We start from the raw sequence: 142,528 nt of genomic DNA on the forward strand, positions 1-142,528 counted from the left end.
AAGAAATGTCCTGAGCACCTAGTTTGTGCCAGGAGCTTTACAAACACCACCTCATTTAAATCCCATAATGACTCTGTAAGACAGAGAGTGTGTCCTTTTTAAAGATAAGGCAGCTGAGTCTTTGAGCAGCTAACTGAATTTCTGGAGATGTTCTCTAAAGGAAGTAAGGGAGGGATACCAGTTGGCTATTGCTGCATAACAAACCAGTCCACAGTTTAGTGGATTAACAGAATGATTATTATTTAGTTCATGATTCTGTAAGTTGCAGTCTTTTTAAAGACACCGCAGCCCTGCAGCGGGTACCAGCCAGGACTTCAGCCTCCCCTGCCTCTAGAACAGCCGTGGGCAAACTACGGCCCGCGGGCCGGATCGGGCCCGTTTGAAATGAATAAAACTAAAAAAAAAAAAAGACCATACCCTTTTATGTAATGATGTTTACTTTGAATTTATATTAGTTCACACAAACACTCCATCCATGCTTTTGTTCCGGCCCTCCGGTCCAGTTTAAGAACCCATTGTGGCCCTCGAGTCAAAAAGTTTGCCCACCCCTGCTCTAGAAGCTCCTTGGGCAGACGGGCAGACGGGACCCCTCATCTGCCACCTCACATCCCCTGGGAGCTTGTAAAAACTGAAGAGTCAGGCCCTGCCCCAGACTCACTGAGTCAAATCTGCATTTTTCAAGATCCAGGGGATTTGGGTACTCAGTATAGTTTGAGAAGTTGGTTTTGGGAATAGGACTGGGACTGGGGGGGGGGGGGGGATAGCAATGATAAGGAGGGTTTTGTCTTCATCCTTCAGAGAATTATTTGACCTTGATTTAGCCAAGTGCATGTTATTTATTACTTCAATTTTACCAGTTTTCAATGGTTAAAAAAATAAATACCTGGGGAGGATGTGGTTTCTTTCTAATATGTATTCTTCGTCAGTTGAAGCTCATCCTGGCCCTGGCCCTGGCTTTGACCAGGGAGATCTTTCTAAAGACACCGCAGCCCCGTAGCGGGTGCCAGCCGGGACTTCAGCCTCCCCTGCCTCTAGAAGCTCCTCGGGCAGACGTGACCCCTCCTCTGCCACCTGCAGACTTTGCCATGAGGGCATGTCTGAGTTTTTTCCACCTCCTCCCCAGCAGCTGAGAGGAGACCACAGCTACAAACCGTCTACACAACCTCCCAGCATCTGTTTCTCCCCGGGCCCAGGTTTTACTGGGACTTATCTGAGCCCAGAGGTTCTAAGTGTGTTTCCTGGGCCACCAGCAGCCCTGCGTGCTTGTTAGAGTGTGGGTGCTGCAGGGCCACAGAATCAGAACCGGGCTGCCCAGCAGTCTGCACTTGAACAAGCCCACAGGTCCTGCTGCTGCCACACCAGCCGTTCCCTCCTGGGTCTGTTTGTCACAGACCTCCCCTGGGCTCCCAGTAGCACCTCCTCCATGATAACTCCAGCTTCCTAGCCACCTTATCTTTTTAATTTATTTTTTATTGTTGCCTAGCTGCTTTTCACAAAGGATCAAACCACAGCCTCCCTGAGCCTGTTCTCAAAAAAATGGCTGGAGCCTCTCTTTATAGAATCTTTTCATTTAATTTGATTTAATTTTTATGAGTCTGTTTCTACTTTCTTTGTTAGTTTATTTTGTTCACATATGAGTGAAATCATATGGTGTGTGTCTTTCTCTGACTGGCTTATTTCAATTAGCGTAATACTCTTCGGGTCTATCCATGCTGTCTCAAAAGGTAAGATCTCCTTTTTAATGGCTGAGTAGTATTCCATTTTGTAAATGTACCACAGCTTTTAAGAATATATTTGTATTGATTTCAGAGATGAAGGGAGAGAGAGAGAGAAACATTAATGATGAGAGAATCATTGATTGGCTGCCTCCTGCACGCCCTACACTGGAGATGGAGCCCACAACCGGGAATTGAACTGTGACTTCCTGGTTCATAGGCTGACACTCAACCACTGACACACACTGCCTGGGCCACCACAGCTTCTTTTAACCACTCATCTACCAATGGGCACTTGGGCTGCTTCCAGATCTTGGCTATTATAAATAATGTTTCAATGAACATAGGGGTACATATATACTTTCTGATTGATGTTTGGGGTTTCTTCTTACACATTCCCTGAAGTGGAGTCATTAGGTCATGAGGCAGTTTCATGTTTAATTTTTGGAGGAAACTCCACAGTTTCCCACAGCGGCTGCACCAGTCTGCATTCCCACCAGCAGTGCACGAGGGTTCCTTTTTCTCCACATCCTCACCAGCACTTGTTGTTTATTGTTTTATTGATAGCCATCTGGCAAGTGTGAGATGATATCTCATTGTGGTTTTAATTTCCACTTCTCTGACGATTAGTGATGTTGAGTCTATGGAATCTTTTTTAATGAGACATTAAAACAGGGTGAAAAGGATCATGTCACAGCTCCTTACTCCGTGCCGTACCCCACCTTTGGAGTCTATGCTTGTATCTGCTCCCTGGCCTCATCCGCATACCTGAGAACGAACTGCAGAGAGCTTGGGTCTCCTGCCCCTGCCCCTGTAGCCCCGCTGCACCCGCTTCGTGCCCGTTCCCTCGAGCCCCCAGACTTCAGCTGTCAGCCAGGAAGATGCCCGTGCAGATAAGCTCCCCTGCGGTTGAGGGTGAGTCGGTGAGCCTGGGCCTGCCACTCCTTGCTGCCACCTGCTTGCTCCTCTGTCTGTCACTGCGATGAGCCCCTCAGATAACCCCAGACGAGGGCCACAGACTTACATCACTTCCTTAGATGAGCAACTGACAAGCCAGGGCCCAAATCCTAAGCTCCCGCTGCAGAGAAGATTCCCACCAGGAAGAGCTGGCCCTGGGTGGCTCACGCAGCCTTCCGTGGGCCAGGAAGCCGCGATTCCGAGCTTGGCTGGAATGGGCCTCTCTTGTTACTAGCCTGTTCTTGGTCTTTCTTCTTTGCTGTTGCAATCTTAGGGGCTTCACTCCGTTTTCTAAGGGTGTGTGGGTGTTAAAGTCACGCTATGGAAAAAAGATGCACACACATATACCGCAGGCTTTTTTTTGTCTCTATGCAAGCAGATGTTTTCGTGACTTTCTGAAATAAAGAAAGCTGTTACTTTTTTGCAATTTCTCTTAGAAAACAAATTCTGTTCCTACAAACTCAAAAGAAAAAGACAAATAACCCCGACTTTAAAATATATGAAAAGGTGAAGAGGCAGTCATTCCCAGAAGAGGTGAGAGAAACCACTGGCATGGCTCAGTGGTTGAGCGTTGACCTATGAACCAAGGGGTCACAGTTCAAGTCCCGGTCAGGGCATATGCCTGGGTTGCAGGCTCGATCCTCAGTGGGGGTGGGGATGCAGGAGGCAGCTGATCAATAATTCTCTCATCATTGATGTTTCTCTCTCTCTCTCCCTCTCCCTTCCTCTCCGAAATCAATGGAATGTGTTTTAAAAAATATTTGCACCTGGCAAATAGGCAAATCTTTGTGAGCTGACTACTGAGCACTGGGGTGGGAACGAGGTGCTCCTCCAGTCCTGAGTGTGTGCACGTTGGTTCAGCCACATTGGGGGGGGGGGATGATGGCAGGATTGTGTCCCTGTGTCTCAGCAATCCCACAATGGTGTCCCCTTTGGAGAAAATTCATGCAAGCTCACAAGATGGTTGTGGTGAAAATGGAAAACAACCCACGTGCCCATCCATAAGACAGTGACTTCATAAAGGATGGTACATCCATTCTAGGGGATACTGTGCAGCAGCTAAAAAGAGCGAGGTGGGCCTATATGGACTAACATTGAAAGATCTGCTGGGTATGTTTCTGAATGAACAAAGCACATTGTAGATATGTTCAATAGAGTGGTATTTCTGGTGGAAACAAAACGAATCACCAAGATGACATTCTCTATATGTCTAGGAAACTATTCACATTTATAATTGCAGAGAAAAGACTTCGGAAGGAGTCATACCCAGGTGGTCACCTCCAAGAAGAATTTGGGGGTGGGTGGGAGGTGGACAAGGGGGAGTTTAACTTGGTCTGTAATCACTGACTATTCTACCATGAGAGTGTATTCAGGAGTAAATTGCATAATTGTGTAACCTTAAACATTTTAGGATTCTAAGTGTTTTTCTATCTGTTGAAAAGTACAAAAATACTGTAACTTGTCTTCAGTGTTAAGTAGACTTTGTGCTTGGGCAAATATTTGATTATTTCTCATTAGAAAGTTATTATAAAATCATCCCATTTGTCAAAATCGCTCATTGTTCATCTGATAGTTAAGAGCAAAGATAGGTTCTCTGTTCAACCACACACACACACACACACACACACACACACACACACACGCACACGCGCGCGCACACACACACACCATCACTCATCCCGGGCATAGCATTTCCAGCCTGTGCCACAGTGTGCTCACTTTCAGGATGTCTAAACCACATCCAAGCGGGCCATCTGATTGACTGATAACTTTGTTTCCAGGCTTCCGTGCCACCTGATTGTCAACTCATAATTTCAGAGCTGCCAAAAACCAAGAGACACCTGGCTTAGTGGTGGTGCCTGGGTCTGTGGGTGTAGCCCGGCAGCCAGGCGCCAGGCTTCCTGACCCCAAACCACACGGCTCCCCATGTGGCCTTGCAACATGCTGCCCTGTCCCTCCCACCAGCCTGAGCTTCAGAGCAGGCACCGGGGAGATGGTGACAGGCCTAGAAGCCATCTCAGGAACGTCTTTATTACAACTTTCAAATCCATACCCCCACTTACTGAGGCGGTGCTGTATAATGGAAAGACATGGAGATCTGAAGGAAAATGTAAGAGCAGATGTCATGGGGACTCGAGGACTTTTGTTGGCACAACCACTCTCTCCATGGGCAGACTCACTGAAGAAGCCAAGTACAGGCCTAGAGCAGCGGTTCTCAACCTGTGGGTCGCGATCCCTTTGGGGATCGAACGACCCTTTCACAGGGGTCACCTAAGACCATCGGAAAACACATATATAATTACATATTGTTTTTGTGATTAATCACTATGCTTTAATTATGTTCAATTTGTAACAATGAAAATACATCCTGCATATCAGATATTTACATTACGATTCATAACAGTAGCAAAATTACAGTTATGAAGTAGCAACGAAAATATTTTTATGGTTGGGGGTCACCACAACATGAGGAACTGTATTAAAGGGTCGTGGCATTAGGAAGGTTGAGAACCACTGGCCTAGAGTAAATGGTTTTAGACAAGAGGTCAGAAGATGATGTAAATGTCATTTGGATTCTCCCAGATTCCGGGGTGACCTCCCCTTCCTGGATCAGATATATTTAATTATTTTTATTTCAATGAGACGGGGGTGGTAGGACACAAAAATCAGAGCTTCCTTTGGATTTTCATTCCTTGCCAACGCCATGCCAAGCCACCTGCAGACATTATCCACACTGCTTCCAGCACCTTCCACAGACAAGGGTTCCTCAGTGATACAAGCAATTATGGGCTCAGAGTTGGCTGTATTGCCTTCAAAATTAGGAACATATGCTCCGTCTTTGTCCTGTCCTCTAGGAATAAAAACGGGTTACGGTCTGCCTCCTAAGGGTCTCCTGGGACAAACGTGCAGGGTCAGCAGGCTTGGGTGACTGATGCATCCCTCACACAGCAGGACTGACCTTGCCAATGGCCTTGAGCCAGAGCCCTCCGTCCATGAGCAATGCTGGGATTGCCTGTCAGTGGAGGCCTCCATGACGCTCCTTTGTCTGTTCCTCCCTGTCTGAGCCTGTTCAGTGCAGACCTGCCGGCCTGGGGACGACTCTTTCTGTTTCTTCCTAATGACTCTGTGTATCTCTGCTCTGGCCATGATGTGTACATTTGATGGCTGACAGAATCCTTTCAAACTTTAATCAGACAACAAATCCCCTGGGAATTGTGTTGAAATACAGATTCTGGCAGGTCTGGATGGAGCCCGAGAGTCTGCATTTCTAACAAGCTTCTGGGCGACGCCCATGCAGCTGGGCCAGAATCGCCCCTCAGGTAGCAGAGTTGGGAGATGTGGGGAGAAGCCCTGCCTTGCAGTAGCCACCTGAACAGAGAAGGATTGTCAGGGCCTGAAGGACCTTGTAAACGCTCATTCGTGCGCAGGGAAAATGCTGGCTGATATGATTACTTTATAGTATATAAATCACATGCTTGCTTTGGATTTAGAGGGAGCTGGATTTGTCCCTCTAACCACCTACTAAGTGGAGGGTTGAGCAAGTGACCAATCTCGGTTTCCTTAGGTATAGAAGGGGGTGGTTATTATTTAAATAAAGATATAGTGGCAGACACTGAATATATTCATATATATATATTCTATTCATATATATGTTCATCTTCTCTTTGTTAAGCTGAATGAACAAAAGTTGTGTGTGTGTGTGTGTGTGTGTGTGTGTGTGTGTAACTCACTGAATGTTTCTGCCAAATGCTGAGACTTGAGAACCAGGACTTGGCTAGAAATCTCCTCCAAAACAGTTCAATCAAGCAGTTCTGTTGAGAGTCATCTGGCTTCCTATGGTTTACAGAGCTTCTTCGGGGACCTAGAATGATTTATGGTTTGCTACCGCAACTCTACGAAGCTAGTTGTTTCAACCAAGTTACTTAACCCTGAAATTCAGCAGAGAGCTGGGGCAAGTCCACTCAAAAGAAAATTTATCCCCTGAATTCTTCAGATCCCTGGAGCTATCCAGGGCCAGAACTTGGAATCTGTTCCATTGGGGCCAATATTTATCTCTGGCTGAGATGAGTTTTCTAAAGAGGTGCTAAACAGTGATGAGGAAACTTGCAGATCTTATTATTTCATTCCAACCCATTCCAAAGATTCTTTAAGCCAGGCTGAGAGGTGTGTTCAGACTGACAGATCCCAAGAACAACTTTTTGAGTTGAGGGAATTTACCTGGAAACATGGATATTTCTGGCATAAATATGGCCCCCAACGTGCCCATCATCACAATGTTCTTTCTGCCCAGCCTTGTCATAAGCGCTGCATGTGCACCATCTCCTTTTATCCTCACACCCTCCTTGAGAGGTGGACACTATCATTTCATTTTACAAGAGAGGAAACTCAGGGGGAGAGAAGTTAATTAACAAATGACTTTTATATATGGAAAATTTAACTATGTTATTCTTATCTGCACAATGTAAAATTAAATTATTAACCTGCTTAATTGGATCTTTGGAACTGCCCATGATATAATCAAGGATGTATCCACAAAGCTGAATATCACAGCACTATTGATTATATTGAAAAACTGTTAACCCAAGTCTAAAATCAGATACTGTATATCCACACAGTGAAAAGGTGTATAGACATATATATATTTTCGAAGAATTTTGAATGACATGAAAAAGTTCTGACATAATAGGACGTGAAGAAATTAGGGTATTTCCACATTCATTTATTTATTCTCAATGGTTATCGAACACTTGCTTTTCCATCAGTGCTAGGACTACACTGATGCATCAGGTCGACTTGCCCTTGTAGGACTTACAGCCTGATGGGTGTGAAAATTTCACAGAAGAAAAAGGTCTCAAAATGCTAACAGTTGTCTTCTCAAGGGAGTGAAGATGCTATTTATTTTTCGTCTTCATACTTATGCAATTTCCAAATGGTCTATATTAAGCATGTATTTTAAAAGATTCATTGAGATATGATTGTCACACAATAAACTGAAGCTGTTGACAGTGTACAGTTGGAGAAATGTTGATATAGTATCCGCCCCTGAGAACACCACCACAATGAAGCAGTGAGCACATCCATCTCCCCCAAAGGCTTCCTGTGCCCTTCGGCCATCCCTTCCTCTCTCCCCATCCCTACTCCCCATTCAACCACCCATCTGTTTCTGGTCACTGTAGTTTGGTTTGCATTTCTAGAATTTTATCCAAATGGAAATGTATAGTATGTGCTCTTTTTTGTCTGGCTTCTTTCACTTAGCATCATTATTTTGAGATTTACCCACGCTAATGTGTGTATCAATAATTGTTCCTTATTGTTGTGGGAGGAAATGGGTTCTTGCGGTGTCAAGAGAAAAGAATGTCAGGGGCACACGCATGGGAGAAGTGTAGGTGCGAGATTTGTTGGGGTGAAAAGAAATAATATGCCCTCGGGGATGTAGAGAGCGGGAAGGCTCTCATAGCGGCTGCCCCCAGGTCCTTGCCAATCCTCCATATATTTCCTTGGTTTCAGGAACAAGCAGACTGTCTTTTAAACTAGTCAACTTCCTTCCTGATTTTTCCCAGCCTGTGCTGGGCCCTCCCCCTAACCCATCCGTTTCCTGGGTCTTCCGGGGTTCTGTGCCCTTTTCCTAGCTGATCCACTTCCCAGGTTTTCCCAGGCTGTATACACGCCTCCCTTTCTGGGCACTATTTTGGCTTCTACTGCGCATGCCTCAAAGTTCTGGCATCTACGGGCACGTGCTTAGCACAAGGACCTCCCTCTGCACCGTCTCGGCTTCTACTGCACATGGGCCCTGCAGAGGATTTTCCCCCTCGTTGTTTATCCCTCTCCCCCCCACCCCCCACTCCCACCCCCATCCCTGCCAATCTGTTTTCTGGGGGGATTGGAAAGCCGGTCTTTCCTGCCTGCTCTGGGATTAATGTCCCTTGGCCCAGGATGTGGATGTCCCCTGTAGCTTCTAGTTAATTAGGCTTAATTAGATGTCTGGCTCTCTTCTCTTTCATTATGACCTAACTAGAGTCCCGATACACGAAATTCATGCAAGAGTTTGGCCCTCACAGCCCCGGCTTCGTCCGGAAGGTCGTCTATGCGTCTGGTCTAATTAGCATATTACACTTTTATTATTAAAGACTAACTGCCTATGCTAACAGTACTGTTGACTAGTGTTCAGTTGTGCAGCTATATCACACAGTCCGTTGTTGATTCACTGGGAAGGGATATTGTGACTGCTTCCAGTTTCTGACTGTGACAAATGCTGCTGCCATAAACATTCATGCCTTCATGCATACATGCATGAAGAAACGTGCATGTATGCATGAAGGCATGAATGTTTATGGCAGCAGCATTTGTCACAGCCAGAAACTGGAAGTTTCTTTTCCACCTTGGAGTGAAATGGCTGGGTCACCTGGGAACTCTATGTTTAATTTTTGAGGAACTGCCAAACTGTTTTCAAGTGACTGTACCATTTTTATATTTCTACCAAGAGTGGATGAGTTCACCTTTCCTTCTTTTTAAAAATTATGTAAGAATTAAGTAACTACCTGCTACTGTAAAAAGAAAATTTCAGAAATATATAGAGTATGAGAAGTTTAAGTTCCCTTTTATTCTGTTTCTTTTCTAGTTCATGTTATTATTATTATTGTTGTTGTTGTTGTTGTTATTAAAAGTTTGGTGCATGTTTATCCAGAGCTTTTTCTTTGCATGTGCATGGCTGTGTGTGTATATGTGTGTGCGCGTTTGCATGTGCGCACATGCATGTACATATTTGCACGTGCATACATGTTTTCATGTGCATGTCTTGTGTGTTTGCATGTGTTTTGCTTGTGTGTGTGTGTGTGTTCATGTGCGTACATGTACATGGATATAAGTGTGGTTCTAGGATACCCATTGCTCTGGCTTCACTCTCTGCACAGTGAGGCCTGGGGGTCTTTCCTTGCCAATGCTCCAGGCTCTACCGCAGTCTTGTGAACTGTTGCTGAGTACCTACTCCAGTCATGGGGAAATGTGTTTTTCACCGTGGTTAGAATTTACTTGCCCATCCCATGAAAGAGGCAGGTCTCTTCAAAATTTTAAATCAATGTGACACTTGGTGAAGTTCCTTTTCCTTCTCATGACTGAGGACAGGCTGCCGGGGAGGAAGGACTGCGTTTCTCAGATTGATCCTGGCCTCCTGGTTGCACACAGGTGGGCCACCCTTCCTGAGAGTGAGAGAATGTTCCATGAAAATGCTGGAGGACCAAAGGTTTAGGCTCGGACCCTTGGCGTGGGCTCCTCTGTGTGTGTCCCAGCAGAATCGCCCGGTCCTGTCCTTGGTGGTGAGGAGGCTCACTTGAGGTGAGTCATCCTGAGAAGGGCAAAAGGGCTTCACCTCTTCAACTCTCAGTTTTGCAGATGAGTAAAATTAGGTTTTTCTTTATCGTGTCAGAAATTTACCACATCTGCCCAATGTGGTGAGAACCTACTCTCCTCTTTAACATAGACGGCATCAAATGGTCCCTCAGCAAGTACCTGGAGCTCAATCATTTTCACTTACATAAAATTAGGACTATATGGTGATATAGTTGTATGCTCTGTCATAAACCAGTTTTCATGTTATTAAATATTTAATCCAAAAGTTAAATCCAAATCTTAATGGCGAATGATTTCACAATATTTCAGATATGGACATACCATAATTTAACCATTTCCCATGGCTGATTGATTTTTACTAGTAGATGAAGAGTTTGAGTAGCACTGAGGGAAGAAAAGTTATCAAAATCATTAATTGTGATTAGGAGTAATACAAAAAATATTGTTATTTTTGGTGAAGAAGGTCAATTTTGTATAGTTTATTTCAACATAAATAAAATGTGAATGTGTTGAAAAAAATCTTTAATTGTGAACATGCTGAAATTAAGTCAATTCCCAGGTTTTCATAATTTTTTTTACTTATCTTCTTAGGATAATGCCTTCCTCATTATTTTGAACCGAACATTTAATGCTATCCTTTTTCATTTTACTCACCAGCAAGACATCAATCTTTAGATGATGTTGTACAAAATTTGTACTCATTATGTGATAGCAACTTACAATTACACAATACTTGCTGGTGTGGTTGTCTCTGATACGTGTGGCTGCTAAAAAGTCTGTGTGCGCTCATCCATTCCATAGGGGAACCTGAACTTCAGTCTATTTCATACGCACTGTCCCACTGTGTGTCATCCGTGAAGAGTAAACTAGAGATCATGACATAACCCCCTACATACCTCAAAATGTATTTCTAAAAGTAAGAATACTTTCCTACATAGCAAGCAATAATGCTACCACAGCAAAAATTAATAACCTAATACCTGCATCTATTCAAATTCCCTCAAAATGTTTTGTAGCTGGTTTGTCCAAACCAGGAACCACACCCAGACCATGCATTGCGACCGGTTGTTAACGTCCCATGGGTGTCTTAGTGTAGCCTCTAGTCTTTTCTTCGTGAAATCTCCTTATTTCAGCCACTGGGCATCACAGGGCCCCCTTGCTTACCTGTGGTGTCATTTAACTTGTTGCTCTCTCCCCTGTATTTTTTTTATTGATTGCAGAGAGGAAGGGAAAGGGAGGGAGAGAGAGAAACATCAACGATGAGAGAGAATCATTGATTGGCCGCCTCCTGCATACCTCCTATTGGGGATCGAGCCCACAACCTGGGCATGTGCCCTTGACCAGAATCAAACTCAGGACCCTTCAGTCCATAGGCCGACACTCTATCCACTGAGCCAAACTGGCTAGGGCTCCCCTGTATTTCTTTGAAGTTACATCTATGGGACTTGCTTCCAGGCTGCTCCACACATCCCTACTGGTTCCCAGTGGAGGATGCAGAGGCTACAATTAATCTGCAAGTTTCTCCCAAGTAAGAGAGACGTTCACAACCAATCGCTCAGCTTTACGACTCACTTGACCTCACAAGGGCAGTGACCCCAGAGCCTCGGCTGGTGTCCGACAGACCTATCAGACCCAAAATACATTTCATGAACAAGGAAATGAACTTGATTTGCAAAAGTCCACAGCTGGCCATATACAGGGTGGGGCAAAAGTAGTTTCACAGTTGTTCGTATGGAAAATAATATAATAACTAATTAATAACAATACAAGGATTAACCTGTGCTTCTCATACTCACAACTGTACATCTCCTTTTGCCCCCTCCTGTGTAATTTTTATTTGCTCAGGAAAAATGACCTCCACGTCGATAATAATGATAATAACCACCAGGCAGGGAATAAACGCTTTGACAGTGACTTAGGCAAGCCACGTGGCTGCTTGGGACCTCGGTTATCTCCAAGTCAAGTTTGTAATAAATGATATGAATGCCCCTCGTGGCTTTGAGCTTCAAGAAATAGATTTCCCTTTCAGGGAAGTCTTCCCGTTAGTTACCTGGAGAGATGTAACTGGTGAAACCTCCTAAGACAGTGATGGCGAACCTATGACACGCGTGTCAGAGGTGACACGCGAACTCATTTTTTTGGTTGATTTTTCTTTGTTAAATGGCATTTAAATATATAAAATAAATATCAAAAATATAAGTCTTTGTTTTACTGTGGTTGCAAATATCAAAAAATTTCTGTATGTGACACGGCACCAGAGTTAAGTTAGGGTATTTCAAAATGCTGACACACCGAGCTCAAAAGGTTTGCCATCACTGCCCTAAGAGAAGGGTTAGACCTCAAATCAATTGTGCCTGAGCTTGTAATAACATGCCCATAGGGCCAGGCTATGGTCTCACCTAGGGTCTCATCTATAATTTTGCCCCTTGTATCTGCAAATAAGCAGCATGACAACACACCATACACCATACCACACACACACACACACACACACACACACACACACACACACACACACACACACCTTTGCAGATATCATTCATTCATCAGCAGGGACAACCTACTCATGAGACCTTTTTTAAACACCCCTCCCTTCTCTCCCCCCCTCCCCCCTGCACACATTGAAGTTGTATGTAGTAAATGGTTCTCATCTAAGATGAGCAGCCAGTTAGAAAAACCTTTTAGGAACAAGGCAGATGTGTTTGATAGCTTCTGGCTCGGAAAAAACACACATGCAGCCAATCAAACAGCACTTCTGGGCGTTCTAAGCTTTTGAGTTTTAATCAGCGTTCTCGATTTGACTCATCATCCATCTTTCCTTTTACCATTAAAAATAAACCCTCCCTTGAACTTTTGCCCTCGGAGGGGTGTTTTTCGTTGTTGTTGTTTTGCTTCTTTGCATTCTTTCAACAGAACTAGGATGCCCACAGGGGGTGACTGAGATTTGGATAAGAGCCACTCCCGGTGTCTCTGGTTTCCCAGAAATGATGCCTCTCGGGCCTAAACTCCTTCCTACAAGGCCGGTGTGCTTGGACCTTGTGCGTGTTTTCTTATCTTTTCTCTAAAAATAATCCCAAAGAAATATGCCCAAATGAGAGTCAAGCAGGAAAATGTGGGCCATGAGCTGGACCAGAATCAGCTGGGAAACCGAAGCTGAGCATCTCTCGTCCTCACAGAAAAAAAGAGCGACTTTTAATTAAGGGGCGAGGGCTACGTAACTGGCTCACAGACCTTAACGGGCTCCACTACTCCGTGTTTATTACGGAAACCCCGTGAGCCCCGTTTCCTGGTTGGGCCGGGGCTATGAGACCAGGAGAGGACACAGCCTGCACCTCCACTCCCAAGCCCCCGGGAGCTCCCTCCGGCCCCTTGTGATCCAATTTCTAAATGACTTGTCTGTTCCACCTGCTCTGAAAGTCCCGTGGTGGCCTCTTGCTGAAACATTTGCATCCGGCTTAAGCATTGGAACAAAATCTAAAATAAGGAAAAATTCATTTCAGGCAAAGAAAATCTCCCACAATTCTAGTGTTAGAGAATTCGGTTATTCCCTTTTGCTCCTTTTCATCACCTATAGAAAGCATTTATTAAGATAAGCTCATGATAAATGCCCATCCAGCATTTGAATTAGCTTAGGATTCCCAAGCCCTTTCTTGTTCATTTCTGTTCTTCCCCACTAACACACACATATACACACACACACACACACACACACACACATACATACATACACTCCTGCACTATGCATATATACACGCACACATGTGCACCCTATATGCATCCCCATACGTTTATACACACGTTGACACAGCCATACACAACACACACATGTATATGCACACACACGCACATACACTCATGGACACACACTCTTCTTACATTCTCTTGGCATAATTTCTTTTTTGTTTAAATATATATTTGATTGATTTCAGAAAGGAAGAGAGATGGAGAGAGAGAGAGAAATCAGTGATGATAGAGAATCATTGATTGGCTGCCTCCTGCACACCCCTTACTGGGGATTGAGCCCACAACCCCAGTCATGTGCCCCGACTGGGAACTGAACCCTGACCTTCTGGTTCATAGGTCAACACTCAACAACTGAGCCACACTGGACGGGCTCAGCATAGCAAATTTTTTTTAAAATACAGGTTAATTTTATTAACCAATGTCACCCCAATAAATTTAAATAAAGTAAAAATCCAGGAAGAAATCAGTTCCCATGTCTGCCCCATGAGCTGTATTACCCACTCACACACCCACTCACACTCCAGGAAAGCGACTTCCTGCACTTTGTTTTAAAATTCAACTGTTAGAGCCATTTTCTTTCAGCTGTAGATAACTTTTTCAAGGAGCAATACCCGCAAATGCCTCTTTCTCAGAGAGCATCTTAGAGCAAGCATGTCAAACTCAAAGGCCAACACGGGCCAAATAAACAAGGCATGTGGCCCACGGGCCATGAGTTTGACATGCTTGTTCTGAGTTCAGTCAGTGGATTCCTCGCAAGGATGAGAAAGTAAACAAACCTCCCCCAACAACCACAGCCTACAACTTTGAGTGAACAAACACCAATTTCTATAGTAAACATCCCATCACAAATTTTGCGGCCTCAAGGGTTAGATCAACAATTCGTAGAATTATTGTTTTAATGATGACATTACAGGAAAACTATTCGCTCTTTGGGGAAAGACAATGAGATAAAATAGTAGTCCAGACTTAGCCAAGTTCACTACCCTTTTTATTTGGATCAAACAAAGGCACTTTCACAGCAGTCCTGTCTGCAGCTTCTCATTCTCTCAAGATCTCTCTCTTTTTTTAAATTAAGGTTGTCTTTTTATTCTACTTTTTGTTTTTATAGGATATGTAGCATATAAGTATAGTTTGCAAAATACTGCTTGTGGTTTTTAAGTTCAACAAAGAATAGAAAAGATTTTAGGGACGTTAATAGCTCATCTCCATGGCACTAGGTGAAAATGTAGGCGAGTGTGTTAGTTCACCCGTCACTTTGAATGCTTCTCTGTCACCATGTTTACCAGAGGTGCTGTGCTCGGCGTCTCCCTTGCCCTTGGAGGAAATGTCAAAGGGGTCCTCATATTTGGGCTAAAGTCCTTGTACTTCTAAGTACGCACGGAATCTTTCCGAGTAAAGAAGATCAGCACAAGATGATTTTGTTGTGAGTCGGTTGGTGTTTCTTTCTTGACACCATATTCTGACAGTTGTTAAAAGAGAAAAATACAGTAGCATTGATTTTTCATCTACTATTCACGTCTTTATTCAGTGTTCTTGGGAATAGATGTAAATTAGCCAGTTTTTTCCTCCTAAAAATCAAGTGTGTGAAAGGCTTTAAAATATATATATATATATATATATATATATATATATATATATCCCATTGATTTAATCCATTTCACAAGAAAAAAAAAAGCAAAATTAAAAGGCATTAAAACCAGCACTTCTTTGATAAAATGATCATTATGGTTAACTGATTTGCAAAATTACAAAACACTGTTTTTTATACATTAGAAATAAAAACCAAACACAGCGGTCTTTATTTGCCCAATAAAATTTCTAGGGGGTTTAAAATTATTTTTTAATTTAAATATTTAAGTATGATTCTTAGCCCATTGGGCAATTTTGTTGAAGTGATTAACTTCTAGGTTGGTGTAACTAATATACTCCTCAGTCCATGTGAGGCATACGAGAACCATCACTTTGATGAGTGCTGTAGACCTATCAGAATTATGTTTGGTTATTGTATTGCTTTTTTGTTAGTATTCCAGTTAAGAGGAATGGGACCAGGGGAGTAGCTATCAGAATGAAGAAGAGGGGATTGGCGATTTGGAAAATCATTTCAGGAGATACTATCGCGGATACGCTGGGAGCAGCAGGAAGGAAAGGAAAACTCATAGATGCCCCTGAATCGTCTCATGGGTGAATGGTGAGAAAATGATTGGTGATGCAATGGGACCAAGACAGACTGGGGGGATCTCCGGGTGCACTGAATTCCGGTAACCTTTGGGACACCCCATTGGAGAAAACCCGTAAGCTACATAGGAGTTGGGTGTGCAAGTGAGAAGCATGGCTTGAAGGTGCAGATTTGATGGTCATCCTCAGACATGACAGATGCAACCCTGGGAATGAATGGAGTCGCACAGACAAGGAGGGGACAGTGCCAAGACAGAGCAGCTGAGCAGGGACTTTCAAGGGACACCAACTTTCAGAGGTGAGCAGAAGCAGAGCCAGCCCTGGAGAGTGAGGAGCAGAAAGGACAGGGCAGAGCAGCAAGCACCAAGGGAAGGAGGAAAGAGGAGGTCCTTGCTGCGGAATGCTGCAACGCTGACTGGGATGAGGCACTGGATTTGGCACCCATCAGGCCGTCTGGTGGCTTTCGAGTCTGTTTCCGTAGAGAGGAGAAGAAAACAGCCAGACTTCAGGGTGACTGACAGGTGACGTGTGAACTGTCAAGAGAGAGTATTCTCTCAAGGAGTTTAGCAAAAAGAGAGAAGGGAAAAGTTTGGGCAAAGGACATGTCAGTTTGGGGTTAATGTTTGTCATTGTTTTGTTACATTTTAAATCTGGGGAGACTTGAACATGATTTTAACCCGAGGAGGGATCAAAGAAAGAGGAAGAGCATGAAGATATAGGAGCTAAAACAAAGAAACAAGAGCCCTGGCTAGTGGCTCAGTGGGTTGGAGTATTATCCTCTTACACACACAGAAAAAGGTTGCAGGTTCTATTCCCGGTCAGGGCATATACCTACATTGCTAGTTCAATCCCCTGTAGGCTTGTGCATGGGAGGCAACCAGTCAATGTTTCTCACATCAATGTCTCTCTCTCTCTTCCTCCCTCCCTCCTTTCCTCTCTCAAATAAATGAAAACATATCCTTGGTGAGGATTTTAAAAAGAAAGAAAAACAAAGACAGGGCATCCAGCTTTCTTGGTGACCTGCAGTTTCTGCCTCATTTCTTCTTTAAAGAAAACAGAAATGAGGCCTGACCATTACGAGGAAGGTGCCCTCATTGTGGTGAGCACATCAAACAATGGCAAATGAAACCAAAGGTGCTTTTGTATCGGCCTTTATTTTCTCTTTACATCATTAAATAAAAGTAAATTCCCTTCAATAATGAAATTCAAATTACAAGCATGTATAAAGTAGAGATCAACCACCACCACCCGCCCCATCCCCCCCCCTCCCCCCCGCCCCGACATCTATCACCTTCTCGTATCCCAGCCCAGATTTGGGGCTAAGGAGTTTATTGCTCTGCCTTCCCCAATTTATCGTATGTGCATTTGTAACTAACTAGCTGGGATCTTACTACGACTCCTATTCTCCAACTTGACTTTTCATTGTATTACACATCTTTCCATGTCCGTGCACATGAATTCTTCCTTGTTCTGATAGCTGCTGAAAATTCCACTTCCTTGCAGCATAATTTAGTTAACATTCCCCCAAAACAGGAACATTTAACCGATCTCAAGATTTTTACCATATCAAAACCTCAGTAAACATCTCTGTACACATCTCGGTGCTCTTGTTTTTTCTTAAATAAATTCTTAGAAGTGAAGGCAAATCACTGGGTCAAAGGGTGTGTGCATTTTCAGTTTTGATACTAATTTTTAGTTTGCTCTCAAAAAAAAAAAAAAGCCATACTGCTCTGTCCTTCTACCAAAGTTTTGAAGAATGTCTTTTTGCTCATGCCCAAGGCAATATGGAATGGAAATCATCTTCAAGTATTTCTTGGCCTGTTGGTGGCTCACGTTGAGCAGAAATGCAGGGCTATCGGGGAGCTTACTTTTCTAGAAAAGCAGAAGAGGGGTCATCTGTTGGATTTGAAGAGGAGGAAGGGGATGGGTGTGTGAGGACTAGGACCACTTTAGGAGACAGCCACTTAGGGGAGGTGGAGCAGCAACTGACCCAGAAGGTCTAAGCAGCTGGAAAGCCCAGAGGAAGTTGGGGCGGGGGGGGGGCAGTCCCAACATTTTTATAAAGCCAATACAGTCAGTTATGTGACTTTTCTGGTTTGGCAGCAAGACCCGAAAAGTGGGCAGCTGGATGGATTTATGGCTGGAATGGATCGAGTTGTTGGTGTAACAGAGTCACCTGGTGAGAACAGACACTGCTCATGGTTGAGTGATGATGTGGAGGTCTGCACTGGGGAGCATGAGAGGTGAGCCAAGGAGAAGGGCTGATCGAGCAGAAGGACACAGAAGGTCCAAAAGACCACAGTTCGGTGACAGTCAGGTCAGGGGCAAGGCTGAAGGAGAGTGAAGGAGTTGGTGGGGTGCGCAGGTAGCTGGTGATGACCAGAGAGATCTTTCCTGAGTTCCAGATGTCGGCGCTGCCATGGCCACTGCGGACTATGGTGAGGTGTGGGGAGCAGAGCAGGTGCTACAGGGAAACAGAGCTAAAGGTGGCTAGACAGCCGCAGGCAGAGCCAGGACAGAGTGGGGCCGGGTGGGTCCTCACGGGGATGGCAAGACGGGGTGGAATCCGATGCCGCAAACCTCGGGTGTGCCTGAACGAGTGAAGAGTCAGAGGTTTTTCTACTCATGACTTTTTCACCGATATTTTTAGCAAAGCAGTGATATGTTGGCGCAACATTAACTCCTAAAACTAGATGCTACCCTAATATTTAAACTCTTGGGGTTTGTTAGGGAACTCACAAGTCAGGCCGTTTCAGGTTTATGCTCTCTCTGCCCTTTCTACCTTGCTTCCCCAAGCTCACTCTCTCCAGCCCCAAAAGATTCCACTCAGGGATCTTCCTCAATGCTTGCCTTGGAGCCCTAGATTGAGCTGAGTGCCCCTTACCTGGTTTCCCAAAAGATGACCACATAATGCGGGCATGACCTTCTAATGGGTCTGTCTCTCCTATCACACAGGAGCCTGGAGCAGGGACCTTGTTCCTATCATCTTTGAGCTTATTATCTTCCTCAGTGCTTGCCTGGGAGCCCTCCTTGCAGGAGGCTTCGGGTTGATCATATAATAAAGATTCCTTCCTTCAAGGAGCTTGAAATGCAGTCGTGGGAAGGACAACCATGCATAAACCAAGAATGGCATGTCCTTCATTGCATTTACCCATCTCATTGAGAAAACCTCCATTCTTGAACACGGCTTGCACAGGGCCATTCAGACCTTCCAAAGCATCCAACCTTTGTAGGCAACACTTCCTGAGCAAACTGAAGTGTTTTTCACCTTCTATGATGAATGCGATTGATGAGCACCCGTACACTGACAGTGGTCCCGTAAACATTTAGCGAAGGTCACATCTGGGAGTGCCGACCTCCCTAAGTAAGACCTAGTACAGGCTCTCCAATATGATGTATCTCTTTCTGCAATTTGAAATGTGACAAATAGAAATCTACATCTCTGGATGCTTCTGCTGCCTCACCCGATGCAAAGTCTGGCTCCTTGCTCGAGACAACCTTCTCTCCCTCACAATCCTCACGCCCACCTACAACTATGCCACACCCCCTCTTAAAGCCGAGCCCAAATTCCACTGCCTTCTGAACCTCCCTTCACTTTCAACAGAGGTGACCATGCCCTTCTCTGATGCATGCCACTTATTGTCTGCTTTGAGATGGTTTTGCAAGCCTGCTTTCCCCCTTGACTTGTTTATAAGGCCATGGGTGAAGGGGACAAATTCCACCTTGCTCACTGTCCCCTTCCCTATAATGTCTTTCATATGTCCAGTGTTCCATGAGCAAATCGCTGAACACAAGACCTGAGCGTGTTGGTCTAACTCAAACATATCTGTGTACAATAGGGTGATGGATGAGGATTTGGCGCACGTCGCCATATTCACAGTAAATTTTTCTTGTACTTCACACGAAGGTATTCCTCACAACCAATGCCTGACTTGTTTTTAGGTAGGCTTACCTTTTTTGATGATTTTGTTGTTTGTTTCCTCTGGGGTTTTTTAATGTGTGGAGAGTTATCAGTGAAACTAATCTATCATTATGGCTAAGACATTAGCTTCATCCACACACTCTTAAAGGGAGTTGGAGTGTTTTATGGTGAACCACTTCCTTGCCTGACCTTCTTTAATGCCTGTAATAGTGATTTTACTAATCTAATTTGTCAGCACCCTCCAATACTCTGCCGGCCACTAGAGCATTTCGAAACCAACTACTGAAGGAGCAAACGGCGGAAGAACTGAAAATAACCTCTTACACTAAAGACCCACTCAAATGCCCTAGCTCCTGTACAGGCTGTTTCGATCCTGGGCTCTTCCCTTCTTGAAAGTCTTGGATACGTTCTCAGATGTAGCTGGGCAGGGTCGGAGAAGATGGCCAGGATCCATGACATGCAGGATGCCATATTCCAAAAGCTCTGCCTTCTTCAAGATAATCCCCCAAACGATTTTCCTCTAAACATTTCCCACCTACTACCAATTTAGTGTTTCTCAAACCTTCCTCTTTCCCATATGACCTTCAAGATTTTTGCCTTTTCTGCATACCACCTCTATTACTTGTTTAGGAAATGATTTTCTGGCCCGGCCAGCATGGCTCAGTGGTTGAGTGTCGACCTATGAACCAGGAGGCCATGGTTCGATTCCCAGTCAGGACACATACCCAGGTTGCAGGCTTGATCCTCGGTGTAGAGCATACAGAAGGCAGCCGATCAGTGATTCTTTCTCTCATTGTTAATGTTTCTACCTCTCTCCCTCTCCCTTCCTCTCTGAAATCAATAAAAATATTTTTAAATGATTTCCTCTTTTTTACTAAGGTAAAGCATCACCTTAGTCCCCCCAATCTCAACCAAAGATCTATAGAGTAGGGGGACCTACAGCTTCGTGAATCCCTCCACTGCTCCCCTTAGATTCCCACTACCATGGCCACAGAACCTTGCACACAAAGGGGGCTCTATAAATAGTGGCTGAATGGGTGATTGTCAACCCAGCCTAGAAGACCATGGTCACCTTCCCACTCCTCCTTTGCCTAGTCTAGCTTGTAAGCACCTTGAAATTGGTGGTCCCAATGGTGCCACAAGTTTCTGGCCATTTATAAACTCCCAAGAGCCTCATTTAGTAAGAATCTAAAAAGAGTTGATCTTCATTTTATTTATGTTGTACTATACTAAGAGGTATTTATGGTCTGGTTTGTATGCCTCCCATCCAATCCTTCAGAACTCTCTTTCTCACACACACTTTTAAAAATTGTCACAACAACTTAAAAAAAAAAACAGAATGAGACTAAGAAGCTCACTCTTAAAGTAGGGTGGGAATGTTCTGCCTCACAGCTCGAAGTGTTTGCTTTAGTGATCAACCCAAGCTAGTAAACAACCCAAAGCACAAGTTCAGCCTTTTCATGAGCCAAATTCATCAACTGAAGACCAAAATACGTGTTCATATTTGCTGACACTATTTAGACAGCTTATGTAACAACCCTCCACTCAGCTGGATAGATTGGCTAAAAGTGATATGACATCCTTGGTACAGAAGATTTTAGGTTAAAATCGGATTTTAAATAAAAACAATGAGCTGCTTTGTAGAACAACTTACAAAATTCCCAAGCCATGAATATACTCACAAATAAAATATGTGGCCACTGCTTTAGTCCCCCTACATTAATAACACTTAGCAAGCACAGGAGTTTGCATGTTAAGAAAATACACTTGTTTCCTTTGAATACAAACTACTCTTTTTTTGACAAACAACTCTATTTTCTTAAATGTCATAAAAGTGTTTATGAAATTCTTTCTTTGCCTTGGATCCACACCTGGGACCTTCTATTCAAGTCACCTTCTATGTGAATTCAATGAATATCTATTGTAGTTAGAAAGAACAGAAGACAGTGAGGATCAACTATTGGAATGGACTATCTCTAGCCCATAATAGGCACTAAATAATGGCAACTATTATTACCAAATTCAGCACTCACTCACTGAACAGAAATGTGAGAAGAGAAGTGCATAGTAGAGCAGACATTTCTCTGAGCTGGGAGGGGTGCTGATGGAGTGGGGGATTCAGAACCTACCCTTTCGGACCTTGCAGGGAGCCAGAGATTCTGCCCAGAAGCCACTGGGAGGCCAAAGTGAAGTCGGGCAGGAAATGAAAAGAAAAATGAAATTCTTGATACCAGAATATAATTAACACCCACCGTCCCAGAATAGTTCACATCTGCTTTCTGGTTTTGCTCTTGAAAACATATTTATATTAGTTTCATCCCAAACTCAAACCTCAGATGTCCCCACCCAACCCTCTGAGGTCTTGGACATGTGACTTTGGCTCTGGGTCCCTTCTTCCATGAGGTAAACAGGGGGAACCAGATCTCTAAAATCCTTTCTAGACTTTTAGGTCCCCGTTGTGATCCATTTTAAGCCACACTGTGGAGTGGCCAACATCAACATAAACCGGAAAGGCATTACCTACGTTACTGTATCTATTCACGAGTCAGGGCTAATGCCAAACACCTCTCCTCCAGTTTCAGGCCCCCGGATCTCAGAAAGCTCCCCTCTCTGTGCTCCTGATTCTGTCCGTGTGTTGAGCTCACTTCCCAGCTTACTCACTGCCTCCCCCGTGACTGCATCTGGCTCACAATTCTGCCTTCAGAGCCCACAGAAATGCCCACTCAATGGCCTTCACCCGCCCAGCCCCAGCCTCGTGGTATCTGCAGTACGTTTGCTCTCCGAGGACCGCGTTAGTTGAAGAGGGGGCCGGGCCGCTCCTGGGGAGTCGGAAAGGACCCCGGCCACACGATGCCTTAGACTGGCTGGGGGTGAGGCCGCGGAAGCCTTCTTTCAACAAGCTTGCCGGGTGATTTTAGGCATAATCGTCTGAAATTCGCTGCTCTTTCAACAACTTCGTTAGCGTTGTGTGTGTTTTTATTTAAGGAAAAAGCGTGTTTTATTCGAGATATTTTTTAAAACCGGGAATATAAAAGAAAAAGTGGGCGGGGTGGAGAGGGTCGTTCACAGCTCTAAGGTGCAGGAGCCTGGCACCCGCTGGTGCTGTCGGCCCATCTCAGCCAAGTAGGAACTCCTGGAGAGAAGAGAAAGTCTGGGGGGGGGGGGGCGCCCGACGACGCCCTGGGAAACCGTAGAAAGGTCGAGAGTCCGTCGGGTGGCCACGGCCCTCGGGGTCGCCAGGCTGAGAGCCGTAAGGGGCCAGCCCTGCGCAGCATCAGATTCCAGGCTCGAGCTTGGAGGCCCCAAGCAGCCCCGCCCCTCCTGTTACCTTGGTAACAGCGGCCGGCCCGCAAACAGCGTGGTACGAAAAGGTGGGACTTCCGTCTCTGGGAACCAATGCGCATGCGGAGGTCGGCCAGTCACAGGGAACTTCCTGTCACGTGATCTTAAAAACCACTAAAAGTTTCTAACTCCGGGATCACGTGCCTCCGTTGCCATTAGCAACCAGAGGCTTCTAAACAGCCCGCCCGCCCTCCGCGGCCGCTGCGGTCCAACCTCCTTGGTGGTCCCGGGTTTGGCGGGGCTGCGGCTGGCCTCTCCCGCTCCTCCAGGCCGCTCACTCCGGCCGCCGCCATGGTGAGTAGCGGCCCGCCGGCACCGCGCCGGGAGTGGGCAGTGGCCGGGGCCGGAGACGCGGAGCGGGGCCTCGCAGTGTTGGCGTGGCCTGCGGCGGGTTTGAGCCCGCTTCTGGGCCTCCTTGAGGAGGGGAGGCCGCGCCGGGTGCGGGGCGCAGGTGCCTCGGCCGTAGCCCGTCCGGGCTGGTCCTGGCTGAAGGAGCCCTGCCAGGCGGCCTCGCTCTGCCGCGTGGCGTGCGTTGCTCCTCGCCAGGTCCCACCGCGCAGGCGGACGGCGAGGAGAGCTGGCGGGGCTCGCTGCCGGCAGGATTCTCACCCGCTTCCAGAAACTCCCCAAGTTTTTACGCGCACACACACCCTTTGACAGCATAAACAATTATGTGTCGAGGAGCCGAGGAGGGAGAACGTGGTTGAATCCAGCTTTCTGATGTGAGAATGACTTTAAGAGTCCAAGCCTCCCATTTTACAGCCGAGGGAACTTGGGTGACATTTCTTTTCGTTTTGACCTGTTGAAAAGAGGCCCCGTTTTCCTGTATGCGAAAACAGTGTAGCTGTAAAATGAAAAAGCATTTCAGTAATCTTAAGCTCATAGTTGTCAAGCTGTCATCTGGTTTAAAATCAAGACCAGCTAATGGCTATGTCAAAACCAAATCTAAGGCATAAAGCTGTAGTAGAGGAAGTAAAGTTGAGTTGCTGTAATAGAGATCTAGAAAACAATGGCTTAAAGAATACAGAGGTTAGTTCCGTCTCTCGCTTAACAGCCATCTCTGCTCATCTCAGGTGAGTGGGTCAGTGCTGCTCCATGAAGTCATTTAAAGGTACAGGTTCCTTCCATCTTGCTGCTCCCCCAGCCCCTAGGGCGGTGATGGCGAACCTTTTGAGCTCGGCGTGTCAGCATTTTGAAAAACCCTAACTTAACTCTGGTGCCGTGTCACATATAGAAATTTTTTTATATTTGTAACCAGAGTAAAACAAAGATTTATATTTTTGATATTTATTGTATATATTTAAATGCCATTTAACAAAGAAAAATCAACCAAAAAAATGAGTTTGCGTGTCACCTCTGACATGCGTGTCATAGGTTCGCCATCACTGCCCCAGGACATGGTTGCTGTCTGCAGGTTCAGGCTAATCACCGCCTCCTCCAAGGGTCAGAGAAATGGGGTGTGGCAAAGCCCTTCCCCCCACACCCCCATCTTCAGGCCCAGGCTTTGGAAGTAGCCCTCTTCTCTTCTGACATCCATTACTGAGAAGTAGGCTGTGGTCACCCCTGACTGCAAGGAGGGCTGGGAAGTGTCCCCTGGTTGGACAGCCATGCACCTGGGAAGAAGGGAACAGGATTTAATGGCCATCTGGCGTCTCCACCACAAGATGGCCTGTGTTTTCATTGTTGGTTCCTTTGTTACAGTTTCAAGACTAACAAATTACTTCTCTCTCTTTCAGGCAGAGTTGGGCCTAAATGAGCACCATCAAAACGAAGTTATTAATTATATGCGTTTTGCTCGTTCAAAAAGAGGCTTGAGACTCAAAACTGTAGATTCCTGCTTCCAAGACCTCAAGGAGAGCAGGTATCCCAGTGGGAACACGGGTCCTTCTGGGAGCCAATGTGGGGGAGGCTGTGGCGGAGGCCATGCAAGCCACTGCCAGGATTATCGTGGTCCGTTACCACTGAGAGCAGCTACATAGCCACATGGGTGTGTGAGACTCAAATTAAATCGTGGTGGGAGCAGTCTGTTCTCAAACCTGCACGAATAAGGGGTTGCAATGGGACCATGGGCATGTCACCTCTGCCTCCTGTGTCTGTGTTTCCATCTGCAGAGTGAGGGGATTGAAGAAGTTGGCCCCAAAATTCCCTCCTATCTCAAACACTGTCTATGGGAGATGAATTTTTTTTAATGTGTTTTATTGAATTTTTACAGAGAGGAAGGAAGAGGGATAGAGAGTTAGAAACATCGATGAGAGAGAAACATCGATCAGCTGCCTCCTGCACACCCCCTACTGGGGATGTGCCCGCAACCAAGGTACATGCCCTGGACTGGAATCGAACCTGGGACCCTTCAGTCCACAGGCCGATACGCTATCCACTGAGCCAGATGGGTTAGGGCGGATTTTTAATGCTATTGTTGATGAAGATGATGATGTTCACTTTTATGGAGTAGTCAGTGGTCCATGGAGTTTTAACTGAGAGAAGTTAGATTTTTTTTGTTTTATTTTCAAGTCTCAAGAATGGTAGGAGAAGCAACATATAATTATCATTGATTTTCTCATAGGCATTTACTACCATGTGAATAGTTCCTACAATTATTGAAATGCTAGGTAAATAATAGAAAGAAAAGAGAAATTGTAGAGAGCACCTGGGAAGGCACATGAGCTGGTTGTCGACTGAGTCCAGTCACGTTGGCAGAACCACGTCCTGGAAACACACTGTGCCAGATGCAGGTGTGTTGTCAGCCTGACCCTTAACTCAAGCACCAGGAGGTGGGTTTCATTATTTAAGTTCAGCCAGGCGCAAGGAACGAACGCAATTATCCGGGCTCAGCCAGGAGTGACAATTACAAAGAAGCCACAAGAATGAAGAATTGCCGCTTGATCCTTAACCATGATTTCACATAATTCCCTTTGCTTTAAACTCTAGTAAAACTTCCTAGAATCATGCTGTATAATAAACAGTGTATATAATAAACGCGCTGCACCAGTTCTGGGTCACTGTCTCTCCATCAGAGGGCAGCTGTCCCACCCAGTCCCAGCTTTCCCTACTGTCTCTGTGTCTGTCTCTTTCTCTCAATCCCCTGTCGGCCCTACTCAGGACTCGTCATCCGCTCTGTAGCTGTGCTGGTTGTGGTAGAGAGAGAATACTTATAAGAAATTACTTCTTCCAGGTGACTTTTGAAATTACTAACTGTGACAAGATGAATTTCAGTGAAGAATAAAAAGATTTTTAAACTGAAAAATTAAAGAAAAAAGTAAATAATTTGGGGGAATGTCTCCGAGCATGTACTTGTATTAAAGGATGGCCACATTTGAAGAATGAGCCACAATTTAATCGCTTAAATAGACATCAAAATTTAATGCAGCTTAAGTTATTTTTAATCTGCTTTATTAATAAAGGGGAAGGCTCCCAGAGAGATTGTCACAATAACCTGTCATCCCCTCCATGTCACAGTGCAGGTTTTTTTTATTGTGTAAATGGTTTTTGTTGTTCATGCGGAAGTTTGGGTTGTCGCATTGCAGGCTGGTGGACGAGACCTTCACCATAGATGAAGTCTCCGAGGTTCTGAGCGGCTTGCAGGCTGTGGTTCACAGCGAGGTGGAGTCGGAGCTCATCAACACGGCTTACACCAATGTGTTACTCCTGCGGCAGCTTTTCTCGCAAGCTGAGAAGTGGTACCTCAAGCTGCAAACAGATATCTCTGAGCTTGAAAACAGGTAATAAAATTTATACCTGCAATTATGACAATAGCAGCCCAAGCATGTTCTTAAAAGTTAGTGAATGTCTTCTTGGGGCAGGTGCGCAAGAAAATTCAGGCTGGGCAGTGGCAAATCATGGGTCTTGGGTGTCACTTGACGTCCTCTTCAAAATTCTCTGCTGCTGCTGTTCCTGGGCTTTAGAAACGGGTGAAATTGCCTTTTAGGCTGTTGCTAACTATGCCTTACAGTGTATTTGGCAGCCTGATCAGCATTACAATAAACCTTTAGAGGTAGGTCAACTAGACCTATCTTTTAAATAAGAAATGTAAAAAAATGTTTATAATCCAAACATCATCAAAGAGCTCATTAATTTTTTAAAAATCAGCAAGCTTGAAACATCCTAAGAAGTCATGCAGAAATCAGGAAAGACTGACCTCTGACCCTGGGGCTGTGACCTAAGCGCAGCTGCAGCTGGTGGGCCACGTGGAGAGTGTGGACCACACGGTGGGGCCTGCGGTAGGGGAGGAAACCATGAGTAGGCTACTGGCGAGTAAACGAGAAGCTGGCTGGGAAGGGGCTTGGACGGGCAGTGACTGCTTCCCGCCGAGGCGCTCGCAGCGTCGGCGCTCACTCTCTTTACGAAGGAGAGGAAGCAGGCAGGCGGCTCCCGAACCACTGTCTCTCTGGGACTGTATCGACTTTCCCAGGTGGCTCGCGCTACTGTAACCCCATCTTTGTGAGGTTCCTCTATGAAAATCAGTTTGTCTTTCTTGAGCATCTACGAGCTAATGATGCATATTATAGGATAAGCTCCCGATAGCACCGCAGAAATAGAGTTGCCTACAAATTTCAGACATATTTGTCTAACGTTGTAGTTCTAGCGGTTAACAGGGCACACTCAGTGGGTGGCAAGTCCTAGGTGCTGTGGCTGACTCAGGGCCGAGGCCTTGTGCTCGGACGGTGACCGTTGGTAACTAGAGATTACCCTGACGTGGGGAGGTGTGCTTCTGGCTCTCTTCCCAGCACGTGGGAGGTTGGTTCCGGCGATTGTATTATGTGTGTGATTTTATTATAAATTCACTGTAAATAAATGTTTTTCATATTTTCTTTTTTATCATCTAGGGAATTACTAGAACAAGTTGCAGAATTTGAAAAGGCAGAATTTACATCTTCCACTAAAAAGGTAATTTTTGGTCATTTTAAGTCTGTGCCTTAATAGCCAGTATTTAAAGTCCCCAAGTTACTCCGGGCACTCAGAGGTGAAAGTGAGAGCCCTCAAGGTAAAACTTTCGATTTAAGAGCAGGATTGAAAAACTGTCTCAGACTTTCAGGCAAAAGAAGAAAAGTTTTATAAATAACTGTGAAAGCCTGTTTGTGTCCACTATTTCTCACACAACACACACACTCCCTGCCGTCCACCTGACTCCTGCCATATAAACTCTCCGCTCCCATGATGCAGAGCACAGGCATGTCCGCCCACCTGTGCGCACATCCTGGCTCTGTCACGCTAGAGCTGCGTGACCTTGAGCAATTTACCAGAAATGGCTGAGCCTCGTTTTCCTCGTCTGTCATGTGGAGATCATACTAACAGGAGCTACTTCTCTCTTAAGAAAAAAATAAATAAATAAATAAATAAATAAATAAATAAATAAATAAAAAAAAAAAAATATATATATATATATATTATTGGTTTTTTTACAGAGAGGACGGGAGAGAGAGAGAGAGAGAATTAGAAACGTCAATGAGAGAGAACATCGATCAGCTGCCTCCTGCACCCTCCCTACTGGGGATGTGCCCGCAGCCAAAGTACATGCCCTTGACCGGAATCGAACCTGGGACCCTTGAGTCCGCAGGCTGACACTCTATCCACTGAGCCAAACCGGTTATGGCATACTTCTCTTTTTAATCCTCGTCATTTGCAATGACTACTTGTTGCCCCATAAAAACCCCCAAAATGCTGCTGAGAGGAACCCGTGAATATACACATACAAACAGTTTCCCAGGTATTCCTGTGGAACACATTTCTGCCTAAGACATTTCTGGGTCAGAGGGAATGGATTCTTTTGTTTTTTGTACACATTGCTACAGTGCCAAGTAATTCTTCATCTGCAGTGTAGTTGCCTAAGTCCTCATCAGTATTACAGTTTTTCCCAGCATCTGGGTTCATGCCGAAATCTGTTTCCGCTACCACAGGTTAAATGAAAGGGTCATTTTGGGTCATTTTCAATCCCAGTCGTGAGATGCCAGGGTTTGTACCTGCTGTGGCTTTAAGCACCTTCCCTCCTTTCCTTCCATCTGTATTTTTTACAAAAGATATGGGAGGATGGGTTTCATGTTTGTCTCCCATTTGTATGGGGCCCTGGGAACCAAACCCACGCGATTCCCCTCGCCCAAGGAGCTGACTTCCCCGTGGATGTGCCTACACAGCATCTCCATTTAGAAAGTGCAAGCGCTCCATGATCACGCGATACATTCCGTGCTGGTTTCAGTTCGGTTCCTGTATTTCATTTCAGCCCATCATAGACATCATAAAGCCAAAACTTGCTCCACTTAACGAGGGAGGAACAGCAGAGCTCCTGAACAAGGTAATGTTGCCATCATTGTGGGGGGCGCAGATCCTCCATTCCATCCTCTCCTTGCCTGCACAGCTCTAGAGTGGAGACCCTGAGGAGGAGGAGGCTGGGTCAGGGTTTGGTCCACAGAGAGAATTAGTCTGTTGTTGTTTTACTTAATGGTACCAGTGGGCCGGAAGAGGGCATACTTACTTTCTCTAGCAAGTCTGAAGCAGCTCTTTAAAAAAAAAAAGTTTTTCAATTACAGTTGACATTCAATATAATTTTATATTAGTTTCAGGGGTACAGCATAGTGGTTAGGCATTTATGTACTATACAGAGTGATTCCCCCGACAATTCTAGTGCTCGCCTGGCCTCACGGTTATTCCAGTACCAGTGAACGTGTTCCTGCGCTGTGCTGTACGTCCCCACTGAGCCGCGCTCGTTGCACTTGCTCATGGGGGAGTGAAGAGCATGGCATTTTGGACATCATTTATTGATGGGCATTTGAAATTTATAATCTGTGCTAACAATAAAGGGAATTTTACTAGTACTGAGAGGTTTATAAAAATTAATTACCAATATACAAATAAATATTTTTCATGATTCCTGTATTGTCAACATTATGCTAGATCTTGTTCGACAAAAGGCAGTCCAATACCTGGCCTTTTACCCTCAAACACCTCCCAGTCTCGTGGGAAGGGGTAACGGGGATTCTGGAAGCAGAGAGGGAAATGCTAGTTGTTGCCACAGGTGCCACCGGGCGGCAGCAAAGACGCAGGGGTGAGTGTCAGAGGAGGACAGACTTGGGGCAGGCAGGCTGAAGAGGAAAGACAGGCTAGGTGGTCAGCAGAATGGGGCCGGCCGCACTCTGGTGCAGCGGTGCAGGGTAGGCCGAGGATAGACGGGAGTCGCAGGATCAGGCGGGTGACAGATGGCAGGGAGGGGCTAGGCAAAGGCCGAGGGGGAGGCTGAGAGAGTCTGAGACGTGAGAGAAGCAGCTAGGAGTCTCAGAGTCAACGGAGACTCCAGGTGCCGCGGCCAATGCGCTGGGGAAAATGGGATGTTACTCATAACCAGGGCCTGCAGGTTTCTATTATCTATTTTAAAATGAAACAAGTAATGTCAACTATTAAAAATTCTTTGGCTGAAATAACACAACTTTAATTTACTCACAAAGGAAATTTTAAGGCTTCAAGAAGAGAATGAGAAACTGAAGTCCAGGCTGAAGACCATCGAAATGCAGGTACCTGAGAATCACGCTAACGAACCCTGGGAGTTACTTACAGGCTCATCCTGACCGTGTTGTGTTCAAACTTGACTGCAGGCTATGAACGCGCTGGACGAGAAGTCAGAGCTGGAGAGGGCGCTGCGTGACTTACGGCTGGACCAAGGCAACCAGAAGGTGAACTAAGGCAGCTCTCACGATGGCTAAACAGAGTGATGAACTGAACATTAAGTCCTCATTACTGTTCCTCCCCACCATCACCCTCCCTCCCCCACTGCTGTTGTGCTGCACGGGGACCTCCTGGTCCAGGAAAAGCCAGTGAGAATGGCACCCATCACTCTGCCCTCCAGGGCCAAAGACACATACACAGCTCACCTGTCCCGAGAGCTCGTTAGCATACAAGATATATATATATATATGTGTGTGTGTGTGTGTGTGTGTATATATATATATATATACATATATATATATATATATATACATATATATATATATAGCTTTAAATATATATTTTTGTTGATTTCAGAGAGGAAGGGAGAGGGAGAGAGAGATAGAAACATCAATGAATCATTGACTGGCTACCTCCTGCATGCCCCACACTGTGGATTGAGCCCGCAACCCAGGCATATGCCCTGACTGGGAATCGAACTAGTGACCTCTTGATTCATGGGTTGATGCTCAATCCACTGAGCCACACAGGCGGGTCATAAATAATTTTATTATTTTTCCATGTGTATCATTTAAACTTCTTCACCAGGATTTTTTAAACTTCAAAATAAAACCTGTTTGCCATCCCAGCACTGAGGCGCACAACCCTGTCACATGTAGAATCTCACCTCTGTCCTGCTCCTCTTCGGAATCCCCGCAGTTCGTAGGTCATGTTTTACGTGTTTGGAAGTCAGCGAGCCTGCTCTCTGCCATGTGCAGGACACCGTGCACTGAGGGCTGAGGGTGAACGAGGGAGCGGGGGCTGGCAGCGCTGGGAGCCAGGGTACCGGCTGGGGAGGGAGACTGGCTTGCACCCGCACACCACCTGCCTTCACCTCCTGTGAAGGTGAATCACTGTTTAGGGCGTCAGCATGACTTACGCTCACATGTGTATTTTCATAGGATTTTATAAAGGCCCAAGACCTGAGTGACCTGGAAGACACAGTTGCCGCTTTAAAGAGTGAGTTTCAGAAGACACTCAGCGACAAGACAGAAAACCAGAAGTGTCTGGAGGAGAGTCTAGCGACGGCCAAGCACGACCTGCTCAGGGTTCAGGAGCAGCTGAGCATGGCTGAAAAGGTCCGGTTTGTCTGTGAATGTCCATGGGGGGTGGGTGCCCCAGAGGGAAAGTACTGGGCGAGCGCTGGACAGCTGCACATTCACATTTTCCTCCAGGTGCTGACCAGTATGTGTTCTAAAGATTGTCATTTCTGGGCACTGAAATTCTTCCATCTTTGGCCCTAAAATATCTGTGATAATAAAAATCTCCACTTCTTCTGTCATGTGGTCGAATATTCCACTTGCCCTTCCTGCCAGTCACTCCTACAGCCTGTCAGAGGGATGGGTGACTTTTTTTTAAGGATTCTATACCTTTAATTTGTAAGAATTTGGGAGCAAAAGTTTAAGTAATTTAAAAATCCTGAAATATGACTCTACTTTGGGATTTGGAAAAAGATCGTGCTTGTTTCGTCTGAAATTACTGTTTCAAATACCTTTCCCATGTCTAGGGCAGGGGTCCTCAAACTTTTTAAACAGGGGGCCAGTTCACTGTCCCGCAGACCGTTGGAGGGCCAGACTATAGTTTAAAAAAAAAACTATGAACAAATTCCTATACACACTGCACATATCTTATTTTGAAGTAAAAAAACAAAATGGGAACAAATACAATATTTGTATTTGCATGTGGCCCGCGGGCCGTAGTTTGAGGACCCCTGGTCTAGGGCATAGCATGCTTGAGTGATTTGCTAACATTATGTTTGGAGAGACATTACTGTTTTGTTGGCTTGTCATTTGAAAGAATATTTTTAAAGTTTGGATATTCTTAATTTTATATGAGTATGTTTTTTAAAGAAATCCGAAAATAATATAAGCAGAATATTGGTAAAATTAGAGCAAAAAATATACACTTTCATCAGATTTGTTCATTCCTTCCTTAACTACTTCTTAATAGTGAGCTGGCATTTTTCACTGTGCAGGAATTAGAGAAGAAATTCCAGCAAACAGCAGCCTACCGGAACATGAAAGAGATTCTAACCAAGAAGAATGACCAGATCAAAGACCTGAGGAAAAGACTGGCAAAGTAAGTCGTGCCCGTCTGCCTTGGGTTTTTCTCTCTGCTGGGTCGATGTCTTTTCTTCATTAAACCTAAGCTTGTGTCCAGAGAGGTCAAGCCGGTGGGCACTGCTCTACCATTTAGTCCGAAGCCTGCATCTGAGACAGCAGAGGAGCTTTGGCCTGGCCTTGTCTGTAATGCCCACCGGGCTTTTAGGTCCAGCCCACGACTGCTCTAGGCTACTCTTGGCAGTGGATTCAGGTAGCAGGATCTCGGGTGGGAAACAGCCAGCTGGCAGGGCAACATTGGGCATTTCTCCTTCACGGTGTCCTTGCAGCATCCAAGACCTGGTCGTACTGTGCCCTCAGGTGACAATTTAGGTGCAGAGAATGAGATTCACGCAGATGGATGCCATGGCCAGCATGGCTGAGAAGTCCATGCTCACAGAGACCCCAGTAGGGACAGTGCAGTTACAGGAACTCGCCGTGCAGAGGGAGGTCTCAAGTCGTGGCCGCGCCCACCACGTACTTGGAGTTTGCTCACAGTCCTGGTCCAGATGGAGTCTACTAATCAGGGCCACTTTTGTCATCAGCAGTTTTGTCTGCAAACTCAGCTGACATTATCTTTATCAGGGTTCCAGGGGAACAGCTAGGATGTGAATCTGGGCTCATTAACCCTTTACTCGCTTAGCCATACCAGCTAGTGGTGTGGATCTGAATGTAGATAATGACTGAATTTCTACTCTGCCATCACGGATCTAACTGTCAGATACAGAGGCTTGAGTCTGAAGGCATCTTAGCAGTTAGCCGGTCCGTTCTGCCTGCTGCAGGAAGCCCCTCCCAGTCCCCGCATGCCTGACTCTGCCTCAGCCGTACCGATTTTTAGGTAATTTCCACACAAAGGTGGAATATTGGCGCTAGATGAAAGGTAGATGAAAGGTAGATCTATTTTCTACAATGTCTGCAAGTTCCATCTTATTCTAACCACTTGTTTGCATGTAGCTAACATTTTTCTATATCATGTTGGTGTTTTCTCTTTAATGCTCAGGAGCCCAGGTATAGGGGACAGTGAGGCTCAGGGCCTCAGGGCTGGTAGACTTAAAGTGAGAAATGCGGTGTCACTGCTGTAGTCACTGGAGATGTTTCACGTCAGCTCATCTGGTAACAGTGACAACAAGAGGGCATCATGATGTTATGCTCTTAAGTTAATAGGTATCTCTTTCCAGATATGAACCCGAAGATTAAAAGCTGAAGGTCTCATCCGGAAGCTGCCGGAGCGTGAACACCAGCTGTTCTCACCTCAGGCATGTATTTTGGAGAAGTTTGTTGTATTCCCTCTTTACGTTTCTAGTGTTTAAACTTTGCTCCGGCTGTTTAAACTGGAGTTCCTGTTTTCAGTTGCCTAAGGACAGCCTGGCTCTGGCCGTTGTCCCAAACCCCTCTCTGCGGAGTGCTCCCGGGCCTTGGCTCACGTGCACTGAGTCCCTCGCCGTAAAGAGATGTTTAGCGGGAAGAAGGGTCTCAACCTTTGCAATCCTCTGAGGAGAACCCCCTTTTAGCAAATGTTAAAAGCGAGCAATCTCCCTACCTGTGCATTCCCAGGGTAAATACAGATACAGTTATTGAAGACATTACAAATAAACCTTATTTTTTAAAATGAAACCTAATTCATTTTCTCTATTTGATCATCAAGAAATACATGAATTAATTGGAAATGTAAATACCACGTATTATAGGCAACATTTTCACCGATTATAAGGAAAATTAACAGTGAACGAGAGAATTTACTAGTAACTTCTGCGGTCACCTCCATGCTGTGTTTATCGACGGAGGTTCGGACTTTTTTGCAGCCCAGCTTACCAAGAAAACTGATGGAGAGGCCAGGTGCACCCTGTCCTTCCACAGCTGAGAAAGTGTCTGGGCTCCACATAAAGGGACAATAGTCCCCCCTTATCCACGGTTTCACTTTCCATGGTTTCCGTTACCGGCAGTCAACCTCAGTCAGAAAATATTAAATGGAAAATTCCAGAAATAAACAATTCATAAGTTTCAAATTACACACACAGTTATGTCCCAGCATCTCCTATTGTCTGCTCTGAACAACGGGATGGCCACCACTGAGCTCCGCAAAGCTCATGTGACCTCCCTTAGTGTTTCAGTGAAGGGAGTATCCCCTGCCCGTGCTGGGTCCTCCTGTCCTAGCCGTTCTCGCACACCACCCCTCGGGCCTTCTGACCCTCTGCAAGGCGGTTGTGGAACCCGCCTCATTTGGGGGATGCCATCATTGAGCAGTGTCTTGGAACTGGCCTCGTGTGCCCTTGCCACGTGCCAAATCCTAAAGCAGAAGAGAACCCCCACATCAGTGAACCCAGCCACCTTCTGTTCTCGCTCCCACTGGGCCGACATCCTCACGATCCACGCCCACACGTGCTTGCCCGTTCCCGCCAGCCCGTATGAGCTAGCCAGGGTCTGCAGCTCTCCTGGGAGTGACTCATGGCCGCCCCAGCAGGGCACCGCTCCTCCACACCGGCCGTGCTGCTGCTCACCCATGTCATGGTTTAGGAGGAACAAGTGGAAGTGGGCAGATCTTGGGGAAGACAAAGGTTATCCTTTCAGTCTTTTCTCCCAAGAGAGGCTTTTGAATGATTGCCAGGTGGGGGAGACTGCCCTTCTCTAGCACAGGGTCAGAGCCACCTGCTAGACCCAAGGGTTCAGGGGAACTTGGGGTGTCAAGGTTCTTGAGGGCATCTGCCCAAATGGGCTCACTCATGTCTGAGTCTCGTTCCTTCCCAGAGCCCTCGCTTAAAGGAGACTTTCTAGGGGTGTGAATTTTGTCCCCTTTGGAATGATCCCTAATGATCCCATCTGGGCCTGATTCTCAGCAGGTTCTATTCTCTGCAGTTAGGTGGTAGGGGTCTCTTTAAATGTCGCCATGTGGCATTCGAGTTGTCACAGCATCTCCTGAGGGGACAGTTGGCTAGTCAGAACCTGCCCCTCTCTTCCTTCATCCCAGTCCATCCCAGGTGAGAGTTCTCACCATCGGGCTTACCACCAGCAGCGAGGTCCTGCTGTCATCTGGCTGCATCCCGCGTCTCGTTCTGAGGGCCTGCTTTCTTGGGCCACTTCTGGCATCACCTCTTAACTGGGCTCCTCTAAAAGCAGGCTCTGAGACAAGGATTTTGGTTCAAGTAGTTTATTATTTGGGGTGTTCCAGGAGGCACTATGATTGTATGGGGGCAGGAGACAGGCAGGGAAGGAAGTCAGCACAGTAGGTGACACTGTGGACCGCCACCCTTAGTCCCTCTCCGGAGTGAGGAGGCGAGAGCATGGTCCAACTCCTCATTTATCAGGGTGATGTTACCTCCGGCACTTCCTGTGCCTGGCTGCGCAAGTGCAAGCTCTGGCCAAGAGAGGCCCCCAGGGGCAGAGACACCAAGAGCCTCCTACTGGCCACCTGCAGGCTAGGGTGAGCATGTGGTTCCACGGTGAACTGGGAAGACAGGAGAGTAAATGCAGTGGACATTCTGACATGCTGCCCATACTAACCAAAGGATGAACTCACGCTCAAAGAAATCACAAACCCTGTTGAGCCTTTTCAGCCCCCTGTGCTCAGATGGCCAGGCCGCAGCTGCCTTTACGTAGTTACAGCCCTGAAAACGAGTATCCCTGGACTGAGAACCCAGACCAGACCCCGTCTTAGTGACTCAGGCCTGTCGTGGGTGCTCAATCCAAATGTGTGTGAAACTGAACGTCTGCTCCCTGCGCAAGCACAGGTTAAGCCATGGAAAACCTTGATAGGTTGACCAAAATTAGATATTACCTGTGAGTTGATTTTCTAGTATGAAGGTCTCTCCATATAAATGATCAAAACTTTAAAATCAGCCATTAGAAAAATCTTTACTATGGGACATAATTTCCTGTCTTAAGTGGTGAGTCATAAGCATGATTTTATCTTTTCCTGATGACTCCAAGTTGCTCCTACACTATTACAAGTGACACCTGTAACAGTGACCTGTATTGTAGTGGCCCCAGAGCTACTGAGGTGTGGAGAGATCTTTGCCCCTATAATACGTGGTTTGCAAGCACTGTGTTTTTTGAGCTGTTGCATCTGATTTTTATGGTTTGCACACATCCACCCGTGTCCTTTCCTATCGGACTGGCAGCTAACCCTCTGGTTTTGATCAATGTGCCAATCTCTGTTGCCATTTCTAATGGGCTTGGGAAAGAGTAGCTTATTAGAATTCTGTGCATCCTCAGTGAAGGCTTAGAAACTCCTCCTGTGTGAGTGAAGTGCAGAGACTTTGTGGCATCTTGGCAGCTCTATTTTAGATTGATTTGTAAGAGAATGTTAGGTTGATTTCAGATAATTGCAGTTTCCGGGAAAATGATTTATTTCTCTTGCCTTATTACACTGGCTATGACCTCCAGTGCAGTCTTAAACAGAAGTGGTAAGAGAAGGCATCCTTGCCTCACTATTATCCAATAAAGGATAATGTTTGCAACCTTCTGTATTAGATTAAGGAGGTGCTTTTCCATTCCCAGTTTGCTGTGAGCATTTATAAAAATTGCGAATGGGTGTTGAATTTTGCTAAATGCCTTCTCTGTATCTATGGAGATAATGATATCATTTTTTCTTTTTTTCTGTTAATGTTGTGAGTCACAACACTTAATTTTCTAATGTTAAACTGTCCTTAGGGTGCTGAAACGTACTCCACTGGGTCATTGTTGGTGGGTGCTGTAGTTGGTGGGTGGCACGTGCAGGCAAGAGCGGACCCACAGCTCCTCTGTCTTGGCAGAATGCCTTGTGATTTTGAGGCAGGGAGGCCCGGGGGACCTGCTCCGAGGCCATCTCCCACCCGCCTGCTTGTCTTCCCGGGAGGCTTCTGGTGAAGTCCGGTGAGCTCAGAAAGACCTGCGGGATGTAAAGCTGCGGGGTGCAGTCTAGACGCGGCCCCTCGGCAGCGTGGCCTCCCACGCTCATGCTGCCGTCACCCGCCCCTGGTGTTTCTGTGCTGTCCTTTCTGGTGTGTGAGGGGAGGACCAGGGAGCTGGCACCGGTGGCTTACTCTCGGCCTTTGATTGTCTGCCTCAGTAATCAACTGCCTGAATTTAGAAGTAGCCCCTTGTCTCCTTACCATTGGACCCAGCAGCCTTGGCTGCTGCTGTGTGCTTGGTCATCCCCTTCAGGAATAAAGGACTGTGGCCCCAGCTACTGAAGGGTCCCCTTCAGAGTGACTGCCTCCAACAGCAGTCCGTGGGGGAGTAGAAAGCCCGGCCCTTCCCCCAGTGGGGGGCTGTCCTGAAGGGTGTCTTACCTTCCTAACTGCCCACGGGGTCGAGAGCCATTCGTTGGATCTGCCCAGTCCTGCCCCCTTCCCTCCCCATGACCTACTGTCCTTTTATATCCTGCTGGGTTCTATTAGCTGTTACATTATTTACGATTTTCGCCTCAATATTCCTGTGAGTGATTGGTCTGGAATTTTCCTTCCTTGTAAAGCCGCTGAACGCCACCAATAGTGTTTCTGAATCAATAACTGATTAATATTCAATGCAACCTTCGCATTCTTTAACCAGCGTTGACTTGGCTTCGTAAGTGAAAACAATGCGTTATCAGAGTCAAGCCCTCTTCAAGTCTTCAAGGAAAGACTGCGGGAGGGTGAGTGGTGAGGATAATGAGCAACTACCTGCATCCCCAGCACAGCGGCCGTTAACCCAGACAGGTTTCCTTGCATGACCGAGGCCGCCCATTGGTGCCCGGGACTGGCTGTGGCAGGGAGACGCTGGGCCGCTGTCTACACTGGGCTGTACACGGTGCTGTGTGGTGCGCATCCTCAGTCAGGCTCTCAGGACTCTGCTGTCTGTCGCCTTGATTTTATGTTTTCTGCTTCCTTAGACTGTACATTTTTGCCATATATTTTTGGACTCAAAAATATGTCTTTAGACCTGCTCCGGGGTCTAAATTGACTGCCAATCAAATTGGCTGTCCACAGCAGCCAAAATGCATTACATTTTTACAGCTACACACACTGTGGACCTGTCCCACAAGTTGGACATTAAAAGTAAAATGCAAAAAAGACAGACATTATGATTCTGCCTGTAGAAGGTGCAAAAGCAAGCTATGTTTTTCAGGGTGTGGACAGAGTAAAGCCATAAACAAAGGGGTGGCCGTGGGGTCAGGGAGGGAGGGAGCTGGCTGTGGCTGTGACAGCAGCAGGGACCCTGGGTGCCACAGAGAAGGTTTGAAAACAGACTTCCTTTTTCCGGGGAGGGGGGAGGGCACAACTCTGGACTCTCGGAGGGAAAAGTGGGGCTACGAAGAGGGATGTAGAAGCTAAACTGAAACATAAAGAAAAGGGGAGAACTATGCACCCACAAAAACAACAACAACATTTGAACTTTAAAAAAAATACCATAAAGAAAGGAACAGCCAGCATAAAAGTTAGGGGCACGGTGAGCTCTGGGTTGGGGCAGTGTGAAGACACGGGAAGGACAGGGTGAAGATACTTGGCGTCTTCACTTGGGTGGTGGCTGCGTGGGCACCAACATTGTAACCGTTTGTCACGCTGCACACACGTGTATTTGCTGTATGCCGTGCCCTAGAAGGTACTGACACATGCATGGCAGATCATGACACTGTAGCTCGAGGTGGCTGCGGGTTTAGAAATGGGCCCCGCGAAGTCGGAAGCACCCTTTCAGCAGCATGAGGTGACCCGGCGGGCATCAGCCTGGCAGAGCCGCTCTGAGCTCTCGAGCTCTTCCCGGGCAGCGTGGCACCTGGGCAAGCAGGGGACAGGCTCTGGGCTCCTCAAGGTCATGGGAAGCAGTTTGTGTTGCATATACAACAAAACGACCTTGAAGATTCTTTTCTGTGGGCTCAATGTATTTTTAGAGAAGAAATTGAAAAGGTGGCAAAGCAGAAGTGGACCGTTCACTGGGGCTTTGGGGACAATGGGACGGCGGGCGGGGGGCGGGGGGGGGGCACTCTGTGGACGTTAATAAAACACATGCAGAGCGCTGGTGGCAGGGTCCTTCCTCTCCTGGGAAAAGGTGGCCTCGCCAGCCGCCATGCAACGTCTCAAACTTTCAAGAGACTGGCAGACACGTGGTTCTCCAGGCCCCCGCATCCGTGTTTTAACAGCTGGGTTGACCCTGACGTGCAGCCAGGATGGAGAGCCCAGCGAGCCCGACACTTCAGCGTGTCCGCAGACCCCTGGGGGTCTTGTTAAAACCAGGTTCTGACTCTAGGGGCCTGGGAGGGCCTGGGAATCCGCATCCTCGCCAGCTCCCTAGTGGGTCCCTGCTCGTTCATGGACCTCATGTTCAGCACCGAGAGATGGAAGAAGTCCAATCTAATTTGAAGTGTCGAGCTTGTGCAGTGAAGCCGTGTGTTTCCTGGCAGAGTGGGATTCCTAGGGCTCCTCTCCCATTGTGAAAGGAAAGAACAGCTCAGAACAGCACAGCCGGACACGGGGAGCGTCCTGGGGGGTCGCTGATTGAGACCACGCGGCCCCAGGGACACGCTGACCCTGGAAAATATTTTCAAAGTGCTCCGTCTGTTCTCCACCAGGTTTTACCTTCTAGTTGATCTCAATTGCTTGTTCCCAGCAAAAACATGTGAGGGGAAGAAATAAATTCAGCCAACACCAACAAGAAGTGCGGAAGGGTTCGTGGCTGCTCTCGGCCCAGGGTTTTCAAGCACGCGGCTGCGGCTGCCTAAGGCGGGGGATCAGCTGAGTGGTCGTGGGGAGAGGCCACAGTGTTTTCCAGGTCAGCTCATTTCTGCATCTGTTCTCTCTGACCTGGAAAAAAAAATGCCTGTGTGTTCCATTCGGGCCCTTCTGAGCGATGCCCTCCTGGTGGTGTTTACCCAAGTTAGTGCCTTTGGACAACACAAGTGTCAGTTTCCAGAAAATCCTTTCACTTTGCTCTGTGGAAACAGTTGTCCTTCGGAAGCGGGCGTATGAACAAAAGAACACAGTCTGTTTTCTTTTCTTAAATGCCACTCCAAGTCTCAGGGAGACCTGAGTCGTTACGCATATGTACTGGTGAATACATCAATGCAAACGTATTTAAGCATTTGCCTGCGTTATCTTAGGTTAAATCATCTTGCTTTCAAGCCTTAGACTTCTCATTTTCTTTTCTCTCACTTTTACAGCTGCCATTAAAGTCATCTGTGTCCCATCTGTTTTCTAATAATCTCACAGCAGAGCCAGAAACAGTCCGAGCCAGCAGGGCACCAGCCCCCATTCTGTGCAGCCACCTTGCCTGTGGGCCTGGCCAGTAGTTCCATGCCATCCTGGGGGCCTCTCTGCCTCCTGTTAGATTTGCCACATAGTCTGAATCGCTTGGGATACTGTCTCCATTTTGCAAATGTAAGATGTAAATTCTGAAAGGTTATACACTCATTTTCCCCCAAGTCCATCAGCAACACTGTTCATTGCCTAAGTGAATGTGCAATGTTACAATGTTATACGTATATACTCCATATAAAAACTAAATTGAGTACATTCTCTGCAAGTTAGAGGAGGAAAGACAGTGTTAAATGACCCCTTATGAAATAATCAGATTCTAAATGTTAGACATTCTGCGATTTAAACAATTAGCCTAATCTCTTCAGCAATAAGGTGGAAAAGTGAAAAAGTGGGGAAACTATCCTAAAAACACCTCTCTTCATAACCAAATGCAATGTAGGAACCCTGATTGGACCCTGGAGAGCTATCAAAAGCATTGGGAGCCCTGGCCAAGTGAGTCAGATGGTTGGCGCATCGACACATGCACCAAAAGGTTCAATCTCCCATTGGGGCAAGTATGGAAGGCAACTGGTCAGTGTTTCTCTCTCTCTCGTCCTTACCCTCTCTCTAAAATAAAAGCATATCCTCAGTGAGGATTTAAAAAAAAAAAAAAAAAAAAAAACATCAGGGGAACAGCTCCTGGACATTTTTACTTGGCATACTTTCACAAAGTCTGCAGTTACTCACCAACTTAGAACATTTCAACTCATATTGCTCTTAGAATGGAAAAGAGAGGGAAAGACAATGTGAGAGAAATATCGATGTGAGAGAAATCCATCGATGGGTTGCCTCCTGCACGCACCTCGACCAGGGCCCAGGCTGGGGAAGAGCCTGCAACCGAGGTACGTGCCCTTGACCAGAATCGAACTCAGGACCCTTTGGGCTGCAGGCCAGCGCTCTATCCACTGAGCCGCACCAGCCTGGGTGGGACGTGTTTCTTAAGATGCCTCTGCCCAACATGGTTCTGCCCCTCTTGTCCCCAGGACCCTGCAGAGCCGGGCACTCGCCCTCGGCTGGCCTTCCTCCCCCGTTCTGGGCACCCTCTGCTAGGTGGCAGCACCCTTACTCCCATCTGTCCCCCGCTCAGGAGCCTCTGCAGGCTCCCAACCACTCGCACCCGGAGCCGGCTCCTCTCCCCTGGCGGCCTCTCCCTGGGTGTGGCTGGGCTGTTTCTGTCCTGCCTGGAGCAGCTGGTCAGCTCTTATCTGCTCTTGTGAGATCTGGTGCTGCCGGGCAGGTCACAGGGAGGTCACCCCTCCCACCGTTGGGTGTGCCTGCCCTGGGGCCTTGGGGAATATTCCCAGATTCCCCCCCAGCCCTCCACCCAATTCAGGGGAAACTGGCCTTACCTGCTCTCCTGGGCCAGGTGGGTCAGTGGTTGTGTTTTGAGAGTTTATTTCAATCTGCCGTCCATCCCAGTTGCGTGTGTACACGCTTCTCCCTAAGTTACCTGCTGTTCTACCTGTCCAAGATTCGAGTTCTACCTTATTGTCTCAAAATCCCACAAATTAAACTCTCCTCTGCAGTGAGAACTTGGACGTGGATTGAGGGCTCACCATGATGTTCTGGAGCGTCGCGATGATGATGATGACGTATCTCGAGGTATATTTCTTTCCTCTCTTTAAATCCTACTTAGGATTCATTGGGCTGCATGAATCTGTGGTGGGAAATGCTGAGCTCTTAGTACTTGAAATATCGCTCTGTCCCACTTCCTCTCTTCTAGAATTCTAGGTAAGCATATAGGAGACCTTATTGCCCTACGTATCTTATGTATATACCTTTGCGTGTTCATATTTTTGTCTCTTTATTGCTCTCTGCGATGTTCCAGAAACATTTCTTCTGGCATATCTTTGAGTTCATTGAATCTCTCCTCAGTTGTGTCTAATCCAGCTTTAAACCCATCCACTGAACTTTTAATTTCAGTTATTGAATTTTTCATTTCTAGAAGTTCCATTTGGTTCTTATTGTAACAATCTATATTATTTTTATTTCTTGTTCTGTTATTCTCTGCTTTTGTCTATCAATAATGGATATAGGAGTACAGAGATCATCATGATGGCAAATGTGTCCATTTCTTCGTCTAGTCCTATCAGTATTTGCTCCTTGTCTTTTGAAGCTATTTTATTAGTTGTATTCAACTTTGAGAATATTCTTTCTACTGATAGATAATATTCATTTTCATCACTAATAACACTTTTAGTTTAAAGTCTATTTTGTCTGGTATTATACAGCTCCTTTTGGCTTTCTTTTAGATAACGTTTTCCTGGTACATCCTTCTCATCATTTTACTATAAGTTTTTCTGTGATCTTATGTTTGATATGTCTCTAATAAATGACATGTAACTGGATGAATTTTTTTATTCCAGTCTTATAGTCTCTGCCTTTCACCTGGTCTATTTAATCCATTTATATTTGCTGTAATTACTGATATATTGAACTTATTTTCCCTATCTTACTATTTGCTTTTTGTTTTGAATTTTTAACAGCTTTTTTTTTTTTTTTTTTTTTTGCTTTCATCAGGCTATGCAATATTAAGTAATTAGAACTCTCAGGCTGGTGTGGGAATATTAATACATATACATGCATTGTTATAACCACTTTAGGGATCCTCTAGCAAAGTTGAAAATACACACACACTATGTTCCAGCAATTCTAACCATAGAAATGATTGCATATGTGCACCAGGACACATGTACCAGAATGTCCCTAGCAGCATTCTTCATAATCGCCTGAACTCATAAATAATCACAGTGTCCATCATTAGAAAAACTGATAAATGATCTGTGGTTGTACCCTTATAGGAGATACAATAGAAGAAAAAAAATCAACTATAGGTACATAAACCAACTTGAATGAAACTTAAAAAAAAAAACAAAAAAAAAAAACAACACATGATGTGAGGCAAGAAATGTTAGACACCAAAGAATAACCACTACATTGTTCCACAATATAAAGATCAAACACAGATAAAACTAAAGGGTAGTGTTCAGGGACTCATGCTTAGGTGGTAAAACCTCACTGGACAGCAAGGATGGACTGTCAGTATGGCAGTTACTGGACAGATTGCATTCGTCCTCCCTGAGGTCTAGAGACCACATGACTCCCTTAGAAGAGATGAAGGAGCGAACAGAGTGATGAGGGATGGAGGCAGGGATGTGGACCACACACATGCAGGAAGAGTGGGGATGAGGTGGGAGAGACGCCAGGGCCCCAGGAGGGAGCAGGCCCTCGCCCAGGTAAGGCTGGCAGGGGCGCCTCAGGATCTTTGTTAAGTCATCAGTGGGATGAGGGGATGGAAAGAGGTTTGAGGCACACGGAGCAGCGCTAGAAACCTGGGCCAGGGCCACGGGGCCCCAACCAGGCACGGTCTCGAAGGACGAGCAGTACCGGGGCCCTGCTCAGGCCTCATGACCCGCGTTTGCAGCAGACCCACCCACAGCTCTGGGAGGCTCTTCAGAAGCCGTACCCGCAGTGTGGGAGCCTGGTGATCCTCAAGTTTGGGTGGTGCAGGCTGAGAAACAGTGAAAGGATTGGGGACAGAGGTGGGGTAGGAGGGAAATATGTGGAAACGACCAACCCTGAGGTCCAGGCCAGAGGGAGGCACTGAGGACACAGGAGGGCCAGACACAGGTCCCAGGAGAAGAGAAAGGCTGCAGGAGGGTGGGGACTGGGGTGCAGAAGAGGGTGTTGGGGTTTCCCGTGGTGCAGCTGGAGTGGCTTCAAGGAGTGGCTATGGGCAGCGAAGAGCAGAGAGAAGGAAGCTCCCATCTTTCCTCTTCCTGGGACCTGGGACAGGGAGGATGGGCAGCATTCACTGCCTCGTCCAAGCAGCCACCCACAGTCCAGGCTCAGAGAGGTGAAGCCCGTGCAGGAATTCCCACTGAGTCGGATTGTCCTGCGTGACGGAATGTTCTAGGTCCGCGCCGTCTAGCTCCGCAGCCATGCACACATGGGCCACCGAGCTGGTGAAATGTGGCAGGTGTGACTGAGGTCCTGGAGTTTTCATTTTATTTCATTTTAACTGAGGCAGAGCAGTCCCATGTGGCCAGCGGCGACCACGTGGGCCAGCACGAGCCCAGGCCTCCTCCAGAACAACGGTGTTCGCTCAGCTGGGGGTTCTGGTTCTGTTTGTTAAGGTCCTGGGCTGGGCCAGTCCTCCCAGCAGCCCCAGCGTTTCCCCCGCGGATCCTCCTCCCGGAGATCTGCACGTTGCCCTTTGCTGAGCGGGTCTCCGCAACAGGCTCTTCACTCATCAACTACCTTCTATTGAGACTCCACCACGAGCCCGCACAAGGGGGGAGGATGCAGAAGGCTCGCTGCCAGCACAACCCAGGGGGGACACGCCGTGCACCGGCACCGTGGGTGACAGGGCAGCACCGACATAGAAACACGTGCGCCTGGGCTTGGGGGCATCGGCTGCCAGGAGGGTGATGGGCTCCTTAAAAAGGGTGCATTTCACCGGGGGCAGGAAGAACAGGCGTTTCTGGCTGAGGGAACGACCCACACGTATTGAAATGCACGTTTTCCCGAAGATGAAAAGTCTAGCTACTCCTAGAAGGTAGGTGAGCAAGGGTCAAATTCCTCACGGCTTTACAGACCTGGCTGAGGACTTTGGACTTGATCTCGCTGGGAACTGGGAGCCCCTGGGGGGGGGGGGGGGTAAGCCGCAGCGCTCACCAGGGCTGCTACTGAAAGCTTCATGGCCGTGATTAGTCAGGTAAAAACTTGGCATCCTGGCATCAGGCCATGACCACACCTGGGCAGCTGAGCCACACGGACTGAGTCATGGCCGTCCCCTCTTTCTCCACCCTTATCTGAAAATCAGATAACTCTTGGCATCCTTCCGGGAACTGTGTCCTGAGTGATGGCTCTGCCACTCCCCCGGCTTCCCAGCTATACCCAACAGGGACTCGTGAGCTGGTTGTTAAACATGACCATTATGAAAAAAAAACAAAACAGGTTATAAATGCTCCATACCCACCACTTCCTAATTACAACACTATCATGTATGCGCTTGAGGTGATGGATGGCCACTGCATATGTGTCGTGGGAATTGAATATAGTGGTGTGCCCCTGCCTGCCTCTCCCCAACTCCACATTCAGGGGAACCACGTTGGTAGCTTGGAGCTGGCCACCAGGGGAGTATTTACACCACAGAAATTGGCAGATGCTGCACATCAGAGCTGCGGCTACAGAGAGCTGGTCCTTAAACACTTTACAGCCACCACCACTAATCTCCACGCCCTGCTCTGCCGGCTCCTGGTGAAAGTGCACTCACCCTTCCCAGGCCTGTTCTTTGCACTTCTAGCAGCCGCAGCAGCACAGCTGGTCTGGTCAGATTAGAGCTATCGGGTGGGTTTCAGGAAGGTGTGGGGAGCCTCTGAGGACTTAGCCCTGTTTATGGGGCTATCTGGGGACGTCTCTCTGTGCTGCCTCTGCCCCCACTGAGGGCTGCATACCCTGGACAGGCTCCAGAGAGTCTGGCCATATGGATGGAGGGAGGGGCTGGCCTCATCCTGACTGGGGTAGGGAATTGAAGAGGGGCCTTGCCTATGTCAAACCAACATAGTCCTAGCAGCCTCCTGTTCCAGGTGACAGACAGCTGTGGGTGGCATCTCTCCAAGATGCCCTGTTCCACAAAGGCACCTTGTAGCCAGGTACTCTCAAGGGAAAACTCATTTGTGAGAATAAGAACACCAAGCAGATAGCTGGAGGCAGCAACATGCCTTGTCTAGTGCCTTTGTGCCTTTGTAATGTAAAGGCAACAACATTACAAAGGCGGCAACACTGCAAAGGCAGCCTATCACCCTAGCTGGTTTGGCTCAGTGGATAGAGCGTCAGCCTGCAGACTGAAGGGTCCTGGGTGCAATTCCAGTCAAGGACACATTCCTGGGTTGCAGGCTCGATCCCCAGTAGGGGGGCATGCAGGAGGCAGCCGATCAATGATTCTCTTTCATCATTGATGTTTCTCTCTCTCTCTCTCTCTCTCTCTCTCTCTCTCTCTCTCTCTCTCTCTCTCAAATCAATAAAATACACACACACACACACACACACACAGGTAGTCCTATCTACAGACTGCTGAGGCAGACTGCCACAAATTTAAACTCTCAGGACTATCTTCATGATCTTGGAGAAATTTCTTCACCAGGACTTTTCTATTTTTTAACTAACGGAGAACACTAGAGGAAATGATTGGTAAATTGGACTTTGTTCAAATTAAGAACATCTGTTTATCAGAAGACACCACTGACAATAAAAACGCAACTCACAGGCTGAGAGAAGTGTGCCATTCATGAAACTGACAAAGAGCTCGTGTTTCCAGAATACGGAAAGAGCTGTCGGTAGAAAAAGACAGACAAGCCCTAGCAGGTTTGGCTCAGTGGATAGAGCATCGGTCTGCAGACTGAAGGGTCCCAGGTTCAATTCCGGTCAAGGGCATGTACCTTGGTTGCGGGCACATCCCCAGTAGGGAGTGTGCAGAAGGCAGCTGATCGATGTTTCTCTCTCATCAATGTTTCTGACTCTCTGTCCCTCTCCCTTCCGCTCTGTAAAAAATCAATAAAATATATTAAAAAAGAAAAAGACAGACAAGCCCATTAAAAACGGGCAAGAGGCTTGAACAGACACTTCCTGAAAGACGACATCCAAATGACCCAGTTAGCCTGCGGAGAGGTGTGCAGCCTTGTTAGCATCAGGGAAGTTCACATTCAGAGCCACAGGGTGTGATCGTGACACACCCATGAGCCTGTGTAGAGCTTTAGACACAATGACAAACTTCAGTGAGGATGCAAAGCAACCGAAACTCGGGGGAGTGCGAACTGGTGCAACCTCTCTAGAAACGGTTGGGCCATATCCACTCCAGCTGACACCCACCCACCCTGTGGCCCAGAAGTGCCCAGCCGCAAGCGCCTGCGTGGACCCGACGACACGTACTAGAATGTCATTACCGCTTCATTCAGGACAGCCCCAGCCTGGAGACCACACACAGGCCCAGGAGTCCTCGACCAGTGCAGCCGTGAGGAGGAACAACCTACAACTCACCCCCGGGCATGAATGGGCCCCCCCACAGGAAGCCAGGCACGGAAAAGCACGTATCTGAGTCCAAGTATGTACAACTCAGAGCAGCAGCAAAAGCCAGGATGGCGGGCTCCTTCGGGAAGGGAACCGGCGATAGGAAAAACTGCCTAGATTTCAAATTTTAAAGTAAAAAATAATTTCTCCTGCTGGATTGCCGGATTTTTTGCTTTGCTGGATTATCCAGCTGGATTGCTGGTTTTTCCGCTTTGCTGGATTTTCCTAATTGCATTTTGGAGGTAGAAAGTTCGAGAACAGGTAATGTGCCAAGGAGCCTCTACCTCCCTCACCACACCCTCCTTTCTCCTCTGCCACCAGCCAAGCAGGAACTCCAGGGGAAGTCCAACTGGGGACTGTCCCAAAGTGGTGATATCATTTTGGCTTCAAGTAAGAGTTCCACTAGCAACTTGGCTTTTCACTTCTTTTTCACTGTGCCCACGTATGTATTTGCTCATCAAGCATATTCTTCGCTCTTGCTGTGTACCAGGCACTGTTCAACATGTGTCGTCAATATTAGCTTATTTCGTGTGTTACACATGCGTTCCTTCAGCCCGCTGGGGATGCATCATGTGGCCTCTTTACCGGGCACTTACTATGGACCAGGTAGTCAGCTAAGTTATCAATTCATTCTCACACGAGCCCTTGGGAGGTGGGGGAAATGTCTGTTCCCATCGCAGATGAGGAAACAGAACGCAGTGAAGTCAGTGGCACAGCTGGGACTGGAAGCCAGAGAGACGCTGCATTTCTACAAGCTACCGGGCTCAGCCAGTCTGGTGACCACCTTGCACACAGTCACCTAGCAAGACCGGTGGAAATGGGAGGTTTCTGCGGCCCCACCCCGAGCCTAGTGATCAGAATCTCTGGCCCTTAGCCTGTCGGAGAAGCAGCGTCCCCCATGGCAGTCATTCAAAACCCGGTTTGGGGCTGCACAGGACACTGCAGAGCCACACCCCAGGCCCTGCACACAGTAGGTACATAGGGCTGGTCTGTTGAGTGGATAGACAGAAATGGGGCTGCCTGTACGGCTCTTCCTCTGGAAGGGGGAGGAGGTCCCTCAATTCCTTCATGTCTCCTCTGGGAAGCCCTCCCTGACCATACCAGCCCAGCGTGGTAACAGCTAACATAACCCTTGCTTTGCCTCAATTGTCTTCCTTGCATCTCACCATGTTATATGTGGACTATGATGAAATTGTCCGTTCTGTGTGTCAAAAATGAGGAATGGGACATTTTATTCAGTTCAGTTCTTAAGTGTGCCCCTCTACCACAGCGGTTCTCAACCTGTGGGTCGCGACCCCCAACGACCCTTTCACAGGGGTCGCCTAAGACCATCGGAAAACACATATATAATTACATATTGTTTTGTGATTAATCACTATACTTTAATTATGTTCAATTTGTAACAATGAAAATACATCCTGCATATCAGATATTTACATTATGATTCATAACAGTAGCAAAATTACAGTTATGAAGTAGCAACGAAAATAATTTTATGGTTGGGGGTCACCACAACATGAGGAACTGTATTAAAGGGTCGCGGCGTTAGGAAGGTTGAGAACCACTGCTCTACCAGAATGTCAGCTGCAGGAAGGTTGACAGCCCTGTGCCCAGACAAAGCACACAGTAGGCACTCAGTAAGTGCCAGGGAGGTGTTGACCACTCTAAGGAGCTCCACGGCTCCCCGCCCGCCCCACGTCCAGCCCCAGTGACGGGGCGGCGCAATCTCCGGCGCCTTCCCGGCCGCGGCGGCCAGGCGGGGTGGGGCCGGCCGTCATCCATTTACCAGCCTCGCCCCTCCGACGGGCGCGCCGTTAATGAGATTAGCAATTAAAAGGCGGGCGGGCGTGCGACGGGGCCGCGGGGCCACCCCCAGGCCGGGGCGGGACGCGCGCCTGGCGGCCGGACACCTAAACAGCCGAGCAGGCGCCGGAGCGGGAGGCCAGCGCGCAGACCCGCGACCATGGAGAAAGCGCGGCCGCTGTGGGCCAACCCGCTGCAGTTCGTGTTCGCCTGCATCTCGTACGCCGTGGGCCTGGGCAACGTGTGGCGCTTCCCCTACCTGTGCCAGATGTACGGCGGAGGTGAGTGCGCCTCCGGGCGCCCGGCCCCCGCGGGACGGTCGCCGGCGCTCCCGGCGCAGAGCGGCACCGAGTCCCCACACCTGGAGGTGCGCGCTGGGACTGGCCCCCTGTTCCATCCGAGGCTCGGAGAGTGTTGGTGTGATTGCCCCGATTTGCAGAGCTGGCAAGGGGACCCAGGGGCAGCCAAGGCGCCCCGGGCCCACGCCCTCTGCAACCCCAGCCCCATTCCAGGGGCAGCCAAGGCGCCCCCCACGCCCTCTGCAACCCCAGCCCCATTCCAGGGGCGGCCAAGCCCCCTACCGTACCCTTGCTGGCCAGGCTAGGAGAATGAGGGACACTATTTTGAGAGGTGGCAATGGTCTGAATTCTGAGTGTCAAAAGGGAGCAGGAAATTGCCTTGTTCAACAGAAACTCTTACACTCCAGCTCCGAAACTTATGTTCCCGCAGCGTGATTAGAAATGCAGGATAGAGGATCTTGAGCTATTTCTTCAGATTTTTTATAAAAGGATTGGTTTGGTTTGGAATCACAGAGGCCAGGAAGGCAAATCATTCCCTCCCTCCCTCCCTCCCTCCCTTCCTTCCTTCCTTCCTTCCTTCCTTCCTTCCTTCCTTCCTTCCTTCCTTCCTTCCTACAATTTTTTCTCTGAAGCATCACAGCATACTCACTAGGTAGACAGCGCCATACACCGCATGCTCTTAACGTCCAGAGAGCCAGGACACCTGTGCCATGGTCCGGAACCTCGCGAAGGCCAAGGGCCTTTTGGAAGGCAACGTTGGCGGTAGGGATTGAAGTTAAGCGTTTTTAAAAATGTTTCTCTTAGTTGTTCCATTTCTAAAATTCTACCTAAAGGAAATATGAGAGTTCTGCCAGAAGGTGGATGATACAGGAGCGTCTCCATCTCTCAATAAAAGCAAAACACTGGACACTCCCGAGCCCTGCACTGAACGGTCCCTGGCTCGGGAAACGTGGACCATCCATGCAGGGTGCTGCTCACAGCCATTAAGCCGGCGTTCCAGAAACTGTTATGCATCTTCTCATTTCATGCATTAGACGGAGGGAGGGAAGTCAGAGGCAAGGCTGAATAAAATGAATGATCTCAACTTAAAATATGCAGAGAAAAGAGAATGAAAAAATATACCGGCATGTTCACAGTAGTTAGTTATCTGTGGGTGGTGTTGGCTTACCTTATAGGGTGTGTGTGTGTGTGTGTGTGTGTGTATAATGTCTTCTATAATCTGCATGGATTTTTTTTTTTCACCGTAAAGGACAATGAAAGATGTCAGGCCAAAGTATTTACAAAATTTAACCCACTTAAGAAGACCTAAAACAGTGCTCCCCCTCTCTTGCCCCCACCACTCACAAAAACAAAACCTCAACAAAAAGGTTAATCCACAGAAGGTTCTTTTTTTTAAATATATATTTTATTGATTTTTTACAGAGAGGAAGAGAGAGGGATAGAGAGTTAGAAACATCGATGAGAGAGAAACATTGATCAGCTGCCTCCTGCACACCTCCTACAACATGTGCCCGCAACCAAGGTACGTGCCCTTGACCGGAATCGAACCTGGGACCTTTCAGTCCGCAGGCCAACGCTCTATCCACTGAGCCAAACCGGTTACGGCAAGGGTTTTTTTTTTTAATAGTGCATTCTTAATTCTGACTCTTTTTTTTTTTTTAATGTTAAGGGCATAAATACATCCTAATTATGTGAAGGGCGTGTGTGGCCATATGCCGTAATAGTGCCATAACTGCCTTTTGAAATAATTATTTGTCAGGATGCGATTTCCCCGTCATTCTGTGTCAGCACACCTACCCCCGCTACCTTTATCCTTTCCCAAACTTCGGCCAGGTGAGCCTTGCTGTCACATGACTATTCCTTGTCTCTAACAACACCATCACCTGGGTAGTCTACAGGTGGACACAATAACGCTGAAGTAGAATAGATCTAAGGTGCTGCTGGGAAAACCGCAAGAGCTTGAGGACTCGGGAAAAGGAAAGAAACTTGTGGCTGGGACAGAGTATATTACGTTGGTAGGTAGCTAGAAAGATGGATGGATGATGGTTGACGAAGGGATGGACCCTGGAGAAAGGATGGAAGGATGGAAGGATGGCCGGGTTGGTGGATGGACGGATGTTGGTTGGGTGAATGGCACCCTCTCAGGCTTAAGTGTCTTTAGCAGTGGTTCTCAACCTTCGCTGCACGTTAGAATCACCTGGGAATCTTTTTAAAATACTGATTTCTGGGCCTCATCCTCCAGAAATTCTGTTTCTCTGTTACTAATGTTGTGGCCCCACCCCATAACAAAGAAACAGAATTTCCGGAGGATGGGGCCCAGAAATCAGGATTTTAAAAAGATTCCCAGGTGATTCTAATGTGCAGCCAAGGTTGAGAACCACTGTTCTAGAGTTTCTCTGTCTCCTACTGGCCCGTCTCTGTGAGGTGGAGGGCAGGGGGGGGTCAGGGGGGGGGGTCGGGGGCGGTGTCTGAGGAGGCGCCAATAAATATTTGTTGGGTGAATGAGCCAGGTTCATTATGAAAAGCGCAGGGTCTGAGGCTGGTGGTTTTCTGAGCCTTTTGCTGACAATCGTGTCGCCTATTAATTAATAAGTGATTTATGTCCCCCCAAACCCAGGCCGCTTACAGATCCATCCTTTACCTAAAGCTAAAGGGTAAACCAATCACCCAAATCACCCATAAAAGGCTCCGAGTGTAACTTCCTTCCAAACAGAGCTGTGACCTCCCACCCCCAGTCAACAAAGAGCTTGTTGATCAGCCGCAGGGCCGCGCTGTGCCACATACTTCCCAGAATAAAACCGATTAGGGGTTTGTGCCCCTTCCACGGGGCTCTGTCCGCGACCAGGGCGGCTCGTTTCCTCCCCACTCTGCTGGCCGGACCCAGCCAGAGGAATGTTAATTCCGCAGATTGCATGCCAGGTACCAACCACCTCGGTACAGCAGGCTGGCCCTGGGCGGCGGGGGAGGGCGTGCAGCTGTAGGAACCACACACAATCTCTTTTGGAAAAAGCTGGCAGGTCTGGGCGACCATGTCAAAGTCTAAGTTGTTCAGGAAGCAATCGAGATGCAAATGGGCTGCACACCAAGGTGCAGGGAAAGGTGCGCCGGTGGCTGGTGGTTCTAGAAGCACGCGCTCCAGCCGCGGAGAAACTTGGGGCAATGAGAATGGTTGTGCGGCTGGTGGAAATCGGATTTTTTTTTCTCCTGAATTTTCTCTGTGGGCTATTTGAACCATAAAGAGAGGGAATCAGAGGTTTCCTGACCATGCAGTAGGACACTCTAAGCCTGGATGTCCCCTCCCCGCAAAGCCCCTGCTGCTCTCTCCAGTGTGTAGGATCTTGGTAAACTGCTGGACCCCACGCCCAGAGATTCCGTCTCAGGTATCCGCAGGCGGGCAGGATTCTGCATTTCTGACAAGCTCCCAGGCGGTGCCCATCAGAGCTGCCGGTCCACGGACCACACTCCCAGGCACTAGCTGCTGGGAACCAGGCAGTGGGCGGGGGGGGGGGGGGGGGGGGAGGGCTGGTAGATGTTGGACAACTGGCTTTGGTAGCGTAGGACCTAGTTTGTAGCATTTGCCAATTACCATGGTGTAAATGCTCCCACCATGGCTGGTTTCAGACTAGCAGAGTCACATCTGGGATGTGGGGTTGGGAAGAGATGGGCACGGCCAGCTCTTGTGAGCCAGGGTGAGCCGGCCCCGGCACACCACTGGAGCCACAGCCCTACAAGCCAGCACCAGCCGGAACTGAGCCACACCAGGTAGGCTTTGTAGAGAACAAAGGTGTGCCAGTACAGGTAGAGGAGGAGTTTGGAAGCCTGAGGAAACTTTGCCCTGAGAGTGGTAGACTCCGATTTGTCTCTTCGTGGGTCTCAAAGAGGTAGAGCAAGCTACGAGGGCTTGCGGAGATCAGTTTCATGCAGAAGGAATTTCTCTTCTAGTGAGATTCTTGGGTTTAGGAAACAGATAAGGTACTGTGTGTGACAATTAGGGAAAGAAGTGGCAACATGCTCTAGGATAACAAATTGCTGTGTTTTGGAGTTACAGATGTAATGCATCTCCATGGTATATATAACATTTAGAAAATAGAAAAATACAAATCCATCACCATTTATTAGGCCCCCTTATGTGCAATTTTTACCTCAAAAATGTGTGAACTCTGTGTCTCGGTGTTAAATATGTTTTCATCACTTTACCTGGGACTAGTGAGCCCGCCAGTGACACACACGGGGGGGGTGGGGGGGGAGGGGGAGTCCTGTGGGGCGTGCATGCGTTCCAGCTGCTGCGTAGGCGCTTTCTGTCTCCCCGGCCCTCGTTCCCGATGGAAAATCCTTGGGCTTGCTGTCCGTGCCTCAGCTCTCCTCATTTCCACTTCTCTGCCCTTTTCCTCTGGGCTGCAGGATCATTGCTCAAGGCTGTATTCATATTTTTCATCTTCATGTAATCTTGTTTCTTCTTGAATTGTCCTTTCTTCATCATTGCCTGATGCTGTCCTATAAACAGTGTCCCCTTGGCTCTCAGAGACCACGTTCTAGACATTTTCTACACAGTTCTTCTGTTTCTCCCTTTCTGAGGGTGGGGACACAAAGGAAAGTCAAAGTTCAAAGGTTTGTAGATAAAATAATAGGCCTCTATCAGCATTAACTTTTTTATTGATTTTAGAGGCAGGCAGTTAGAGACATCGATTAGTTATTCCACTTATCTATGCATTTATTGGTTGCTTCTTGTATGTGCCCTGACCGGAGATGGAGCCCGCAACCTTGACATATCAAGACGATGCTCTAACAACTGATCTACCCGGCTAGGGCTCAGTGTTAATTTTTTTATTTTGCAGATTGCACTGGTATTATGTGAGAGAATGTCCTTGTTTGTAGGAAATACACGCTGAAGTAGTAAGAAAAAGGAAAAAAGCCCAGCTTGTGTGGCCCAGTGGTTGAGCGTCGACCTATAAACCAGGAGGTCCACGGTTCGATTCCGGTCAGGGCACATGCCAGGGTTGACAGCTCAATCCCCAGTAGGAGGTGTGCAGGAGACAACCAATCAATGCTTCTCTCTCATCATTGATGTTTCTCCCTCTCTTCCTTCCTCTCTGAAATCAATTTAAAAAAATATTTTTTTTAACACATTAAGCACCCAGCCTGTTTTGTCTTCCGGACGGAAAGTATAGTGTCAGTCACTGCTGACTGACTGGGTGCTCAACGTGTTAAAAAATATAGTGGCTAAAATCACAATTAGTTATTTCTCACGGTTCTTGGGTGGGCTGCATGTTTCTCTGCTGGTCTAGTTGGGCCCCTCACACGTCGGAAGTTGGTGCCAAGTTCGCGGGCCCTCGATCTTCCTTGGGTTGCCTGACAAGGTGGTCTCAGGCCAAGTTCCAAGAGAATGAAGGCTCCTTCTCCCCGCATCCCATTCGACAAAGCAGGTCCAAGGCCAGCCAGATTCACGGGTGGGACGTGGACTCCACTCCTCGCGGGAGCAACTGCACAGAATGTGGCTGCATGGAATCTACCACGACATGTGCCCCCAGGACATGTGGGAGCAAAGGCGCCTTCTCAGGCCTCTGTCCGCCTCTCCCTGACGCCAGAGTCCCCGGGAGCAGAGCCCGTGTCCGGACTTTCACATGCGGGAGCCTGGGGAACAGTCCCATGAGAAAAGGGTGGGTTAATGGATTTGTTTTCAAACAGACTGCAAAACCAATTTCTCTTTTATTGACATATATTTATATGCAGAAAATGTCGGGGTTTTCTGGTGTCCAGCTCTGCGAGTGCTGACAAATGCAGTGGTTGTGTGACCGTCGCCACAGCTGTGACTTTACAGTTAATCCCACCCCACGCCCTGCTCCCTCAAAACCTCAGATCTGTTTTCTGTCCCCACGGGGCTGCTTTCTCCAGCTTGTCATAGACGTGGAATCCCACGGCGCGTAGCCTGGATTCTGGCGGCTGTCACTTAGCACAGCGGTTCTCAACCTTCCTCATGCCGCGGCCCTTTAATACAGTTCCTCATGTTGTGGTGACCCCCAATTTCATGGTTACAAATTGAACAGAATTAAAGCATAGTGATTCATCACAAAAACAATATGTATTTATATATGTGTTTTCCGATGGTCTCAGGCGACCCCTGTGAAAGGGTCGTTCGACTCCCCAAAGGGTCGCGACCCACAGGTTGAGAACCGCCATCTCAGAGAAGCATCATGCTTCTCTGAGATGCTCCCGGGCTGTCGGGAGCGGCAGTGGTGTGTTCCTTTTCGTCGCTGAGGAGTTAAGCCTCCCATGTGTGGGTGTGCGGCCTGTATCACCCGATCACCCATAGGAGGGTAATTAGGTTGTTTCCAGTTCCCACAACTGTGACGAGAGCTGCTGTCAACATCGTGTATAGGGGTTTGTGTGAGTGTGAGTGTTCATTTCTCTAGAGTTAACACCAGGGCTAGCACTGTGGGGTCCTGTAGTAAGTGTATGCTAAGTTACAAGAAACTGCCAACCTGCTTCCCAGAGAGGCTGCAGCTTTTTCCGTTTCCCCGGCAACTATGGGAGTTCTCAAATCCTCCCGGGCACTTGGTATTGGCTTTACTAAGTGGCTCGTGAATCCGACAGCATCCCGTCCAGCACGGGAAGGGGGCCCCCAGCATCTCCGAGTTGAGCCGTTCTAACGCGTGTGCAGTGGCATCTCACTGGGGTTTGAATTTGCATTGTCTTAGTGAACGCTGATGTTGAGCATCTTTTCACGTGCTAATTTGCCATTGATATATTTTCTTTGGTAAAGTGTCTGCTCAATTTTGTTTTGTACAGGGTTCCTTTTTTCTCTCATTATTGAGTTTTGAGAGTCCCTTATATGTTCTAGATACAAAGTCTTTATCAAATAGGTGTTTTGCAAACATTTTCTCCTAGTCTGTGGCTTGTCTTTTTATTCTCCTAACGCTGTCTTTCACGGAGAATTAAGAGGACGTCCCGTTTGTCAATATTTTCTTTCACAGGTAATGCTTTCGGTGTCATCTCTAGATCAGAAAGATTTTCTCGCGTGTTTTCTTCTAGAAATTTTTAAAAGTCTTGAGTAATACATATAGGCCTACTAGAGGCTCTGTGTATGAAATTTGTGCACAGGTAGGGTCCCTAGGGCTGTCCAGCAATCAGGGCTGATCCGGTCCTTCCAGCTGCTGGCCAGGGCCTTCCTTTGTTCCACGCCTCCCCCGGAGGTCAGTGCATGTCATAGTGAGCAATCCAACTTCCGGTCTTCCGGTTGAACTCCCGAGGGGACACTTTGCATATTAGGCTTTTATACAGATAGATGATGCATTTTGAGGGGTGGGTTTGGGGTATACAGTCTGAGATATTGAAGTTCGTTTTCTCTGCATATTGTTCTAGTTGTGTGTTTTGTGGGGCAGGATAATGGAGCCCCATGCTCCTGCCTGGGCACCAGGCCCAAGACTGCCCACCTCCACGGGCAGAGGGCCATGGGACTGGCCCTGTCGCAGGGACAAGCTTTCCTGCACCTTGCTGTGACTGTTTAACACCCTGAGCTTTTCTTGTAACCACGGAGAGTCTGGATATTACTCCAGGCAGGTGTGTCAACACCACCTTGTTGTCGGGATGCCCTGGGTGGGCCCCTGATGGACTCCTTGCTGGCAAGAGAAGCCTGGGACGGTGCTGAGATGCCTTTCTGCAGGGCAGGAGGGGAGCGGTCAAGAAGTGAGAGGGCAGGGTTTGCTCTAGGCCCCAGAGGAACAGGGGAACCCCGAGGCCTCATGGTGCGGGCCCTGCGCTCCTCCTCTCTGCAGTGAGAGAGCCACTGGGCTCTGCCTGGTCGTGTTCACTGCCATCTACTCTGGGATTTATACCCGAGGAAATAACCACACACGTGGGCCAGGCTCTGCGCCACAGCTGGGATTGGGATGGCAGAAACCTGACCACAGGCCAAGTGTCCAAGGGCCGATGGAATGAATTCTGGACCCATTTTCCTAGTGGAATGTTGCAGCTACTAACGGGTGACGCAGAGGTGCATGGTGTGTCGGGAGAGGGCCTGGGAGACCCCGGGGGTTATAGGGCAGCACGCACCCGCAGTGGCGGCGTTTTTGTGTTAGCTGCTTATGTAAGCATGTGTGAAGTTCGTTGTTTACCTTGAACTTTCAGAGCCTGTTCCTCTGTAACCAGACCTTAATCCCTGCACTGTAGCGTCAGGGTTTTTATTATTCAGATCCTGCCCTCTTTCCCACTGGACCTTTTTCTCAGGTTCACAGCCATGGACCTGGGGGAGGAATGGCCATGGCCGAAGGGCTGCGGAGAAGGAGGGGCGGGACTAACAGGAGAAGCAGTGGGTCAGGCATCTGCCTGGAAGGGGGATGGTGTCCGATGTGGTGACCCCCACACACAGGCTGCCTGCCGCTGTCCACATGTGGGGCAGTGGGGGGACATCCGTAGCTCCGTTCGCTGGCTCCCCACTATCACCAAGGGTGCTTGTCTACAGATGGCTCCTTGGGAATCAGTGGGTGTAAAATTTAGTATTAGTCAGTTTCATTAAAATGAAATTTTAGGCCCAGCTGGTATGCCTCAGTGGCTGAGCGTTGACCCGTGAACCAAGAGGTCACCAGTTCGATTCCTGGTCAGGGCACATGCCCAGGTTGCAGGCTCGATCTCCAGTGTGGGGCGTGCAGGAGGCAGCCGATGGATGTTTCTACCTATCCTTCTCCCTTCCTCTCTCTCTAGAATCAATAAAACATTTTTTAAAGATGAAATTTTAGGCTGAAGGCCCCGGTATAAAACACACACATAGAGGTGCTCTCTAAAAGGACGTGGTAGCCTAGGCTCTGTCTATTGGGGACCCTCTGGCCTCCCCACACAGACACCACAAGCCCCTGCCTTATCTCTGAAGATGTGAGGCTGGAGGACTAGCTTGTGAGCTGGACCAAGAAGAGGCAGCTGACCTTCCTCTGTCCAGGTGATCCCTCCAGGGCAGGGAGCAGGGCGGCGGCTCATCTCCTATCCATCCCACACCCAGCTCCAGGTCTGGCCTGGAGAAAGTGAAACAATTGTTCCGCACATCCTTCCTGGCGGGCACATCGGGGCTGCAAAACGCCGAAAGCCATATGTGAAGGTGGGCAGCTGGGTGGGAGGACTCGGGGATGATGTGCAAAATATTTAGCAACTCTGTGTGGCCGGCCCTGACTAACCATTAGTCACCACAGTGGAGGACGGAATAGGGATTTTATTGTTTGTAAGCGACTGTATTTATAGCCACCGTACCATAGATGTGGCAAGTGAGCCAATGGCCATTCCTTAATGCAACACAAGAACGTTCATCATGCGTAGTTTACAGGCCCCTTAAGAGGTATTCTCCTTAAGAGTCTGGATGTTGGAGATTCAGCAGTCAAACAACTCTTGGCAAGTCTCTGTTTACACAAACACGTGATTAGGCGATTTAGCCGCTTGGTGCTACAACGTATTTGTACTCTCACTGGAAGTGGAGCCAGCACTACATGAAAATTGGGAACCTATCAAATTCATGAGTAATACCTATTACACCTCGTAGCAGTAAGAACTACTGTCCCTGAGCTGGTGGCGAGAATGGCACCAGGTGTGAGGCCCTCGGGGTCAGACCGGACCTGGGCTCAGCAACCTCAGTACTTGAGTTCTGGCTAGGAAAGAATTCAGAGGCAAGACTCAAACTCTAAGAGAAAGTTTATGTAGAAGGTCAGGGAGGTAGAAGAAGTGAAAGGTAGAAGACATGGGCTCAGGAAACAAATTACAGAAGCAAAGGGTCCTTGAGCTTAGGAGAGAGGAAGGCAAAGGTGAGGAGGTGGGGAGGCGGGGAGGTGAGGAGTGGGAGGCGCTGGTGTGCGCTGGGGAGGGAGAGCGCTCCGGTCCTCCATCCTAAGCGCCTTTAAGGGTGGAGATTTTAGGGGAGGTCCCAGAGGTGGACCTCAATAGAATACTCATCAGCTTTCCAAGTGCGTCCTTGGGTCACCGGGTCTCCGCTGACTGGTCAGCTCAGGGGGAGGGAGTCCATCATTGCAGCTGGGCCTCCGGGCCTGGAGCTGAAATACAACGGAGGCCTAGATGTTATCTCTGGGGAGGAAAGGTCAGGAGGCCGAAACCGTGCCAGCCAGCGATATGCTAGGGAAGGAGAGTTCACCCTGTGGGCGAGATTCCTGTGGCCCCAGTTTCACCCATTGCTAGGCACCCGGAGCGTCCCACCCGGTGGCCTCTGCACCGGGCCCATCGTCCTTGCTCTGCTCAGGTCTGTTTGACTGCCTCCCACATCATACTTGGATTTCAAACATTTTATCTTCTTTCAGATGAGAACACACACACACACACACAAAACAAACCTAAAAAAAAAACACACAAAATAACCCAACCCCCGTAAAAAACATACACTTTTCTTAAAGACCACTTGCATTCCTCATTTGAAATATAATCAGACTGATGAAAGTACATTTTCACCTTAAAGACGAGTGAGTAAAATAATTCCAATCAGTGTTACTATGAGCTACAACGTCAGCCCAGCTACTTTAATGACGACGATTTCAGATTTCCCGGGGCGCCAGAGCGCTACACTGAGCTCTCACCACCAAGGCGAGAGAAAAACCCACTAGCAAACACATGAGTTGGAGCCTTTGTTGTGATTTTTATAGAATCTTTAGATAAACCATATGGATTAGAGAGGCAGGAAAACCAACGTTTGCGTCGCACCCTCCCTGCTGTGAACTGTCTCACAGACCCAGAGTTCCAACGTTCTCGGTAAAATAACGTGGAAGGATCCGTATATGCCACAAAGATTTTCACGGGCATGGCTGGGTGTCATCATCCAAGGATAGATGGCTGAAGGGAGATGGATGGATGGATGGATGGATGATGGATGATGGATGATGGATAGATGAGAGGAATGACAGGTGGAAGAGTGTGAAGGCAGAAGGTGGAGGATGAGTGGAAAGACAGAAGGATGAATGGGCAAGTGGAGAGATGGGAGGGAGAATGGGAAGGAGGGAGGGAGAGAGGGAGGGAGGGAAGGGGAGAGAGAGGGAGGGAGGGAGGGAGGGAGGGAGGGAGGGAGGTTGGTTGGTTGGTTGTTGGCAGGGAGGTCGGGTGGTTGCGGAGTACAACCCATTGGTGACCTGGCTGTTGGCCCTGGACGCCCACAGGGAGCTTCCTGGTGCCCTACCTCATCATGCTCATCGTGGAGGGGATGCCGCTCCTGTACCTGGAACTGGCGGTTGGACAGCGCATGCGCCAGGGCAGCATCGGCGCCTGGAGGACCATCAGCCCCTACCTGAGCGGTGTTGGTAGGTGATGCTCTCAAGCCCTCCCCCACCGGGAGGCCCCCTCCCTGTGTCCTGGGCAGCCCCGGTGGGTGTGGGAGCAAAGGGTAGGCACAAGGCCCAAGAGAGAGCCCTTGACGGGGGTGGACAGACGGCCCAGGAGGGACTGACTGCCACAGAACATGGCTGAGCAGGGCTGGCTCCCCACCCCCGGGAGGTGGGGACCTGCGACCGCATGCTTCTCTGGGCCGCAGGTTGCTAGTCTGTAAAGAGGAAACAGCCGCGCGCTGGGGCTGTGCCTCAGTGTCCTACTAACAACCACCTGGCACTGCCCCCTGCTGGCCGTGAATGGCCCTCCTCTCAGCGAGCACGGCGTGTGCCAGGTGCTGGCCTGTAGAGCACATGCGCACACATCAGCCCATTGCATCTTCTTCCCACCGAGAGGCTGTAGGGCTGTCATCAGCATCTCGGGTGGACGGAAGCTGGGCGCGCCTGCTGCCCGACTGCCTGTCCGCCCTGAGCCCGGGTCCTGGGCACCCTGGGGAGACGGTTAACCTGCCTTCACACCCTCCCGCTCCTGGGCTGCCTCTGCCAGCAGGAGGAACTTTGACCAGCGATGCCCACGCTCTGTTCTGCCAACGATCCCGCCCCAGACAGGGTGCCAGAGTGACATCCCCGGGGCAAGGAGGGCGTAAACTTGTCCGCGACTCTCTCTGGCGCGGGAGACGTGTGCCCAGTGCCCTCACGAGTCATCCTCAAGCCCGAACTGCCTCCCACCGTGCGTGGCTGTTAATGTTCAGCACGGAGGTGCGTGGTTTGACAGTCCGCCCGGGCGAGCCATCCCAGAGGGCTTCTCCGAGGCGTCATCTGCTGCTTCTAGAAGAGAGGCCAGATGTTTGTGCCCAACGGGGGCTGGTGAATGTTTAACCACCGGCTCTCAGGTGGGGTGCGGGAAGGCTGCTGCGTGTGGTGTGAACACAACACCATGGCCAGTTTCAAACTCCTGAGATGTCCCGGAGCCAGGGGCGGGGCTGGGCAGAGGCGCACACGGGCGGCGCCTGCAGACACCGCTGGTTGTCAGCCATCCCCTGCTCTGCTGTCCTCTCCCACCCCCACCCCGGGACCCCCGCACCCCACACACCGCCTCACACCCCTGCTCCCTGCCACCCCAGAGCGGGGATTGGCCCAGGTGACCTGACTCAGGTGAGCCAGGAGGGGGCAACCACAATGTCTGCCTCTTCCCAGCCCGGGTCTCAGGCGAGCTCTGCGCCCGGTTTTCTCCTCTGTGAGGGGATAATGACGCCCACGGCACATACAGTTCTTAGCACAGCAGCTGGCACTCAGGGCTCCAAGAAATGCCACTCCTCCTGTCCCAGGAGCCGGGAGAGAGAAGCGGGACGAGGCTAACCCTTAGCAGTGCCCGCAGGCCCTGGTCACGGGGAGCCCCACATACCTGCTGCGGACGTTCTGCCAGCCCAGTAACTGCAGGGGTATCCTGGGCACACGGGGGTAGAGGGGGCGTGGAGGGGGGGCCAGGGCGGGCGGGGACGGCCCCTCAGCGCCCTCTGCTTCCCACAGGCGTCGCCAGCGTGGTGGTGTCCTTCTTCCTGTCCATGTACTACAACGTCATCAACGCCTGGGCCTTCTGGTACCTCTTCCACTCCTTCCAGGTGAGAGGGGCCGGGGCGCGGGGCGGGACCAGGGCCCAGGGCAGGTGGCCACCGGGACAGGCCGGAGATTGAGGGTCAGAGTTCTTTTTTTTTCTTTTTAAATATATTTTTATTGATTTCAGAGAGGAGGGGAAAGGGGAGAGGAAGAGATAGAAGCATCAATGATGAGAGAGAATCACCGATCAGCTGCCTCCTGCGCGCCCCCTTCTGGGGATTGAGCTTGAAACCCGGGCATGTGCCCTGACCGGGAATGGAACCATGACCTCCTGGTTCATAGGTTGATGCTCAACCACTGAGCCACACCAGCTGGGCTGCGGGGCAGAGTTCTGTTGTCATAGGGAGTCTGGCCCTTGTCCACTTGTGTATTCAGTCTCTCTGACCCATGGTGGAGTTAGGACTGTAAGGTGTGTGGAGCCCCTTGTGCACCCCCTCCCTGCCTCCCCCTACTCCCTACCTCATCTGTGCCCTTGACAAACCCTCTGACTCCCTGGCTGCCTTCGGGGCTCCCACCACCTGCCCTTGGGGACCAGCTTTCTTCTCCTCCAAAGGCCTGGTGTGAGGGCCACCTCCCCCCCTCCCCCCTGACCTTCGGCCTCAGCCCTCACCTCTCTGTGTGATGCTGTGTTGACCCCAGGACCCCCTGCCGTGGTCCGTCTGCCCACTGAACGCCAACCACACAGGCTACGACGCGGAGTGTGAGCAGGCCTCCTCCACCAAGTACTTCTGGTACCGGAAGACCCTCAACATCTCGCCATCCATCCAGGACAGCGGCAGCCTGCAGTGGGAGCCCGCGCTCTGCCTCCTCCTGGCCTGGCTCGTAGTCTACCTGTGCATCCTGCGGGGCACCGAGTCCACCGGCAAGGTGGGGGCAAGGTGGCGGGGCTGGGGGGTGGGGGGACGGCAGACTGCCTCCTGCCAGAGAGGGGCAGAGCTGGCTGGGGGAGGCGGGCGGGCGGTGCGCTGGCACAAACCACTTGCCAGGTAACTATAAAGGTGGTCAGAGGTGCAGCCCTCAATCTCAAAACCAGGCCTTTCCCGCCCCGAAAAAGACGGGCATTTCTGGGCCAGCCAGCCACACAGCCACACTGCCCAGTAGCACCAAGCAACCAGACAGGGAGTTTTCCCTCCTTTAAAACCTTAGATGGTTGAAGATTTCCCAGAGACACCTGCCCTGCTCTCAGGCCTCCCATGGGCACCGCCTGAGAGCTTTGGCCCCTCTGCCGTCTCAGTCCACCCCCGAAGGTTCTGGTGGTCAGCGAGGGGCAGCCTGAGCGCTGGGGTGTTGAAATGCACACACGTTCCTGTGGTGGATGTGCTTGAGGGCGGCCCCAATCCTTCCCAGAACGAGGCCGGGTTGAAGGGAGGTGGAGGGCCGGCCTCTGCTCTGCGTTCCTCTTCTCTGTGGAACCAGGGATTTCCTGGCACCTACGGGCCTGGCGACCACGCCCCACCACCCGTCTCCCAGCCCAGACGCAGGACCTGACGAGACCCCATGCCTTCCCTGCTGTCCGCAGCCTGAGCCCAGACAGCATGGTGTTTCCCGGGACGGAGGGTCTGCTGTAGGCAAAGGGCCTGCTGAGGGTCTGGCCACATCTCCCGGAGCCTGACTCTGCCCTCTGGTGCCCGCAGGTGGTGTATTTCACCGCGTCAATGCCCTACTGCGTGCTCATCATCTACCTGATCCGGGGCCTCACGCTCCACGGGGCCACCAACGGGCTGCTGTACATGTTCACCCCCAAGGTACGAGCCGGAGGGACAGGGCCTGAGGTGCCCCATCTTCCTGCCCCTTCCAGAGGGCGGAGAGGGCAAGAGGGAGGGTGGAGAAAGCTGTCCTGAACCCAGGAGGCTGGTGGGAGCCCCCAGGCCGTGGGTGGGGATGGATGACCTGCGGGTGCTGAGTCACCCTCAGCCAGGCAGTCCCCAAGCCCTGTGACTTCTGGGCATTGCGTCTTCTGTCCACTCCCATCCTCGTCCTCACTGCCCCCCACCGACGGCTGCCCCATGTCTGGCCTCCTGGCCCCCGTCTCACCCCAGCCCCGCCTTCCAGCCTGTGGACTAAGTTATCTGCCCTGAGCATCATCTCGGTTTCCCTTCGGGGCAAATCCACTCTCGGCAGGGGTTTCGGGGTCCCTCCCCAGGCTCCCCACAGCCAGTCTTCATCACGGTTGCCTTGGGGACAGGACAGGTTCTTCGTTTAGCGAAGCATGGCCCCTGGGAACAAATGGCTGTGGTGGCCGCCCCCCCAAGAGCCCCCCCCCCCCCCGCTGCCACATCACCGGGGTTCAACCCAGACCTCGGCCTCACCACCAGGCCCCGCCACCTCCATCTCGGGAGACCCAGGCCCGTGCAGTGCCCGGCTCAGGCATCGGGGGCCTGGTTCCTTTTGAAGTGATTTCACCCCACACTTCCCACTGCACACCTCCCCCGGGGAAGGAGCTGTGGGGACACGCAGGAGGGATGTTTCATCTGCTAAGGATGTGCCAGGCAGGGTCCTCCAGGGCCGCCCTCCCTCCCCTGCCCGAGAGGTTGGGGTCCCCCCACCCCCCTGGGCTCACAACCCTGTCCCCGCTGGCTTCCAGCTGGAGCAGCTGGCCAACCCCAAGGCCTGGATCAACGCAGCCACCCAGATCTTCTTCTCGCTCGGCCTGGGGTTCGGCAGCCTGATCGCCTTCGCCAGCTACAACGAGCCCTCCAACAACTGCCAGAAGCACGCCATCATCGTGTCCCTCATCAACAGCTCCACCTCCATATTCGCCAGCGTCGTCACCTTCTCCATCTACGGCTTCAAGGCCACCTTCAACTACGAGAGCTGCTTGAACAAGTAAGCCGGGCCGTCCAGGGAGCAGGGCCGCGAGGGGCAGGCGCGTCTCCAAAACTCGAGCGGAAGGGGCACTGGGGAGAGGCGGATGCCAGGCACCCAGGGGTGTGGGGCACAGGGCACCCGCCTTGCAGTCCTCGATCCAGTGTCGAATGCAGGCTCTGCCCACGGGCAGCAGCAGCTGGAGGCCTGTGCCGACTCAGCGTGTGCCCGAAGGGAGGGGCACCATGTACTCAGAGCCCTCAGCACGCAGGGCATCCACAGCCTTCATTTCTTCGGCCCCAGAAGCAGCCGAGAGCTCCCTGGCAGAGCCGTGGAGATTCCAGAAGCTGCTCTCTCTGATCTTTCCCAAATTTGAGAAACACCCGCAGGCACCCTGTCCAACAGCGTGTCACTAGCTGCGAGGGGCTCCTGACAAGGTTAAATGTCAATTTAACGCTTCCTTAAACAGACGTAGATTTTTATTTAAATCAGCGGTTCTCAACCTGTGGGTCGCGACCCCTTTGGCGGTGGAACGACCCTTTCACAGGGGTCACCTGAGACCATCCTGCATATCAGATATTTACATGACGATTCATAACAGTAGCAACATGACAGTTATGAAGTAGCAACGAAAATAATTTTATGGTTGGGTCACAACATGAGGAACTGTATTTAAAGGGCCAGAAGGTTGAGAACCACTGATTTAAATCAATTCCTCGGAGCCGCAGGTGGCTCCTGGGGGTCACAGTGGACGGCACGGACCTGGGACATTTCCCATCGCAGACGTTCGGCCGGACAGAGCCGGACAGCGGTCACAGAGCCCGCTGTGCGGCTGGTCCCTCTTGTCACCACTGTTCCTACTCGAGGCTTCTTCAGAGCCCCTCTAAATACCTTGCCCTTTAAAAGGTCAGCAATTGCCCGGCCGGCGTGGCTTAGTGGTTGAGCGTCCACCTATGAACCAGGAGGTCAGGGTTCGATTCCCGGATTGTGGGCTCGATCCCCAGTGTGGGGCGTGCAGGAGGCAGCCGATCAATTGTTTCTCTCTCTCTCCCTCTCCCTTCCTCTCTGAAATCAATAAAAGTATATTTTTTAAATAAATTAAAGGTTGGCAATCAACAGATTCCTCTGACGAGGACCTTACGTAATGAGAAAAGAGGAGGCGGGGGGGGGGGGGCAGGGACAGCGTGGGCCCGAGCCCCCAGCAGGCTGGCGACAGCGGCCTTTCTGATCGCGGGGGTCATTCTCATGCTCTGCCCGCAGGGTGATTCTGCTGCTGACCAATTCTTTCGACCTGGAAGATGGCTTTTTGACAGCCAGCAACCTGGAGCAGGTGAAGGGCTACCTGGCGTCTACCTACCCCGACCAGTACAGCAAGGTGTTCCCACTGATTAAGAACTGCAGCTTGGAGTCGGAGCTGGACACGGTAACGCGCTGGCAAGGTCTCGGGGACGGAATTCTTCTCCCTCCTCCTCTTCCGGGAGAAGGGAGGACGGGCCACCCTCCCCCGGCTGCTGCCGGGGACACTGGTTCCTTTGGGTGCTCCGTGCCCTTGTTTCCCCTTCCTTTTAAATGTTGAAAAGGCAGAAAGTACGAAGAATCCTATAGCCGGCACCCACGTGTCCACCACCTGAAAGAACCGTTGTAAACACTTGTCATTAGGGGCTCAGACGGGGCGCTGGCCTGCAGGTGGGAGAGCCGGCTCCGAGGTCCCCCACAGCTTAGCGTCGGGGGTGTCCGGGGAGCCATGCGTCCCTCGGTGTGTGACTGGGGTCTTGTCCCCGGGGGCAGGCCGTCCAGGGCACCGGCCTGGCTTTCATCGTCTACACCGAGGCCATAAAGAACATGGAGGTGTCCCAGCTGTGGTCGGTGCTGTACTTCTTCATGCTGCTGATGCTGGGGATCGGGAGCATGCTGGGCAACACGGCCGCCATCCTCACGCCCCTGACCGACAGCAAGGTCATTTCCCGCCGCCTGCCCAAGGAGGCCATCTCCGGTGAGCGGTGGGCGGGGAGGAGGCGGGACTCGGGGAGGGAGGATGGGGGGACCAGCGACCTCACAGGAGTCCTGCCTTCTCCTTCTCCTCCCCCTGGGCAGTCGGGACCTGGCACGTGTCAATCACCCCATGCGTCTGGCTCTCCACCCCAGGGGGACAGGAAGTGGCCACCACGACTTGGGGGAAAAGGCCAAGCTCCCCAACCTGGCACCCAGAGCTCCCAGGCCAGGAGAGCCGCCACTTTTGTCCTTGTTTAATTCAGGCATAACCGCTGCGGCGTGTACATTCCTTAAGCACAAACTCAATGAACTTGGCGTATGTATCCGCCCAAGTAACCACCACCGACCCAGGTCAAGTCCCCTCTGGTCTCACTGCCACCGTTTTATGTTTGTTTCCCCCTTTGTTGGGCTCCGTGTACATGAAATCACACGTATGTGCTCTGTGTGCAGTCTACACCCAAACTCTAGGAGGCCCACCCACACTGTGACAATTAGCGATCGGCTGTCCCTCCCCTGCCCGTGTGATAAGCCATTGTAAGAGCAGACACTCATCTCTCTACCATTCTGCCCTCGGTGGACAGCAGGGTTTTAGGGAAGAACCTGACCTCCCAGTCACTCCGCCTCCCCTCTGCTCCACTCCAGCCCTGTGCACCCACCCCTTCCCTTGGTGACACCATCCACAACTGCTGGGGTCCAACCCCAGCAGGTCCAGGGGATCCCAAAGGTGTGGACGGAGTCAGCAAAGAAGGAATGACACAGAGACAGCATTCAGTTGATCAGCAACCTAGCCAGGATCTCTAGCCGAGTTCTGGTCAGGATCTCCAGCGAAGTTCTGGTTCGGTTCTCCAGCCAGGTTCTGTGTCCATGTTCTCTTGCTAGGTTCTCCAGCCAGGTTCAGTCACCAGGTTCTAGTCAGGTTCTCTTGCCATGTTCTATCCAGGTTCTGTAGCCAGGTTCTGTCTCTAGGTTCTTCAGCCAGGTTCTCTCGCTAGGTTCTGTCTCTAGGTTCTGTGGCCAGTTTCTGCCCAGGATCTTTTGCCATGTTCTCTCCAGCGAAGTTCTTCTGTGTGTAGGTTCTGTGTCTAGGTTCTGTGTCTAGGTTCTGTCTCCAGTTTCTGTTCTCCAGGATCTTTTGCCATGTTCTCTCCAGCGAAGTTCTTCTGTCTCTATGTTCTGTGTAGGTTCTGTGTAGGTTCTGTCTCCTGTTGTCTTGTTACATCTGTATTTATACCAGTTGATTCCAATCCTATCAATCTCTATTCCAAAGGTTAGGGCATTTCTTATCTCCATTCCAGGGAGTAAAGATTATGTAGCTTAAGCATGATTGTTCGTAGTTAAAGTGATTAATTACCCGCCTGGCACTTAGTTAAGGGGTTTTATTCCCTCCCTAACTTCAGGGGAAAATCCCTACCTGGGGAAACAACCTTTCTCAGAGAGGTGACCTTGGTTAAAACACATAGTGCCAAGAAGGTGAGCAAACATATTAAGAACAGTATGCCATATATGCCAGGTCCCTTGAAACAGCAAGCATGGACCGGCTCCTGGCACACAATGTCCCTCCTCCCAGCCCAGGTCTTTGAAGTCCTGCCCACCCTTGGTCAGTGCCCTCCACATTGAGCAGCCGCCTCACACCTGCAGCCGCATCAGCGTGCTGTTAGCTGCTGGCCACACGAACCCCCTCTCCTGCGGGACCCCTCAGGCAGGGCTCGGTGGCTGGTACGATGTCGGGTAGCAGAGGAAGGGCAGGAGGGAGCTTAGGCCAGTACTTGGTGGGGAGCCCAAGAGAGGCAGCCGAAGGAGACCCGGACAAGAACCCAGATTCTGGAGGCAGAGGGGCCTTGGCTTCCCCATCTGTAAAAGGGGCTCCTTGATTCTGTGGAGGCTTAAGTGCTCAATGCGTGGCAAGTGCCTGGGCCGCGGTGGGAGCTGTGTAAACATTCGACTCTTCCCTTCTCCCCGCACTCCTCTGGTCAGACATGACTCCTCCCTAGGAAGTCCCCAGAGGGTCGCCCGCAGCTCACATCTCCAGCCCCAATTCACAGCCTGGGCCAGATCCCCTAGGGATGCTACAACCTTCTCTTTTCCATTGAGCTGGTGCCCCCTGCAGGACAGCTCTGTGAATTACCATTGATGCTGCCCGCTGACACTCCTTGGGACACCTTCCTCCACTCCCAAACACACACACACACACACACACACACACACACACACACATTCAGAGAGACCAACCCACATGGATGAGCCCATCAGCCGAGTCCCCCGGGCGCCACGGCTCTGCTGGGGCAGGTGTGGGTGCAGGCAGGTGAGCCGTGTCTTGGCCCAGGTCTGGTGTGCCTCCTCAACTGCGCTGTGGGCTTGGTGTTCACCTTGGAGGCCGGCAACTACTGGTTCGACATCTTCAACGACTACGCGGCCACCCTGTCCCTGCTGCTCATCGTGCTGGTGGAGACGATCGCCGTGTGCTACGTGTACGGGCTGAGGAGGTGAGACCCGCCCCACCAACTGCTGGGCAAGCTCACCCACGGGAACACCCCTCTCTCGGCGGGCATCGCGCGTTCTCCTTTAAGCTTGGCATCTTTCAGGGCTTTAATCTTCCCCCAGATCTCAGCTCATTCTCTGCCTCACTTCCCCCTCAGCTGGCCTTCAACCTTTATCTTGCCTATTTCCTGTGCTTTTACTTTTTATTAAAGGACTAGAGGCCCGATGCATGAAATTCGTGCAAGAGTAGGCCTTCCTTTCCCCAGCTGCCAGCACCGGCTTCCCTCTGGCACCTGGGACCCGGGCTTCCCTCCCAGCCCCGGCTTTGTCCCGAAGGGCGTCTGGTCTAATTAGCATATTATGCTTTTATTATTATAGATATTGGCCCCATTGACCCTGCTGAACCCCAACGGCTCCAGAGGCAGACAATCCTGCCTCCGGGCACTGGCTGTTCTGACCCTTGGCCGACACCAGCATTTTTTTATACATATATTTTTATAGATTTCAGAGAGGAAGGGAGAGGAAGAGATAGAAGCATCAATGATGAGAGAGAATCATTGATCAGCTGCCTCCTGTATGCCCCCTACTGGGGATTGAGCGTGCAACCCGGGCATGTGCCCTTGACTGGACTCGAACCCGGGACCTTTCAGTCCGCAGGCTGACGCTCTATCCACAGAGCCAAACCAGCTAAGGCCGAAACCAGCATTTTTCAAGCTTGCTGACCAAAGTCCAGTTGATAACCCAGACCTTAAAGTCTGGCAGATTCAGGCTGTATGGTTCTCAACCCTGGCACAGCGCAGCCCTGGTGCTGGGACGTGTGACCGGGCTGAGAACCACGGGTCTAGAGCAGTTTTCAGACCTGGGCGTGCACTGGAGCCCCTGGGGGCTGGTTCTCACATCCTCCCGTCCCCCTTCATCCCCAGGGTGCTGATTAGGTGGGTCCAGGTGGGGCTCCAGCTGCAGGTGAGTCTGGTCCCAGAGCGGCAGCATCAGGGAGCTTGTTAGAATGCAGGATCTCGCCCTAGCTGGTTTGGCTCAGTGGATAGAGCGTCAGCTTGTGGGCTGAAGGGTCCCAGGTTCGATTCTGGTCAAGGGCACATGCCTGGGTTGTGGGCTCAGTTAGGGGCATGCAGGAGGTGCCGATCAGCGACTCTCATCATTAAGGTTTCTCTCTCTCCCTCGCCCTTCCTCTCCGAAAGCAATACAAATATATATTTTTAAAAGAATGCAGGGTCTCAGGCCCCCAAACCCCTGAGTCAAATCCACATTTTGGCACATCCAGGGGGTAGAGGCCCATTATGTTTGGGAACTGCTGCTCGAATGAGAGCCTGCTCAGAAGGGCTGTACCAAGTCTTCCCCACCCCAGTCTTTTATCATCTTCCAAACTGATCTGGAGGTGGGTCAGGGGACCAGCTGGGACCGTCTAGGAGCCAGGCCTCTGGTGCCGTGTCCCCCACTGTGCCCCTTGGAAGCCATTCTGAGGGATTTCCACGATCAAATAACTCCAGGACATAAATTAAAGCCAGATTTCTTTGCTGTAGGATTTCTCAGACCCTTGAAGACAATTGTGAATCTCAAAGAGGGGGTTGTAATTTGCAGTATTTCCAAACTTTTGTGATCAAGGAATGCCTTTTTATTGGCCCATAGTCCTCCCCCAGAGCTAGTAACACTGTGAGGACTTTAGTGTTAGACTCACCCCGTTTTCCCGAGAAAGAAGGGTTTCCTGGGACCTTGGGGCTTTTTCAGTGATAAACCCAGGGAAGTCCTGGGTAAACTGGAACATATTGGTCATCTAGGAAACGCCCAGAGGAACAGAACCTAGAGCCCACTGGAGGCGCTGGAGAGGGGTACAAGTCCATCCAAAGCGGGTGTTGGTAAATGGCCAGTTGGAGGGAGAAACCAAAGGTGCCCTGGGGATTTCCTAAGCAGCCAGATATGAGGATGACCAGCAGAGGGCAGTCTTTCTGCTTGGACGGGGGACGGCGCCATCTAGTGGCCACTTTGCAACAGTGCCATGCGGCCTTTCTGCAGCTCTTCCCACGTTTCTCTATACAGGAAAGTGGAGGGCTGGGGGGTAAGGGAACAAGAGAACCCCACACTTTCTGCCTTGTATGGTCTTGAAAATCCCAGTGTTCACATTATGCACATGAGTCTTCGTGGCCTAGAGCCTAAGGTCTGGCTAGGTCAGCGGCCACACAGGGGCAGCTAGAAGCTCATGGGGGAACGTAAGACAGGCCAGGGGTGGAAGTGAGGCAGTGGCTGTGGTTGCACCTGGTGACAGTTTCACTCCGCCCCAACCCCACCCCTCCTTCAAGGCTGCCTCTCCCGTCGTGCGGAGCGGTTTTAAAGCCCTTGGACTGGGTCAGCATTTCCCAAAGTGCCGAAGATCCTTTTCATACGTATTTGTGTGCACGTTAAAAATATACTATTATCCTATGAAACCCACAAAAGAATGGATGCTGTTATTGCTATTGCTAAACTTAGGCAAAAGAGTCCATTTAAAGGAAAGGAAAGAAAGACAGTCTGCAGACAAGATTGAACACAGTAGTGGTCTTCGGGCAACTACACCTGGGCAGCTCCAACTGACGGGCCATCACCCTTGAGTCCCAAGTCTGGCTCCCCATCCGCCCCAGAAAACCTGCTGTGGTTTCAGGGGACAAAAGAGAGTCCCCTCTGGGGTGTTTGTAATGGGGAGTAGAGTCGCTGGCAGACCCCCAAGCCAGGAGTTGCCCTGGGGGTCCCCTGGCATTGAGGCTGGTTGGACCCCTGTCCCAGGCTCTCTGATCCCACCATTGGTGGGAGCTGCCCTCTGGTCTATGCCAGCAGCCTCCATCTGAAGGTCGGCACCAGAAAGATGTCTCCAGACATCCACTTATCTGGGGGTGATCGTTTTGCACCCCGCTCTGTCAGCCTCAGCCCTTCTCCCCATTCCATCCCCAGAAGGAATCAGGGAGGGAGGCCCCATGTTTGTGTTCATATCTCAGTGGAGCCAGAACAGAATCTCCCTAAGCGAACAGGGATGTGCAAGCTGGGCTCCCCCTCGCTCCAACATCGTGGCTAATCCAGACTTTCCCGTTTTCCAAGCAGATTTGAAAGTGACCTTCAGGCCATGACTGGCCGCACTCTGAGCTGGTACTGGAAGATCATGTGGGCTGGCGTGAGCCCGCTGCTCATCATCAGCCTCCTGCTCTTCTACCTGAGCGACTACATCCTCACGGGGACCCTGCAGTACCAAGCGTGGGACGCCTCCCAGGTACCTGCCCTCCCGGGGCCCCAAGCTGCCTGGAGAGCACAGTCTGAAACCAAGGAGTTCCTGCCATGGCGTGGGCAGGTCGTTGGTCACAACAGGGCAACATCAAAGCTGTGGTTTCAGTGCTAAACGTACCTCAAAGCTCAGCACACAGCCTCACTGGCCCCACTTCAAGTGCTCAGCAACCCCTTGTGTCTGGTGTCGGACATGGCTCATTTCTATCAGCCCAGAAAGTTCTACTGGACTGTGCTGGGCTAAGGGCCAACCCCCACGTCCAGCTGCCCTGCCCGGCATCTCAAACATAATCACGTGCAGTTATTCTTTTTATTTTAAATATATATTTTTATTGATTTCAGAGAGGAAAGAGGGAGAGAGAGATAGAAACATCAATGATGAGAGAGAATCATCGATTGGCTGCCTCCTGCACGCCCCACACCTGAGATCAACCCCGCAACCCACGGATGCTAACACTGAGTCACACCAGCCAATCGGTGATTAGTCTTTAGGCCCTAGAGGGGGGTTACTCCTTAGCGGGAGCCCCAAACAATGGCTATGCAGGCCATGAAGTACAGGGAAGAGAAAGAGGATGAGGCGAGTTAGTCTGCCCAGCACCCTTGCTAGTGAGCCACCGGGGGAGCGGGGGGGCGGGGCGAGCTGGGGGCGGGGCGAGCTGGGGGCGGGGCGAGCTGGGGGCGGGGCGATCTGGGGGCGGGGCGAGCTGGGAGGCGGGGCGAGCGGGAGGCGGGGCGAGCGGGAGGGCGGGGCCCGAGGGCCTCGTGCGTGCTCGGGAAGGGTTCCACGTGGTCGGGTTCCACGTGGGCAGGTGCTCTGGGCTGAGCTCCGCTTCTCCCTTCAGGGCCAGCTGGTGACCAAGGACTACCCCCCGTACGCGCTGGCCGTCATCGGGCTGCTCGTGGCCGCCTCCACCATGTGCATCCCCCTGGTGGCCCTGGGGACTTACGTCTTGCGCCGCCTCCGGCGGGGAGACCCAGCGCCCGTGGCCTGAGGACCGGCTCCCGAGGCCGCCGCCCACTTTCACGCTATTAGTTCCAGGTGGAGCCTCCGCGGCCGCTTTGCAAGTATTGACGCCGGAAGCCCTGAGCGCGTCGTCTTCCGGCGGCGCCTAGAAAGAGCTAGAAGGTGTGGAGGAGGAAGGCCCCTCGGGCACCGAGCGCCCTCTGCCCTCTGCCCCGAGGGAGGCCGCGCTGTCTCCCTGTCGCCACAGGGGCAGGCGTTCAGGGCCCGGCGCGAGGCCAGCGGCCTCCTTGATTCTAGGAAAGGCCTAGAATTAGCGCACACTGTGAGCTGACTTTTGACTACCGTTTTTATGGAATAAAATTTAAGCCATTTTTTTTTCTAACGAGATTCCAAAATATTAGAGGGGCCATCGTTGGAGAGCGGGCTCTTTTAAGTGGCGGCGAGGGCCTGTGCAGCCCGAGTCCTCTCTGCAGAGCGAGGACGCGTCCTGCTCCTCCTTCGCCAGCGGGGTGAGTGGCCGGAGGGAAGGCCTTTGCGGACCGGAGCGGGGGCGGCGGGGGAGGGCGCTGGCCTCTCTGTGGAGTCGCTCACGGTAGGTCCAGCCCTGCCCTCCCCGCAGAAACTGCCCCAGCTGGCCGCCTTCGGGGGGGTTATGTGCGGGGCCCCGGCGAGGGAGGAAGTGCCAGCTTTCCCATCGACTTCCTGCTCCATCGGCCCGGCGGGCGCCTCTTTGTAGGAAAGGCCAGGAGCAGTACTGACGGTCCATTTAAATTATTTATCTGTACATACGTTTCCTGAAGTGTATATACTCCAGCAGAGCGTCCTGTACCCGGAACCACTGTATTTATGATAGAGCTTCTGTCCACCACCGGCCTGGCCTCCTGTCGTGTTTTCACTGCGGGAGGGGGGTCCCTCGGGGAGCGGTCCCTTCCTGCCCCCGGCCTGTGCGTCCCTGGGTCCTGGGGTTCAGGGTGGTCCCCGGTCGGTTTGTGCAGACGCCTTTAAGACACTGAAGCACTCGCTTGGGACCTCAGGTGGAGATGTTTGGTTTTTTAAAATATATTTTACTGATTCTTTACAGAGAGGAAGGGAGAGGGATAGAGAGTTAGAAACATCGATCAGCTGCCTCCTGCGCACCCCCCACTGGGGATGTGCCCGCAACCCAGGCACATGCCCTGGACCAGAATCGAACCTGGGACCCCTCAGTCCGCAGGCCGAGGCTCTATCCACTGAGCCACACCAAACGGGTTAGGGCTGTTTGTTTCTTAATTCGTTTCATGCCACTCGCTCTCCTGGGGCCTTAGGACGGCTTCCTCTGTCTTGAGCTGCCCGCTTATCGGCACTTCCGGCCTCACCCGATGGCCGGTTATAAAAAGACCCCTTGCCTTTAAAATGGAGGAACCAGCGTTTATTTACCCCACGTAGTCAGCCCTCTGATTTCTCCTCAGGGGTTTTTAGTGTCGAGAAACCTCGGATATCAGGTGTGAAGAGTGAGCGCACCCGATGATGGCGAATACACAGCACAGGTCTGTCCTCAGCCCCGCCCGCAGCCCCCAGGCCTGTCTCACAGAGAATACAGGCCGCCCTTCCGGGTCAGGCACCACCAGGGGGTTTCGGCCCCACATCGGCCCCCAGGGGCGGGGAGACCTAGACCATCACTTCATTCACAGGAACTGTATTTCAGTGCCCTCCACCTGGCTGCCTGTCCGAACCACCTGGGAGCATTTAAAACCCCGATGCCCAGGCCACGTCCCGGAACCAGCCAACCCTGAGAACCAGCATTCATTTAAGAAAGGAGGAGCCCTAGCCGGTATGGCTCAGTGGATAGAGCGTCGGCCTGGGACCTGAAAGGTCCCAGGTTCGATTCCGGTCAAGGGCAGGTGGCTGGGTTGTGGGCTCGATCCCCAGTGGGGGACTTGCAGGAGGCAGCCGGTCAATGATTCTCTCTCATCATGGATGTTTCTATCTCGCTCTTCCTTTTTGAAATCAATTAGAAAAATATATTAAAAGAAAGACAGAAAATGGTCCTGGCACCTGCGTAGGTTGTGGTCGGCGCAAAAAAAAAAAAAAGTGTGTGTGTGTGTGTGTGTGTATATATATATACATACACACACACACACACACACACACACACACACACACACCAGGAGGTCGCCAATTTGATTCCCAGTCAGGGTATATTGCCCAGGTTGTGGGCTCTATCACCACGTGCAAGAGATAGCCCCACTGATGTTTCTCTCTCTGAAATCAATTTTTTTAAAAAAAGGAAACTGTATCCTACATTTAGGAATATTTACATCAAAATGACCTTTAAAAGTTTGAAAGTATTTTTGAGCATTTCCAATTGTATGGAAATGTCACTTCCATGGAATAATTTTGCTCAAGGAAGTCAAATCAATGAACTCCCATTGTTTATAGAATAATGGGCTCCCAGCAAAGCTGTCTTGAGTTTCAGTTCACTTTTTTACTTTGGTTTCTGCAAACTTCATGAAGAGCAGACTATCTCTCATTAATTCTCTTGAGCCAATAATAAGATTCTCTCAAAAAGCTCTTTGTTGACTGTTTTCTAGGTACTTTACAAAAGCGGTCATTTTGACAATTGTTCGCCCCCTCTGCAATAAGCTGGAGAGAAAGAGGGACATTCCGTTCCTGTATACTTCATGGTAACCATGGTGATACGGCCAGATCACCAATGCCGCAAAGCTTTCTATTTATACTAGAAACATAAGAACCCTTAGTTCTTAAAACACACACACACACAAAAAAAACTTTATTGTTGAGAGTATCATAGATGTCCCTCTCCCCCCTCCGCCCCTCCATTGCTCCCCTCGCCCAGTTCCCTCCCCACCCCAGGCCTTCACCACCCTATTGTCTGTGTCCATAGGTAATGCATATATGACCTTTGGTTAATCTCTTCCCACCCCCTCACCCCTTCCCTGTGAGATTCGTCAGTCTGTTCCATGTTTCCATGCCTTTGATTTTATTTTATTCATCCGTTTATTGTGTTCATTAGATTTCTTGTTCATTTATTTTTAGATTCAGTTGTTGATAGATATGTATTTATTGCCATTTTACTGTTCTCTTCCTCTTTCTCTTAAAGAATACCCTTCAACATTTCATGTTTTGAACTGCGTATCCAGTAGTTGGCATGCATTTCTTTCGTTTGTGACCTGTTTGTCGCCGCATTTTGGCTGCTTCCCTGTGTGTTTCTGTGTATTAAATAGAGCAGCTACGTCTCCTGGAATTGGTCGAGTGGCCTTGTGTAGCAGGTGTCCTGCAGGGCCCACTGGCTCAGCCTCCCCAGTCGCCTGAGCTGGGCCCTCTAGGTGCGCCCGTGTGGGCTGTGCGCAGTCTTGTAGTTGAGCCTTGATTGCTGCGGGTGTCACTGGGAGGAGTTGACATCCAGTTGGCTGTGAGGACCAGCTGCGACTACAGTGGGAGAGCTGCTGTGCAGGAGACACCCCTATGGAGCAGGACTTGCTTCGGTGGGGCTTTGGTGCTCACCGAGTCTGCCCTTTGAGTGTGTCACTGTGGATGTGTAGAGTTGTAATCTGGTGTGGTCTCAAGCTGTCCACCGGGTGTACTGCCTCTGGGGCCTCACGGGAGGCGCAGTCCGCCACTGCCTGGGTGGCGGCAGGAACCACAGAGAGATTAAACATGCCTCCTACTTGTATTGAGTTTGGAAGTGCCCAGGCGAGGCCCATCTGTGAAGCAAAACAGGCGGTGCTAGTACCAGGTTTTGGGCCGCTTATTGATAGGTTTGAGGCTGCTGCTGCTTATTGAGAGATTTTAGAAAAGTCTGAAGCCTGAGCCAGGACAGGCCGTTCATATGGAAAAGCTGCTGCAAACAGCTTGGGTGGGGCTGCAAATTGGATGGGGCAGAGTGAACAGTGTTGGCTATGCTGATGGAAACAGATATGGCTGCCAGTCAACCCTGTGCCCGAGGAGGTCCCAGCACAGGAAAAATGACCCCTGTGAGCACCCCCATCTGGGAGAAAGCCACCCCCCAAATTCCTGCCCTGATGCCAGACAATCCAGTTCCTCCCTGTATGTCCCTGGGTCCCTGGCGCTGGAGCTCAGAGGAAGCGGCACCATGTAAGTCCATGGCTGGCCCTTTTACAGGAACACCTGGGAACTCCAGCAGCCTGTGTCACTGAGCCACAATCCCTTCTGGAGCTACGGGGACTATTCTCAGCTCTGGAACCCTGTGCTGGGGGCCTGGTGTGGGACTGGGACCCCCTGCTTCTCAGGGAAGGCCTCTGCAGCTGAGATATCCCTCCCGGTTACAAAACACAGCACACGTGGGTTTTGGACCAGCCTGTTTTGTGCCTCCGCCATTCCTGTAAGTCTTGATATACTTTCTTCTCTAGTTGTAGGACTTCCATTCAGCCAGACTTCAGGTGGTTCTGAATGGCAGTTCTGTTTTAGTTGTAATTTTGATGTGGTTGTGGGAGACGGCGAGTACTGGCATTTACCTACGCCATCATCTTGGTTCTCCCAAGGAATCAGGTGGGAAGTATTTGGTTTTTAGCATTTGTCATCATAAAGCCCTAAACAAGTACTGGTATGTCTATAGGTCTTTTTGTCATTTACTGGCTGAGGTTTTAAAGACTCCCCTTACTGGTTGTGGTAGCAGACATCTAAGATGGTGCCCAGAGACCCCCACCTGCTGGCAGTCATGCCCCCTGGACCCCTCCCCCCTTGGGTGAGCTGGATTGAGCACCGTGCAGAGAAGGTGGTGAGAATGATGGACATCTCTGAGATGAGGTTATAAAAGACTGTGACTTCCATCTTGCTGGCTTGGGTGAACCAAGCTGCCACGTTGGAGAGGCCTTCGTGGCAAGAAACCTAGTATTTTAAGTGTTTATCATAATTTATTTGTATTGAGAGAACTCAATTTCTTCTGGCATCAGGGCTGTTAGGCAAGCGGGAAGAAACGCCAAACCCTCACCTGTTTAAGCCACTCCCCCAGCCCCCTCCCTGCCATACACACCCTTCATTTCTCCTTCTCTGACCCCCACACAAAAAGTAAGTCCTGTGCCATCAGGACTGATGAATCTGCATCAAGTGACACTGGGGATTATGCCCCCACGACTCCCACCCTGTCACTAAACCCTGAATGGGACAAAGCTTTCATGTTGGAGCTAGAAGGAAAGAGCACAAATAGAGGACCTAGATAATACACTAAATCTCTCATAAAATGCCCTGGAAAGGCACAGATCACCAGGCAGGGAAGGGAAGGACATGGGAGGGCATGGTGGCAGAGAATTCCTGAAGCCCCTCTGCAGGAAGACAGCAAAGGAAGCAGGGACAGCCACTGCAGAGCCACACAGGGAGGGGCAGGACGCGCCCATGGCAGTTTCACATGGTTCACGGGGGCTGTATATCCCAGAGGCCATTGCCCAGGAACCATCTCACTCCCTTGTGCGTTCGAGGGCCTCCTTGGCACCAAGGTGTTCAGTCAGCATCCCCTGGCTCTCACTGACCCTGTGGCCTGAGAGAACATTTTCTAAAAAGCAATACAGTGGGGCCTTGACTTACGAGTGTCCCGACTAACGAGTTTTTTGAGATACCAGCTGTCTCGGCCGATATTTTGCATTGAGTTGATAGAGTAATTTGAGTTAACGAGCTCAGTCTCGGAACAAATTAAACTCATAAATCAAGGCCCCACTGTATCCCACTTCTCAATTGGGACCTGTATTATTTTTAAAAGTAAATTGCAATCTGGAGTGGGGACAGAGGACTTCTTTGTATGGACATTATACTTCACTAAATATTCCCCTGGTTTTATCTGTAACTAGGAAATAATTAGAAGGATGAACACAGTTTAAGTGATCATAACTAGAAAGTAGGGTTTCTGGTTCCCTTATGTTGTCTAATTTTTATGTAATGACCTGCATTGCTTTGCAAGATTTTAAACATGTAATAAAAAAGAACAATCCTTTCAAGACAAGTGCAGGAACGACACCGACAGTAGTTAGAAAATATGACATTTTATTTTCACTCAGGATGTACAGTACGTGAATTTGGAAGTGAAATCATTGCAGGGTTCTGCAGTGTAGAACCTTACGATCGGCCCACCATTAATTAGTCCATTCATCGCAAAGCAGCCGCACCAGGGTCAGCTCCATTTGTGCTGTAGTTGAAATGAGCTCTCAACGTGAAACACCCAGTAGCGTTTGAGTAATAGGTTACAGCAGACATGAACTAAGTCTCAACATTTCATCTTTGGAACAAATTCTGCTTATTTACATGTTAAGAATAGGTATTCTAATTACTTTCCCTATTGTGAGTTTTAATGACTGATTTTACACTACAGAAGGTTTGCCAGCTGTTACTTTCTAAAAGCAGTAACTTATTGTTTATAAAAGGTGATGTTGAAAAGGCGCTTCTAGAGATATTTGAGGAGAACAAGATTACTGAAAGAACTGCACGTTTTCAGCATAGCACACATGGCTGCGCATTTAACTGAGCTGTTTTAAGACAGTGGCAATTGTACTACCTCACATACTTTCCTACCATTTAAACCTCATAATTACAGTTTGAATATACAGTCTGACTTAGACCTCTGCACAGCCTCTAACGCATGGTTTTCAGGTTGGTTTTTATACATAAATTCAGAGCTGAAGTTGGTCCTTGATTTGAAGAACTGTGCTACCTGGAAGCACTACATCTTACACACACTATTGATGGCTAACAGCAGCTTTACAGGGGGAGCATCCCAGCGGTACCTCCCACACCACCGACCCCGGACAAGAGCCTCTCAGAGGCCCACGCTGCCTTAACGGGTCCGGAGGAAGCAGCTGAGCAGCCAAGGGCAGTCCTAAAGACAGGTGACTTTGGACCATTAGCATAAGAAAGAGACTTTACAATCTTTGATTTCATTTATACCCTTTAAAAAAAGTATAGCATACCTGAACTTTCCATCACACTTGAAGAAGCTGAGCTAAGGCAGCCCCACAGAGACTCCCAGGAGCACGGCCCCTTCTCTTCCCACCGCGAAGTCATGGCTGTGTTGTCAAGCTCCTTGATGAATGGAGAAGACTTACACTTTATAAGCAGAGCAGTTAGCGTCCATTAAACTTTTAAGAAGAGTCCGAAGGTGTGTAGGAAAGTATGCTTGCCAACAGTAATGCTTCCATAGTGACGATAATGAAACTGAGCTAGATGAACAATGGACTGTTTTACACAATGAAAGCAAGATTTTTGATATATATTACTTATTCTCCAATAGTTGATTAAACTGACAATGGACAGATTCCTTCCCTCCGTGAGCTGAATTCAGGTTATGTTTGAATTACAGAACAGCTTCAGATTATAAACACAGCGTCCGACAGTAGAGATCACCAGGCAGATCACCAATGGTCAGTCAGCGCCCCGCACAGACAGATGCGCTCGGGGTAAAGGCTTCCTAAGACCTCGGCTCCTGTGGAAAGCGGGTCAGTAAAGACTCCAGTTCTGCAGGATGGAGTCTTGCAGGCCAAGCCGCTTTCCACAGACACACACTCAGTCTATCTTTTCTTTCTGGACCAATCTGGGAGCATCGACAAAATCTTTGCCGTTGTAAAGGATAATAAAAAATGTTCCAACGCTTGCGACTCCCCAGAAGAGCACATAGGCCAGTGTTTCTGTCCAAGTGTCACCTGTTGATACCAAAAAAAACAGAGTTGATAAGTAAAAGTCATTTACTGAGACCAGAGCCAATATTCAGTCGTTCAGCACATCTTGGACATTAAAAGTTTACAAAATACAGAACCTCTCGCTTGAGCTTTAGGCCAGCAGTTCTCAAGCTCTGGCTGGGCTTGGTAGCCTATTTGAATAACATGTAACCACTGCTGAGGGCACTTCTCAGCTCTGCAGCTCACGAAGGTCAGCAGCAGGCCAGGCGAGCTGGACTTTGCTGCAGTCCCTGAGGAGTGGACCTTGTGTACCCTGTCCGTGTGATCACACTGGCCTCCTTGGTGGAGAGGAAAGCAAGGTGGGGACCCACTCCTGAGGGCTGTGGGAAAGCATGCTGCATGGGGGTCCTGGAAATCAGACACTACTGTATATAAACACCACAAGGCTCATTATTTCATAGCAAGCAACTGACATGAGATGTTACCATCCACAGCATTCAGTCTCTTTCTACTTAAAAACATAACAAAGTCTGTGTGATTGCTCATCTTCCCAGCTCTTGAGTCTCAAAATTCTTCCTGGACAAAGGAGAAAGGCTGCTCCTCACAAGCCCCCTGCCTGCCTGCCCCCACCGTTCCCCAGACAGCTGTCCAGGTACTCAGGCCATGCCCACCCCTGGCTCTCCTGCCTCTCCAGAGGGGGCTCTACAGGGAAATGTAAGTCCACAATAAAAAAAATAAAAATAGCACAACTAACTCAACAGTGGGGGGACTCCCAGGAAATGGCATTGGGCGGTGTTGTGAAGAAAGCAGTCAGAGGATTTGGGAGTAAACAGCCTGCAGGCCTGAGGGACCAGGAAGCACATGCTGGCTGGCTCTGTCCCCTTCCTTCTGCCTACACCTGACATAGGACCATTTGTGCCACACGGCGATCCCTATGCCCTCCAGCCCTGGGCCTGTTATTACACTATGAGCTAAGAAGGCTTTTTACCTTATTAGAGTGGTAAAAACAAACAGTGCACAACAGAGATCACAGGTAGTTTGCAAAGTGTAAACTATTGATTATCTGACTCTTGACAGAAAAAATTTGCTAAGTAAGCCCTGTGTTAGAGCAACCACAGGCCGCCTCCTTCCCCACAGTGGCTGCTGCAATGCTGACCACCGAGGGGATGCAGATGAGAGGGACTGGCTCCCTTCCACGAGCGGGCAGAATCTGTGTGGTGGGGGTGAAACAGGAGTCCTTCGTTCAGCAAACTGAGCGGGACTTCCTACACCCTGGATGCAGGCAGTAACCAAGGAGAGAGACCATCTATGCACTCAGGAAGGTGCTGATCCAGTGAGAGAGGGGTGTGCAGATCCTTATCCCTGAGAGGCACACGCAAAAAAGAAATCCTAGGTGCTTAGGAAGTTAAAAGGGGGGCGGCTTACGAGTCCTATGGAAATCAGAGGAGGAAAGGGCGTCTGGTGGGAGAACCAGGGAACACTGTGTGTTTTGGGGGCACATGGGGGCGGCATCTGAATAGGGTCCAGGCTGAGAAATGTTAGCCCAAGGAATGCAGGGAGGGGGTGGAGACTGGAGGCTGACCTCAGTACAAGAGCACAATACAGCCCAGGCAGGCGCCAGTTCCCAGAGACTGCAGAGTACTTAATGGAGGCACGTGAGTCTTAGGTGCTTAGTAACTTAGTATCAAGAAAATACTGAGAGAAAAAAAGAAAACCAGTGAAGACCTTGCAGCTCAGTCCATAGGCAATTTTGCTCTCAATCTATTAAAATTTAATAAGTACTATATTAACCTACTAACAACATTTGTCCAATAGGTGATTGGTTAAATAAACTATAAATCCATAAATGGAATACTTTGGAGTCTTTAAAAATAACATGGAAAAGGTTTATATTGCTCAGTGGAAAAAACAGGTTTTTAAAAAATGTATTTCACTTTTAGAAAAAAAAAATCACACTTATAAAGATTAAAACATCAAAATATTAAGAGTAGTTAGCTTATCTCTAGAAAGCAGATGATAACAGGAAAAAAACATTTATGAAGCTACCGAGTATATTTTTTCCTCTGGTCACATCTAAGGACTAATCTTACCTGTTCATTCTACTCACTGAATTTCTTTGGGGAACATCAAGTGTTGAGTAGATTCTAAAACTCAAGATGCTATACAAGGAAAGTTCAACATTCTAAACGAGTGTAAGATGGTGAAATAGGAGCAGACTTACCAGCCATAAGGAGGCAGATAATGCACATTGAAAAGGCCACGACCATGATAATAGGCAACTGGGAGAGAGAACGGAGAGAACATCAGTAAGAATGCTCCCTAGTAGTTGCATAATCAGTTTGCTTTCCCTGAAAGAGAATAAACCTCATCCGCTATCTAATATACAAATATCTTTTTTCAAAAAACATCACCACTTAGGGGTTAGTCACAGCTGCCTAGACCTTTAGATGGTTAAGTAATCAAACGTGAGAAGCATGACTTTGCTCCAAATCAAGTACCACATGGAGGGCAGCTGCCCAGATGCGAGCCAAGGACACCAGGCCCCCTTCCTTCCAGGACTCTGCCCACTGGAATGGGACCCCAGAGTGGCTCCTGCAAGTCTGGTAAAAGGAGTCAAAAAGGAGAGAAGTACCGGAACCGTATAAGCACACCTTGTTTTATTGTACTTCTTACTGCGCTTTGTCTTTTTTTTTTTTTTAACAAATTGAAGGTTTGTGGCAACCCTGTGTCAAGCAAGCCCGCCAAGGCCATTTTCTTACAGGCTCAGGTGATGGTTAGCATTTTTTAGCAATAAATGTGTTTTTTTAAAATTAAGATATGTACATTGCTTTTTTTTTTAGAAATAATGCTATTGCCCACTTCAGACTACAGCACAGTGCAAGCTTTTACATGCACTGGGAAACCAATAGTTCCCGTGACTCACTGCGTGGCGATACCCGCTGCATTGCGGTATCTGGAACTGATACCGCAGTATCTCTGAGGTATATGCCTGTACTTTGCCTTCTGAGACACAAGGTTGCCTCCAACAATCCCTGCACGTAAGGGGCGTGGAGTCTTCCTGAAATGAAAAGCCTTTTACGTTCCCCTTGCTATGGTTCTTGCATTAAAAGAATGTGCAAGACGGAGTGAAATCTGAAAGAAAAATGCTCCGAAGTTTCTTTACTCCTCTCCCAGTACACTCCTAGGGGAAACCGGAGCATTTGTATTCCATTTAGAATTCATAAATGGTTTAAATCAAGGGGAGCTGGCACCATCTATACCCTCAGATACAATGCTTTTAACAACTTGAAAAAATAAAGGTTTCTTACCGCCAGAAATTTCAAATCCCGTGCAACACTTAGAGGACTATGAGATTCTAATTCGTCCACCGAGTAGTTCCCCAGAAACAAGTCTATGGCGTCCTAGAACAGACAGAAGAAAACCACTAACTCCCAAGTCAGGTGTGCACACATTACTGAGGAACAGTGCAAAGGTGCAGCCACCAATGACCAATAATGAGCATCAAATACAAACTCACTTGTCTGAATCCATCAGAAAAGTTGTTCTTGTAATACCGAATCAGTGAGTTCCAGCCGTCCTTTACAAGTCCCAGCTGAGTTCTCTTCCCAGTTCTGGTTGAAAGAGGTCAATTTTGAGTTACATACAGTGGGACCTTGACTTACGAGTGTCTCGACTAACGAGTTTTGAGATACCAGCTGTCTCTCGGCCGATTTTTTGCATTGAGTTGATAGAGTAATTTGAGTTAACGAGCTCCTTAATGAGCTCGGACTCGGAACGAATTAAACTTGTAAGTCAAGGCCCCACTGTATTTGCATATTAAATTCCCCCAGTTTTACAGTGTGAGAAAAAGTGACCAGTAAGTGTGTGTTACGGAGATAAGGGAGTTACAACAATTTTTAAAATCAACCTTGAACCTATAAAGGAGATACCTCATAAATGACCAGTAGTGGGGTCCAAGAAATATGTATTCTCTTTCTAAAACACCACCAAAGTAGCACAAAGAGAAAAAGCATTCAGTTCCCTTTGCAAAGACCAGAAATGAGAGGAGAAACACAAAGTCCAGGTTAAGGGGTACGAAACAGCAGAAAGGCTAAGAAATCCTATTTTGCTCCCAGGGAATCCACACAGCGGAAAAGGCCCACCCGCATCAGTAACAACTTCAGTGGTCCCACCTCTCGCTATCAGTGTGGTCCCAGGAGCAGCGTCAGAAACCAGGTGCTTGCCTAGAGGTGCAGAATCTCAGGCCCGCCCCAGAACTGCTGGCCCTAACTAACCAGGGACTCGGGGGCCCAGTACATCTGAGAACTGAAGAGCTGCTGTTCTCAGTCCTCGCTGTGCATGTCAATCACCCAGGGAGGCGAAGAGCCCACGAGCAAGCCTGGGCCTCACCCGACCTGACTGGGCTAATGGGGCCCGGGCGCTGCTGTTTGCTCTTACTGCCGCTGTCTGAAAGCTGGCCAGTGTCCAGGTGGCCCAGACCTGTGAGCGCCGTATCGAATGTTATTTAAAAAGCATGGCTTGCCTGGTAAAGTCGGTCTTCAAGGCACCAGTTCCCGCATACTGTTTGGCACAAGCATTTGCGTTGTCAGCCCAGGCTGTGAAAAAAAGTAAAAAGCAGCTGATGATGAAAATGACAACCAGAGTTCTAAATCTAAAATATTATTTCAAAATTTGAGTAACTTTGCCTCTATTAAAGAAAACACCTACCATTTTTGTAAATCTTCTCAAATTCATCTTGTTCTTCAAGCTTTTGTCCCACATGCAAAACACCTAGTCTCTGAAATGAGAAGGACCCCCATGTTTACATCTACTAGATTTCAGCACCCAGGATTTAAAAGAAAAAGCAGACCGTGCTGCCCTAGCTGGTTTGGCTCAGTAGGTAAGAGTGTCGGCCTACAGACTGAGGGGTCCCAGGTTCAATTCCGGTCAAGGGCACGTACCTTGGTTGCAGGTTCCCTGGCCCTTGTCGGGGTGCATACAGGAGGCAACCAATCATGTTTCTGTCTCTCCCTCTCCCTTCCACTCTCTCTTAAAATCAATGGAAAAATATCTTCAGGTGAGGATTAATTAAAAAAAAAGGGCAAGAAAAAGCAGACCATCCTCAAATCGCTTCACATGGTTCCTGGTTCCGGCTGCAGGCAGGAGGTGCGTTCCTTGTTGAGGTCCCAGTGGACCCAGGGCCTCTGCCCAGCCAGGGGCAAAGCCTCTCTGAGGGCTCCCCCGCAGCCCCAGCACCAAGGGAACAGGCAGGGCTGTCAGTATTTGGGGGAGGAGTGGAGGGAAAGGAAAAGGAGAAAGTGAAAGCTCCTGTGAGATTCCTGCCATCGCTTCCTCCTTCCACTGCCTTTACCCCTCTGCCTTCCCCACAATTCACCATCCCCAGGCTTCCTCACCCCAAACTTACCCCTAACCAGCAAGAAATGGATGAATTCTACCTGCCCACAAACTGCATACCCGTGCAGCCCTTCACATATCATTTCAGGATTCCTGGGCCCCCGTGGCTCCCCTCTGGGTTCACTGGCCACTGGTTAGAAAGCCCTGCGTTGGGCTTGGTCTTAGAGCCTCAACCCTCTCGGAACCACCGTCTTCTCTGTGTCTACCCCAGGCACAGCACAGGTGTGGTGACCTCAGTGACCTCAGCGGGGCGGCAGCTCTGCCCTCACTGGAAATGGAAAGAGGCACCCCTGGCGTCCCCACCCCAGCCGGCACTGATGACGCCAGAGAGGTTCCTGCCCCGAGTGTCTAAAATCGGTCAGGTTTAAACCACCATATTCAGCACTAGAACAGTTCACTGTAGCTTACAGAACCCGGTTAAAGTAGAGTTTTGTTCATCAGCCTTGGAAAACACCATTCCTAATGTTGCCGCTATTGAAAAACACACTCTGAAGTCAACCCAACAGACTGATAAGCACCCAATTCAACAGGAAACTGGAGAACCTCCAATAGGGAGTCCACGCCCTGGGCACACGCTACTTTAGGGCTCGGGGACAATTCATCCCGGGGGAGGTACTCTACTGCTACAGTTCCTCCCTGGGTGCCCCAAACCTCTGTGAACAAAGCTGAATGCTTCCCAATTATTTCAGCAGGAAACCATTCGGGATGCATTTTTGTTTGCCTCTCATAACAAATGCCAATGTGATCTAGAAAGTTGGATGCTACATATTTTTTAAAAATATATTTTATTGATTTTTTACAGAGAGGAAGGGAGAGGGATAGAGAAACATCGATCAGCTGCCTCCTGCACACTCCCTACTGGGGATGTGCCCGCAACCAAGGTACATGACCTTGACCGGAATCGAACCTGGGACCCTTGAGTCCGCAGGCCGACGCTCTATATTTATCCACTGAGCAAAACCGGTTAGGGCAGATGTACATATTTTTAAGTCCAAACATAAATAGAAGAAAATATTCACATCTATTTTCCAAAACAGCATGATCTCAATGATGAAGCAAAGCTGTGTCAGAGCTTTTTACCTGGGCGTCAATATCCTTGGCCAGTAGTAAGAGATGCAAATGAAAACAACCTGGAGGTACTACTGTGCACTATTAAAATAGAAAAAAAGTTTTAAGTGAAAATATCTAATGCTGGCAAGAGTTCCATGAAATGGATCACTTACTGATGTCCGTGTAAGTGATCCAAAATGGCATGGCATGACCCTTGTGAAAAAATGTGTGTGTGTGTGTGTGTGTGTGTGTATAATTCCCTTTAACCCAATAATTGAACTTCCAGGAATTAACCCAAAGGAAATAAAGTAACAATGATACATGCATATATCCTCTCTACAGTGTTATAAGCCAACAATGTAGCAACCTAAATGACTTGGTAAAACTGAATGACACCCATAAAAATTATGACATATATGATGCTACAGGAAAGTGCAAGACTGAAACTTGCACATGCACATACCGACCACGGAAAATGCACAGCCACAGATGGCAAGACACAAAAACAACATAAGCTGGGTTAAGGTGAGGGCAACATGAATGGTTTTTGTTACTGATTTTTAAAGATGAAGTTTCTTTAATTTTTTGCTATACTGTTTAATAAAAGAAGAGAATGCCCTAGCTCCGTGGTCGGCAAACTGCGGCTCACGAGCCACATGCAGCTCTTTGGCTCCTTGAGTGTGGCTCTTCCTAAGCCTTAGGAGTACCTAATTAAGTTAATAACAATGTACCTACCTATATAGTTTAAGTTTAAAAAATTTGGCTCTCAAAAGAAATTTCAATCGTTGTACTGTTAATATTTGGCTCTGTTGACTAATGAGTTTGCCGACCACTGCCCTAGCTGGTTTGGCTCAGTGGATAGAGCCTTGGCCTGTGGACTGAAGGGTCCCAGGTTCAACTCCGGTCAAAGGCACATGCCCAAGTTTCAGGCTTCATCGTAAGTAGGGGGCGTGCAGGAGGCAGCCGATCAATGATTCTCTCATCATTGACATTTCTCCTTCTCCCTTCATCTCTGAAGTCAATAGACAAAGAAAGAAAAGAAAGGAAAGGAAAGGAAGGAAAGAAAGAAAAGGAAGGAAGTAAGACAGGGAGGGAGGGAGGGACTGCACCTGCAGCTGGGCCTGAAGCGAGCGCCGAGCTAACAGACTCTGGATCACGTTGGTTCTATCCAGACAGTCCATGCAGTTGCTGCGGAACACGCCCTCCTGATTCGTCACCACCTTGCCAGTAGAGTCCACTAGAAAATAACTAAAACATATTTGTATAAACACTCTCATAAAAGTCAGTTAAATCTACCAAGGACATACCTCTTATAACACAGGACTCCGATCAGTAACATTATTAAAACCAGTAAATTGAAATGTCAGACAGGAAATGCACGATCCAGGGATACTTGGTTACCACAGACCAAAAAGACGTTTGAAGTGCTGAGGCAAGTGAACTCCCCACCCAAACAACAACTGTAACATCACAGGTTGTTTCACCTAAACAGTGGTCGGCAAACTGCGGCTCGTGAGCCACATGCGGCTCTTTGGCCCCTTGAGTGTGGCTCTTCCACAAAATACAGACTTCTGCGCATGGGCCACGAAGTTTCGATCACACTGTACATGCGTGCCCGCACATGGTATTTTGTGGAAGAGCCACACTCAAGGGGCCACAGAGCCAACCACTGACCTAAGAGATGTGAAGAAGCTCAGCTGGAGATTGTAAAGGTTGCCATGGCATCAACCATGCTTCCCTAAGGCCAGAGGAGGCTTCACCTGACATAATCATCCCACCTCCGTCCCATGTGTCAGGATGTCTTGAAACACGGTCCCTGTACTATCCATGTCAGAATTCCCTGTTTGCTCAAAGTGAAGGTGGCTGGCCTTGAGGTAAATTAAGAATTTCTGAAGCAAGGGTTGGATGTTATGCATTAAAAACATTTTTAAATCCTTTCTTAAAACAAATAATAAAAATTTTATAACGTGTAAGGGGGTATTTGAAGAATCAGTCTCCCTTTCTCCCCTTACCCACCAGATGTCTGCACTGGAGCCAACCTGGTCTCCAGTTCCTGAGTCTCCTGCAGTGTTAACAATCTCCTCAGAGAATGCTCTGCACTCGAAAATTCGACACACACATGGAGGCAAAGAGCATGAACTCTGACAGCAAGCAACTGATTTGCTAGCCTTACTCCTTAGGCAACTTAACTAGCTGTGTGACTTTACATGATTAACCTAATCTCTCCAAGCCTACATTTTTTCATCTACAAAACGGAGGTGACAGCACCACGCTGGGCTGCTTGAAGGTGTGTATGACAATGCACAATGCACACAGGAGTCAAAGTGCCTGGCAGACTGCATGAACAGCATGTGATGAATACTAGAGAATACTAATTAAGGCAGACAATTGACAGGATGGTTTCCATTCCTTCTTCTAGCTTTAAAATAAGACTGACGTATGCGCAAAATACAGTAAACCTGTGAACAACACAGTAAATAACGTGGTAAACGCACACAAAAATGCTATGAGGACATTCAGACCCTTTGATCCACTAATTTCTACTCTCAAGAATTTATTTTAGGAAATAATTTAACAGAAGTAACGTATGTACCCAGAGTGATTCACTGCAACACAACCTTTCATGGCAGGAAGAGAAAAGGAAACAAATACCCAACCAAGGAAAGCATTTAACTGAAACTGTATCATGACGCAGGGAACACAGAATGCCGTTAACACAAGCCTCACAAGGACTAGAAAAGCTAATGACACACATCTGTGACAATGTTTAGTGAAAACAACTGAATATTAAACAGTGTAAGTTAACTTCAATTATGCAAAAAATTATTAATGTGTGAAAGATAATTCATAAAAACACAAAAATACCCTGTTATGGGTCATTTTTAAGAATTTAAAAATATTTCTAAATTATAATGTCTCATCTTTTCAATATAAAAAATCTAGTCCAGCCGGCATGGCTCAGTGGTTGAATGTCAACCTATGAACCAGGAGGTCACGGTTTGATTCCTGGTCACGGCACATGCCCAGGTTGCAGGCTCGATCCTCAAGTGTGGGGAGTGCAGAAGGCAGTCTATCAATGATTCTCTCTTATCATTGATATTTCTATCTCTCCCCTTCCCTTCTTCTCTTAAATCAATAAAAAATATGTTAAAAAACAAAAACAAAAGAAAACTCTAAAAATAATAGTATGGACAAGTGCTGTCAACCCAGGGAAATGTATTTGTAAGTCTGCTAGACAATGAATAAATATGGTTAATATATACACAGACCTCTTTCCACAACCACCATAGGGAAATAAATAGCTTACCTTAATTCATCCTGCATTTCTGCTACCCGATCCAATAAAATACTTAGTCGATCCCATCTCATATTTTTACATTCCTTATGGAAGTCAAAGGCAATATATCTACCAAAACAAAAGATATTCAAAACTGACCAAAGGTTACTCACTTTCCCTCTAACAACAACACCATCCTAGCTGACTGTCTATATCACAGCACACAGCTATCCTGGGACAGCAGGCCCCCTTCCCTCCAGGTTTACACTGTGCACAAACCCACCTCCTCTCGCTCGTAACCTAGAGGGAAAATGCACCCACTCCTGCCTTCACATGCTCTTCTAGAGGCCCTCAGACTGAGAACAGAGAGCCCTCAGAGTGCAGGAGTGAGCTCAGGTGCAGCAACCAGGCGTGCAGTATAAAGGAGCCCTCTCCAACTGCGTGTCTGGCACATGTTTATACTTTACCCCCGTGTGCAAAGGACAGGGTCCCACTGTATTGTTTTTCAAAGTGATTAAAATGTTCAAAATGGTTAGATGGTGTGTACTAGGGAAGAACAGAGGCAGAATGGCCCCCACTCTGGTTAGTTACTGACCATACTAACAAGAAATTTCCTTTTGCCAATATCTATGCATCACACACACATGGTAGAATTTTCCTGTTTGTCAATCTATGATGGGCTGTGTTCAGTTATCAGATACTTAAGAGACACATATCTTTTCAATGTTAAAACACATTTATCAGTGAAGGCAGCCTACTATGAGCTGAAAAATGCCCCTTGAGAGGGGAAAATTATGAACCAATTCCTGAAGGTTAAGGGGGGAAGAGTGGACAGAGGACCTGAGCACTACAGACACATGAAGATCCTCACATGTCCCATTTCTGCCTAACTTCCCCCTCAGGATCAAGCTGAGTCACAAGGTAGGACTAGAAGGACACTGCACTCATCTACAGAGTTCAATTCAGAGGAGGTGTCTGCTCTCGGGGGACACCTTTGGCTCCTAGAAACTGACGGGGCATCACCAGACTGTGGGTTTGTTCTAAGAAGGTCAAAAAAGGGTCTCCTATCACTTCCATTATTGCAGGTGAGAAGTTAGAAACAAAACTAGAAATAAGTATGAAAATAGAGGTTAACCAACTGAGAGGTTTGGCACTGGGAAGACGGGAGTAAGGGAAGCATTTTCAGTGACAGCTCCAATAAAAGTGACACTGTGACAGTTATTTTTGGAGTGCTCTGACCAGAAGGAATAGCTCTAGACTTGTTCAAAGAATTTAAGTAGTTCACTGGTACATTTATATCTTCTAAGAAGGAGTTACATAGTTTTATTTTGATAATATAAAATATTACATAAAATAGAAAATATGATAATTTTAAGTATATTAGTCTACTGCTGAACCCCAAATAACCCAGTACTATTTCTTTGGAAAGTTTTCCCCGTGTCTGTGACTCCTTCCTACCAAAGCACAGCCCCTCCTCCGCCCCAGTTCCTGCCACAGAAAGCTCCAAATGGGCTGACTCATTACCTCGCACCTCTCCACAGATAACTGCTGATCTTAGAATTGCCCTCTGTTGACAAGGCTACACAGGGTTTGCAACTGCTGTCTGGTGACTTACAGGAGAGGCCAAGCTGCTGCTCTAGACAAGGCCACCATGCCAGAGTAAAGTGCTCCAGCTCATGAGGGGGCTGCGACCACAGAGACCACACGAAGCTATCACAAGGAAATGTAATTCGTGGCCCAGTGACCATAGTGATGCAAAGCCTCTAGAAGGGGATTTTAATCAGGGACTAAATTTTTGCAAAGTTCAAATTAAACTCAACTGCTAAGAAGTTATTCTGCAATAGAAATTATGCCAGAAAATTTCAAGCCAACAAAATCATGCTTTGATCTAGTATTAAAAAACCAACAAGTAAAAACATATGTCTATGAAATATATAATACTAGAGGCCCGGTGCACAGATTTGTGCACCGGTAGGGTCCCTCAGCCTGGCCTGAGGGGATCAGGCCAGAACTGGCTTTCGACATCCCCTGAGGGGTCCCGGATTGCGAGAAGGTGCAGGCCAGGCCAAGGGACCCCACCAGTGCACGAATGGGGCCGGGGAGGGACCGTGGGAGGGCTCCAGGACGTGTCCAGCCCGTCTTGCCCAGTCCCAATCAGCCGGACCCCAGCAGCAAGCTAACCTACTGGTCGGAGCATCTGCCCCCTGGTGGTCAGTGCACGTCATAGTGACTGGTTGAATGGTCAGACACTTAGCATATTAGGCTTTTATTATATAGCATAGGATGTGGGATCTATATACTTGTGTATGTGTGCAAGTATACATCTAATCCGAAAAGACCTATAACAAATTTATATTGAGGTACCTGATCATTCCATTTCCCAAGGAGGACACCATTGTTGCAAATGCCTGTTCAAGTGGCTTCTCGGAGCCCTTCTGGTTAACCTGTAAAAAATTTAAAAACACTATAGCTTTAAGTTGCTTTAAGTTTATTTGAAAGGAGAGAGTGATGACCTGGCCAGCTAGCTTAGTTGGCTAGAGCATTGTCCCAAAGTTGCAGGTTTGATCCCGGTCAGGACACATACAAGAACCATCCAATGAATGCATAAATAAGTGGAACAACAAATCAATGTTTTTTTCTCTCTCCTTTCTTCCCTCTCTCTCAAATCAATAAATAAAAATATAAATTTTAAAAAAATAAAAGGAGAGAGTGACATCAGCAAAATGCAGGACCAGGAAGCTCCAAGCTCTTGTTCCCTTACAAAAACACTGAGAAAACCAGAAGCTGTCAACCAGCTTCTTAGGAGCTCTGGAAAACAAAGGTTTATAGCAACCAAGAAAAAGTCCAATCACCAAAAAGCCACTCCTAGGTATATAGCTAAAGGAATGGAGAGCAGGGATTCTTACACCTCTGCTCAAAACAATCCAATGTCCATCAATGAATAAATGGAAAAACAAACTGTGTACACACATATAATGGAATATTATTCAGTCTTAAAAAGGAATGAAATTTTGATACATGCTGTGACATGAGTGGACCTTAACAAATTTATGCAAGGTGAAATAAGCAAGACACAAAGGAGCAAGTATTTGAACAGGTAAATTTATAGATACGGAAAGCAGATCAGAGTTACTTGGGGCTGAGGGGAGACAGATAATAGGAAGCTAAGTTTAATGGATACTGAGTTTCTGTTTGGTATGAAGAAAAGTTGGAAATGGTCAGTAGTGATGGCTGCACAACATCCTTAATGTCACTAAACTGCACAATTAAAAATGATAATGATGAATTTTATGTCAGGTTAAAAAAAAAGTTTGTTCTGCTCCCCTAGAAACAAGTAAGAAACATACCAGATTGATTATGACTTGTTTTCCATAAATAATTAATTGTGAATCAAAATGCCTTTGGAAACCATCCATCTAGAGAAGAAAAGAAGAGTTATTCACTTTACCAGAGGACACTGTAAGAATACTTATAAGATGATGTAAAGTATCTCCTTAAATATCCTCTATAGAAAAATGTCTTTTAGATATTCTAAACTGTAGTACATCTACAAGATGGAATACTATGCTGCTCTAAAAAGGAAGGAACTCTTACCATTTGCAACCTCATGGATGGAACTGGAGAGCATTATGCTAAGTGAAATAAGCCAGTCAATGAAGGAAAAATACCACACGATCTCACTCATTCATGGATAATAGAGACCATTATAAACTTTTGAACAATAATAGATACAGAGGCAGAGCTGCCTCAAACAGATTGTCAAACTGCAGCGGGAAGGTTGGGGAGGGTTGGGGGGCAGGAGGTAGGGGGGTAAGAGATCAACTAAAGGACTTGTATGCATGCATATAAGCATAACCAATGGACATAAGACACTGGGGATAGGGGAGGCTAGGGGACTGTCTAGGGCGGGGTGATAAAATGGACACATATGTAATACCCTTTGTAATACTTTAAGCAATAAATAAAAAAGAAAAAAGAAAAATGTCTTTTAGATATTCTAAATACCAACTAGTAAATAGCAATTATAAGCCATTCTACTCCAAGATGAAATATTGCTACTTTAACTCGGAGCACAGTATCAAATAGAACACACTAAATACTCTATTCTGCCTTACGAGGAAAAAATACATGCTCTATATGTAAATTACAATGCCAATAGGCTATTTTTAGCCAGTAAGGAAACCTTGGAAGATACACACATGATTTGCTACTTTGTTGATCTGCGGTCGTGGTTTGTACTTGAGGTTTGGTCTTTGAGACCAGAAAACTGGTATTGATCCTCGAGTCTACAAAAAAAAAAAAAAAAGAGAAATGTGAAAAAAACAAACAATATCAAACATACACGTAAACTTGTTTTTCTCACCTTACATATTGTCAGGGGTATATACATATCAATGACCACAAAGGAAAAATATATATACAACCTACCAACTATGAAAGAAGTCCATGTATGCCTGCTCCTAATCTAAAGTTCATGTATTGTGGGAATACATTTGAAAGGCCCTTTTCTGCTTCTGATTTTATATGCATGTTGCTAGTGTAGTACAGTTTAGTGTTTCCCTAAATTCTAAAATAAATCAATTTATCTGAGTAGAAATTAATGTTATCTGTTATATAATCTGGCATTATAATAAAACTGGAAAATGGCTGTATTCATTCTCAAATGAGTATGTCTATGAACGTATATGTTTAGCTACTAATGCTCTGGAGCAGCAAGTGCTCCACAACTCCTTAGGGAGGCAACGAGAAAAGGAGATTATCTCACAATGAAGTCAGCGCAGGTAGAGTCCGCTGTCCCATCATTCCTGCCCTGAATAAGTCTGAAGAATTAGGCTGAAAGGTGGCTGGCTCCTTTCCATAACCCCGGCACCTCCTATTCCTACCCCTCTCCTTTAGGGACCTAATTCAAGGGAGGAAATGCCAGAAAGCTGAGTGTCAGATTAATGGAATACCCTTGTTTGGGGTGAACTTATTCCACATTGTAGACAAAGATATAACTTTTAAAAGGAGGAGAGCAGAGAGAAATTTCAATAACGTGACAGAATTATGACCCAAGCAGAAAGGCCAGCTCACCTGGCTGCCCTCCCACAGACATGTTAACTTGCCTGGACAAATGAAGCTTTGCTTCCATTGTAGTGAACAATTTGTTCTGTTTCTACAAAGTTAGCTGCGTGGCCTTCAGAATCAATCCCTAAATTGAAAAAAATTAAATTAACTATGTTTATCACATAAGAAACACACCAGAAACTCACTAGTTCAGTTTAACTTAGAATTAAATCAGTTCAAATTAGTGGAAAAGTACTTATAAAAACAAATGCATTAACACATGACCAGAAAGCTAATAGATGCTCATTTTAAACAGGCTTAAAGCAGAGTATTAAGGACCTGTTAACAAATAAAGTTGGTTGTTATTTAATATTAATATATCAACTGTTTATACATATACAATCCTATGATTCCTCAAAAACAGTGTTTCTCAAACTTGAGATATATTGTAAAGGAAAAAAATTACAAATTCTCAAGGACTCCTGAAAGTTTGTCCATAAGTCCCAGGGTGTTTTGTTTGTTTTTTTGGTTAATCCTCACTCGAGGATGTTTTTTCCATTGATTTTGAGAGGGTGGAAGGTTCTGTGATCTTAACCACCTCACTCAGTGTCTCTCTTCCTCTGCTGTATTATCTACAACAGGGGTCCTCAAACTATGGCCCGCGGGCCACATGCAAATACAAATATTGTATTTGTTCCCGTTTTGTTTTTTTACTTCAAAATAAGATATGTGCAGTGTGCATAGGAATTTGTTCATAGTTTTTTTTTTTAAACAACAGTCCGGCCCTCCAACGGTCTGAGGGACAGTGAACTTGGCCCCCTGTTTAAAAAGTTTGAGGACCCCTGATCTACAATAAGGGCGAGTAACCAAATAACTCCCTGGCCCCAAACTTCTACGATTTATCTAAAGGTCCACAGGATTTTACTCTGATAGTCTGGCAAAAAAAAAAAAAGAGAGAGAGAGAGAGAGAGAAACTCCTTTTCATAATGACAGTAACTTTTAATACAGATTTTTAATGCTTGGTTTAAGGAAACTAGCATTTGCTAGTACAAAGCCTAGAAAACAAATGTAGATCTTTAAAGTTGAAGGCATAAAGTCACATGTCTAGCTTTATGCATGCAAAGAAACCAAGAATAATAAGAGAAAATACTTTCTGCTATGATTTCAGGTTACTGAAACTACAGAGTTCAGCTTGCTGTCACACATCCAGCAAATAACATGATCGGTGCCTCTTAGAGCAGGAAGAAGCAGTGTATAGGGTCTCTTAACGTTTGCAACATAATACAGTGGCTGGAGTAAGGCATAGAAGACCTAACTAATTCGTATAATGAAGCAGCAGATAAGTATCTATTGAGGCTTTCAAATGATAATGAAAACAAATAAAATACAAAAGATTACAGTCATGTCACATTCAGTAGTGACAGATATAACCCAGAACTGCAGCATATGGGACAAAATTATTCCTACCTCTCACGTAATAGCGCACGCCAGCTCTGAAGCAACTCCTCCTCGAGATGAGAATCCAATCAAAGTACTTTCCATTAATAGAACACGAGTGCATAGTAATAACTTAACTACATTAAGTAAATATAACATACAGAGAAATCACGTGTATGAAAGAGAGGAGTGTGGTATGACTAAATCTACCTGGATGTCTATAGAAATCTCAAGCTTCACATGTTCGAATGGAACCCTGAATACTCTTCAGCCTCCCTCCCACCTCTAGGCTCTTCCCCACCTCAGTGGATGGCTTGTACTCTGGTCAAAAGAGTAAATTTTCAGAAACCACCTCTCTTCCATATCCCATGTACAAATTGTCAGAAAATCCCGTTAGCTCTACCTGCAAAATATATCTAGAACCTGCCCATTTTCACCACCATAACTGCTATCCTCTGAGTCTTAGGCAACGTTGCCCCTCACCTGAATTACTGAGGCTGCCTCCTAATGATTCCTTGCATCCTCCCTTGCTCTCCTTTATCTTATCATGCCCACCCTCTATTTAGATCCCAACAGTTTCTCATCACGGCAGAACTAAAAGGCACGGCCTATTTGGCCCTGCATAATCTCGGCACAGCTATTTCTCTAATCACTCCGCCACTCTCTCTGCTCCAGGCATGCGCCTGCCTTGGGACCTTGGATCTTGTTGATCTCTCTGCATGTATGCAAAACATGTGACTATACCTCTAATCAAGAAACTACATTAATTTAAAGCTTCACATTAAGCCTGTGACACACATTATTTCCTCATGAATAAACTATTCTAAAATCGCCTAGACAGGAAGATCACCTCCATCTCTGCAGGGCACCGTCCTGATTCTAGGCACTCATCAGCATACAGTGCTTGTCCTTCAACAGCCAGCTCATGTTCCTTCCCTATTTTTATTATAATCTCCATGATAAAGATTAGTTAAAGTAAACTTACAATTAGATAATTATAGAATTATAAATTGCTTTTGATTCTGCAATATTTGAGACTCTCCTCATGCAATATTTGAGGCTGTCACTAAATCTGCCTTGTAACAGTATTCAAACAAAGACTGCTAGAAAACTAGAGTATCATGTAAGGATACAGCCGTGTATTACTGGAAGAGCAAACCGATGGACCTGAAATGAAGACATACATTACATTTAGGACTAAATATAGTTTAAAAGTAAACAAACAGCACTATATAAAATGTATTCACACATGAGGAGGTAACATACAAGTATAACAAGGTAGTAATCTTATGGGTAACTTAATAAAGAAACTTCCCTCATGTACCATCATCTTTTCAATTAGAAAATTCAAGAATGTGCTATAATTGTTTGGGCCTGACTACTCAGATTTTAGAACTAATGAAACCACTGCAGTTGCAGAACATTTCCTCCCTCCTTTTCAGTCTTTGTCTCCAGCGACTCCACTCCTCTAGGGAAAAGATGTGCCCACACTGGCTGTCTGCAGCTCAAACTACTTTGTCCCCAAAAAGAAAAGCACATGACAAAAAATAAAGCCATTAGCCAAATCTGTTTAACCAGATTCACTATATTAAGCCTACTAGTTGGTCCTCATTGTTTGTATAAACTAAGGACAGAGGAAGGTGACGCCTATGGAATCACATCCCCACAGGAAGACAAATGCAGAGCTCTCCACTTGCCTGGGTCTTGGCTCTGGCCCCTCATTTCTCCATTATGCGTCCACTAAAACCCATTATCTCTCTCTTACTTATAAAAACAGTGTATTTTTACTTAAGGCTCCTACAGGAGATACAACCTGAGATGGCAGACCTGACCCAAGTTTAATAGTCATAAACAGAGTTAAATCAGAATTATTTACCCAAATCTTTGGTGATTAGGGAGCCATTTTACTATGTATGCAATTAAAACTTGGACTGTAACAAATAAGCAGGTTTTATTTAGTGTACATTACCTCTGGCTGCGCAGAAAGTTCTCTCAGAAGGTGACAATTCCATACAAACCGCTGATCTGCCTAAGAGAGAAGTTTTACAATTAATAAAGCATCTCTTGGCAAGGTGAGTTTCTACAGAAAGAAAAATATGACAACCAATGTTTCCACCCAGTGGCTTTGACAGGCTCCAAACAAAACCCTTCCCCTCAAATAGGGCCCTCCTCTTCTGGGTTTCCTGCCTCACTGCCTCAAGCCAGTGCTGCTGGCCCAGAAACCTGGGAGTCCTCTCAGGATCTTTCTTGCTCATATATTTCGTCAATTTAGTCCAGTCTTCTTCCAAATCTGCCCTCTCTTCTACATCCCTACTCCCACCACCTCAGCAGCACTTGACTCCAGCCTAACTAATGAAGTCAAGTCGTGGCCTTGCCCCTCCCACCGGTCCCTCCACACGCTGCCAGCGATTCTCTAACAGGACAGGTAGGTCAGGTCTCCTGTCTGCTGGGAAGTCTTCGCTGGCTCTCTGTCATCTAAAGAGCCAAAGCTTCGCATGGCCTCACCAGGCCTGGGATCTGGCAGCCCCTACTTAACTCTCTGATCTCATCTCCGGCCATTCTGATGTTCAAATTATAAATACATAAGAAGCTCCTTCAACAACTCAGTAGATTAATCAATTCTCTCCATTCTCTTTATAAAACACCAACTGACACGCCACTCCCACCCCGCCCACGACCACCAGCTGAGAGTTGCAGGGAGTGGCTCTTGTGTTTAGTTATAACCAGGTGGATGGTACACTTCCCGAGACTCAGGTGTGTGTTCCCCTTTGGTCTGGGCCAGTTGTACTTGTTATTCATCAATACACAGTTTAACGAAATATTTTATAAATCAATGAAATGTGATTTAAAAACAAGCTGCTGTTTCTATAGAGCTGAATGGTTTGGAATTTAACTTGATAAAAGGCAAACTGCTGAAACAAAGCTGCTGCTGAATTAGAAGTGGGAGTGGCACAGCGAAAACCTATAGGATTCTGCAAACAGATTGCTCTGTGTCAGAATCTTTAGAGATTCAAACTGGGAAGTGTAATGGATGTAATTTGTCCAGAGAAGACAATTAGGAACCAAGGAACCAAAAACAAAGATAAGCCTATGGTCCTACATAAAAAAACTGACCAGTCAATGTAAAATTTCACGTGAAGCTAAAACATTTAAAGCATAGGTGGTGCCATTATCACTTTTGTGATTCCCTATGTTAACCTGAATGACTCTCTTGATTAGCTGACAAAATATTCCTTCCGCATCCCCAGATGTGACAGCTTCTTTTTCAGTTTAGCCTAATACTGTCACCATCTCTGCCCAGAACCCCCCTCTCCCATTGTCACCTGACCACTAAGGTCTATTCATCATTCAATCTCAACTCAAAAGTTATCTTTGTAAAGCCGTCCCTGACTCCCGCAGACAGAACGAGACCCACCTTCCTCAGGACCCCGCTACACTTGGCACAAATTGCCACGGCAGCAAGTGCTCCTTGTTTTGTGATTGCCTGGACTTCGCTTCCCCAGGAGACTGCAGGCTCCCACAGTGCAGGGCCTTGTCAGTTCATTCTGTGTCCCTAAGTGGCTAATACAATGCCTGGTCCACAACAGGCATCTGAGAGACATTTGACAAATGCAGATTCAGAATGTAGTAACTGCTTTAAAAAGCAAGTTTCTTTGTAGTTAAAAGCTAAATATCTTGATTGCTTAGCTTACATCTGAATTTATAGCCAAACCTACATAAATTGTACTAGATTAGAGTATGAAATCTTAATAATGCCAATCAACTAAAACATTGATTTAGGTTGAACTAAATGAAATTATCATTTTTATTGGTCAAAACTGGTCAGTTACTGGCAATTTCTTATGGTTCAATCTAATACATAACTGACAGCAACCTTTTAAATTCTCTCTGCCACCTAAACACAACTAAGGTTTGTTAATAAAAAATCAAGACAGCAATCATCCAGGTTCCTACAGCAGCACTTTTAAGATGAGATAATTTGAGGCCTAGTTTAAAAAATAATAACAAAAAATAACCCCATCTTAAACAAAAAAAGCAAGTTCTTAAGTCAGTAAGTTGTTACTTTTTCAGCTGCAAAAACTGTAACTCCACTGCAGAAAGAACACTCACTGCCTGTTAGAACATCTATTTTATAAGCATAATTAAGTTACTAATATCTGTTAAGGCTGTAGAACACCTAGAGCTAGGGGATTACCAATGTGTGTATTTATACTGCATTTCTGACTACCTACGTCATGGCTCTCAGTCCTGTCTGTGTAACATACAGACTGGGGTCCTAAATTGGGAATTGACGTATATCTGAAACATGGTAAGTTTTCAAAGCCCCATACATAATCCTGATACAGCCAGGATTTAGAAAAAGCAATATATATTTTTATGGAAGAAACAGATATGCCCCTTAAAAAAAGAACCCCAAATAAGTAAAAATACCTGTCAATTAAGCTTACCCTTTCCAAGAGACTCATTTCTTGAAACTCTGGACTAGTGTTGGATAGTCGCTGCAAAGTATGGGTCAAATCATATGTGGTTGAAAAGTAAAACCCATCCACACTCAATACATGGTTTATCATTGATAGGAAGGTTTTATTATCTTGTAACTGTAAACAAAGGAGATAAAAATAAATCAGTCTACCTCAGACTTGAAAGGAATCTGTCAACATGAAGAAAGAATGAAAATAAAAACCTGTTAGTCTGGCCCTATTAAATATCACTGGCACAAGGACTGGGTTGGGGGAGGGGGAGGGATGCTCACCATTTCCCCAGGACCTAGGACAGTTCCTGACTCCAGATGATACTCAATAACTAGTGTAACGTATGACTACATTGATGAGGCAGAACTCCTTCCCTCTGATGTCCTCCACAATTTTTACTCTATAGGCAGAAGAGTTATTTTAATGAAACATCACCAACTTAGGTTATGACCTACTGTGTCCCAGATACTTTACATAGGTTTTCTACCTTCAAAAACAACCCTGCTAGATTAGTATTATCCTCATTTATCAAATGAAAAACATAAATTCACGAAGGGCCCAGTAACCTAGTAAATAACAAGAGAATAATAACATCTCGCTCTTAAGAAAATTTACTGGTTGGGGTAGAATTCTTTTCTTTTTATATTAAAAAGAAAAATCCTGTAAAAGTAATATCTATCTTTATTTTCTGGTAATAATTTTAGCTGGCTTTCCCAATAAATACCAAGATTGACATTTATTTTAATCTTTGTTTTAAAAAATAACTGTTTCCCTGGCCAGGACACAAACAAGAATCAATGAATGCATAAATAAGTGGAACAGCAAATGGATGTTTCTCTCTCGCTCTCTCAAAACAATCAATAAATAGAGATGTAAAAAAATAAATGTTGATGTTTGGTAATTATGAGACATAAGCACTTCGTTAATACTAGTAAGTTCACCTTCACTGAGACTTCTCGCTGTGTATTTAGAGTCTCTTGAACAGCAACAATAACAGCATTCGCACAGTCAGCTATTTCTTCTACACCCCATTTATGTTCAATTTGAATTTCACTCCTAGAGTTGTCACTTTTTGTCTGCACTTTCATCTTTAGTGGGATAATCTTTAGTTAGTATACCAGGATAACTGAAATATAAACCATGTTGTTGGAAGACTGATATTAACTAACCATGCTAACTGAAATCCATGCATACAGGAATCGTGCAAAAAGAGGACTGTTTGAACACATATACACACATATTTATAGTCACATGTGGAAAAAGTGAAGAAAAAAATTTTATGGGGAAAGATGGAACATAATAGGATGAGTGCAACTTCAAAGGTATCTAACATTTTATTTCTTTTACAAAAAAAAAATGTGAAGTTAAAATTGGGTGTTGAGAACATGCATTTTCTGTTTGTCCTTTTCTCTCCATATGAAATTTCACAATTTAAGAACTGAGTCAGTTTAAAATACAAACCAAGAGAAATTAAATATATGAAGAATTGTTTAAATACATTTTATGGCTAGGTGTAAAAGTATGTAAAGTGACCTTGCTTTATGGTTAAATAATTAGGCTTAAAAAAATCCAGCAAACATTCTTTGTATTCCACCTCCCGCTCCACCCATGGTACTACTTTGGGATTTGCAATTAGTAAGTGCTTCCATTTCTTACCTGAATATCAGTTAAGTGCAACATGGTCTTCTTATAAGAAAGAATTTCAAAATCTGTTGCTTTCCAGATTACATGATTGAAAAATTCACCTATTTTTATCCTTTTGGTAATGACAATTAGATAATTTCCTGCAAAAAAAGCAAAGCCAGACTCAGATAAATATAAAAAGGCAACTCTAATGCCAAAAGTAGTAAGTGGTCCTTGTTTTAAACTCCAAAGGCTAGTGAATGAGACTGTATTGTGCTATACAGAGAAAAGGCCCATACTATTTTAAAGCAATCTTATAATTTATAAATAGTAAGACCAGTATATTATTTAGAAAAATTCAAGACCTCTACTCAGATAACTACAGGACGTTGAAAAAAGAGATAGAGGAAGACATAAACAGATGGAAGAACATATCATGTTCTTGGATTGGTAGAATCAACATCATTAAAATGTCCATACTACCCAAAGCAATCTATAAATTCAACGCACTTCCCATTAAAATACCAACGGCATACTTCAGAGATCTAGAACGAACTCTCCAAAAATTCATCTGGAATAAAAAAAGACCCCGAATAGCTGCAGCAATCCTGAAAAAGAACAAAGTAGGTGGGATCTCAATACCAGATATCAAGTTGTATTACAAAGCCACTGTTCTGAAAACTGCCTGGTATTGGCACAAGAATAGGCATATAGATCAATGGAATAGAATAGAGAGCCCAGAAATCGGCCCGAACCAATATGCTCAATTAATATTTGACAAAGGAGGCAAGAACATACAATGGAGCCAAGATAGTCTCTTCAATAAATGGTGTTGGGAAAATTGGACAGATATATGCAAGAAAATGAAACTAGACCACCAACTTACACCATACACAAAAATAAACTCAAAATGGATAAAGGACTTAAATGTACGACAGGAAACCATAAAAATTCTAGAAGAATCCAAAGGCAACAAAATCTCAGACATATGCCGAAGCAATTTCTTCACTGACACAGCTCCTAGGGCACTTGAAACTAAAGAGAAAATAAACAAATGGGACTTCATCAAAATAAAAAGCTTCTGCACAGCAAAAGAAACCATCAACAAAACAACAAGAAAACCCACTGTGTGGGAAAACATATTTGCCAATGTCATATCTGATAAGGGCCTAATCTCCAAAATTTATAGGGAACTCATACAACTCAACAAAAGGAAGATAAACAATCCAATCAAAAAGTGGGCAAAGGACCTAAATAGACACCTTTCAAAAGAGGACATTCAGAAAGCCAAGAGACATATGAAAACATGCTCAAAGTCACTAATCATCCGAGAGATGCAAATCAAAACAACAATGAGGTATCATCTCTCACCTGTCAGACTGGCTATCATCAACAAATCAACAAACGACAAGTGCTGGAGAGGATGTGGAGAAAAAGGATCACTTGTGCACTGCTGGTGGGAATGCAGACTGGTGCAGCCACTATGGAAGACAGTATGGAGTTTCCTTAAAAAACTGAAAATGGAACTCCCATTTGACCCTGTGATCCCACTTCTAGGAATATATCCCAAGAAACCAGAAACACCAATCAGAAAGGATATATGCACCCCTATGTTCATAGCAGCACAATTCACCATAGCTAAGATCTGGAAACAGCCTAAGTGCCCATCAGTAGATGAATGGATTAGAAAACTGTGGTACAACTACACGATGGAATACTATGCTGCTGTAAAAAGGAAGGAACTCTTACCATTTGCAACATCATGGATGGAACTGGAGAGCATTATGCTAAGTGAAATAAGCCAGTCAATGAAGGAAAAATACCACATGATCTCACTCATTCATGGATAATAGAGACCATTATAAACTTTTGAACAATAATAGATACAGAGGCAGAGCAGCCTCAAACAGATTGTCAAACTGCAGCGGGAAGGCCGGGGAGGGTTGGGGGGCAGAAGGTAGGGGGGTAAGAGATCAACTAAAGGACTTGTATGCATGCATATAAGCATAACCAATGGACATAAGACACTGGGGGATAGGGGAGGCTAGGGGACTGTCTAGGGCGGGGTGATAAAATGGACACATATGTAATACCCTTTGTAATACTTTAAGCAATAAAAAAAAAAAAAGAAAAAAAAAGAAAGTTCAAATTATTTTTCTCAAAAAGATAAACGCAAAAGCTTTTGGTAACTGAGACTGTGATCTTAGCAGATCAAAGTAGAGACAGAAGATTCCCTTTCCCTTCCCCCCCCTCCCCCCCTCCCCCCTCCCCCCCCTCTCCTCTCCTCTCCTCTTCTCTCTCTCTCTCTCTCTCTCTCTCTCTCTCTCTCTCTCTCTCTCTCTCCTGTTAACCCCAAGGCAGACAGGCAGGCTTCTGCTAATACACTTCCCAGTGTGTAGCCTAAATCAACATAGTTATGAGATCTGGCCTCTGTAGGACAAGGTCCCATCTACACCACTCCTATGTCCTTCATGTCTGTCATTCTATAATGTTAGAGAAAAGTGCTGGGGCAGTAGTATAACTGGTTAATGCAATGTTACAGATGGTTCCCAATTTATGATAGTTTGACTTAAGATTCTTCTCCTTTACAATGGTGCTAAGCGATATGCATTTAGTAGCAACCATACTTCAATTTTTGAATGTGGATCTTTTCCAGGCTAGCAATATGCAGTAGGAAACCCTCCCGTGATGCTGGGCAGTGGCTGAGGGCCGCAGCTCCCAGTCAGGCACACGATCTTAAGGGTAAACTGGTATGTTCATGTATCAGAGATGCTGCCCAGCTGTAGGCTAATGTGAGTGCTCTGAGCACCTTTAAGGTAGGCCAGGCTAAGCTATGAAGTTCGGTAAGTTGGGTACATTACATGCATTTCTGACTTTGGATATTTTCAACCATGTATGATGTGTTTATTGGGATGGAAGCCCATCGTAAGTCTGGAGCACCAGTACAAAGATGAGCAGTCAGGCATCAAGGAGCCAGCACAGCACCACGCACAATGCACCAACCCTGATCTGGCCACCACCTCCCCCCACAAATAAAACAGGGTAAGCCTTTCCCACTAATTAATTCTTAAGCTCTGTTCAAGGCTCTACCCACAAGTGCCCTCCCTGGCAGTTTTCCTATGTACATCTCTCTCCTAGATGCTGTCACACTGTACTGCAGTAATTTACTACTAACATGCCTTTCACTAGACTGTAAAGTGAGACCAAAAGGGACGTACATCTTTTTTTTTTTTAAGTATTGCATATTTTCTTCTTTTTTTAAAATTATCTTTACTGATTTCAGAGGAAGGGAGAGGGAGAGAGAAACATCAATAATGAGATAGAATCATTGATGAGAGAGAGAGAGAAAGAGAGAGAGAAACATCAATGATGAGAGAGAATCATTGATCGGCTGCCTCCTGCACACCCCCTACTGGGGATTGAGCCTGCAACCCAGGCATGTGCCCTTGACCGGAATTGAACCTAGGACCCGTCAGTCCGCAGGCCGATGGCCTATCCACTGAGCCAAACCGTCTAGGGCAGGACATACATCTTTTATTACTTAGCACAGTACCTGCCACAGCATGAATTTTTTAAAAGTTCAATGAAATGAAATTTAGACTAACAAAACCACTTTCTAATTGCTCAGAATCAGGTAACATTTTCTAACATGCACTATGTCATATTCAACTCAGTCCAGAGTTGAAAGTAGAATACTCTGATCCATCAATGCATTAAATTATTTACTTAAACCCTCTTAGAATTTTTGAAAAATTCATTTTTAATAAAACCTCAGGCTGATAAATTTAACCATTTGGGGCATATTATTTTTAGAAATTAATGACAAATATTTAAATCTACAGATTATTGCCTAAAGCATGATATGAAGTGCTCCTTCATCTTATACTCCCAGTGTCAATTTAATTACCTTATTTGTCCATCTTAGCTTATTTCTTATTTCTTCCTTACCTGCCACCAGATGGATTGTGCCCAGGATACCAAATATTGGTCTTGTGACAGCTGAAGGAGGAATATCTTTCTTGACTTTAAAAGAGAAGAAAAAAAAAAATCACAGAACACATTCACCAAAAGAATGGAATTTCAACAATTACTTCTATTAAGTAAACATACATGATTTGTTGTTACAAAACAATACTCCTTCATTAGTCCTCCGTTTGGGCAGAATTTAAAATAAGGATGTCCACATTTACAAAGCTCTCTGCCTGTCCTGAATATGGTGTCAAATGTAACATGCTTCAGCACTCCTACCAGGTAAACTGTGGGTTATTTCTAATGTCAATTTTCAACTAAATTTATTCAACCTCTTGCCAGAAGGTCTTTATCCCTTTAAGATAATTAGAAAGTAAGTGGGAGGAGTGTTGAGACATGATTTTAATCTCAACATGCAACTAATGGAATGCAACAAAGACTTGCCTAGCTATGCCTAAGAATGTGGGAAGTGCAGGTGAAGGGTCAAGGGAGACAGAAGAAGGAAACGCCTCCTCCTCGTGTCTAATAGTAATCTGTACAGTAGGGATGCATCACCATGAACTGTGACTTTATCAACGCCCTTATTAATAAATTAATCTATTAATCTTAGACTATAGGGTTCATTTCATAACTGTTAAACTTTTAGCCAACATGTTTACAAAACATACTTTGTAGAACTCCAGTTTAGGGAATAATGCCCAATAAATAAGCTTAATTTACTTTGCCCACATCATCCCTAGTCCGTCTCCCAGGAAGAGTGAGAATGCACAGGAGAATAAAAGCTCTGAGAAGGCCTAAGGTAAAACAAAACTGTCCCACTGTGTGATTCATGGTTTTCCAAACTTATGTGACTAGAAATCTTTTCTTTCGGTCACAGTTTAATTATCACTGAAACACTGTTATAAATCCAAGTTCTTTTTTCTAAAGGCAGTCCTATTATTCTGAAGAAAGTAATTCTCAATAAGGTCTAAAATTCACTTGCTTTATCTAGTAATTCAATTTACTCAGCAATGTTATCGCACAATTAACAACATGAAATATAGGAATATAAGTGTGATGAAAAGCACAAAGAAAATTCTGAGTATATTGAGGTCATCTGATGAACTTAAATAGAGCTATAAGTTATATTAACTGGAGTGGAATAGCAATAAAAATATGATAATTTTAATAGGTTAGTTTTTCATGGAAGAAAGTAAATCCTTCTTTTCATGGCAATGGTCTACATTTCCAACTGACAGAGAAACTGAGCAAGACACCCCTCATCATCACTGGCTTTAGGTCAAAGTATCTCTTCATGTATTTACTGACGAGTGTGTGGTATTATCTTTACCCACTATTAAAAAAAACTATTCATGACCCACTCAAATGGGTCTGCAATCTCTACCCACAAATTAAATATCACTGAAAAGTCAAAAACAATTGAAAATACATTCATACTAAATAGCTTTTATCAATAGGTTGTATCAATAGGGGATATAGAAGTAGTGTAATTAAACTTCAGGAGAAGGACACTGACATTGGTTAAAACCAATCAGCTATATTGAGCATCCACCAAGAAATGTCAAATATAACTGAAACAGAGATCTAATTCAATTTGGTCTAATGAAAACTATATTTATGGTCCTTACCAGACTAACCACATAACCAAGGAAATGGAAATGTATAGTCATGCCTTTCTTGCACTTTACTATCCTATGCAATGTTTTCATATTTCACCTTATGTGTTGAAAGGATATTTACTATGTCCTCAATGCCTATTCCATGGTCACTCAAATGCTGTACTCAAGAAAAAATACAGAATTCGGTCTAGAGGTGAATTTTTTAAACAAATGAAATTCTAAATGTGATAATGGTACATTAATTTGTCACCAAAATTATTTCACATTAATTTAGTCAGAAATCAGTGTTCTACACAACTGGGGGGGTGGGTTATGGGGGACAGGGGGAGAGATAAACCCGGTAAGCAAAGCCAAAATATAACTGGACAGATGGATAAGATAGATAATGCTTACAAACATTATTTGCTTAAAACAGAAGTTGTAGTCAGTAATGTTTATATTATTTTTCATTCATTAAATTACCCTCACAGTCATGAATATTTTAAAAACAAAAGCTGGTATTAACATTCCACATACTTAATGCTAAAACAACCTCCTCACACTCAAAATACCTTAAATCTTACAGCTAGAAGGAACTTGGACATCAAAAAACCAATCCTGTAAAGCAGGGGTCCTCAAACTACGGCCCGCGGGCCACATGCAAATACAAATATTGTATTTGTTCCCGTTTTGTTTTTTTACTTCAAAATAAGATATGTACAGTGTGCAGAGGAATTTGTTCATAGTTTTTTTTTAAAACTATAGTCCGGCTCTCCAATGGTCTGAGGGACAGTGAACTGGCCCCCTGTTTAAAAAGTTTGAGGACCCCTGCTGTAAAGAGTATAGATAAAGGAACAAATAAAGAAATAATGATCTTTGTAAGTCCTTACAGATTGCAAAATTTTCAAAATCCTTTCTCCTTTTCGGAAAAAGGAGGAAGCATAAAATTAATGCATAGAAATCAAATGAGGTAGCAAGAATTAAAACTTTGTAAGATACTCAGAGATCCACACACTGGCACACCTCTGATTAGTTTAATGACTGCAGCTTAGGTATAACATCTTTCTGACACTTGTAAACCTGGCTGTAAAATACCTGAGAGGGTAACCTCTGTGGACACCCGGTCGATGATAAGCACATCATCCACTCCATCATCACAAGCTTCCACATAAAATTTTTCAGTTGTGATATGCCTAGGAGAAATTTAAAGCCATAAATAACTAAACCAAATGAAATAGACTCCTAAAGAACTACTTACTATAACAATTTCAGCCGGGTTTAAATTTTACATCATTGTCCCAGTTTCTGGATTGATGAAGCTGTTATGCAGTCCTTGTGTGTTCAGTGCCACTCTTTTCACTGGTATATTTAATGCCGACAAGATTTTAATTTGCTGTAAAACCACCAATTTGACTCACACAAGAAAATCATAATAAATTCTAATTTACCATATCTCCAACACAGTTCAGAAGGTAACACAGTAGTTAATAGCCCAATCTATAGTACCAGACTATCTGTACTGTGTGACCTTGAGCAAGTTACTCCTCCTGTCCGTTCTTCAGTTCTGATACCCATCAAATAAGGTTCTCATCCTGACTTCGCTATTACTGGCTATGTAATGCTGGCCAAGTTACAAGTGTCTACCCCATGCCAGGCCCTGTTCTAGGTATTAGTGTACAAAGTCCTGGATCACAGAGCTTCCATTTTAAAAGGAAAGACAACCAACATACTAGGAGGTAATCCAGTGACTTCAGGCAGTGGTAAATGCTGGTAAGAAAATAAAGGTATGTGGGAGATTCTGGGTGTGGGGGGTGTTCAATCTTGGGGGTTAAATGAAACAACGTGTAAAAGCTCCTGGCACAACTGTGATCAAAAAGAAGGGAGAAGTGGGGGAATAAGAAAAAGAAGCACTGAAATATTCAACAGCCACACTATTGAACTATTCAACAGCAAGGTCTTCAAAATTCTGAAGGATAATAATTTCTAAGTGAGAATTCTATATATAGCCACACGATCAAACAAGTGTGACAACAGAATAGAAACATTTCCAGGTGTGCCATATCTTAAAAGACACCTCTTTCACTCTTAGAAAGAAGGAAAGATTAGTTTCACAAAAATAGAGTAAATTGAGAGTTAGACTTGGAATTCCACACAGGAGATGTGAAAGAAATGATGGTGCAGAGAGGTTCCAGGACAGCTCTGTGGCCGGACAGACAGCCTGTCCAGATTAAAGCAGGGGCAGAGGCTCCCAGAGTAAGCCTCAGAGAATAAAATGAATTGAGTTTCCTGATATGTTTGAAAGGAGTTTTACTGCTGAAACTGAAGATTAATTAGTGAGAACGACACTGAAAGTTAATAAAAGTTAAAAGAAAACGGTCACTTTTTCAATTCCAGAAAAAAAACAACACATTTTTATAAGACTATGTAATTAATTATACTATACTCCTAACTTCATTTGAACCACATCTACATAGTAACCATAACAATATGACCACTGAGTATCTTAATATAACTACACTGAGGAGAGGAGAGGAAAAGAATGTGGTATAAAAGCCTAATTCTCATCTTCTAAAGCAGGAAGTCATCAGAAGACGAAAAATGAAAAAACCAGGAAACAGCAGTACAGACATGTTGTTCTAGAGTGAAAAACCGGAAGTGGTCGCTTGGAGAGTTGAAAGTGGATGTCTCTGGGGCAGAGGGGACTGGGAGTGAGAGGCGCCGTAGGGCGGTCTCCTTCATTATAAGCTTTGTGTACTGTTTACTTTTAAACCACATACATGTATGAGATTAAAATAAAATTAAGAGTAACTGTGGACCAAGGCAGAGAGTTCTGGTCCAAGGGCCCTGACTTCTGCCGGATGTCATCTCTCTGGGAGATATGGCAGGAATCTAAGTGCTGGTGCTGCCAGCAGGCTATTCTGATAATGTTATTGAAAACAGCTTAAGAATTTGATAAGAACGGTGACTGCCAGCTAAGAAGAGTAATGACAAGTAATGACTCAGAATCCCACTAGTCATAAGAGCAGGCGTCATCCCAACTCATAGTCCCTTTGCTGTCTTCCTCTTCTTTCCCTCCTTCCACTTCCCACCCCTCATTAATTGGCCTTAACAATGATCTGAAGTACAACAGATTTTATTCTCTAAGTTTTATGCTTCCCAGGTTTCATTTCAAAAGCTAGCGGAAACTAACTTTAACTGTCCAGCACTTACTGAGTCAGAAAGACTTAAGTAAACACCTGGTGGTTTCATGTTTGCTGGTAAGTATGGTTTTACTATTTTTGTCTTTAATCTTCACCAAACAGGCTACCAAGCCTCTGTTGACAAGGACTCTAAGCTTATTCATTCCCCTTGGTATTTTTCACACAAAATGATAGCAGATGTTCCAGTCAATTTTCTTAGACTATAACAAACACCTACATTAAGTTGTTTGCTTTTTTCTTTTCTTTTAAACCTCACCAGAAGATATGTCTATTGATTCGACAGAGACAAAGGGTGGGGAGAGAGACAGAGGGAGAGAAAGGAAGAGGGAAAGAGGGAAAGAAAGAAGGGGGGAAGACATAGATCTGAGAGGGAAATGAAGTGAGAGAGAAACCTCGATCATTTGCTTCTCCTAAGTGCCCCAACTGGGGACCAAACCCACAACCTAGGTATGTGCCCTGACCAGGAATCAAACCTGAGATCTCTTGGTGTATGGGACAAAGCTCCAACCAACCAAGCCACACTGGCCAGGGCTAAGTTGGTTTTTATATGTGGCCTTTAACTGATGTCTTCTTTGGCTCAATGACAGACAGAATAAACAGAATTTTAAAAATTGTTTTCCTTTCTCCTAGCAAGAAAAGATCTTGACAGGTCAAATTTTAACTGGATTTGATGTTATAATGTAACTAATAAAGAGGAGAAAGAGGGAGCGGTTTGTTTTCTCTGGTTAGAAAGTCGACAGTGTGTCACAGAAGCCACGTTTGCCAGCAGTTTTTCAAAATTAACTAGTCAACAGGCCATACTGAGTTTTTGATGTAATAAATACATGGAAACCAAGACAAAAGACTCAATCATAACCAAAAATCTAGGAGCAAATCCTCTCCCTAATGCAAAAAGAAAGGTCCTCAATTGCTGTGTGTCGCTCATTTCTATAAAACTATCTCACATTGCTTATTTTATGAAATAGATTTTAGAAGTTAAGACAAGGGGAACCCTTCCAAGAATATGATTTGCTCCTTAACTATGCTGTTGATTAAAAAAAAAAATCTCAAGTTCAAAGTGATACTGTATACTGAAAAGAACTCTGGTCCTATATAAACCTCTGGTGAAGTTATCAGAATCCAATGGGTATTTTAACCTCTAACTGAACAAGAAATCTACCTTGTTTCCTTCAAGACAGGGATTCAATATCAACCCAGAGTTCTAGTTTCTGTTAAAATGACAAGTATTTTGGGAGATAGCTAAAAATAACATAATACTAAAATAACAATTCCTATTGTCAACTTTCATTTGGTTGACTTTTCCTTTTATGGATTACTGCCCAAATATGGGACAAAAAAAGAAAAAGAAATCACAGGCAACTAAAAATTAAATTCAGGGCGGGCTGGAGGGGGTTAATGGGGGGGTGGAACATATGTAATACTTTCAACAATAAAGAACTATTAAAAATAAAATTAGAAAATAAAAATTAAATTCAACAAGGGCAATTCTATTATATTTAATATAAATACACTTAACCTTACAATCACCTGGGATTCAATAGCTTTTTTTTTTTAATGTATTTTTATTGATTTCAGAGAGGAAGGAAGAGGGAGAGAAAGAAACATCAATGATGAGAGCGAATCACTGACTGGCTGCCACCCAGGAATGTGCCTTTGACCGGAATCGAACCTGGGACCTTTCGGTTCGCAGGCCGACACTCTATCCACTGAGCTAAACTGGATAGGCCAGGATTTGATAGCTTCTCAGAGTGCTTTTAAGAAATTACCCTTGTTAAATTTTAAGACAAGCAATATATTTAATTATAATATAAACATCAGATATCATTTTTACTTTCAGTGTTGGCAATATGATTTTCTAGTATCTGAAAACATACTTTTCCCCCATGTAACATTTACACATTTCAGGAAATAACTGACCTCTTCAAAATCCTGTCAAACCACAATGAGTAAAATTAACCTACTTCAAAAATATTACTATTTGCTGACCTCACACCCATTAGAATGACGATTATCAAAAGCAAAACACAATAGAAAACACACGTTGAGGCTGTGGAGCAATCGGAATCCTTGGGCACTGTTGTTGGGAATATAAAAGGATGCAGCTGCTATTTGAAAGCAGTGTGATGGTGGTTCCTCAAGTCACTCCTGTGAGCTTCCTACACCCATACCCAGAAGGTGCTCCCACCCATCCTCATCCCTCCTCCCTTTGGGTCCCAGCAGAATCTCCCTCGTTGAGTGACTCCTTGGACACCTCTCCTATAGTCCAGGTTCATCCCAGACCACCCAGAAGCCCAACCCAATTCCCAAGTCCAAGCTGATATTTCTAGGAAGCCAATTCATTTTAATTCCATCTTCTTCCTCAAATCCTTGATATCCTATTTACTTCCTATTCTGTCCATCCTAAAACCTATTCTCTCCAAAAACCAGTCTCCTTCATAAAACCAGATCTAAATGTCACCGAATATGAAGCTTTAACCCACAGCAAAATCTTCCAGAGCTCCAGGCCCTCCAAAGAATGCTCTTCTATCAGCTCAGCCCAGCCCCAATATACCTGTTAGAGTGTCTAAGAACTACGAGGACAGCTGGCTGACCTTGCAGGTTGCCAGGCCTCAGCAGGCCTAAATGTGGAGCTTTGGAATACACATTTTAAAAAAGCCCAGCAAGTAATCTAATGCAGCCTAACACTAACCTAGACTCTCTAGCCTGAACCTCCACCCAATCAAGGCCTTGGAAACAAACTTCAGATCATTTGTGCCTACGTTTATGAGCATAAGTTTAGCTTCCCTCCATCCTTCCTTGCAGAGAGATGTGTGAATAACCTGAATGTTCATTGTACTAGAAAGACCACATATGTCACAGTGTATCTTAGTTTACATCTGTTCTCAGGGTTGCATGTATCTGCCCTGACAGACCTCACAGCTATGACAATCTTTTAAGAAGAAAGGCAACTTCCTAAGGGAGGAAACAATGTTTCTTCAGAGGTCAGCCTGCCTGATTCACTTTCTAAAGGATTTCTTGCCTTACACGGACTTCAGCTGACCTAAAATGCTTTGAATGTTTCCAAGAATGGATTTGTTGTAATTATTTTGTAATTTCAAATTTTTATCACTGACATTATCCATGAATACACAAATCACTTAAAAGGAAAAAGGAGTCATAAAATATTAAGAACTGCCTGGATGTTTAAAAAGTATGAATTTTAAATTCTGAACAAATCAATATTCTGTTTCCTATATTAAAAAATCCATATGGACATAGCTATTTTCAATTATAAGTGACTCATTTCTATACCAGACATGTCTGCGGACTAAGACAAGAGCAATCTGATAAGAGGGAAAAAAGGTCGCTTGAATAATGCAGTGTAATGGAAAGATCACTAGACTCTGGGCCTGCTGTTCCAAGACCAGTTCTGCCATGGCTGGGCTGTGACCTGACTGCGGGGCAAGGGCAACTATTTCCCTGTCTTTAGCCGATGACCTCAGAGCCTTTGGAAATACATTAATATACATGAAATGACTTAAGTTGCTGCTACTTCAAAGGCTACAACCCAAATTACTCCAGACTGTGCGATTTTTGCAGTGCTGGCAGGTGTTCTGCACTGGAAATCACCTTTCCTCAGGCGATTCACGGAGGATCTGCTCTACCCGAGGGTTTATACTAGGCACTGAGGAGGAGGAGAGAGAAATCAAGGCTAAGAGGTTCCCCATATTTGCAACCTAATTGGAGAAAAAAGTATTTATAGTGATTTCATCATTTCTAGGTGGCAAAGTGAGTGTTGCACACAATGATCACTGTAACTCTCCGTCGTCTTGTCCATGAGACAGTAAATATACTGTTAGTCAATCCTGAGACAGAATGTGCAAACCATAGGGACGTTTTTAGTGTCTCATCCTTGTGACAGCAGACTGGTCTGGCAGCCCAGTGAAGGGAATGACGTGGAAAAAAGGCTTCTCAGAGAAAGTGAGCATCTGTTAAGTACACTGGGAATTTCATCCTTAAAATAATCCCATGAAATAGTAATGTTCTCATTTTGTGGATGAAAACCCATTTTAGAAAGAGAAGTGACATGGCCCGGATACAAAGCAAGTAACAAGGTCAGGATTTGAATCTAAGTCTGTTCTGATTAAAAAAAAGTCTGATATCTCTCAACTCTATCACAGATATGCTCAGTAGATAAAGAGGGGAGAGAAGAAGAAGGCATTCTGGGTAGAAGGATAAAAATAAGCCCAAGCTTGAAGCTATAAAAAAAAATTGCCAAGTCTAGTGGGAGTGTGGGGGGAGAAGGCACTGGGAAGTTTTGTGAAATAAAGTTAGAGCACAGATTGTGACGAGGCTAAAAGTACAGATGGCTTAGAAATGGGGACTTAATCCTAAAGATCCATAAAACGGAAATGGAGATTGTAAGCAAGGGAGTAGAGGATGAAACCAGAGCACTTAGAAAGGTGACCTTCATAGCAGGACAGAGATGGACTCCAGAAAGTGTATGGCATGATACAGAACAAATTATTATTTAGAATTCCAAGCACCTTAATATTTAAATAAACCCAGTAACAATACTTTTATAATAAAATATTATCAAACTATCTCTTGTATGCATCTTTCTTAAAACACATCTCGAGCGCTGGCTGGTGTGGCTCAGTTGCAGGGTGCCGTCCCATGAACCAAAGGTCTGGTTCCATTCTTTATCAGGGCACATGTTTCTCTCTCTCCCTCTCCCTAAAATCAATAAAAACATATTTTTTTAAAATCTCAAGACACATTTTTAAAAACAGCTCTTGTGTCCTACTAACTCTAATATAGGGTGGAAACTCCATCCACCTCCAAATGCATCTAAGAAAGAACACTCCTTAGATCAGGCCACATTTAAAAACCTTGCCCAGCGTGCCCACAGCAGGAAGGGCCAAAAAGGAGTAAGAGGGGAGATTTCAACTCACAAACTCCTTAAAGAAAAACAAAGTTGCAAAAAGGCTGTATCTTTACATTTACAGAAACACTCAAAACGTTTTGTCAGGGAAACAAGGACTGCCTTTCACTAACCCCAGATTTACTTTTCGCCCACAGTTATAGGTTCCACTTCCCACACACAATCAATACAAAAGCCTCGGTCTCATCACTGTAGGGCCCAATTTCCTTTCTCTTATGGATGTAGAGCCTTTTTTTCCCCCCTGCTTTTTTTTAAAGGTCTAGACTGGTGCACTTCGTGCCTCCTTGGCAGCTCAAGTTCCCCATCCCATTCAATCTTTACCACAGGAAAATTCAGATGCATTCCGACACCGAACTCTGAGCTGCATCAAGCCTAGGCTCCGAGTTGCTTAAACACACTTGAGACCTGGCGCCGGATCATATGAAGCCCTTTAGTCAGGATCAGATGGACAGCAATAACCTAATTAGCCAGCAGAGCACACGTGACACCGGCCCCGCCTGCACCCTGGGTCAAAGACACAGCTGGACTCATTCACCAACAAGGTGATCACCACCTTAAAGGGGAACTGGGAGAGAATACGGAAACTTGGCCAGGAAAATCTGGAGGGAAGTGTGCAGCTGCGGTTTTCAAAGAGAATTTCAGCAGTAAAGAGAAACGGCAAAAGAGCATGGGGCTGAGGGAAGAGTAATGATCTCTTCTACCAGATACCTGGTGTTGCAAGGACCTCACTCCCTATTCTGCATCCCTCACGAAGTTTGAACCTTCGAGAAAGTTAAGTGAGCTTGAGGTGCTGGGGAGCATAGCAAGTGCCCAAACCACATTTTGAAGTCCTCCTACCCCTGCCAAGGAAACGGGATACCTATGCTTAAGTACCAAGATATTCTAATTCATGGAGGGGACGGATAAGCTCCTCAAAGATTACATCTTGCTGCTGCCGCCAAAGACCTTCTCAGACTACAGCCACTGGATTTCCAGTCTGCGGCTCAAGCATTCAACACAAAGTGGGTAGAGCAAAGTTATTCGCAGAAAGACCGGCGTAGGGGCCGGCCGGTCACGCTAAGGGAAAGGCAAGTTTTTATTTTTCCGAGACAAGCCAAAATAACCTTACAAATACCTAACGTATAACCCCAACCACCAGGGCCTGCTCGCAAAGCCTCAAGGACGTGGCTTGGGCCGAAAAGTCGGTCTGCAGCGCCAAAACCCTCCGGATTAGCCTCTGCCTGTCAACGTGGACTCCAGCCCCTGCTTTGTGCTTGAGTTGTACAATATCCAAAGCCAAGTAAACCTTCCAGGACCAAGACTACTGACTGACTGCACTTTGCTTTTACCCCCCGCCCCTCCTGCATCCTAAACACGGGTCGGGGAGGCTTCATGCCCAAAGGTTTGTCGATTTGCATATGGACTCCCACAAGCTGCCACAGGTCCATTAAATAAGAAAAAAACTTTCTCTGCTGAGAAATAAGGACACAATTAGCCGCCACCTCTCCAAAAAAGCAAAGAAACAACAACAACAAAAAACCACACACACACACACACAAAGTGAGGACCGTGAAGGGCTGCATCCCAACGCCGAGCGCGGCTGGCGGACGCCGGCCTGCAGCTGCGCTCTCCAGCCGTGGGCGTAGAGGCCGCGCGGGACGGAGAAAGGCGGGCGAGACCGCCGCCCCCGGGCCTGTGGGGACTCGGCCGGGGCGTTGGGGCGGCCGCGCCGGGAGACGAAGGCCGAGCCGGGAGACCAGGGGCCCCGTCGCCGGCCCGCCGCCCAGGGACCCAGGAACCTTCCCCAGGGCCAGCGGCCCGCACCTGCCGCCCGCCCGCCCGCCGCCCCTTTCGGTCAACAGCCTCCCGCCCGCGGGACTCACAGCTTCAGTCGCTCGTAGGTAGTCGCCGCCATCCCGCAACACCACCGCCTTCCTCTTCTTTCTGCCCGCCCCGCCCCGCGTCGCCACCTCGGCTCCGGCGCTACCGGTCACCCTGGCGCGGCGGCTGCAGCGCCCAGGTCCCACCCCTCCCCACGCCCCGCCAGGCCAGCGAGCGAACGGGAGGCGGCCGTGGACAAACTTCGAGCGCGCACTGGCGCACGCAGGAGACGCGTCGCACGTAAAGGGTTGGAGCGCAATGACGTCGCCGCTGCGGATTGGCGGAGCGGGTTTGCAGGGGGAAGGAGGAGCCTAAGGAGCCCTAAGCTGGCTCTGCGGCGGAATTGCAGCGCTGGTGTCCGGACGCCTGTTGAAACTGCGTAAGCGGTAATCTACATTGCTGCGAGGAACTGGGGTGTACCGGGCCAGTGGCGCAATGGATAACGCGTCTGACTACGGATCAGAAGATTCTAGGTTCGACTCCTGGCTGGCTCGAGGCGTACACTTTTGCCTCACCTGGGTTAGATGATCCAGGCCTTTCTTGGGGAGGACTTATGATTAAAGTGTAAAGGCCAAATATCTGGAATCTTAACGTTATTTTTGCCCGAAATGTCATCTTTTAAGCTGTGTTTGGAACCCGGAGTTGTACGAGATGGTTTGTAAATTGCAAAGCTCCCTAGTAATGATCCACTTGAAGAGTCTCTGTAAAATGGGGCACATTTAGGAAGACACAGCTGGAAAGGTAGCAATTTGGAGTGCGGTGGGCAGGGGAGGGGGAGCGTACCATGGCCGGAGCTTAGCCACCGGATGACGCAAAGGCGCACTGAGCGCCGCAGTTCTGGCCTTTTCCCGGTGGAAAGGAAGCCGGGCGGTGGTATGGAGAGTGGTGCACTGTCAGGTTACAGGGGTGGGGGAGTGGGCTCCATCCTCGACCCGCTTTGGGGACGGAACTGCTGCAGTGCGGCTGCGCGCCTCTGAGCCGCTCCGCGGTGCAAGGAGTCTGCAACCCTGTCCTTTGAGATCTCCGGGTCCCAGGGTAACCTGGCCCCCCAATGCCATAGGGAAACCTTAAGACACGGTGTTTTTACGGTAAGAAGACCCAGGCAATCGCGTCTAGTCCCCTCATATAGGTGCCTGGCTCAGAGACCTGGGAAAGCCCGAAACGTCTGCGGTGGAGAGGGGACTCGAAGCCCGGGAGTGGCCGAGGCATCCAACACTGTCCATTAACCAGTCACACTCATCGATTGATTAATCTGTCCAATATAACGTGTTTTCCTCCTGAGGAAATATAGAAAATTTGTAAACTACCGAAAATTATTGGGAATAAAAACAATGCCAGTTCTCATCGCGAGATCATTACTATTAACATCATAATTTACCCCCCTAGAGGCCTTTTTTTTTTCTTCCACATTTTTAATATGGATTTACCCACACGTATTTTTCCAAATCCCCGCTTGTACCAGAAATGTCTGTTTTCTTATTGTCCCTTTAGCTTTTGGCCTGAGATTTAAGGTCATTAAATATTCTCCGAAGATATTTCATTAGAGAATATTTTAAGCATTACTCTTTTGTTGGGAATTTGGGTTGTCAGTTTTACACTTTTTAAAAAGAATTGTGTTGAATTATTTCATATACGTCATAAATTTCTAGATGTGAAATTATCCAGGTTTTCATTTTTTTGTTGTATTTTTTTTATTTTTGTTTTTGGGGTGTTCATTTTTAAGGTCCATTTTATGGACATTTTTACCCCATGGTACATATTTTAAAATTGCCCTCCAAAAAAACCCAATAAACTCTTCTATCAATAACATGTTTCCTTGCATTCTAATCAGCACTGTTTTACAAGTTTCATTATTTCCTTGCAATTTTCATAATTGAAAAACGAAAGTTCCTTTTACTTGATGTATATATTTTCTCTTGGTATAGGCATTCAATGTTTTCTTGTAGATTTCTTAGACTTTTTCATAATATAAAGGATATGAATTTTTTACTATCAAAGATTGCATTGCAATCTTTTCCAGTTTATTGTTTACCTTTTCCTTATATTTTTGCACCTAGAGTAATTTTCACTATCATATATTCCAATGTACCAATATTTTTTACTTTATGGTTTCCTCTATTGCATATGTGCTCTTTTCAAATTGTTTTGTGTTTGTATTATTTTTTCCCATTTACTTTTACTCCATTTGTAATTTATTTTGTTGGTCATTCCAATGGAAAAATCAAGTAAGCTGAAAGCCACATTTTTATTGATTTCAGAGAGGGAGAGGGAGAGCGAGAGGGAGATAGAAACATCAATGAAGAAAGAGAATCATGGATTGGCTGCCTCCTGCACTCCCCACACTGAGGACCGAGCCCGAAACCCAGGCATGTGCCCTTGACCAGTATCAAACCTGGGACCTTTCAGTCCGAAGGCCAACGATGCTCTATCCACTGAGCCAAACTGGCTAGGTCCCTGTCACTCTTAATTAAGCAATTAAGGCTGTAAGCTCTTTACTTGGACTAATTCAATACTACCACAATTCCCTAAGGTAAGTTCTGTTGTAATCCCCATTTTTAAATATCAGGAAACTAAATTTGCTTAAGGTCATTGAGCAATTAGGTGGTGGAGCCTGAGTTAGACCTTGAATCTGGGCTCTTGACCCCAAATCCATTCTGCCAGTAGGCCTTATTGTATACCAGAGGGTGACCACATGCATGAACACAGGGCCATTCCCTCTCTGGGCAGGAAGGGTGATCCCATATGCTCCTCTCTCCCATACCCCTTGCTAGTTAGCAATCAGAAGACCTCATCTCTCATACATTGCAGGAGGATGTTGACGGCTACATAACTAGGCAATATAAAATTTTCAGCTCCATTATAACCTATGGGACCACCTTTGTATATGCAATCCACCATTGACTGAAACCATGGTCATCTCAGGACAAAATTTCAGTCCCTTCCCCGTTCTGACACCCATATGTTCCTTTAAGAATCCAGAGTTCTAGTTTCTGGGGGTTCAGTTCCGGTTCAGGGCACATGCCCGGGATTGCAAGCTTGATCCCCAGTAGGAAGCGTGCAGGAGGCAGCTGATCAATGATTCTCATCATTGATGTTTCTACTCTCTCCCTCTCACTTCCTCTCTGAAATCAATAAAAATATATTTTAAAAAAAAAAAGCGGGGGGTGGGGGGGGCATCCAGAGCTCTAAAAGGAGACCAAACCCAGTGTACAATGAGCTTCCTACCCCGCACACAAAAGACCCGGTCAGCATTATCAAGTTGGAGAGGCCTTTAATGGTCTACAAATTGACGCAGTTTTATTGTTATGACATGTTAAAATCATTTTATAGAAACAGTAAAACTTCAAATAATTTTATAGGAACAACATTGTGCATAACTTTATAGAAACAGTAAATTTTTAAATAAATTTGTAGAAAAGAAGAGACACCAAGGAAAATAATTTTCTCTGCACAGGTGACATTTTCATACTCTCGATGGAAATTTCCCACATCTGTCCCGTTCTGGCTCAGAACAATGGATAGCCAATATATGTTGTTCATCTTTTATCTATTACTTTAAACAGTTACTTCCAATAGTCACTGGGAAATTAGGACTATTCGTGGCACAAAGGAGAGCACAAAGAATTTGGTTTTCCTGGCAGACAGGGTCTTATGAACAACCACACCAAGCAACCACAGTTTGGGGGGCAAGTCTCGCACACATTCTTTGCAAGAGTATCAGCAGCCCTCACGGTTCTCACACTTTCACACAAAAACGGCCTGCAAAGGATTGTGGATAATTCTCAGGTCCTAACATTCCTATTTTTCCTTTTGTGTGACCCCCGCCCATGGAAACAAGGCGATGGCCGCCCTTGAAGGTGATGGAACTCCGCGACAATCCCTTCCACCACCCAGGACTCAATGGCATAACCTCAGGACTCAGCTGTCACTCCAGCACTAACCGAGCAAGTAAAGTCCTGTGGGGGCAGGGCAGGGGACAACAGGCAGTGACAGGGACAGGACTAAAGGCGCTGCCATGGTGAGAGGTGGATAAATCACTCTTTACTCAGTGACAGATGGAAAACATCGGAGACAGAGGCTCCTGATAGAGCCGGCCAACCTGGGTTACAACCTTTAGACCACCCAGGCAGTTTTTGAAAGGCCCGACCTGAGGGGGTGGGGGAGAGGCGATGGGAGGCAGAAAAATAAAAAATAAAGGACAATGAGGCAAGGGAGAAGGCTGGAGGCTGGTGCTGGGGTTTGGAATCAGGCCATAATTCTCTCCTCACTTAGCTAAAGTCAGAGTTGTCTAGGGAACTTGGGAAGGGCTATTTGCTCTAACTTTTACAACCAACATATTCATCCTGGTCTACCAGGCACTTGTTTTCTAAGTACAACCTCATTACAGGTCCACTTGGCTAATAACACACAGAATGTTTAAATTAACCAGGTAGGCGAACATCTCCTTGTGGCTTATGTGCAAGGGCCTGAGCAGGAGAGGGAAACTCGGGGGTCCTGCCTGGTGCCCTCTCCAGGGACGAGGGTCACAAGAGAGGTTGCTGCCCGGGTTTCGTCTGGTAATTCTCATTGTTCTTCAATGACACAAAAAAAATGCCATATTGACAGCGAGATCTGAATCACCCCAATAAAGGCTATTTTAAAAATCTCACTTCAGAGACGGAATCACAGATTTAACGAACTAGTTACCCAATCTGCAAACAAACGCCTCCTACTTCTGTCCATGGCTCACTCGCTGGACTCGAAAGTGGAACAAAGGTGAGTCCCCGAGGCCAGAAACATTCGTGGTTGGCAAAGACGGGCTGAGACGCATTGGCTGGCCTCCTCTGCCCACAGCCTTGCCCAGGCTAAACTGGATGACTTGATGGGGGGAGAGGGGTGTGGCCCCAGGGGTCCCTTCCCCAGCCCCACTCATTCACAGGTTTTCAGGACGCTCAGCCCATGAAAAGGAACCAATGATAGCACACAGTCTGGAAGTGGCGTCTGGCCAAAGGACCCCAGTAGAATGAATTTCATGCAACAACCCATGGTGTCAATTCTCACATCTTACAGGCAACTGTTACCGAATGAGCCAAAAACGTGGCCTGGGAGGGAAGTTGGGCCAGGGGGAAAGTCTGGGAGTCCCTGGGTGTCTCCCCTGACCACCCTCCTCGGCCCCAGTCCCCCAGGCGTCTGGCTCAGGGTGCCAGGTGAGGAGGCAGAGGGCAGACGCCAGCTGTCGTGCCCCAGCCTAGCTGGCCGTGGTGAGATGGCCCCAGTGCTCCAGCAACAAGGCTCCTGGTCCCTCTCCACAGGCTGAGAGAGCAAATGCCAGCCCACCTTTGACAAACATGAACGTATGTATCTTCCTATTGAAATACCAAGGGATCCTGACCTCTGGCCTCAGGACTGTGACATGCAAGGCAAATTGTGCCTCCTCAGTTCAGAAGTTGCCTTGAAAACTCGCCAGGGGGTGGCCCTCCAGACCATGTCACCCCCCGGGAGCCAGCACGAAGAAATAGGTAAGGCAGTAGCACCCAGTTTCCACCTATTCCCTGCTGGCCTTTGGTTAGGGGCCCAGGGCCCTGACCCACTGGAGTGTGGCTGGCATGAAGCTGGATGTTCCTAAGGCACCGAAGGAATCTGAGCCCACGGCGGCGGTCCACTTCCTCCTTGACCTGCGATTTGGTGATGCTCGTATCTGTGAGGTATTTTGTGTGTGTGGAAGACTGAAAGTGGAGGGAAACAGTTAAGACAAAAGAAGACAAAAGCACTGTACCTAATACCGGTTTCTTCCAATGTAATAATGCCGGTGCCAAGATTGGGGCAAGAGAGAAACCCGTGAAATGACTGTAATAACTTATCCTCAGGCGCGCCCTCCACCGGGCCGAGAGGCCTCACACACGCACACACACTCCTCGTGGGTAAGGGGGTGGCTCTCAGGACGCGGGACTTCCAGAAGCCCAGCCTGACCTGAGCTGAACGGGCACGTGGGATCCTGAGACCTGCCTTTGCCAAAGCGACTCCCAGGCCACAGACCCTGGAGAGCGCCAGAGGGGCAAAGGGCAAACGGTGGGCCAAGAGGCCTGGTGCCCGCACCAAGTTCTCTGTCCCAGGGCACTCCGCTAGGCTAGAGCGGGGCAGGTCTCCGCCAGCACCGCCCCCCCCCCCCTCCCGACTGCCCACAGGGAGTGCAGATCTGCGGGGACACGCAGAGTGCTGGCGGGGGGGGGGGGGGGGGGACGGGGGACAGGAGGGCGCCCCCGTCTCGCTTATTTCGGCATTGGCTCTGGTTCACCTAGAAAATGCTCCCTAAGATGCAGAGCACGTGTTCGGGCTTCCCTCTCGCCCTAACACCATTACAATTTGCAGCCCTTCCCCCGAATGAAGCTCTGCGGGGGAAGGAAGCCCTAAATCACTGCGCGCGCACGCGGGGCGGGGCGGGGCGGGGGGGCAAGTGGGGTGCAATATTTCCCTGGAGGGAGAGGAAGGGTTGAATGCATCGGCAGCTGGACCCTCTCCCCCAAGATATTATGAATACGCTCAGCGCACACCTTGCCCTCTGAAGCGACCACCTCCCGCCTCTGGCCGCCCGCTTGCTGCAGCGACTTCCTGAGCGTTCTGATGCGCGCAGGGCAGCGAGCAAGGGCCTTGGAAAGACACACCCCAGACGGGTAGGGGTGAAAGGAAAGGGCCCCACGCATGCGCGCAGGCACTCACTGGCCACGCCTCCCCCCTCCCGCCCCCCGACTCCACTCCCAGAATCAACAGGCGGACTCGTCCTTTGCGCCCGGCCCCTCCCCGCCCCGCGGTCTGGGAGAGGCTCCGCTAGAAGTGGTGCTGGTGCAGGGCTGCGGGCGAGGGGCCTTTCTCCAGCCGCTTGACGTGGCAGGGCTGGCAGAAGAGATGGTCCTCCAGGGGGTAGCAGCGGTGGCCGTCCTCGTCGTTGAGCTCCAGGCCGCAGTCCTGGGAGAGGCAGAAATGTCCAGTGGCAGGCAGCCAAGCAGAAGGGCTGCCAAGGGCCGGCGTCCCGGGAACCAGCGGTGTGGCTCGCCGGGGGTGGCAAACGCAGGGCCCCAGCCCCCCTCCCCGGGGAAGGTCTGGGCTGCACTGTCCCACCCCCGGGCCACCGGCCACACGTCCCCCTCCTGCACTTGAGATGGGGCTGGTGGGAAATGGGATGTGATGTCAGTGTAAACACACGCCAGATTTCCAAGACTTAATGTGTGTGTGTGGGGGGGGGGGGGGGCGGGGGGAAAGGATATAAAATGGCTCATGAAAAATGTTTTATAGTGACTACAAGTTGAAATGGTAACACTCTGGATAGAATGGGCTGATAAATTTTATCACAAAAATCGATCCCGACTATTTCTTCGACCTTTTTATGTGGCTACTAGGAAACAGAATGACACGCAGGCCCTGAATCTGTGGCTCTCGATTTCCACCGGACGGACGGACGGCGCTGGTCTGGATGTGTGGAGGGGACAGCGGAGCTTGTAACTTCACCTTTGCCCCCAGCGCCTGGGGCACCACTGACAAGTCCCACCTACTTCCTCAGCCCCAGAGGTGGGATGGAGCTATCTGTACTCACACCCCTGTTCTCCTGCCCCAAACCACCCCCGCCCCCCCATCACAAAATAAGTCTCATCTCCTTGCACTTAGTTCTGGCTGGAAGGCCACGGGCTCTTAAGCGTCTGCACCCTTCACAAGGCTGGTGAGGGGCGACCCCTGGCTGGCCTACCGGTCCTGGGCACCCATGGCTCCTTCAGCCTGGGGGTGATACAAGGATAGGGAAGGGGCAGATGCCCCCCCCCCCCTTCACACCGATCAGCCACATCCCTGTTTCCAAGGGGGGTGAGGTGGGGGCGAAATTTCTTCATGATTTCCAGGGCTCGGCTGAGAACGAGGCTCCTGGCAGATGGAACAGCCTACACAAGCATGTCAAACTCGCAGCCAGCGGGCCGGCCGCATGTCTGACAGGCTTGGTACAAGCTGGAGGGGAGGGGGTCTAGTCCCCACATCGCACACCTGCCTGAAGACGTGGCCCCCAAACAGGACCTGAACCTGCATTCCCTATGCTCCTCCCACTCCACAGCTTCAGGTGGGGCAGCTGCCACGGACTCAGGCCTTAGAGAAAATAGTGAAGACCTTCATGCCCAAACATCTGCATCCTCTCCGACCTCTCCTCCCCCTTCCGCCCCCAGAACAGGCTCCATCCCATCTCCTCCATCAGCTCTGACGGCAGCCCCAGGCCCGAACCTAACCGCCTCCTGCCACAGTCAACTGGGCCAGTTTCGTCTTAGACTGCTAAGCGGGTTTGGGGGCCTGGGCAGGGAGAGGCCTACCTCGCAGTGGTAACACTCCACGTGGTAATCTCTGTCCATGGACACGACACGGATGGTCTCATCTGAGCCCTGGCTCAAGAAAAAGCAGGTATGAGAAGTTGGGGGGCCCACTGGGTTCCACATGCAGTGGGGGTGTCGGGGGGGGGGATTCTGAGTAACAAGCAGGCGGCCTTAGGAGAAGATACTAACACGGGGGGACAGGGCACATTGACTTATGGGAAATGGAGGGACAGGAGTCCCTCCCTCTGGGATGTCACTGACACTGAAAAAGCCACCTGCTCACCTTCTACGCTACGAGTTAACATTACGTCATTACGTCGGAGAGTCTGCCCTGACTGTGGGGACAAACAGGGCACCAGCAGGGCATTGGGCTGGGGAACCCGGCGAAAGAGAAAGGGGCTCCTTGGGGAGGACACGAGGGACAGAGCCTGGAAATGACCTCAGGAGAAATTCCTGTCGTGGATGACCCGGGTCTGAGGGGCATCTCACCTCAGGTGGAAGGATGGGGAGCCCGCAGGCTGCACACTTGGGGGCCAACACCCTGTGGGGAGAGCAGAGAAGCAGTGAGTTGCAGGTTGTGCTTCGGGAGGGCAAGGCCCAGGGTTCCTGGGAGCCCTCCTCCCAGCCCGGCCCTGCCCCCTCCAGCCCTGGACAGAGGGCCTGGCTCGCTCACTGGGACTCGCTTCGTCAGGCTTCTTCGGGACCCATCCCCAGCGCTAATGAGCACATCTGGCCCCTCGCTCTACTCGGAACAGAGACTGACTGTCTGCTTTCTCCCCTTGAGGAGCCTGGTACAGGCCCAGGCACAGATGAACCGGCGCCTTCTAAGTTAGCAAAGCTGGAGCCACAGGGCCTGGAGGATGTGATCTGGGGTTTTTGGTGTTTTGTTTTCCAGTAAACACAATTCTTTAATCAGTTTCTGTCTGCACAGACATCGCTGAGCTCCAAGGCCCCTGCTCCACCCCTCAAATCATGAGGCCTTTGCCGGGCTGTGGGCTAATGGACAAGCTGCCTGTAGACAAGCCTCAGCAGGTGTCTGCTGTCACTGCTGTGTGCCCATCGCGTGGCTCACACGTGCGGCTCCCGGCCCTCCTTACTTGTGGTAATCGCGGACACAGTAGATCTTGTTCTCTGAGTCCACGGTGAAGGGCACCCCATCCAAGCACTCGTTACAGATGACACAGCGGAAACAGCCGGGGTGGTAGGACTTCCCCAGGGCCTGCAGGATCTGGGGACACAAAGGACCAGGCGGGACTCAGCGGGATGATGGGGAGGAAAGGAGAACATCAGCCGGAGGGACCACGTGAACAATCACGCCACGCGAGGCACACACACCAAGTTTCACGTGGACCACGGTCAAGAGGCGACCGGGCAGGAAAGCTAATGCAGTCACATGTATAAACGGGAGGAGGCCAAACAGGACCTTCCTCCCGAGTTCATAAAAACTCCGGGAGGGAATTTCAATGGCTCCCTGTCAGAAAGCCTTATGGTTCTTTGTAGGAAATGGTGCATAGTAGGACCACAAAAGGATCCATCCCGGATCTGGGGAACAGCGAGTACGTGGAAAGGTTAAAGGAAATTCCCCGTGCAAATGCAGAGCTCGGAGAAAACCTCCAACTCCTTCTCAGCGGCTTTGACCCTGCGGCATGATAAGCCGTGACTCGGCCGATTGTCTCAAATCCAAGCGCAAGCAAAGCCTCTTTGTTGTTGTTGTTGTTGTTTGTTTTTGTTGTTGTTTTTAAACACAGAGAAGAGAAAGCCCATAAACCTCCTTTCTCTCAGTGTCACTGACCCGGATGTGACACCTGGAACTGTGAGAGGCCACCCTGAAGCCTGGACAGCGCTGAGACGCGAGGGGAGGGGAGAAGAGCTGGAAAGAATGTCCTTGGTGACATCAGCACGTAACCAGTTTCACCCACCGTGGAACTGCCCACCTCCACACTCCTGTTCAGTGAGATAAAGCATTGTTCCTCTTAAGTCGGTGGTTCTCCAAGTGCAATCCTGGACCAGCAGGAATGAGCATTTATGTCCATCGGAGACATGCCTGAAAGTGTTCACAGCTCTATTTCCTAAGAAGCCCCCAAGTGGGAACCATCCAAACCCCACCAGCAGGAGAACGGATAAGCAAACTGCTATATCCCTACGATGGACTTCCACTTAGCAAGGAAAATAAATACGCTACCAACACAGGTAACCACCAACGAATGAATCTCAAAAACATTTTCCTAAGTGAGAAACGGCAGTCCCCAAGGAGTCTACACTGTGTGATTCCATTTACAAGGCGCTCCAGGACCAGTGAAACAGATCCGAGGCGTGAGATGTCAGGATAGTGGGGACCGCTGTGGGGGGGGGGATCTCCACGGGGAGGGGGCCAGGGAGGAACCTTCTGGGGTGCAGACTGCAGGATGTGATCTACGTCCTGATCTGGGAGGTGCTGACGTGGGCATCTGCAAGTGTAAAAATTCACCCAGCTGCATGCACACTTGGTGTGTGTGTGTCCTTCACTCCATGAGTTGCTTCTCAATAAAAATGTGTGGGTTTTTTTTTAAAGGCAACACTTGCCCTAACTGTTTTGGCTCAGTGGATAGAGCGTGGGCCTGTGGACTGAAGGGTCCTGGGTTCGATTCCGGTCAAGGGCATGTACCTTGGTTGCAGGCACATCCCCAGTGGAGGGTGTGCAGGAGGCAGCTGATCGATGCTTCGCTCTCATCGATGTTTCTAACTCTCTATCCCTCTCCCTTCCTCTCTGTAAAAAGTCAATAAAATATATTTAAAAAAAAAAAAAAAAGGCAACACTTAGCAATTCCCTTCTCCTGAAAGGAATGAATGGATCAGTAAAAAGGGATTTAATTCCTTACAACTAAAACAAAGTTCTATGTTATTTTCTCTAGTATATTAAACAAAACCTCCAGGGCCACTCTGCATTGGTGAGCACCTGATCCCTGAGACAGAATAAGAACTCCATATTCCTTAGGCCCACAGCCTTACCCTATAAGGCAGGGCTGGGGAACGCCCACCTGGGGGCCGCGTGAGGCCTCGGAAATCATTGGGTCTGGCCCTGCCAAGGCATCAGGGGTGAGCTAATTAAATGTTCGACCAAATACCGCAGGCTGATTTTTAAGTTGGTAATCTTGTATGGCCCATGGATGATGTTACAGATATCCAAATGGCCCTTGGCAGGAAAAAGGCTCCCCACCCCTGCTCTAAGGAGGCCAGGAAGGGGAACTATTTCCACTGAAGAGAGAAAGATACTGCGGCCCAGGACGCGCTCAGAGAGCCGGTGGCTCAGCAAGGAGCAGAATGAATGAAATTTGCTCCTTGTTCCCCTGGTTCAAAAATTCATCTTGGGCCCTGGGTGGTGTTCTCAGTGGTTAGAGTGTTGGCCTGCACACCGAAAGGTCTCCAGTTCTGTTCCCGGTCGAGGGCACGTACCTGGGTCTCAAGTTCGCTCTGTCCCCGGTTGGGGCAGGCGCAGGAGGCAACCAGTTGATGTGACTTTCTCACATCAGTGTTTATGTTTCTCTCTCTCTCCCCTCTCTCCCTTCCTCTCCCTCTCTCTCTTCTTCTCCCTCTCTCCTTTCCTCCCTCCCACTCTCTCTGAAAAGCAATGGAAAAAATCTCCTCAGGTGAAGATTCACAACAAAAAAATATATATTTTTTTTATTAAGTTTTAGGAACAGACTGAGCCAGGCAGAACAAAAGGGGAAAAACACAGTGTTTATCTGACTTTCTGAGCCTGACTCCAAGGCAGCTGAGAATTCCGTAGTAAAAACAGGTTCCATTGGGCGTCTCAGCTAGGATGCTGCAGGGATCACAGGAAATCAGAGGGAGGCCAGTGTGCGGCCAGCCCAGGGCAGAGAGGATCATCGGAAACACAACACTGTGTGGACTGGAGGGCTGAGGATGCGAATGCCCACGCAAGCCAACATCGTGGGTCCTGCTACATCGAACGGGGTGTATTGCATAGGGTCTGCTTTCCATACGACCAGATGTTAATAAAAACTGCAACCACAAATCGAGCTAGGAAACACGGCTCTCCGTGGTTAATTCCTCTGTTCTCTGCAGGCCTCCCCCTCTCACCGGGCTCTTATCTTGTTCGGCTGATCCTACTCACCATGTCCATGATCAGATGGCCACACAGAAAACACCGGTCAGCTGACTGCTGGAAGCCAGAGTACTGCCGAGGAAAGAAGAGAGAGAGTTAACCCAGGCAGGGCCGAGGTACCAGCCTCTCCCCGGCCAGCCAAGAGGATAACGATGCCGTTCTCAGAAAGATGTGTCACTCTGCTCAGGAATCTGTCATTTCCCCGAGGACAACACAGCTGTGTGATGACTCATGGAATCATTTCTGTCACAAAAGCCATGACACATACGAATACCATTTGCCCTAGGAAGTACACCTGGGCACCCATGGCATAGCAGAGAGGCCTGAATCCCAGCAGGCCGTTCTAAGAGGAGTTCCCAGGCATCGCCTACAAACTCTAAAAAATGCAAATGATTAGGATACACAGCCCAACTGGAAACTCAGGGGGTGGGGCCCGGAATCTGTGTTTTCCTTCGAAGGATTCTGATGCACGGTCAGGTTTGAGACCACCACTCCAATGAATCCTCAAACAATTCTGCAGCATACATGTTAACCGTTTCTCAAAAGGGAAGCTCAGAGAGGTTATGTGACCTTCTCGAGGTCACACAGCCTCTAAGGGGTAAGGACAGGATTCAAATTCAAGTCAGTTTCTGGTTAAAAGGCCAATGCCTTTCACAGTTAGCTTCAAAGAAACCCGGTAAGTGTTATCTGCCTTACACACACACACACACACACACACACACACACACACGCAGCAGGAGTCTTAAAAGAAACGAGGAACTCTCTTCAGAAAACATACGAGATGCTACACCCTGGGACAGGGGTCCTCAAACTACGGCCCGCGGGCCACACGCAGCCCGCTGAAAACATTTATCCGGCCCGCCGGGTGTTTTTGCTGCCGCTGTGCGCATAGGAATTTGTTCATAGTTGTTGTTTTTTAAACTATAGTCTGGCCCTCCAATGGTCTGAGGGACAGTGAACTGGCCCCCTGTTTAAAAAGTTTGAGGACCCCTGCCCTGGGAGATAGTAGAGTTTCGATATTGCAAATATTACTTAACGGGGGAAATGTCATGGAAAGGAAGGTGGGGAAGAAAAAGGGAAACTTTCTGCAACTCCCCACCAGTTGTGGCTTCTGCTGTCTGGCACCTTCTCCCGTTCTAGGGGTAACAGCAGCTCTGCATTTTCACTCGGGACCCCACCACGCCTGTGGGACTGACCCCCTACTGTGTTCCAAGGTGGGGCACAGACTCGGCCCCGGCCAATCAGAGCCTCGCATTTCGCCAGCACCAATGCCTTTGCCCAAGGATGGCCACGAGACCCAACCAGAGCCATGGAGACCCCAGGAACTGCCCGGCCAGGCTCCGAACGAACGCGAGGCCGCCCAAAAGACCATCGCTTAGGGCCCACCCGAGTCTGACACTCACGCAGAGAGAGCGAGAGGCGGGGCCAGAAAGAGAAAATGGCTCCCGGAGGCCTTGCTGGGGTGAATTTCCTTTTGGCCTAAGCCAGCTTGGGTGTGCGTGTCTGTTGCCCGGCAAATGTGAGTCACAGGCATCCATCCACACAGGGAAGCTGGCCCGGCCCCTCGGGGTCTCTGGGTCTCATAGTCCTCAGCCCTGAAACGCAGGCTCAGTTCAGCTCCCTTTCCCGGCCGCCCTCTATGCTCAGCACTGAGCTCGGACCTCAGGGCCTGAAGGTGGAGAAGCACGCTCATCCCTCCCGAGGGGCTACAGTCTCCACAGTCCGGAGGGGGAGGCTTGTAAACGGACTTGATGCTGTGTGTTAACTGTCTGCCAGGGTGGGGGGCTGCGTGGAGGAGGCGAGCCCGTGTCGGGGCAGGAGGGACAAGGAAGGCTGCGGGAGTTACCCGGGCAAAGAAAGGGTGAAGCCATTCCAAGCAGAGGAGAGGGCACAAGCTAAGGCAGGAAGGGAGGCTGGCCGGCGGGCAGAGCATGGCAAGTGCAGAATGAGTGAGTCACAGGCTGGGAGGGGCAGGCTCCTGAGCGGACAGCTTTTCTGCACATGCTCTCACCCTGGGGGTGCGCCCAAAGGCCGGGTGCACGGGCAGGTAGTGTGGAGGAGGGCACCGGGCCATCCGGGCTGGGCCACGCTGCCACTGCCAGCTAAGCAGGCCCAGGGAGGGCCTGGTGGCACGAGGCTGTGTGTGTGGCTGCATTGGGACCGGCGGGAAGGAGGAGGGGACAGGAGGAACCGAGGACCCAAGGTGACATGATGTTTCTGCTTCTGGAAAGTGGAGTGGGAGGAGCTGGGGGGCAGCCGGGACTGTCCTGTGTGCGGTGGGATGTCAGCAGCTGGCCTCAGAGGTGACAGGGCTGCACACAGAGGGACTGTCCATGCGTGGGGGAGGCTGGGTCCGTGGAGGGCAGGCAGAGGGAGACGTGAGGAAGGCCTGCATCCCAGTCCGGAGGTTTTTTTGGGATAAGGGATGGAGTAGGCAGAAGTGGGCAAAGCAACAAGAGGACAGGCCGAGTGACCCTCAAGTCCCTTCAAAGCACAAAGCTCCGTGGCTTGTCGTTTGCCTCGGGCACACGGGCCACCCCACGCATCTCCAGGAGGGTCAGGGCCTCTTTCGGGAGCAGAGCGGCCACCCTCCTCTCCCGGCCGGGCTTCCTGCTTGCTGCCCCCACCCCCCCACCCCACCCCTGACCCCCCCCTCCGCCCCCCCTCTGGCAGGACTGTGGGGAGGGAGGCCTGGGGGTCAAACTCACCAGGAAGTCTTCCTCACAAAACACTTTGCCGTTGACGAAATAAAAGGCTTTTCCTCTCAGCTTCCGGCCTAAGGGAAAAAATTCAAATTAAAATAATGTCCCTTGCTGAGTCAGACCAGCAGCGGTTAGCGAGAACAGCACTAATAATGACACTGGCAGGCAGACATTCCCCGCCACGAGGGTGTTTGTTTGTTTTTAAATTAAGTCTTTATTGTTGAAAGTATCACCTATGTTCCCCCCACCCTCCACCCCTTCTTGGAGCAAGGTTGTAAGAGAAAATCTGGTATGAAATATTCATAGAATTTAGAAAGTTCAGATGATTTTGACCCAAAAATTCTACTGCAAGACAATAATCAGAGTTCAATTGTTTAAAGGCTCTTCATCCCGGCATCATTTATAACATCTATGAGAAATGAGCGGCGTCTAATTCTTATGAAATAAACGACAGCATCTATTCTATTAGGCAGCCATAAAAAAGGATTGTTTTCAAAAAGAGATGTAAGGACCCAGCGACATACTTAAAATTCTTTAAAAGGGGAGGGAGGTATAAAAGCGTGTGTGACTGTGTGTGTATATACCTGGATATACAAACTCACACACGTATATGATTGCAAAACTGTATGTGCGCTCACACACTTCAGATGTAGACCAAATGTCAGTTACCCTCACTTCTAGAAAGTCCTAGAACCTTCGCAAGTATCTACTGACTCTGCCAAACTAGGGGAACAAGACGAGTGCTTACAACTCCGTGATGTCAGAGTTCACGAACAGAACCCCCTGGCAGCCTTGGAGGTTAAGTTTCATTAGTTTTCTTCATTCTAGGATTTCCCGCGGGGATGATAGGAAAGGAGGTGAGGCTGCAGCTGCCGGTGAGGCCACTAGAGGGAGCCGGAGGCCGCCTGAAACCCCGCACAGGCCGTCCTAGAGAGGTGAGGCTTCGGACCCACCCACGGGGGCAGACACCCAGCTCTGAGCCCCCAGCTCTGAGCCCAGGAGCCGGCCCAGGGAGTTCTAAGGAGTCTGAGCCCAAGAATCTGGGCTGGGAATTCCGTTTGTTGTTTTATTTATTTATTTTAAATATATTTTATTGATTTTTTACAGAGAGGAAGGGAGAGGGATAGAGAGCTAGAAACTTCGATGAGAGAGAAACATCGACCAGCTGCCTCCTGCACACCTCCTACGAGGGATGTGCCCGCAACCCAGGTACATGCCCCCGACTGGAATCGAACCTGGGACCCTTCAGTCCGCAGGCCAACGCTCTATCCACAGAGCCAAACCGGTTTGGCCCGTTCGTTGTTTTAATAGAGGGCGGATTACCTCTGTTGCAAAAATCATCGGGAAGATCATTAAGCATGCAGAGCGCTGAACCCTCTCACATTCTAAGAAATGCAAATTAAACAAGAGCTTTTTCACTTATGATTATCAACAAAGACTTTTTTTTTTTTAAGTGATCCCGGTCGTGACTGCAGCCATGACATATTTCTGTGAGCTACTGATGAAAGTGTAAAATGATAAACTCTCTTTGGAAAGGAAACTTTAAAATGTTTATCTTTGATTCAGTGGGGCAGTCTGGTTCTTAGCTTAGGGAAAGAATCTGACCTGTGAATAAATATTTACTTTGATCTAAATTGCTAGCCTTAGAGAAGGACTACATAAAACAGGGCACATCTAAATGTGAAAACATTATGTAGCCATTTAAAATACCATTCGGTTAAGTGTTTTAGTGACACTGGAAAATGCTTACACTATAGAAAGATACTCAAATACATTAGTAAGTGAAAAAAGCAAGCTGACAACTGTATTTATAGCACAACCCCAGTTCAGCAACTTCACACACACACACACACACCACTGATATGCAAAAGAAAAACCTGGAAGATTTCACACTAAAACTAGTAGCGGTTACTACCGGTAGCTAGCGTTACAGAGAAATTTCACTTTCAATTTTATAAATTAAAAAAAAATGACTTATCTACTATTATACAGCACTGGGAGGCTGTAATGAAGGGAAGCTTCACTTACTGCTTTATACATTTCAATATTTGAAACTTTTTTGTAGTATCAGGTACACAGGTAGACAAAATGAGAAATTTTACTTTTTGTTTCATAATTTCTATATTAAAATTTCCTAGAATTATGTATTGATAACCCCAAACACTTTTAACTTAAAAAAACACCCTTATGTAATAATATGAAAAATAAAAAAAGATGTAAAGATTGTGCATTTCAACTACGTAAAGAAGAAATTCGAAGAAAAAAGACGAGAAAGGAACCTGCCCAGAGGACAGTGCCTGTGTGTGGACATAATGGTGTCTGCATCCCAGGGGGCGTGGCAGGGGCTGTTCATGCTTTGTTTGCTGCTTTATACTTTCCTTCACCACCCCAAACTTTAAAAACAAGCAGGTATTACTCTGATCATTTAAAAAACTGCCCCTCTGGCTAGACAAAGCCTCTTGCTGCCAGTGCCCAGGGCTGAGAAGTCCTAGGTCCAGAGGCCAGGGAAGGGGCTTAGCAGCTGCTCCTGCATTTCCTTTATTTAAAAAAAAAATAAAATAAAAAAAATGAGGCCTGGCCGGTGTGGCTCAGTGGTTGAGCATCAACCTACGAACAAGGAGATCACGGTTCAATTGGGGCGTATGCCTGGGTTTTCAGCTCGATCCCCAGTGTGGGGCATGCAGGAGGCAGCCGACCAATAATTATCTCTCATCATTAATGTCTCTCTCTCTCCCCCATCCTCTCTGAAATCAATAAAAATATAGTATTTTAAAAATAATTGAGGCCTGGCCGGCGTGGCTCAGTAGTGGTTGAGCATCAACCTATGAACCAGGAGATTATATACAGTTTGATTCCGATCAAGACACATGCCTGGGTTGCGGGCTCACTCCCCAGTAGGGGGCGTGCAAGAGGCCACCAATCAGTGGTTCTCTTGTTTCTTTCCCTCTCTCTCCCTCCCTCTTCCTTTCGGAAGTCAATAAAAATACATTTTTTAAAAATTGAGGACTCCCCCACAGACCTGAGAGGAGTGGACCTGGATCTGCTCCAGTTTCTACTTCAGTTTTAAAAAACCATGTAAGTTTTGACACCGAGTCCCACATAGAAATTTTTTAGTTGGTCTTTGGTCAGTGGGAGAGAAAAGCTAACATCTGTTGATCGCCTTCTGTGTTGCAGGCACTGCATTTAGAACGTGCATATATTAAAAAAGCTTTTTAAATGTTTAAAAAACACTGTCACACGTCCCTGTATCATTCGCGCCCCTTTCTGTCCCTGTCCCTCCGTGTGCCTCTTACGAAGTCCACACGTCTCTCCCTGTCACCTCCTCGGGGTTTCAGTGCGGAAAGGGCTCCCCAGAGAAGGAGGCGGAACTAAAACGCACCCCATGTCCATCTCTCGGAGCAGCACAGGGAGGCGGGCACTGATTATTCTTGGGAATCCACTGGCGGTGACACTCCAGGATTGCGCCCATCTCTCTGGGTTCCCCTTCCTCTTCAGAGAAACATAACACTCATGAGTTCAACATTGTCATCTGCATTTGGTAAATTCTGAGGCTCAGAGAGGCGCCCGGGGGGTGAGCGGGCAGGACGGGAACCCGGGTTTGTGTGACTCTGAGCGCACGTGGGTTGCACGGTGCCGTGAGCCCCCCTTGTTGAGTGTACACTTGTGCGTGGAATCCAGCGTAGCTCCTCCTACCAGGGAATGGAGAAGGGAATGTCCACTTTGACGCACTGTCTACTTACTGGGCACTTTCCCTACAGTGCCTCCATGATCCTGACAATCCCGTGAAAGTCTCTTGCGATGGCCCACGTGTGGGTATAACTTGTTGGGACCACAGGCACGTTGAGGGGAAGAAAGCAGCAAGCAACCTCGTCCTGAGAAGCAGGGAGGAGGCAGGGGCACAGGAATCACTCCAGATCTGGCCAGTGACACAGCCACCAACTAACCCGGAGATTCCTGGAATCACTGCCGCTGCCCTGGGAGCTCCAGGCAAGTGCAGGACCCAGAACCGCGCTCACCGACACACGAGCCAGAGCAGCCGGCCCCCACTAGGTGGCCCCAAAGCACAGCCAGGACCAGACCCTTTCTCACAAGTAAGCAGGCTCTGGTTTAGCAGAGTGATGGGCACTGTCTGATGCGGCAGCCATGAGCCAGCCACCTGTGGCTAAATTTAAACTTTAATTAAAGTGAGATGTAATAAAATGTCAGCTTCTCAGTCGCATAGCCACACATGGCCACTGGCTGCCACATGGGACCATGTGAGTCTAGAGTTCAGAAAAGCCTCCAAAGACCTGGAGGCCAAATGAAGGTAGAGAGGGGCGGACGGAGAGGCAGCTGCAGGGCCACGGACACATTCCCAGCCGGTGGCATCGGGTCCCTGGGTTGCTCCCCACGGAGCACGTGCCTGGGCTCTGCTCTCTAGATTTCAGGGATCAGACTCTCTGCCGGGGGAGCCGGGCGCCTGCATCATGATAGGCTCCTCGCGGCTGTGACTGATGCACGGTACAGCGTGAGGACCACCGATTCCGGGGGGAAGAATGTACACTGCATGTACACTGCAGGCCGCCGCCGACAGAGCTGGGACCCCAGTCCCGCATGCACCAGCCGTGCGACCACTCTGGGACTCCACTTCCTCTTGGGTAAATGGGCGTGGAGGTGAGGCAAATGAGGGGGCCGTGAGAAGACACAGCAAAACTCCATGAACACTGATTCATATCAGCACCAGTGTCAGAGGCGTACAAGTGCCGATGGAGACCGGGATGCAAAAGAAATTGTTGGTGAGGAAACACAGGAGAGAGTGGAAGTGAGGAGGGGAGGGAAGGGAAAGGAGAAGGAAGATGAAAGGGCCTGTATTAGTCAGGAACAGAACTGTATGTGTGTGTGTGTGTGTGTGTGTGTGTGTGTGTGTAAATAGATTTATTATACAAGCAATTGGCTCACACAATTACAGAGGCTGACAGGTCCCAAGGTCTGCAGTCGGCAAGTAGGAGGCCCATAAGAGCCGACGGCATGGGTCTAGTATGAAGGCAGGAAAAAACTGATGTCCCAGCTTCAGTTTCCTCATTCGTGGGAGGGTCAGCCACGGTGTGGTATTCTGGCCTTCGGACGATTGGGTAAGGACCACCGTTTTGGAAGAGCAATCTGCTTTACTCGGTCTACCAACTGTCAATCTCATCTAGAAACACCTTCACAGACAGACACACCTAGAATAATGTTTGATCCAGCATGTGGGCTCCGCATGGCACATCAAGCTGACACATAAGATTAACCACCATAGGGGCCAGACTTGGGACAGAAACTGAAGATTCTAGGGGCAGGATTTAAGAGAGAAGAGGTGCTCTTAGGAAAACGAGAGAGCCAAGGACACCCAAGTGGTGTCTATGATACCTGAGTAAAGTTCAGACCTCCTCCCTAACCCCAGGATTCTGGCTCTGAGATGAGGCACCCAGAACAGCATCTTCATGCCAATTAGGGTGTGGTGCCCCCTGGCATGTGGCACATTCTCCATTCTCCTCTGAGGATTGGGGTGGCAGGTGACACAATGGGTACGACCAGGTCTCAGCCTTGGTCTGGGATTACTGCAGGAAAGGAAAGCAGATTCCCACCCAAAACCACACGTGTGCTTGGAATGCAGGTGTGGCAATTCATGATGTAGGCCACACTGGAGTTACCTGCACACTACAGGTCAGTAACGCCGACTCCATTAATGTCACCGGCATGAAGCATCTGATGTTCAGGCTGGTCAGGGACTGCGTGGCCTCCAGTTGCATCAACAAAGTCTGACCTAAGACACCAAGCCTGCCCCAATTCCAGGGACCCAGCGGGCCTGGGTTTGCTAGGATGGACACGAGCCTCTGACCGCACGCGAAGTCAAAGTCCGCCCTCCGCTCTCTTCCGACCCGCACAGCCCTCGGCCCAGCTGTCTATTTCGGTCGTTTCCTGGTTTCTCCCTCGCCCGCTGATTTCCTTTGGGATCTGCCCACTCTTCCTTTCTCACATTCTTGATCTTCAGCTTCCTCCTTAGACCCAGCTGACTCCCCCGGCTGGTGCAGAAATACTGACTAGGATGAGAAATACTGGGATGACTCAACGGCTCTGAAATTCAGGGGTCAAAGGCCTTAAGAAGGAAGAGAACCTCTGATCAAAGCCCTGGATCCATTTCTCTGCTCAGGGTGCAGCCCGCTATTGCTTCCTGTCTCCCCTCCTCCAGGTCCCAGGCTCAACCTGCACTCACAACCCAAGAGCATCCGAACACTCGACCCTGTGGTCCCCCAGCCCCAAGGCAGCGGCTGGATCCAAGACGTCGTGGCAAGACCCCATGCCCGGGGCTGGCCCCCAACTTCAGCACACATTCTCTCGAAGCAAAGGGAACATTACAGTGGCTGACGGCAAGGGCTGCGGGCCCACACGGACCTGGGCTTGAGTGTCGGGCGCCGTACTTAACCGCCCCGTAGCCAACCACAAGCAAACTGAACGCTCCAAGCCACTGCCTGCTCGTCTACAAAATGGGGGTGATGACAGTACTGAACGCACTGGATTGTTGGTTACAGGATTTGGGGAGCTACTGTGGGCGGAGGGCTCGGCGAGGGGTCAGGCTGACAATGAGCCAGAAAGCTCACCTACAAACGACATCAGGCCCTCGGATAATGTCGTTTTATTGTGACCCTGAAGAGGTGCCTTAGGAACATAAGTCTTGTTTATATCAATTAGCTTAAGATGACACCGACTTAGACCTCATTTTGCTTAAAGTCGCAATGACATTGAGTGAGGCCTGATTGTAGTTATAAGCACTGCGCTGACCGTTCCCAGCAGGCAGGCCTGCTGCGGCCTGAGGGTGACTTCCCTGATTCAGGCTTCACCGTTTCAGACTGTGAGCCTTTTCAGTCAACAATAAAGTCAACAGGATTTCAGGGGTGGTGTTTAGACTTAGGAAGCAGCTGACCAGAGCCCCCTGGACTGTACAGCTCACTGGGCAATGCGCCACCGGCCACTGGCTGAGTCACCAGAACCTCTGCTCCACAGGCCGGGCCTCTCTCTCATTGTTGTATTGACCTGAAGGGAGAAAACGGCACTTTTTCAGGGTTCCACTGACTCGGACAGCCTTTCCCCG

General features: G+C 47.8%; 4 protein-coding genes across 9 annotated transcripts in view; 2 read left to right on the top strand and 2 right to left on the bottom strand.

Annotated features, from left to right (window-relative positions):
• The first annotated feature begins 23,344 nt into the window (after positions 1-23,344).
• LZTFL1 (leucine zipper transcription factor like 1) lies at positions 23,345-41,832 on the top strand. 3 transcript variants are annotated; one of them, XR_013996819.1, is made up of 11 exons: positions 23,348-23,496; positions 24,939-25,063; positions 26,727-26,921; positions 28,026-28,086; positions 29,417-29,488; positions 30,636-30,701; positions 30,783-30,860; positions 31,794-31,970; positions 32,867-32,970; positions 34,169-34,246; positions 41,098-41,832. XR_013996819.1 is itself a non-coding variant. In XM_081106620.1 (10 exons), exons 1-10 carry the CDS (start codon positions 23,494-23,496, stop codon positions 34,185-34,187), a joined length of 900 nt encoding a protein of 299 aa, XP_080962746.1. In that variant the 5' UTR covers positions 23,345-23,493; the 3' UTR covers positions 34,188-34,607. The 3 variants fall into 3 exon arrangements, 2 of the variants coding, with proteins under 2 accessions (XP_080962746.1, XP_080962747.1); XM_081106620.1 differs by lacking the exon at positions 41,098-41,832 and having other exon boundaries at positions 23,345-23,496; positions 34,169-34,607; XM_081106621.1 differs by lacking the exon at positions 41,098-41,832 and having other exon boundaries at positions 23,394-23,496; positions 24,943-25,063; positions 34,169-34,607.
• Positions 41,833-50,189: 8,357 nt separating this feature from the next.
• On the top strand, positions 50,190-75,694 carry SLC6A20 (solute carrier family 6 member 20). Its single transcript, XM_081105596.1, has 11 exons — positions 50,190-50,388; positions 61,539-61,679; positions 63,234-63,325; positions 63,960-64,187; positions 64,955-65,065; positions 65,905-66,146; positions 67,386-67,548; positions 67,914-68,118; positions 70,441-70,600; positions 73,683-73,848; positions 74,702-75,694. Exons 1-11 carry the CDS (start codon positions 50,268-50,270, stop codon positions 74,849-74,851), a joined length of 1,779 nt encoding a protein of 592 aa, XP_080961722.1. The 5' UTR covers positions 50,190-50,267; the 3' UTR covers positions 74,852-75,694.
• Positions 75,695-80,800: 5,106 nt separating this feature from the next.
• Positions 80,801-120,436, bottom strand: SACM1L (SAC1 like phosphatidylinositide phosphatase). 3 transcript variants are annotated; one of them, XM_081105597.1, is made up of 20 exons: positions 120,295-120,436; positions 111,404-111,501; positions 108,690-108,764; positions 104,775-104,902; positions 103,095-103,244; positions 100,616-100,675; positions 99,780-99,813; positions 98,677-98,778; positions 97,269-97,354; positions 96,363-96,449; positions 95,511-95,579; positions 94,528-94,607; positions 92,194-92,292; positions 89,996-90,134; positions 87,150-87,219; positions 86,965-87,037; positions 85,960-86,053; positions 85,751-85,843; positions 84,664-84,721; positions 80,801-82,466 (listed from the first exon to the last, which is right to left on the bottom strand). In XM_081105597.1, the coding sequence occupies exons 1-20, from the start codon at positions 120,324-120,326 to the stop codon at positions 82,330-82,332; spliced, it is 1,764 nt and encodes a 587-aa protein (XP_080961723.1). In that variant the 5' UTR covers positions 120,327-120,436; the 3' UTR covers positions 80,801-82,329. The 3 variants fall into 3 exon arrangements, with proteins under 3 accessions (XP_080961723.1, XP_080961725.1, XP_080961724.1); XM_081105599.1 differs by lacking the exons at positions 104,775-104,902; positions 108,690-108,764; positions 111,404-111,501; positions 120,295-120,436 and adding an exon at positions 103,400-103,518; XM_081105598.1 differs by lacking the exons at positions 80,801-82,466; positions 84,664-84,721; positions 104,775-104,902; ... (1 more) ...; positions 111,404-111,501; positions 120,295-120,436 and adding exons at positions 85,141-85,500; positions 103,400-103,518.
• Positions 120,437-127,096: 6,660 nt separating this feature from the next.
• LIMD1 (LIM domain containing 1) overlaps positions 127,097-142,528 on the bottom strand; it is a gene marked incomplete at both ends in the record, with an annotated part of 41,360 nt that continues 25,928 nt past the window's right edge. For both annotated transcript variants that reach the window (XM_081106140.1, XM_081106139.1), the window contains 6 exons: positions 127,097-127,234; positions 128,614-128,682; positions 129,103-129,154; positions 129,711-129,841; positions 132,728-132,790; positions 135,427-135,494. In XM_081106140.1, the coding sequence (XP_080962266.1) occupies positions 127,097-127,234; positions 128,614-128,682; positions 129,103-129,154; positions 129,711-129,841; positions 132,728-132,790; positions 135,427-135,494 (521 nt within the window). The remainder of the gene's footprint in view (positions 127,235-128,613; positions 128,683-129,102; positions 129,155-129,710; positions 129,842-132,727; positions 132,791-135,426; positions 135,495-142,528) is intronic.

This window comes from Myotis nattereri (assembly GCF_964212035.1).
Source record: "Myotis nattereri genome assembly, chromosome: 14".
Taxonomy (NCBI): Eukaryota; Metazoa; Chordata; class Mammalia; order Chiroptera; family Vespertilionidae; genus Myotis; species Myotis nattereri.

Bases quoted from the DNA above. Each gene is read 5' to 3' on its own strand.
- LZTFL1 (XM_081106620.1), top strand. The intron at 25,064-26,726 runs GTATCCCAGTGG...GTCGCATTGCAG, and splicing joins CAAGACCTCAAGGAGAGCAG to GCTGGTGGACGAGACCTTCA. The intron at 26,922-28,025 runs GTAATAAAATTT...TTTATCATCTAG, and splicing joins ATCTCTGAGCTTGAAAACAG to GGAATTACTAGAACAAGTTG.
- SACM1L (XM_081105597.1), bottom strand. From the start codon at position 120,326: ATGGCGGCGACTACCTACGAGCGACTGAAGCT. The intron at 99,814-100,615 runs GTAATGTACACT...TCTTCATTTCAG, and splicing joins AACTTTCTGCGCAGCCAGAG to GTCCATCGGTTTGCTCTTCC. The intron at 84,722-85,750 runs GTAAGAAACCTT...TCTCTCTCCCAG, and splicing joins GGGATTTGAAATTTCTGGCG to TTGCCTATTATCATGGTCGT.
- SLC6A20 (XM_081105596.1), top strand. From the start codon at position 50,268: ATGGAGAAAGCGCGGCCGCTGTGGGCCAACCCGCTGCAGTTCGTGTTC. The intron at 63,326-63,959 runs GTGAGAGGGGCC...TGTTGACCCCAG, and splicing joins ACCTCTTCCACTCCTTCCAG to GACCCCCTGCCGTGGTCCGT. The intron at 68,119-70,440 runs GTGAGCGGTGGG...GTCTTGGCCCAG, and splicing joins GCCCAAGGAGGCCATCTCCG to GTCTGGTGTGCCTCCTCAAC.